Source organism: Triplophysa rosa, linkage group LG15 (genome assembly GCF_024868665.1).
Source record: "Triplophysa rosa linkage group LG15, Trosa_1v2, whole genome shotgun sequence".
Lineage (NCBI taxonomy): Eukaryota > Metazoa > Chordata > Actinopteri > Cypriniformes > Nemacheilidae > Triplophysa > Triplophysa rosa.
This window is the reverse complement of record NC_079904.1, coordinates 24,137,058-24,281,236: the sequence shown is the minus strand read 5'-3', so window position 1 is coordinate 24,281,236 and position 144,179 is coordinate 24,137,058. Positions and strand designations below refer to the sequence as shown.

The 144,179-nt window shown below is 41.0% G+C and overlaps 4 protein-coding genes across 23 annotated transcripts in view; 3 read left to right on the top strand and 1 right to left on the bottom strand.

Annotated features, from left to right (window-relative positions):
- The window catches only part of l3mbtl3 (L3MBTL histone methyl-lysine binding protein 3), a 47,394-nt gene extending 17,492 nt beyond the window's left edge, over positions 1 to 29,902 (top strand). For 3 of the 6 annotated variants that reach the window (XM_057353589.1, XM_057353588.1, XM_057353590.1), the window contains exons 16-22: positions 689 to 791; positions 15,619 to 15,765; positions 15,995 to 16,093; positions 17,530 to 17,621; positions 25,436 to 25,593; positions 25,939 to 26,001; positions 26,712 to 28,635. In XM_057353589.1, the coding sequence (XP_057209572.1) occupies positions 689 to 791; positions 15,619 to 15,765; positions 15,995 to 16,093; positions 17,530 to 17,621; positions 25,436 to 25,593; positions 25,939 to 26,001; positions 26,712 to 26,855 (806 nt within the window). In that variant the 3' untranslated portion in view covers positions 26,856 to 28,635. Of the gene's footprint in view, positions 1 to 688; positions 792 to 15,618; positions 15,766 to 15,994; positions 16,094 to 17,529; positions 17,622 to 25,435; positions 25,594 to 25,938; positions 26,002 to 26,711 lie in introns of all 6 variants that reach the window. The other 3 variants (XM_057353592.1, XM_057353593.1, XM_057353591.1) reach the window with 3 other exon arrangements.
- A 9,425-nt stretch (positions 29,903 to 39,327) lies between these two features.
- tmem200a (transmembrane protein 200A) lies at positions 39,328 to 47,581 on the top strand. The gene is made up of 2 exons (XM_057353605.1): positions 39,328 to 39,880; positions 45,633 to 47,581. Exon 2 carries the CDS (start codon positions 45,651 to 45,653, stop codon positions 47,106 to 47,108), a length of 1,458 nt encoding a protein of 485 aa, XP_057209588.1. The 5' UTR covers positions 39,328 to 39,880; positions 45,633 to 45,650; the 3' UTR covers positions 47,109 to 47,581.
- A 9,025-nt stretch (positions 47,582 to 56,606) lies between these two features.
- LOC130566261 (small leucine-rich protein 1-like) lies at positions 56,607 to 59,706 on the top strand. Of its 2 annotated transcripts, XM_057353623.1 has the most exons (3): positions 56,607 to 56,752; positions 58,977 to 59,064; positions 59,168 to 59,706. In XM_057353623.1, the coding sequence occupies exons 1-3, from the start codon at positions 56,629 to 56,631 to the stop codon at positions 59,286 to 59,288; spliced, it is 333 nt and encodes a 110-aa protein (XP_057209606.1). In that variant the 5' UTR covers positions 56,607 to 56,628; the 3' UTR covers positions 59,289 to 59,706. The 2 variants fall into 2 exon arrangements, with proteins under 2 accessions (XP_057209606.1, XP_057209607.1); XM_057353624.1 differs by lacking the exon at positions 58,977 to 59,064.
- A 670-nt stretch (positions 59,707 to 60,376) lies between these two features.
- epb41l2 (erythrocyte membrane protein band 4.1 like 2) lies at positions 60,377 to 142,666 on the bottom strand. 14 transcript variants are annotated; one of them, XM_057353573.1, is made up of 23 exons: positions 142,518 to 142,666; positions 100,290 to 100,435; positions 99,904 to 100,197; positions 99,396 to 99,551; positions 90,529 to 90,633; positions 89,300 to 89,342; positions 85,495 to 85,570; positions 85,166 to 85,384; positions 84,973 to 85,060; positions 81,466 to 81,618; positions 81,071 to 81,168; positions 80,810 to 80,982; positions 77,272 to 77,366; positions 69,878 to 69,937; positions 67,806 to 67,964; positions 66,566 to 66,670; positions 65,035 to 65,088; positions 64,234 to 64,776; positions 63,340 to 63,468; positions 62,978 to 63,076; positions 62,746 to 62,826; positions 62,358 to 62,469; positions 60,377 to 61,196 (listed from the first exon to the last, which is right to left on the bottom strand). In XM_057353573.1, the coding sequence occupies exons 2-22, from the start codon at positions 100,419 to 100,421 to the stop codon at positions 62,365 to 62,367; spliced, it is 2,967 nt and encodes a 988-aa protein (XP_057209556.1). In that variant the 5' UTR covers positions 100,422 to 100,435; positions 142,518 to 142,666; the 3' UTR covers positions 60,377 to 61,196; positions 62,358 to 62,364. The 14 variants fall into 14 exon arrangements, with proteins under 14 accessions (XP_057209556.1, XP_057209559.1, XP_057209560.1 ...); XM_057353576.1 differs by having other exon boundaries at positions 99,982 to 100,197; XM_057353577.1 differs by lacking the exon at positions 62,358 to 62,469.
- Positions 142,667 to 144,179: the final 1,513 nt, after the last annotated feature.

Here is a 144,179-nt window from a genome sequence, read left to right as displayed (position 1 = left end):
CAACAGAGCAGTGACTTATGGGAAAGGATGCAGTGATGTGAAATAATGGCGCTGGGATCTGTGTACGAGCGGTAAATGACGGACATTATCCTTCAGTCATTTAGTGGTCAATTGTGTGTGCGAGAGGTTTTATTGCAGAGCGAGAAATAAGTGAGTGTTCCTCTCATGTCTGCGAACCCCAGAGCATGCTGGGAAAACTGCTGTTGAACAATGAGCTTTTCTTCACTCCCTCTTACTGATCGTCTTCTTCCTCTCGGTATCCTTGGAAACGGATTGGAACAGAGAGTGTGAGTGTGTGTGTGAAGGGGCTTGTTAAAAAATGTCATGACTGTATATTTAGAATGTGAGTAACCCCTGAAATATAGACTGTAAGTGTTATAAACGATGTGTTGTGTTGTGTGTTTAATTTCAGCGGCTGTAGTTTGTGTAGTTGACATCATCTGTGTGCAACATCTACACAGACGTAAAACAAGACGCGTTTGTTTTTCTTACTGCATTGTGAAAGGTCTTGTTTCTCATTCAATTGTGTTACGTTTCTCGAACTTGATTTGCTTAAAAACACATTTTGTAGGGTATTACACAAACTCAGGACAGCAACATTCAAGAAGTTCATCATTTTTATGGAATGACCAAACCAAATATGGAGTGTTTGTGTGTATGGTGACGGTGTGTGTGTGTGTGTTCACAGGTTCTCAGGACATGTTGGAGGTGTGTGAGCAGAGCGGTTGTCCCACCCCGGGCTGTCGAGGAGTGGGACACATCAAAGGAGCTCGATACTCTGGACACCACAGGTGAGCGTGTGCTCATGTCGCTCTAGTCCTTTCACAGTAACCTCAACCACTGCAGGGGATGCAGGTGCACATGGGTCCGGGGGATTGGGCGCCCGCATCCACGTTTTATTCATAGCCGTCTAATACTGTGGAAAATGACTAGATGACTGATCTCAGATCTGGTCTACCCATGGGCAGATGTGCGTGTAAAAACGACGTCACTTCGCCAGCAGCTTCAGTGGTGTAGTGAGGAAGACACGCCGTGCGTGACAAGTAGATCGGACGCTACATATGAATGCAAGATCAAATCCGCCTTTTGCCGAACGACATTTTCACATCGCAAATCAGATCATACAGCCATTTATTTTCAACAAAATGAAAAAATATTTGAAAATGTCTAACAGGTGTTTAATAATAAAGTACATGGTAAGGTTAGGGGTCGTAGAGAGGTCTTTATTGTCCCAATTAGTTGGCATCCATTTAATACGTAGCATCATTTACACTCTATTATTATTGTTGTATATTGTATAATGCACAACATTACTTTGTTTACCTTGCTGTGTTGAAACGGAATGAAGTTTAATTTATATGGACTCTGAATGAGCTCGTTAATGTCAATCTCATTGAGGAGACCAAACATATGAAGGAAGGCGAGGATTACTGTCCACTCAAATGAAAGAAGGCGGGATTTGCCGAGTTGGAAGAGGGAAGCCAGATGTATGTTGCTAAATGTTTAATGCCTGACAACTGTATTATCATATAGGACAGGGGTCACCAACTAGCGGACTCCAGTCCGAATGTGGACCGCGAGATGCGTCCGTCCGGGCCTCAAAGACTTTTGACATCATAAATAAATGAACGCCTAACATTATTTTCTAATGCAATCAGATGTATAGCAGGCACATCAAGGGCCGCTCAGTAGCAGTTTGGGTCCTACGGCGCCACGGACAGTTAACACATGCGCACTGTTGCCACGTTCAGACGCTGATGAGTGAAGAGTGAAGAGACAGACTCGCTGCAGCGCGCAGACAGATGTAACTGTCAGTGACTGAAAAACAATGTCCTTTTCAAAAGTTAGAAAAGTTGACGCTGAAAACCATGTTTTCCGAGATGAATTTATTCTTCCTGCATCTAGATGCACGAGACCGGTTTGTCTCATTTGCTCGGAGTCTGTTGCGGTTGTCAAAAGTGGAAACCTTAAACGGCATTATGAAATTAGACAGAGACACTTTGAAGAAACTTACCCGCAGCAGTCCGAGGTAAGGACACGGAAAATATATGAGCTCAAAGCCCAGTAGGAGCGATCTACACGGGTCATCCCTCACTCACTTACCGCCCAACAACCAGCATATGAATGTTCACTAAGAATACAGTGGATCTTNCGACGAGGCTCATGCTACACTGTATAGCGGGGTCCCCCTCCTGTCGTATAGCGTCCCGGGGTCGCAACTTGTCTCTGTTTCGTATATTATACTTTCTGCTGATAACTCACCCACACTTTTAAAACCCTGGTATTCTTATATAAAATGAGCATATTCTGTATCATTAACATAACTGTAAGTGGATTGTTGGCATATTCAATTGTTATCTTAACTGTGTGGTGAATCAATAAATGAGGGAGAAAGGGAGAGAAAACTTATACTACAATGTCTTACAGTAATTGTTTTAGATGATAAGAGATGAGAACTCCTGGCCAGACTTGTGAAAGTCAGGCTAGAGACACTGCCAGGATCTATAAGTGCAACGGGTGCTTGATAAAACTGCACAAATGTTCATTGTTGATTATTATAGTTAACTATCAATGTCAATATAGGCGCAACTTGTACTCATGAAGTGTGACCCAGTGTCATGAAACGTGTGGAAGAACCCAATTGCAGGCAGCAGAGGTTGAAGGGGTTAACAAAAACACTTTTATTATTAACATAAAAAACAAAACAAAGACCCACGATGGGGTATCACAACATAAAACAGGATAAATAACAGGACGAAGACTAACTGACACTAAACTAGACTAAACAGCACTTGACATAATAAACTAAACTAAACACTTATAAGATAGACGAAACAGCCACAACAGGAACATGGCAATGACGGTAGACGCTTGACGAGCAGCAAGACAAACTGGAAACAATGACCGAGCAACAAGACAAACTGGAAACAATGACCGAACAACAAGACAATGAAACATGAGGGTATTATAAAGGAGAGACAAACGAGGAGATAACGAGCGAGGGCAGGTGTGGAACATAAGACACGGAGAGGAAGGCAATACAAGAAACGAGAGGGGCGGGGCCAATGACGAGACACTGGAGAGAACGCATATTATTGTCAAAAGGACAATAATATGTTTCTCTCCACACATAACCAAAGGCTTTGTCATGGCTCTGCTACAGGACCAAGAAAAACATGACTAAATGAAGCAGAGCATGACCAGTGTGTGAAAACTAGGCTAAAAATCTAGTTATTAGTGACGAGCATCAGAGTTTGATTTTAACCATTTATTTCAATATGATTTACTGTAAGTCTTTGACATGGCCTTAGTCAAACTAAATCAAATCTAAGATTAACTTTCACAGGATATTCTTTACATTGTGTGCCCTGCTGAAAAAATAATAGAACCCTGCCCAAAACACAATAGATGCAGATGGGAATCAATAGAACACCCAATATTTTTTAATTTTGTAATGAGAAAAAATAATGATATTTTAAGGAAACCCTAGAATGTAATGTAATACTTTTTTAGCAGGGTTTATGTAGAAATAGTATATCACAAATAAATGACTTTGATTAGCTGGCCTTTGTCACGGTCCCACCGTCTTGTTTATGAAATTCTAGTCGTGTGGTGGGATCGAGGGCAGAGTCCTTGGGTTTTATGTGGGAAGGCCATGAGATGTTTTGTTTTTACCTCTCATGTGTTTTTCCAGTGTCTCGTCTCTGTTCCCGCCATCTCGTTTCCTCGTTATCCTTCCCTAAGTGTTTGATTACCCACACCTGCCCCAGTGTCGTTATCCCTCGTTTGTCTCTCCCTATATATACCCTCTTGTTTCTTTGTCCTGTGCTCTTGTATTATGTATGTATTGTATCTGTATGCGTGTGCTATGTGCTGTCTAAGTTGCCTTGTTCTCGTCCTGCGTTAGCTGTTATTGCCTGTTCCTGTTGTTGCTGTGTCATCGTCGTAGTAAGTGTTTAGTTTAGTTTGTCAAGTGTTTATTCAGTCTTGTGTTTAGTCAGTCTTAGTTCTGTGCTTGTTTATTATTTTCTTGTTGCTGTTTTACCCCATCGCGGGTCCTTGTTTTGTGTTTTGTTTATTATTTATTATTAAAGTCTCGTGTTAACCCCTTCACTGCCGTTGCCTGCGCTTGGGTTCTTCACCACCACTCTTGACAGAATACAAGAGCCAAATACGAACCCAGTAGGCAGCATGGGCAAGAGACGGTCCCACCAGGCTCGCCTCCTCTCGCGGCATTCGTCAGGGGAACGATGACAATCGAGGACTATCTGTATAGGTTCCTGGATGCCGCAGAGGAGGATGTCTTCGGGGAGGAGGAGGTGGCGGTGCTTTTTAACGCCGGTCTCAGGGACCCCCTGTCGCGGGCGGAGATGCGGTCGTTGAGACCGCTGGACTTCGATGTCGTGTGGCATACGTCATGAACCGACCGGAGTCCAGGGTCTCAACACGTCACTACCACCCATCTCCGCTGGCCACCATACAGGAGGGTCAGACCCTGCGATCGGGGTTTTAGGCATTGCCACACCGCTCTCCTCAACCCCTGCAGCCTCGCCACCAGTAAGCCTAGAGTGGCAAGCGGGGGAGACGTGAGTCCTGGGGAACCACCTCCGAGGAGTCCCAGCCGGAGCCAGCTGTGCCGTATACCTGCCTTCCATCACCCGACCACCAGCCGGGTGGCTAGGCGGAAGAAGAAGAGGCAACGGCGGGCAGCGTGGATCTCCTAACCCGGCCGGTGCAGCCGGCATCCAGTCCGGTGCAGCCGGCTCCAGTCCGGTGCAGCCGGCGTCCAGTCCGGTGTCCAGCCGGCGTCCAGTCCGGTGCAGCCGGCATCAGTCAGCCGGGTCCAGTCTGTGTCCAGTCCGTGTCAGTCTTGTGTCCAGTCCTGTGTCTAGTCTTGTCCAGCCTGTGTCAGTCTGTGTGTCCAGTCCGGTGACCACGCTCAGCCGGGTCCAGGGTTCCGGTGATCCAGCCGGCGTCAGCCGGCTCGTCCGTAGCCGGCTCTGTCCAGCCGGTCCCTGCGGAGCACCTCCCAGCCGGTCAAAGACGCCTTCAGCGGGTCAGCCATGTCCGCCGTCAGCCGGCGTAACATGTCCACGGCTTCCGCGTAAGATCCACCGGCAGCGGCTCAGCCATGCAGCGGCCTCCAGCCGGCTCGCAGTCCAGCCGGTCAGCCGGGCAGCACTCGGGACTAGTTCCCCACCCCCATCGGACTGCCCCTCGACGGCCGGATGGGACTGGGCCTTGTTTGCCCCCCTCTGTTTGTGTTTTGCCCCACCGTCTGTGGTCTGTCATGTCTGCTGTCTTGTTCACCGTTTGTCTGGTTTTGTTTGGTAGTCTTCATCTTAGTCCCCCTTGGTGAACACCTGAAGGTGTTCATTAAGGGGGGGCTCTGTCACGGTCCCACCGTCTTGTTTATGAAATTCTAGTCTTGTAGTATGTATCTGTATGCGTGTGCTATGTGCTGTCTAAGTTGCCTTGTTCTCGTCCTGCGTTAGCTGTTATTGCCTGTTCCTGTTGTTGCTGTGTCATCGTCGTAGTAAGTGTTTAGTTTAGTTTGTCAAGTGTTTATTCAGTCTTGTGTTTAGTCAGTCTTCGTTCTGTGCTTGTTTATTATTTTCTTGTTGCTGTTTTACCCCATCGCGGGTCCTTGTTTTGTGTTTTGTTTATTATTTATTATTAAAGTCTCGTGTTAACCCCTTCACTGCCGTTGCCTGCGCTTGGGTTCTTTCTGCCAGTTCGTGACACCTTTCACATGGATCACAAATGTGTATTGAAAATTGCCAGCTGATCAAACCTGTGCTTTAGGGATTGTATACATGTGCCATCTAAGGCGAAATGAAACTCTTAACTGACTGAGAGACAGTGGTTAACAAAAGTCCCCCCAGCTGTCATTGGCTATTGAAGTCTTGCTTGCAATAACTCTTTCAGAATGCTCTTGATGACATATAGAGGCATACTCTGTGCATTCGTGTGGTGCTCATGGGTTGTTGTTCTGGGACAGATGGGTAGGCTGGGAGGGATCAGAGTGTATTCACTACAAAAAACGAGTGATGATGTAGGTCACGTGGACCGTCATGCGGCAGGTGCTGATCTCACTGAAGCTCATTTTAAGCCTGTTTACATGAACCCCTCTGTGTTCCGACTGTTGTTTTCATTACAATGATTGTGCACCATATATCAACTTCCTGTATGAGTTTCTGTACGTTCAGACCGCCGCCGTCGAGAGCGCCAATAATCGCTCTGGCCGCCTGCCAACAGCGCTGTAGAAAGATTCTTGGGCGCTCTGACGTAGATCGAAAGCTTATCTTGTATTTAAAGGGTCCGCAAAGCAAACAAGCAGACTGACCACAAGGAGGGTAACGTTACAAGTTAACCTCATTAAATATTTTAAATGTGAAAGTAAGAAATTGATCGGTGGAAATAACTTTATTGTAGTTACATGTTTGCTAACGAAATAAACTAATTAAAAGCCATTTGTGTGGTGTGGCTTTTGTGTTCATGGTAAAGTGTTTATATTCCTGTACGCAAACAGGGACGCGTCCTATAGGATTGGGAAACCCGCCACAGCCGTAATCAACACCTCCCCCATTTTGCTTGGGAACTAATGTGGTCGGAACCAAAGTTTACAGAGCTGCGTTCTCTGAAATCCTCTCAAGCGGTGGACTTCTGCGTTCTGATTGGTTGCCGCCGAACCGCGTCATAGCTCATTACCATAAAGTTGACCTGATTTCAACTCTCCTCGACGCCCTAAACGACCAAGACGCGCCGCTGCCCATCGCCGGCTCTCATTGGAAATGAATGACATCCAGCCACTTTGACGCTCTCACTGGAGGCGGTCTGAGTGCACAGTTGGACTATAACTTGATTACTGTTATGCATAAAATAATTCCAGAACAATTCTAAAACTACAATGTTTAGATGATTGGTAAAAAAGATATTTTTGAAGAGTTTGTTTCCAAAACGAGATAACTCCGTTTTTAAAGGGATAGTTCACCCAAAAATCAACTTTGTGTGATTTTTTTACTCGCCCACATGACGTTAATCATGTTTAGAGAACTTCCGGCGTCTTCCGAGCACAAACAGAGATATTTAGGTGACATCCGAGAGCTTTCCAGGCCTCCTCATAGACATCATGGTGTCAGTTGTTGTCAAGGTCCAGAAAAGTACTAAAGACATGCTTAAATTGGTCCATCCGCACATAGTGGCTCAGTTGAAGTTTTTTGAAGCGACGCGAGATTGCGAGAAAAAATTATACAGACTTTAATGGATATATTTTCTCGTGCTCTTGTCAGGTGTATGGATGGTGACGTTCACGAGAGCACTTCTTCCGTTGTCTTCTTCATGGAGATGACTGACATGTGTTTTAGGTTTGTGCGCCGACGGTGCATGGGGCTTGCATTGGACGCCGGCGCTCTGACTCACAACGCAGAAGCACAACTATTGTTTTACACGCATGCCTGTATATGCCATTGAGTCCGACACTGATTGTGCAGTAGGTCTAGGTGTGTGAATGAATTGATGGTTTTTGGCAGACCAAAGAAATAAACATGTCTTTTCATATCTATACGACGCATAACAATGTCTGACAACAATATAATGAAGGAAAATGTGCAAAATGCCCTAATCTCTAAACCTGCACTGAACATACATTCATTTCAACATAAACAACTTTAAAAGAAAACTAAAGTGTTGTTCAACTGAGATGAACAAATAGCAGCATCAAGTTGTGACTGATCATCCTCTGATAACATTTCAGCTCTTCTGTGGCTGTTGCAGTGAAAGGGGGGTTTGTTTAATATTTTCTTTTAGTTCATGTCTTTATTTTCCTTCTAAAAGTGTTTCACACGCAGCCTCCATCACTCTTTTACTATTTCCCATCAGTAAAGGGCTTTTAGTGTTTTCCTTTAATAGACAATTAACCGTCAGCCAAATTTGATAATCGTGACATCTCTGTTTAAACTGCAGGTGATTTTACACATACTTCTCTTTAAGTCCTGATGTCAAATCAAACTGACTACTCAACGTATAAATCCTTATTATAAACTATGATCATTTCAGTCTTATGATCAGTCTTTTCCTCGTGTGCGTGTTTGGAGAGGTTGGATGTGTAGAACAGATGTGTATGTTTTCACTGTTTGAAAGAAATCATTCACAGCTCAGATTATTTCTGAGGCGACTGACGGCGTAATAAATCAACTTTAAACTGAAGTTCTGGAGAAGGAAACAGAGGAGGAAACGAAATTTCACCTGGAGGAGTCGTGAGGGTCCTGTCGTTCTCCTGACACCATCCGATGGGATGAATATACGGACTGGTGGCATCACACCTGCACAAATCAAGAAACGCACACAAACACACAATCAATTTGTGTGGGCAGTTGTGGCCTAATGGTTAGAGAGTCGGACTCATGACCAGAAGGTTGCCGGTTCGATTCCCAGGGCCGGCGGGTAACGACTGAGGTGCCCTTGAGCAAGGCACCTTACCCCTACTTGCTCCCCGGGCGCTGTAGTGATAGCTGCCCACTGCTCCGGGGGTACGTGTGTTCACTACTCTCTGGATGGGTTAAATGCAGAAGTCACACTTCGTTGCCTTGTACTTGTACATGTGCAATGACAATAAATTGAATCTAAATCTAAAATCTAAATCTAAAAATATCCATTAAAGTCGGTATTTTGCTTTGTTTTTTGCACATAAAGCATTCGCGTCGCTTCAAAAAACTTCAACTGAGCCACTATGTGCGGATGGACCAATTTAAGCATGTCTTTAGTACTTTTCTGGACCTTGACAACAACTGACACCATGATGTCTATGAGGAGGCCTGGAAAGCTCTCGGATGTCACCTAAATATCTCTATTTGTGCTCGGAAGACGCCGGAAGTTCTCTAAACATGATTAACGTCATGTGGGCGAGTAAAAAAATCACACAAAGTTGATTTTTGGGTGAACTATCCCTTTAAAAACGGAGTTATCTCGTTTTGGAAACAAACTCTTCAAAAATAACTTTTTTACCAATCATCTAAACATTGTAGTTTTAGAATTGTTCTGGAATTATTTTATGCATAACAGTAATCAAGTTATAGTCCAACTGTGCACTCAGACCGCCTCCAGTGAGAGCGTCAAAGTGGCTGGATGTCATTCATTTCCAATGAGAGCCGGCGATGGGCAGCGGCGCGGCGCGTCTTGGTCATTTAGGGCGTCGAGGAGAGTTGAAATCAGGTCAACTTTATGGTAATGAGCTATGACGCGGTTCGGCGGCAACCAATCAGAACGCAGAAGTCCACCGCTTGAGAGGATTTCAGAGAACGCAGCACTGTAAACTTTGGTTCCGACCACATTAGTTCCCAAGCAAAATGGGGGAGGTGTTGATTACGGCTGTGGCGGGTTTCCCAATCCTATAGGACGCGTCCCTGTTTGCGTACAGGAATATAAACACTTTACCATGAACACAAAAGCCACACCACACAAATGGCTTTTAATTAGTTTATTTCGTTAGCAAACATGTAACTACAATAAAGTTATTTCCACCGATCAATTTCTTACTTTCACATTTAAAATATTTAATGAGGTTAACTTGTAACGTTACCCTCCTTGTGGTCAGTCTGCTTGTTTGCTTTGCGGACCCTTTAAATACAAGATAAGCTTTCGATCTACGTCAGAGCGCCCAAGAATCTTTCTACAGCGCTGTTGGCAGGCGGCCAGAGCGATTATTGGCGCTCTCGACGGCGGCGGTCTGAACGTACAGAAACTCACACAGGAAGTTGATATATGGTGCACAATCATTGTAATGAAAACAACAGACGGAACACAGAGGGGTTCATGTAAACAGGCTTAAAATGAGCTTCAGTGAGATCAGCACCTGCCGCATGACGGTCCACGTGACCTACATCATCACTCGTTTTTTGTAGTGAATACACTCTGATCCCACCCAGCCTACCCATCAGTCCCAGAACAACAACCCATGAGCACCACACGAATGCACAGAGTATGCCTCTATATGTCATCAAGAGCATTCTGAAAGAGTTATTGCAAGCAAGACTTCAATAGCCAATGACAGCTGGGGGGACTTTTGTTAACCACTGTCTCTCAGTCAGTTAAGAGTTTCATTTCGCCTTAGATGGCACATGTATACAATCCCTAAAGCACAGGTTTGATCAGCTGGCAATTTTCAATACACATTTGTGATCCATGTGAAAGGTGTCACGAACTGGCAGAAAGAACCCAAGCGCAGGCAACGGCAGTGAAGGGGTTAACACGAGACTTTAATAATAAATAATAAACAAAACACAAAACAAGGACCCGCGATGGGGTAAAACAGCAACAAGAAAATAATAAACAAGCACAGAACGAAGACTGACTAAACACAAGACTGAATAAACACTTGACAAACTAAACTAAACACTTACTACGACGATGACACAGCAACAACAGGAACAGGCAATAACAGCTAACGCAGGACGAGAACAAGGCAACTTAGACAGCACATAGCACACGCATACAGATACATACTACAAGACTAGAATTTCATAAACAAGACGGTGGGACCGTGACAGAGCCCCCCCCTTAATGAACACCTCCAGGTGTTCACCAAGGGGTGACTAACAAGACCTGACAGACTGGACCAAAGACAAAGTCCATGGGGGTGGAGACCAGTCCCAGTCCCCGGCTGCGCTCGAGGGCGCGAGTCCTGGGGGACTTAGGAGGAAGTCCGGGGGGAACAGTCTTTGGCCCTGGGAGTCTCCCAGGGACCGGCTGGACAGGGCTTGACGCCGGCTGGAAGGCCGGCTGGACATGGCTTGACGCCGGCTGGAAGGCCGGCTGGACATGGCTTGACGCCGGCTGGAAGGCCGGCTGGACATGGCTTGACGCCGGCTGGAAGGCCGGCTGGACATGGCTTGACGCCGGCTGGAAGGCCGGCTGGACATGGCTTGACGCCGGCTGGAAGGCCGGCTGGACATGGCTTGACGCCGGCTGGAAGGCCGGCTGGACATGGCTTGACGCCGGCTGGAAGGCCGGCTGGACTGGTGACGCCGGCTGGATCGCCGGACTGGACGCCGGCTGCCGGCTGGATCGCCGGACTGGACGCCGGCTGGATCCCGGCTGGACCGGCTGGATCCACCGGACTGGACGCCGGCTGGATCACCGGACTGGACGCCGGCTGGATCACCGGACTGGACGCCGGCTGGATCACCGGACTGGACGCCGGCTGGATCACCGGACTGGACACAGACTAGACAAAAGACTGGACACAGCGACTAGGACACAGACTGGACACAGGACTAGGACAGCCGGCTGCACACGGACTGGACGCCGGCTGCACCGGACTGGACTGGACCCGGCTGCACCGGACTGGACGCCGGCTGGACCACCGGACTGGACGCCGGCTGCACCGGACTGGACGCCGGCTGCACCGGACTGGATGCGCGCAGGCCGGGTAGGAGTCCACGCTGCCCGCCGTTGCCTCTTCTTCTTCCGCCTAGCCACCCGGCTGGTGGTCGGGTGATGGAAGGAGGTATACGGAACGGCTGGCTTCCGGCTGGGACTCCTCGGAGGTGGTCCCCAGGACTCACGTCTCCCCCGCTTGCCACCTAGGCTTACTGGTGGCGAGGCTGCAGGGGTTGAGGAGAGCGGTGTGGCAATGCCTAAAACCCCGATCTGCAGGGTCTGACCCTCCTGTATGGCGCCAGCGGAGATGGGTGGTAGTCGTGTTGAGACCCTGGACTCCGGTCGGTTCTTGACGTACCGCAACACGACATCGAAGTCCAGCGTCTCAACGACCGCATCTCCGCCCGCGACAGGGGTCCCTGAGACGGCGTTAAAAAGCACCGCCACCTCCTCCTCCCCGAAGACATCCTCCTCTGCGGCATCCAGGAACCTATACAGATAGTCCTCATGTCATCGTTCCCCTGACGAATGCCGCAGAGGAGGCAAGCCTGGTGGGACCGTCTCGTGCCCATGCTGCCTACTGGGTTCGTATGGCTCTGTATTCTGTCAAGACTGGAGAAGAACCCAAGCCAGGCAACGGCAGTGAAGGGGTTAACACGAGATTTAATAATAAATAATAAACAAAACACAAAACAAGGACCCGCGATGGGGTAAAACAGCAACAAGAAAATAATAAACAAGCACAGAACGAAGACTGACTAAACACAAGACTGAATAAACACTTGACAAACTAAACTAAACACTTACTACGACGATGACACAGCAACAACAGGAACAGGCAATAACAGCTAACGCAGGACGAGAACAAGGCAACTTAGACAGCACATAGCACACGCATACAGATACATATACATATGAGCACAGGACAAAGAAACAAGAGGGTATATATAGGGAGAGACAAACGAGGGATAACGACAGGGGCAGGTGTGGGAAATCAAACACTTAGGGAAGGACAACGAGGAAACGAGATGGCGGGAACAGAGACGAGACACTGGAAAAACACATGAGAGGTAAAAACATAAACATCTCATGGCCTTCCCACATAAAACCCAAGGACTCTGCCCCGATCCCACCACACGACTAGAATTTCATAAACAAGACGGTGGGACCGTGACAAAAGGCCAGCTATAAAGTCATTTATTTGTGATGTACTATTTCTACATAAACCCTGCTAAAAATAGTATTACAATAATTCTAGTGGTTTCCATAAAAATACCATTATGTACCACCATTTTTTCTCTTACAAAATAAAACAAATATTGGGTGTTCTATTGATTCCCATCTGCATCTGTTGTGTTTTGGGCAGGATTGTATTCTTTTTTCAGCAGGGCAACCAACATAATGTAAAGCATATCCTGTGAAAGTCTAATCTTTAGATTTTGATTTAGTTTGACTAAAACCGTGTCAAAGACTTACAGTAATTCATATTGAAATAAATGGTTAAATCAAACTCTGATGCTCATCACTAATAACTAGATTTTTAGCCTAGTTTTCACACACTGGGTGTCATGGCTCTGCTTCATTTAGTCATGTTTTTCTTGGTCCTGTAGCAGAGTCATGACAAAGCCTTTGGTTATGTGTGGAGAGAAACATATAATTGTCCTTTTGAAAATAATATAAGTTCTCTCCAGTGTCTCGTCATTGGCCCCGCCCCTCTCGTTTCTTGTATTGCCTTCCTCTCGTGTCTTATGTTCCACACCTGCCCTCGCTCGTTATACCTCGTTTGTCTCTCCTTTATAATACCCTCATGTTTCATTGTCTTGTTGTTCGGTCATTGTTTCCAGTTTGTCTTGTTGCTCGGTCATTGTTTCCAGTTTGTCTTGATGCTCGTCAAGCGTCTACCGTCATTGCCTGTTCCTGTTGTGGCTGTTTCGTCTATCTTAATAAGTGTTTAGTTTAGTTTATTATGTCAAGTGCTGTTTAGTCTAGTTTAGTGTCAGTTAGTCTTCGTCCTGTTATTTATCCTGTTTTATGTTGTGATACCCAATCGTGGGTCTTTGTTTTGTTTTTTTGTTAATAATAAAAGTGTTTTTGTTAACCCCTTCAACCTCTGCTGCCTGCAATTGGGTTCTTCCACACGTTTCATGACACTGGGTCACACTCATGAGTACAAGTTGCGCCTATAATTGACATTGATAGTTAACTATAATAATCAACAATGAACATTTGTGCAGTTTTATCAAGCACCCGTTGCACTTATAGATCACTGGCAGTGTCTCTAGCCTGACTTTCACAAGTCTGGCCAGGAGTTCTCATCTCTTATCATCTAAAACAATTATAAACATTGTAGTATAAGTTTTCTCTCCCTTTCTCACTCATGTATTGATTCACCACACAAACGTTAAATACAATTTAATATGCCAACAATCCACTTACAGTTATGTTAATGATAAGAGATATGCTCATTTTAATAAAGAATATGCGGTAGTTTTACAAGTGTGGGTGAGTTATTAGCAGAAAGTATAGAAACGAAAAGAGAAACGTGACTGCGACCCCGGGACGCTATCGCGAGGGAGGGGGACCCCGCATACAGTGTAGCATGAGCCTCGTCGTGACGGAGGGGGACCCCGCGTACAGTGTAGCATGAGCCTCGTCGTGACGGAGGGGGACCGCCGCGTACAGTGTAGCATGAGCCTCGTCGTGACGGAGGGGGACCCCCGCGTACAGTGTAGCATGAGCCTCGTCGTGACGGAGGGGGACCCCCGCGTACAGTGTAGCATGAGCCTCGTCGTGACGGAGGGGGACCCCCGCGTACAGTGTAGCATGAGCCTCGTCGTGACGGAGGGGGACCCCCGCGTACAGTGTAGCATGAGCCTCGTCGTGACGGAGGGGGACCCCCGCGTACAGTGTAGCATGAGCCTCGTCGTGACGGAGGGGGACCCCCGCGTACAGTGTAGCATGAGCCTCGTCGTGACGGAGGGGGACCCCCGCGTACAGTGTAGCATGAGCCTCGTCGTGACGGAGGGGGACCCCCGCGTACAGTGTAGCATGAGCCTCGTCGTGACGGAGGGGGACCCCCGCGTACAGTGTAGCATGAGCCTCGTCGTGACGGAGGGGGACCCCCGCGTACAGTGTAGCATGAGCCTCGTCGTGACGGAGGGGGACCCCCGCGTACAGTGTAGCATGAGCCTCGTCGTGACGGAGGGGGACCCCCGCGTACAGTGTAGCATGAGCCTCGTCGTGACGGAGGGGGACCCCCGCGTACAGTGTAGCATGAGCCTCGTCGTGACGGAGGGGGACCCCCGCGTACAGTGTAGCATGAGCCTCGTCGTGACGGAGGGGGACCCCCGCGTACAGTGTAGCATGAGCCTCGTCGTGACGGAGGGGGACCCCCGCGTACAGTGTAGCATGAGCCTCGTCGTGACGGAGGGGGACCCCCGCGTACAGTGTAGCATGAGCCTCGTCGTGACGGAGGGGGACCCCCGCGTACAGTGTAGCATGAGCCTCGTCGTGACGGAGGGGGACCCCCGCGTACAGTGTAGCATGAGCCTCGTCGTGACGGAGGGGGACCCCCGCGTACAGTGTAGCATGAGCCTCGTCGTGACGGAGGGGGACCGCCGCGTACAGTGTAGCATAAGCCTCGTCGTGACGGAGGGGGACCCCCGCATACAGTGTAGCATGAGCCTCGTCGTGACGGAGGGGTACCCCGCATACGGTGTAGCATGAGCCTCGTCGTGACGGAGATAACAGCCTTTGATAACAGCTGGAGTGAGCGCGAGCACTGAAGGGAGATATTTCGGCCTATTCTTTATCTAGTTGAAATTCTGTCGCAGGCTGATGTTTGGATGAATCTCTCAGCATTCATCTTCTCTGTGTGCGTTTCTGTTGGTCTTGTGATGCAAGCTGCTGTGTTTGCTCTGAGGTTACAGTGATTATCTTTAAATGCCATTCACCACCGTGTGTTTTTATGAATAATGTGTTATCATTATTAGAAGAAGAGTGAACGTGGGCTGATCAGACACAACAATCAATCTTTCTTCTATTTCACTCAATTAAAAGAATATAGGATTATTAATGTTCATGTAGTTCAGATGGGCGTGTAGTACTGTGAGGATGGAGGAGGGTACCCATGAACACATCTGATGTCAAAATCCAAAGACTTTTGTGTTATTGTTTGGATATGAAGCCACTAATAAAGCACAACAAATTGAGTGTAATGAAATGTTTGTGATGTTTCAGCGCTGTGGGCTGCCCGTATTCTGACATCAATCTTAACAAGGACTCGGTTCTTCCTGACCGCTTGAGTGGAGAGATGCCGGGAACCGGAGCGGGTAGGCCCCGCAGAACTGAACCCGACCCTGATGTTCCTGATGCTGACAGTAATGAGTGAGTGTTCACACACACACGCACACACACACACACACACACTCAATTTCATCTCATCCATGTGTATGAGAAATACAAAGAGAGACATTAAAGAGAAAAGAAAATGACAGAAGTGTAAAAGTGTTGTCATTTAAATAAATGAGAATAGATGTTATCATGTGAGCTCGCTCAGACACCTGTTGTGTCTGCCCTTGAAAAACATCTTCATTTATCACTTGTCTTCCTGCAGAAAAGCCCTCACTTGTGCCCCGGCTCACCCGGATAAACCCGCCACCGCTGCCATGGAAACGGCAGTGAAGAAGCCCGTGGGATCAGAAACCAAACGAAGGTTAGATTCAATCCTTCATAAACACACGACTGTGTGAATCACCGCTTCTCTCTATTTCTGTCTCTGTTTACTCACAACACAAAATAACACCGTGACCAACAATACACCCCACAATGAGAGTCAAATACCAGATCAATAAATGACAGATACTGAATGAAGTACATCAGCTATCGATCAGCACGTCGTTCTAAAGTAGGACACACACGCGTGCAGATGCGTGCACGCACAGGTTTAGTATCATCGTATGGACATGCCGTTTTCCGTCATTTCTGCTGCTGTCCTTCTGAAAGTTTGTATCTCCATATTATGTCTTTTTTATTTTTTGCATGAATCATAAATCAATTTGCATGTCACCCTTTATGTCTCTCACTGGGTTTTTCAAATATCTAACCAATGAAAAGTATTGTGTAGTGCTTGTCAACTTTGAAAAAAAAGTGCAGTGTTTTTTCATTTGGACATATGAGGTTTTGGAAGGACAGCAATGATATTCAAATGATGTTCTTGTTCATCATTAATTTCTTACATGGTGACCGCTGGAAGATATATATATATACACACACAAGTAACTGATGATCTCAATATACTAAAATAAATAAACACAGAAATTAATTTTCTAAACATTTTGTATTTATTTTATGCCTCTTTCTATGAGAGTGTTTGACTAGCTCTGCTATAGCTTATACTACAGTATTTACTATTATAGTTACGCCATTGTAAGCACAAATGAACCATGGTGCTGTTTCAGTAACCAGAGGTAACCGTGGTATTTGTAGTGGAACTGTGGTCATACAAATCTGCCAAAAAACATGGTTTCTACACTTACACTATGATAAATCTTTTAAACCTTACTATAAATGCACTACAGTATACATTACTATAATATATAGTATGTAATATAGTAAATGCTGTAATATACTATATTATTGTTTCATGTGGTCACACTCAATACAAAAATGTATAAATAAATAAAAAGTTTAAATATCTATTTTTAGAAAATGAATGTATGTATTTCTGCATTTATTTTTGCTCATTTCATCATGGATTTATTTTTGTATTTATGTTTAATTTGGGCAGGATTGGAATTTCATACTAATAAGATGATGTGTGTTATATAAGTCAAGTGTTCTTTAAATAAATGACATGATACAATTATTTCCCCTTTTTTACTTGTCTTTAAGCAAAATTAAGCTACATTAAAATATGAATGTGTATGTTTCCTGTAGCTCAGTGGTTAGAGCGTTGCGCTAGCAAAACCAAGGTCATGGGTTCCATCCCCATTTTACTGAAATAATGAGGAAAATGTTGCTGACAGTTATTCCAGGTCCTTTGTTAGACAGGAAACTGAAGGTTATTGCATAGCTGGATAGATGAATTCAGAAACATCAGAGTAAACATACGGTGCGTCTCGTGTGATAATGGCTGACGTTCTTCTTCAGGGTTGGCAGGCCATGTAAAGTACGGAAGATTGAAGAGCCGTCACATGAGGAAGAAGTGGAGAGCGCGAGGTCAGCGGTCATTGAAACCAAAGGTACACATCTCCACTTCACCACCCAAATATCATTCTCAACATCAAACTCCCGTCTGACTGAATGATCATCAGTGATATGACACACAAGCATCAATAGCAGCATCACTGGGCGACACGCAGAGACAGCAATCACCTGCAGCAGCATCTTTCCGTCTTTCCTTTCAGTCCTGTCACTCATCGTTCAGCTTTTCTTCAGGTGTTCACCTGCTCAAATCATTACAACAGTGTGTATTTGGTGTTTATACCATGGTCTGTTTGAATACTGCGTTCTGATTGGCTGGAAGTTTTGCATTAAAACCCTTTAACGCACGGCTAGCTCCAGTCAGTTTGATCACATTTCAAATTAACTGACAAAATAACCCTCATTTTCACCCGTTTGATCTAAAGTGACACGGAAACATCAATAAAAGCTTGAACTTGGCAAATAACCATGGTATAAGGGAATTATCCCTTACTTAATGTATGTGAAGAGAGATCAATGAGATGTTATGAGGAGACTCGTTTTGTGCCGTGACACAAAAATAGAAACAAAAGCTTGAACGCATTATTGTTGCTATGGTGAAGACACGGTGACATTTACACAGAAGAGATAATGCTTCACAAAAAGAACAATAACACGATTCATCACTTCACAATTATCACAATATCATGACAGAGAATATTCAGCATATGCACTGGACACTGTCACTGACATTTTCACTAGGAGCCCGTCCACTCGGAGACATACGTAAATCCGGCGTTTTGGGATCCTGAAACCTCTTTTGAAACTTTTATGAAACCGGGTCCCAGAGTGGAGAAATCTGAAAATGCCACCCTTGCGTTGTCGTGTGTACAGCCGATCCTTATATTTTCTCAAACGATAATGTCATCACCCCAGCGCGCAAACTTTATGCGCATGCTCCAGTTCTTCTCCTCTGTGTTTTAGTGTATCTCTGTGTGGCAGCGTCACAGCGCCACATACTGATTTGGCGTGTGTACTACATCGTTTTGAGTCGGTTTAGCGGTTTCGTGTGTACGCAGATATTTCATGAGACGACACCTTCAAAAAAGATCAGATAGGGAAAGCTATGTCTTTGTGTGGATGTGGCCTAAATAAATACTTTTGTATACTATACACTGGGTTCCAAATTATTATGCAAATGATATCTTTCTCTGGTTTTCCTAATTTGTCGATGCAAATGACAGTCAGTATAATTTTCAAGTAATCAACAGTTAGGGTACATTTGGAATTTTATTGAACAAACCTCCCACTGACAACAGTATTTATTTAAAAAATGAAAAACTCAAAATGCACTGTTCCAAATTATTATGCACAACAGAGTTTGAAAACATTTCATAGGTTGTAAAAAACTGAAAATGGTCATTTGTTGAATTTGCAGCATTAGGAGGTCATATTTACTGAAATCAAAAGCTATTTCAATCAAAAACATCCTAACAGGGCAAGTTACATGTTAACATAGGACCCCTTCTTTGATATCACCTTCACAATTCTTGCATCCATTGAACTTGTGAGTTTTTGGATAGTTTCTGATTGAATTTCTTTGCAGGATGTCAGAATAGCCTCCCAGAGCTGCTGTTTTGATGCTAACTGCCTCCCACCATCATAGATCTTTCGCTTGAGGATGCTCCAAAGGTTCTCAATAGGGTTGAGGTCAGGGGAGGATGGTGGCCACACCATGAGTTTCTCTCCTTTTATGCCCATAGCAGCCAATGACACAGAGGTATTCTTTGCAGCATGAGATGGTGCATTGTCATGCATGAAGATGATTTTGCTACGGAAGGCATGGTTCTTCTTTTTGTACCATGGAAGAAAGTGCTCAGTCAGAAACTCTACATACCTTGCAGAGTTCATTTTCACACCTTCAGGGACCCTAAAGGGGCCCACCAGCTGTCTCCCCATGATTCCAGCCCAAAACATGACTCCGCCACCTCCTTGCTGACGTCGCAGCCTTGTTGGGACATGGTGGCCATCCACCAACCATCCACTACTCCATCCATCTGGACCATCCAGGGTTGCACGGCACTCATCAGTAAACAAGACTGTTTGAAAATTAGTCTCCATGTATGTGTGGGCCCACTGCAACCGTTTCTGCTTGTGAGCATTGGTTAGGGGTGGCCGAATAGTAGGTTTATGCACAACTGCAAGCATCTGGAGGATCCTACACCTTGAGGTTTTCGGGACTCCCGAGGCACCAGCAGCTTCAAATACCTGTTTGCTGCTTTGCAATGGCATTTTTGCAGCTGCTCTCTTAATCCGATGAATTTGTCTGGAAGAAACCTTCCTCATTCTGCCTTTATCTGCACGAACCCTTCTGTGCTCTGAATCAGCCACAAATATCTTCACAGTACGATGATCTCGCTTAAGTTTTCGTGAAATATCTAATGTTTTCATAGCTTGTCCAAGACATTGCACTATTTGACGCTTTTCGGCAGCAGACAGATCCTTTTTCTTTCCCATATTGCTTGAAACCTGTGGCCTGCTTAATAATGTGGAACGTCCTTCTTAAGTAGTTTTCCTTTAATTGGGCTCACCTGGCAAACTACTTATCACAGGTGTCTGAGATTGATTTCAGTGATCCAAAGAGCACTGAGACACAATACCATCCATAAGTTTAATTGAACAATATAAAATTAAATGTTTACGACACTTAAATCCAATTTGCATAATAATTTGGAACGCAGTGTAGTGTAGTGTTGTGTACTATTTTATAGTGTAATTGTAGTATTCTGTAGTATTTACTAAACTAGTGTTAACTATTAAACTGATGAACTGTGGATATTACAAATAGTTTTAATGTGGGGATAGAAGCACAGATTCTGTAGGAGTTTCATGGACGTGTTCTTGAGCGAATTCTTCATTTGTTTTGCTCCAGATGTGTCTGTTTAAAGGCTAAAGCTCTTCTGTGCAGAAGAATGTAAATGTTTGGAGAGAATCTGAATGTGTCTGTGGTTATTGCATGAATTCATCATCTCCTTTCTTCACATAAAGAAGGCCTCAGAACCTCGGCAACTTCATCATGTCATCATTTGTCTTGATTTAGAAATATGTGAGTGACTTGAGTTTTGTGTTAAGAGGATTATTTCAGGGAGATTGATTGATGACGTGTGTCGCTGCTAGTCAGAGAGATTTCTGGGAAATGGCACGAATGTACGTAGGTCATAGTTTCTGCTCATTCGTTGTTGAAGTGCTCCTATATCAGCACACATTGTCACACATCAGTAATGTTCTTATAACACAACACATCAGAATCACCAAACCACACGTTACACACATTACATTAAGATCAGTGTTGATTCACAGACGGCATGTTTGCGTCAGTCCGGCTCTCTTTAGAAATCTTTAGAAATATACGCCTGTTTAGTAACATTGGTAACACTTTACATTAAGGTACCCTTTATAAAGCATTTATAAATGTGTCATTAATGATTATTAAGTCATTTACAAATGCATTATAAAGCAGTTATAACGGCATGAATAAAAAGAGGGATTCTAACGAAGTACCTGCCAAATAGTGAGCCATTTTTAACTCACGTGTTATAAATGCTTAATAAATGTATTTATTCATTATTTATTTGATTATTATCTCGATGTTGTTTGCAATATAGGCTGTCAGACTGGACACTGTAGGGTGTTATGTTGGTTTTCTTTATTTCATAAGAATGCCCCTTTTTATTCATGTAGTTATAACTGCTTTATAATGCATTTGTAAATGACTTAATAATCATTAATGACACATTTATAAATGCTTTAGAAAGGGTACCTTAATGTAAAGTGTTACCGAAACATGTTATATGTAAAAGTCTTTTGTGCCGTGAGTTTCACAACACATCACAACAAACAGATTTCCATTGAGTATATACACGGCCTTCCATCATTCACAACACATCTGAGAGAAAGTCTTGTGATGTTTCATGATCCCTTTACACAACAACATTTTCAACTAAAACGAAAAACATTTGACTTTCTTGGCCAATTGTTTACACAACAACTGTTTTGAATCCTAAAAATGCAAACTTTCAATTATTTAGAATTGCAAGTTATTGTTGTCGTCTCCGTGTAAACAACAAGAAGGCATATTTGTGAAAATGGTGACATCACGAACACACATGTTACGTGTTCAGTCTACAGGCATGTGATCATATTGACAATGCTGTCAGTTGGACGCCGAACGTTTCAAAAGTTCCGTTTTTAGTACATTGTGTAAGTGCACATAATCTCATAGTTCAGTGCTGATCGGTTGAATGTGACTCTCATGAAATGTCTGCCATCCGTTGTTATTAAAGCTGCATTTCATTGCTATACTCTGGATTAAAAATAAAAAGTAAAATTATTGAGCAAATACATAATAGAACAGTGTTAAAAAGTATCTCCTTGAGTCATAACAGTACGCTTATTATAATGGTTTATAAGTGAAGCTTATTTTTTATTAAAAATATATAAAAGTATTTGATTTAATCTGATCATTTTTTGTCGATCACTTTGATGTCAATGGACTTTAGCACATGTAAAGATAAGTACATTAAAGCGGCCCTAACACACACGGTTTCTGCCAATCTCATATTAATCTTGAGTACCTATAGAGTAGTATTGCATACTTCGTATCTTCGAAAAGTATTTAGTTTGATCACATTTATAAAAGACAGATACAGCTGTAGGATTATTTCCGAAAGCATACGGTGCGTGCGGGGGGAGGGGTAGGCTGAACTAAAGCACGTGCGCACCCATTGCCAACAAAACACAAACAACCGCATGCGGTTCATGTCCGCCATCTTTTAGCGCTGGGACGGCTCCATATATCAGTTTCAAACCATCTCCAAATCCAGCGTTATATCCAGCGTTTATATAACATTCATCACCCAAATGCAGTGAACAAACAAACACCTGAACTGCTCTCTCTCTCTCTCTCTCTCTCTCTCTCCTGCACACAAGTGAAAGTGACGTCTGAGCATACATGCTCCTTCTCCTGCTCTCCTTGCTGCCGCGTGCTTTTCAGGGAGAATTGTCCAATAAGGATCTAAGAAAAATTGTTACAAAACAGTTTTATATGTTCGAAAAAAACTTTCCGAAACCTGTCTGATCGCTGGAGGAGTGTATCGAGCACAGATATTTATTGACAAGTTGACCATGTTAAGCCTGAGAAGACAGCACGTTTAACATTGTAAAGAAGTCAGAATGCATGACACACCGTTGCAGCACAACAAGTAAACTGGGATTTTATGTTTGAAACAGAGATGATGATGATGATAGAGAGACTTCAAACGGCATTGTAAAATGCAGATAAACACACACCTGTAACACCTGACAGATGAATAAACTACTGTACAGGACTGATGTGTTTACTCTTGTGTCTTTAGTAAAGATGTGATTACAGGTCTCTCTCTCTCTCTCTGGATTCATGATATTTCTGAACCCTTCTGTTCCTGTTTGTCAGGGTGAATTAAGCGTGTAAAGGGTATAATCTCAGTGTCCGGCCTCCGGCACACAGCTCGACGCTTCATGAATGCTCATCTAAAATAGCCTCTCCAGATGTCTGACGCTCTTCAACACTATAATATCATCTGGAAGCGCCATGACTCAAACCCTTCACTGAAATCTACACCATTTTTGGAGAATTGAAACTTGTCGAGTTTTCTTTTATATTTAGGAAACCTTTCGATTGCCGATTTGAGTCCTGCTTGGAGCGTACGGTATGTTAAAGAGACAGTTCTCCCACAAATGAAAATTCTGTCATCATTTACTCACCCTCATGTTGTTCCAAACCTGTATAAATGTCTTTGTTCTGATAACACAAAGGAAGATATTTGGAAGATTGTTTTGTGTTCATCAGAACAAAGACATGTATACAGGTTTGGAACAACCTTAGAATGTTAATTTAGGGTGAACTGTCCCTTTATGACGTGTGAGGAGGACACAATTCTGATGATAATTTTCACTCAGTGCCGTATGAACACGTGCATAATGTTCATTTCTATACGTGTTGTGTTGTTTTACTAAAGCAAGAAGCCGTGTGAAGCAGTGGGTTACAGTGCATTTTATTACAGCTGAGGGCGTTGTGGAACGAGTCATTAAAACCCCCTCAGCTGTTATAAAATGCACTGTAACCCACTGCTTCACACGCTTATTGCTTTTACAAAACAATTATTCCATATGCGTAGCAAGGTTTCATAAGTGATATTTATGCTATGTAACGCGGACGGGTGTGTTATAACGGCTTAGAACTCGGCTCAACCAATCAGAATCAAGGACCAGAACTGACCGTTTTAAAATGTTTATTTTGTTAGTTTAGCTTCACACGTCACACTGTAAACCATTAGCCGGGTTTCCATTTAAAGTTGCGAATTTAGCTAAAAGCGCAAAATCGGAATGTCGCATAAAACGGTTGCGAATAATCACCGTTTCCATCCGACTAGTCAGCCGTCACTTCCTAATAAACTGGCACTAAATATCAGTAAGAAAAGTAAGAGAAGCCACTAAATTGATTCATTTTCATAAATAGTAATTAATTGCACAAGTTTCGTGGATGCCTGCTGCTGTCGTGACAGTTCTGGGAGGCAGTTACAGAAATACTTTGACGACTTTGCTCAAGCGTCAGGTAACGCAGTCTCATAGTGCAGTTACATGACTTTCTGGAGGAATTTATCCATCTCTCATTATTCGCAAAAAAGAAAGACCTACTCAAGCGAGTGTAAAAACTTTTTTTTGCAAATTAAAGTTTTTTATTTTCAAAATTTGCCGGCTAATGAAAACAGATCAGATTGACCTGAAGAGATTGCGGTTGAGGCCTATTTCAACATGGTGTACAGTTGCTGTGTGCCAGGATGCCAGCACAGGCGGGGGAAAGCAAAGGGAAATCCTTTTATTTTGATTTCATGAATGACGTCTACTGTGAAGTTACTCACAGCGATTTAGCTATGCTGGCTACACAAAAGAGGACAGCTAAAGTCGATTACGTTAGCTAACAACACAATGGACTCACCCTTCCAGTGAAGACATGGCAGGTTTTTGCCGGCAGACTCCAAAGTTGAATATTTATCACAAAATCAGACTGCTTCCATTTGTACCCCTCCAGGCTTTTGTAGGGTTTTTAAAGAGTGTCCGGAGTAGGACGAGGGAAAGTCGATGAGGTAGTTGTGACGGTAGCAATAAGCCCCAAGAAGCAGTGGGTTACTGGGGTATTTTATAACAGCTTAGAACTCGGCTCAGCCAATCAGAATCAAGGACCAGAACTGACCGTTTTATAAATCAGGATATAGTGCAGGTCAGGAATGCTATCCGTTCCTTTACTACAGAGATACTCAAATCTGGCTCGCGAGGTCCATTTTGCTGTCGAGTTCAGCCCCGACTCTGATAAAGCACACCTGAACGAGCTAATCGCTCTCGCGGTTCTTTGATGTCATACGCCGAGCAATGTGCGCAGAAACGCATGAAGTCTAAGGCGACATGTTCTTGTTAGCTTGTTCAGGTGTGTTTTTATCAGAGTCGGCAGGAAAATGGACCTTGCGAGCCAGATTTGAGTATTACTGCTTTATTGATGCACGTTAAAAGCACCCCGGGGGCATTATAGGGAGCGTTATGTTTAATCTATTAAGTTTTGCGATGCACAGGGCTATGTCTTTTGAATTAAAGTGCGCAGTGAAAGCAGACCTCCGGAGCTCTATTTACATAGTAGGAATAAAAGTGACTATGGTCAAGTCAATGCGTGGAGACCATTTCAGGGTGAACTATTCCTTTCATAAATCTCACCATAACTGTGTTGTATTGGTTACTTTCGCCGAATGCTGCATGTTTATCTCTCTCTCTTTCTGTCCGTCAGTAGACTTGAGTCTACAGCAGGCTCTGCATCAGTCTGTGTTTATGCCGTGTTCAGGCTCATCTCCCAGCATGCCTCAGTGTTGGGAGCAGCACGGTAAACTGCTGCCATCAGTGGCGGGCATCACAGCCAGTAAAGTGTCAGCGTGGAGCGTGGACGAGGTATCTCAAAGACCACACGTGACACAACATACTGCATGTGTAAACTTCCGTATACTGCTTCAGTATCGTTTGTGTTTATGGTCATCTTCAGCTGAATGAAGCCTGCTTTGAGTGTGAGAGCGTGTACAGTAATAAGTGAGCTTGTGTTGTTGTTTGTGGTGGTATGTGAGCTGATGCAGGTCTGATCATTTTCATCTGGTGATTGATTGATTGATTGATTGAATGATTGATTGATTGATAAAACAGCAGATATAAAGTTCTTCAGGACCCGTACACAGAATGAAGTCATTGATGTTTGTTGAGTTGTGGTGTTGTCTGTTGTTGTATAATGTTGTTTTTGTGCAGGTGATGGAGTTTATTCGAGGTCTGCCGGGCTGTATGGAGCAGGTGCGCACATTCAGAGAGGAGGTAAAACTCTTCATCATCACCAGCTTTAATTCAAACATTTCATCAGCACGATGTCATGATGATGCTCAAGGATGAGAGCGGTGTTCTGTTCTTAGCGGTTGAACCCATTTATAGTCATGTCACAGGAAAATGAGAAGCTGTTTACTGCTAACAAGGATTTTAAATCCACCGGAGAGCTACAGCTTGAAATAGATCTATGAGTCCTGTCGCTCACAGCTGCTCTCTCTCGCTCTCTCTCTCTCCAGTCATGTCATTTTCATGTTCATTTAGTAGGCTTATTTTATGGACTTATTATTTGTTTTTGTTTTCAGAATTTAGGTGAGGACCTTAGAACATTTCCAAACAATTTTAATAGCATGCAGACATTTCAGTGCTGAACAAACAAAAAACATCAGCACATATTTTTCTGATCATATTTTCGCGTGCGTGTTATAAAGACCGCTGGTGTTCATCTCTCTCATACAGTAAATGAGTTTTTAGTTCCAGTTGACGCTTCAGGAGGACAGAATCTACGTGTGACGGCTCAGTTGCTATTTCTAGATTTCTCCTGCGTGTGTATCATCACCAGTTTCTGACACTTTAACATTTACATGAACATTCCACTCAAATCTGTTCCTCGATGAGCCTGGTTTGTCTCTGACATCTGTGAAGGGAAGAAAAATGAGTTTTCTGCTGACAGATGTGTTTGTTTGATTTCTGTGTGGTTTCAGCAAATTGACGGCGAGGCGTTCCTGTTACTGACACAGGTGGACCTGGTGAAGATCCTCAGCATTAAACTGGGACCGGCTCTGAAGATCTACAACTCCATTCTGATGTTTAAAACAACAGAGACGTCTGGCTGTAATGAACTCTGACCTCGTGATTTCAGCCGAACGAAAGGGCTGCTCGTGAACATTCAGAAGAACGTATGAAACATTAACATGATGTTAGAATGAACTGAAGAAATACTCATCATTCATCATCTGCGTGACGTGCCCTTTCATTACAGTGTGTGCGTGCGTGTGAATGTATATTAGAACTGTGTCATGTCCATGAAGTCTGGTGCTAAGCCAATGCACATCCACGCACCGTTTCTCTGAATATCTGATATTCATCTCTGCTTAAATGGATTAGTCTGGATGATTTTAGGAGGGTTATAGACATTATAGTTTCTGTTTTTGGAAAGTGTGCAGTGTATTGTCCAGTAAGAGACGTTTGTCATCCATCAGTTCATGTCTGAATGATTTCATAGAGAATTAAAGCTGACACATTTCATCAACCCATTCGGACCTAAAAATCATGTCCATCATCAATACTGTTTGTTGGATAAGATCTTTTCTTGTTTGGGCAGTATTTTTTGAAAGAAAAGTGTATAAAAATAGGGCACTGTAAATGTGTACAGTAAACCCTGAACATTCATCATCAGCATGAGCAGAGGGTGAATATCTGAGCGACAGATAAACACATTTCATGTGCTTCAGTCATTACTGCACACGTGAGCTGTGATGTCATGTGTGTGTTTTGAGCTCAAGGGTCATTTGGATTTATTTGTGAAACGAGTAGAAGTGAAGGTGATCCGAGATCTCAAGGCACAAAAAACTGACAAACATATTTGATAACATGGAATGTTTCTTGATACATTGTGAGGAAAAAATCTGTCACTTCTCCTTTAAGATCAAATGATGAGTCCTGATTGTGTTTGTGTTAATGAGACTTCTTCACAAATTGAATGTTTATTTAAAATCAAGTGCAGATAATCTGCTCTTCATTTGGACGCATGTAATAACACATCTGATCAGTATTAGATTGAATGAGAGCCATGATATTTTGGGTTTTTTCATCTGATCATACGAGCCAATAATGAACAGATCGTTTTGGATTTTGAGAGGTTTTGTTTGTGGACATTAATATAAAAGCATGTAAATAAGAAAGTTGAGCTCATTGGTGGGTGTAAAATTAAACTTCACTGTAATCCATTTACAAATAAATAAAGAGAAAGTTGAGATGATAGAAAGATGCGTGTCAACATAATGTTTTACTCTTAAGTATTACGAAGAGAAAGTATGCAAATATGTGCAATATGTTAAACCCATTTAAAATGGTCAAATGAAGTTCACTTATTTATTCGTTGAGACTACATAAATAATGTTTGTAGATATAACTACCTTGGCAGTTGATCTGTAGTTCCCAGCATGCTTTGCATCTGACTGCTTAAGGAGATTAATTTTCCAGATGAACTGTCATTTGAAGTGTTTTTCAGTCAAAAGAAAGACTTGTTCTTGTTCTTTGAGATTTAGGAGAGTTTGGGTATTATTTGTAAGTTGTCACCGTTGTTCAGAAGAGCGGCGCTTGTGCCTCGGCTGAGGGAGGCACGGTATGAGTCATGAAGGGTAACTGTGCTCATGCCAGTACAGACACCACCGGTCTCTTCTCACTTGACCATCTATGTTGTCAGAAGTAGTATATTTCAATATGAAAGTGAATGAACCGTGAAGTTTTGAGTTGGATGCATGTTTTTGTACAACGTAATCTTTTTTGTTTACTTTAAGTCATTTTTACTTCATATTTAAATAAATACTAAACGTATTTACTTCATTCTGGTTAGTAAATTGTACTTGAATTGTAGCAGCACATTTTACTTAAAAAATATTCATGCAAATTGTTACAAGTATTTTACTAAGTAAATTCTACAAGTTATTTTTTCAGTGTCGTCTCAGATGTTTCTCCTAAACATTGCTTCTAGGGGAAATAAATAGAGAATCAAATGAGAGTGTAATTGTTGAAACACATGAAGAGTCTGGAGGTGTAAATGAATGTAGATTGTAGAGGTGCAAAAAATCTGGATTTGATGAGAAATGTTTGAGTTGATATTGAGATCTTCAATCATATTGACGTTTGATTGCAGACGAGACACATCTGAGCTCAGTCTGACACATCTCTTCTCAAACTCTCAAGACATCACCAATCGTTTAATATATGTAAAGCACATTTCACACAACGTTGGTTGATCTTTGCAGTTGACAGTAACAGGACCAAACATGAGCTTCTCCTCTCATTTTTTAAGGGTGAATTTACTCTTGTCAGTCATTTTATCTGCAGATTCACTTTCATTACGCTTTTAAAGAAAACAGACACACATCAAAGATTCACATCAATAATCTTCAATGTAGGTGCGTTGATTTCTCTCAAACTCACTGTCGGGTTGTGAATGATAGGCCTACTCTGGGATTTGCCTTAAGTATAATTCAGAATGTCAGGTGATGTAAACATGTTATTGGGAAGATCCGTCAAAAGTGAACATTGATGTATATGTGTGTGTGGTCTTAGGTTGAAGAGTGTTGTGTGTGTGAGGGGTGGACGAGTAAACCGTTTGTTGTGACAGTAAACAGATTTCAGACTCTCAACAGTGACGTACAGCACATCACCACGAATACACGAGGCGTCCGTCAGGTTGTGTGTGCGTTGTGTCTTTACGAGCTGCTGGGAGAGATGGCGAGCGACAGAACAACAGGCCAGGGAGATTAGCTGCTATGCTAGCGTGTGCATATTACTACAAAGATAAACGCAGTTATATAATTTCTCATCTGGCAAGATTTGATTGATAACATCTTCAGTTTGGCGAAGGAGTAATGCTGTTGGATAAAAAATAATGCGGTGTGAATGTGTGTTTGTACGTAACGTTAGCCTTGTGAAGGAAACCGATAAATTACTGAAGTGTGCTGAGCTGAAAGAAAGCGCAATAACAGGTAAGACTTTTAAAGAGTGTTAATGGTTAAACATTTCATATACTTTATAAGATCCATTGCAGGGCAAGCTGCAGCAACCAATGTCTGAGAATAACGGGGGTTTTGTGCAAAAAATGCCCTCAAAATTCAACACAAAAGGCCAAAAAATGCCCTTGAATAATACAACTAAAAGTGTTATAACTGTTAGGATTCAAATGAAATGTGAATAAAGTGTCTTATTACATCAGATCACTGTACGTATTTCTTTTACATGTGTCATTTGTCATAGTGTGCATGGTGCATGACGTAATGGCCAATCAGAAGTTTAGATGAGTCACCTCACGGCTTGCTTATAAAAACAACAGGTTGCAGATAAGATGTAAGTCAGATTCATGTATTATAATGGAAGTTTAATGCAGTCAACTTTTCTTTATAACAAGAGATTATAACTGCAGTCATTTACTTTTTCAGTTATGAGTTTTTAAGTTTTGTTTATTCCCATTTTGAAAAAAAGCGTTTTTATGCTACTAAAAGAAGATGTATTAATGCAAAAACAGCAATATCACCCATGAACTATTTGTCTTTATAGTCAATAAGAATGAACTGTAAGAATGGCATGCTAAACAATTTTAACATATTCTAATATTTGACAATGATCATGATTAAAGAGTACATTCCTCAATATTTTTAAGGGCTTATTTTGGTTTATGGAGTGTCCGACAACAAGTTTATGTACATACATGATGTAAAAATACTATTATTTCGTAATAATAAGCCGTTTTTATTACCTTACTTCTTGACTGACTCTCAAATGATTCGTTCCGCGATTCATCTGTGTAATCTCCGCCTTTCCGCCAGCGTAGTCTGATCTGATTGGTCAGATAGTGTAGTCTGCTGTGATTGGTCAGATGGTCTAGTCTGCTGTGATTGGTCAAACGGTCTAGTCTGCTGTGATTGGTCAAACGCGTTCAGCATGTGTCGCAAATGGACCGCCTATCATTACTGCTGTATTACGGTTTGCAGGTGGTTGGATATTAACAGTGTATAGAGAGAGATGGCGTCGATTTTACCTTACCAGTTCGAGCCCGAGTCTGACGAATCATTCTTTAATCCTTATACAGATGCCAGTAAGAAAAAGGACTGTTTTAGACACTTCTCTTGTAACAGTTAGTTATCACGGCATACAGTGTACGGTGTTCGTATCTTCAGATGTTATTATAACTATAGTACACCACGCAGTTCTTGAAATAAAGACTTTGCGAGTTAATATGGTTGAACACTTACATTAGCGCAACGAGTTTATAGCTAACGTTAGGTAAACAAACAGTAACAACCCCAAAAATAACGGTAACGTTAGCTAAACACAGACATGAGATAACGTCACACAAATTTAATTTTAAGTAAAGACAAAAATAAAGAGTCACACTTACAGGTTGTGATTCGGTGGAGCTTACAGGTCCAAATAAAGTTGGTATTGCAACATCTTTTAAGGAAAGACGTTTAATGTATCCTGCAGTAAAGGCGCCAAGATTGATGAAGCAATCTTCGGTAAAATGACGCGCGCAAAGTAAAACGTTCGGTTTATACTCCTTTGGTGTCGTTTGAAAAATAAATAGTAACCATTTTTTCCTCAGAAGTTCTTCCTTTGGTAGTGAAAATAAGACTGACTTAGTTTCACTACATAGAACACAGCTTCTCTTAGACATGATGCACACGTCACGAACGAGCTAGTACAGTGTTTGGGGAGGAGAGAGTTAAGTTTTCGCAGTCAGTAGGCGGGGATTTTTCTAGTGACGTAGGTACATTGTGGTTAAAGATTCGGACAGGTCATGGCTTGTTCGCGTGATTCAGAGTCGATTACCTTTTTTATAAGCTAATAACTTTGTTATTCGTTCACCTTCGGATTTACAACTTGGCAGATTGCTTACATTCAAACACGGCAAAATTAAACACTTCATGAAATGTATTTTTTATGATCTCGAGGAATGTACACTTTAAACTATCAACACTTCAACAGTAATATTAAGATTATGTTTTTAATATTTCAGTCCACTGTAAAGAGTGCCTGTTTCTTATATTTATGACATGTGACATGCTACTCTAACGCAGTTTAAAGACAGCATCAGCCTTAAACTTTGTTTTTGTCTTTTTTTATCTTTTCGTAATGTATTCACATGCATTTAAAATGGCATTAATCTTTATTGAGTTGTGGTGTAAATGCAGTTAAATACAGGTAGTCTGTGTAATAAGCCAGATGCAGATTCTGCAGAATGAATATCACTGAATATAATGAGTCTATGTCTTTTGTCTTTTACTGCGAGGAAGAAGACTTCAGTCCAGGAGGATGACGCCAGTTCAGGAAAAACATACAGGACCAGAGTCAGTTACAAATAATGTTTTTTTCAATGATACGTATATTGTATAGATCTAACAATGTAGTTTTTTATTAGAAACATGTAATGTATATTATATCATTTTAAAATGATTGTGTTTTATACATTTCTCATTTTAATTTTACAAAATAAAAAATATATTTACAAAATAAATAATGTTTACATGTTTACAATCTATTTGTATGACTTTACGCATTGTCACATGAGAAACGTTATAAGTCAGTAAATGTCATTTTTGTGGTAAAAGTGGTGTCTTTATTTCACCGTACACAAAAACTAATGCAGTAATGCATGTTACACTGGTGTAATAATTGCTGTGATAAAGAACACAGCATTCTAATACTCTAATTGCAATTACAGAACTGTGATTATTACTGTAATAAAGAATTACAGTATTTAATAGTTACTGTGATTAAACTTACACTCAGTATACTGTGGAATGTTTTACAGCAACTTACTTGCCAATTGCTGTCAGCAAGTTGCTGTAAGTTTCACAGTATTCTTTTTACAGTGAAGATGTGTTCATCACAAGCTATAACTCAACACCCAAATCATGATTGTTGTGGATTCATGGGTCCCGCATTGACAACAGGACTTATCTGTTTACCTTTATCAGGTTGCATTAACATGCAATATTATAAATTCTTTGTAAGTTATACTGTAGATTCAAAGTTATTATCTTTTCTGTGAGTAAATCTTGTAAACTTTACACAGCAGTTAAAGAGTTAATATACTACAATTCTTTATCTAAAAGACTACAGATGTCGGCATCGCTCTAGTTTTCTGTGTTTATTCAAGCAGTTCCCAATACTCTCTTCATTCATTTCATTTAAATACTTTTGCTGATTCAGCATTTCATTCATTTTAATTATGATTTACTGTAATTATGTCTGTAGAGAGGTTAGTCCCCTAAGAGATGTCACTCACTCCTCTGACTCCGCCCACTGACCCCTCCCCTACTGGTTCTGTGGGTTTCTAATGACAGCGGGTGTAACAGCTGTTTGATGAGCTTCGGCGATGATGATGATGATGATGAGAGAAACACAGCTGCAGGCAGTCCTGACGGACACACGCACAGCGCATCATCACTGAAAACAATGCATGCTGGTCGAACAGCACACCAAACAAAACCATCTCATTATATACTCAACCTCAAGCCATTCGCAATGTGTTTGACCTCCTGTCTTCAGTTAAACTCAGTGTTAAAGTGTTGTTTTGTTTCATCGGAAAAGAGAAGGTGCTAGAGATTTAGGTGAAGGTTAAGCTCTTAAACTAATGATACTGTATGTGGTCACACTTTATGGAGAAACACAAAATACTGATATACTGATGTCTTAATGTCGGGACAATGAAAATGATCTTGAGATATCAAGAATCCTGTTCACAAAACCTTTACACATTTTACACATCCATAAGGTGACCTTATTTGCATTCCCTGCAGACTTCCTACAAAAGTATGTTTCATATTTCTCCAAGAAAAGACACGTTTAATGAGTTGTTGATAAGATGAGAGACTGAAGAGTTTGTCAGAGAGCTCTTCATGATGGTGATGATGTTTAACACAGCGAGCGTTTAATTCATGCATCAGTACAGAAGAGGCGGATTGAGACGCTGCAGACAGCGTAGGTGTCATCACTATACTGTAGTCAAAGAGTGTCTAAAAATACACACGTTCTTCTGTTAATGAGAGCTTTTCTACACCACATGCTCGGGAGGAAAAAACAAGAAGAATCCCACCTGGCATCGAGACAAGACCGTGCTGTTTGCAAACTCATTATGCATGATTGAAAGGACTGATCTGAGACTAAATCCTGACGCGTTCATGCTACTCACATGTTTGTTCACTAATGTTAAGTGCTTCAGTAAATGCTGATCTTGGATTAGGATTTTATTAAAAGAACATCATGTTTTTCTACTCCATGCTGAAAACAACGTTTCTGTCTTTCATAATGAAAACAGATGAATATCATTTAGGGTCAAACTGACCGCTTCAGCTCTGTGATTCTTCCGTTGTCCCTCACAAGCAGATTGATGTACTGTCTGTGTGAATGAGTGAGTGAATGAATGACTGTACATGGATGTGTGAAGTGTGCTGTATGAATGCATGAGGCTGGTCTGGAACAGTGTTAAGACATCAGGATATTTCTCCTGAAAACATCTTTTCCTCCAGCAGAACGCGGGCTATGGAATCTCATCTGTTTCTAATCTCAACGGGCAAGTCATATTTTCCATGTTGATAGCACAACAGTGGGAGACATTTCTCTCCTGACATTAATAAATGTCTAAAACAAAAATATACACACATGACGTGTTTTTGTTCACTGCATACACAGCATGACCATTCAGGCATTTGTCGGAACAGAATGTATCATTTAAAACATCTTTCTAAAGTGGAAAATATATACAAGAAAAACAGAGAAAGATGGAGAGTAAATATAACTCAAAATACATTCAACAGTGTGCTGACAACTGCCATTCACAATCTTTAACTTGCAATACCTTATAACTGTTATTTTTAAGGCTTATACAATCGAATATTGTTAAAAACTCAAAAAAGAAGACATGAAGAAAACATTTTTATAGTAATTCCATAGTTCACGTTTTCAGACTGTTGAGAGATAAAGATGATTTGATTTGGCTTCTCTCACTTCATCTCATTCTCTCGGCTGTGAGAGTCTGACAGACACAGTCGGAGGCATTCGTCTTTTCATTTAACTGCAAATGTTTGTGTACACATCTTATTAAACTTAAAGGGACACTTCACGCAAAAATGAAAATTCTGTCATCATTTACTTACCTTCCAGTCGTTCCAAATCTGTATAAAAGTCTTTGTTCTGATGAACACAGAGAAAGATATTTGGAAGAATGCTTATAACCAAAAAGATTTTGCCCCCCATTGACTCCCATAGTCGGATAAATGACTTTATCATTTTTTCTTGTTCTGTTGAACACAAAAGAAGATATTTTGAAGGATGTAGGACAGCAAATGGGGCACTTTTGACTTACATTGTAATTTTTCCTACTGTGGGAGTCAAAATCTGTCTGGTTAAAAGCATTCTTCCAAATATCTTTCTCTGCGTCCATTTATACAGATTTGGAACGACTCGAAGGTGAGTAAACGATGACAGAATTTTCATTTTTGGGTGAAGTGTCCCTTTAATATTGATAAAGCATGTAGTATTATGGGTTTGTGCCTTCAGTGAACACAGAGAGACGTCAGGACTGAATCCCCATCCCCAGGCAGAAGATGAGAAGAGAGATTACAGAAGAGCTACAGACGGGGCTGAAATAACAAACACACTGAGTTTGGAGAGATGTGAAAACAACACAAACACAGCAAGAAGAAGAAACAAACCAAGCAACCCGGACAACCGAAAGAAACGGCAACTTCAAACGGGATCTTTAATGAAGAATTTATTATGCACATTTGTGATGGATGAACGCATGTGCTGAAGCAAACGTATGCAGTGAAAATCACACTATAGACACACACAAAAGGATTGTTATTAAAGAGCTTTTTAACATTTTAGTTTACAGAAAGCCACTATAAATGTGTTATGATTCTTTTATTTTGTGTTACGTAATAATGTTTCTGATAGTGAAGATCCTTCATGAGCTCACAGAACGCCACTGGCAGCCGTTCAGAACAAGATTTAGACTGCGTGTGGTCTCCATGGGGATGCTGATGCATGTTGCCATGACACTGAGAAAGCAAAATAAGTTCACACAGACACACACACAAAATCTCACGATTTGTCAGGTGTACTGAAGTCCTCAATCAATTCACATGTATAGGACTTTTTTGCAAAACAGCTTTTCGGTAAATACATTGTAGAACAAACAGTTAAGACTTGAGAAACATCATAGAATTAAGAACAGGTACAAAACAGCAAAATGATAAATACTTTCATGTAAGGCAAGGCAAGGCAAGTTCATTTATATAGCACATTTCATACACAAGGGCAATTCAAAGTGCTTTACATAAAATGATTGACAAAGAGAAATAAGACGTATCTTTAAAATGCCAATGATTTAAGATCACAAATACTTTAGATTTTAAGAAACAATAAAACAGCAATCAAATTGATTAAAAATGTCAGTGTGTATATTAAAGAATAAGAACAAAAGAGAAAGAAATGAGAAATAGAAGTGCAGTTGATGTAAACAGTACAGTGCTCAGGTTGTAAATGCACAGCTAAACAAGTGTGTTTTTCATCTGGATTCTACTGTTGGTGAACGTCTGATGTCGTCTGGAAGCAGATTCCAGCTACGGGTGGCGTGATGGCTAAACGCTGACTCGCCTTGTTTTAAATGAACCCTTGTTATCTCTAACTGACTTGATCCTAATGATCTAAGAAGTGTGTTTGGTTTATATTCAATAAGCATATCTGAAATGTATTTAGGTCCTATAGACCATTGAGTGATTTATAGACAGTTAATAACACTTTGAAGTTGATTCTAACAGTAACTGGTAACCAGCGTAAGGACCTGAGGATTGGAGTGATGAGCTCAGATTGTTTGGTTCTGGTCAGAATCCTGGCAGCAGCGTTCTGTATGAGCTGCAGCTGTCTGATGGTCTTCTTGGGAAGACCTGTGAGGAGTCCATTACAGTAATCCACCCTGCTGGTGATGAAATCTTGCTTTGAGACAAAACATCTGATTCTGGCTATGTTTCTGAGATGGTAGTACGCTGATTTGCTTATTGCTTTGACATGACTTCTGAAACTAAGGTCAGACTCTAAAATGACAGCAAGATTGTTTACCTTACTTTGTGTCTTTAGACCTCTTAAGTCAAGGTATGTGTTTACCTTGTTAGATTCATCCTTGTTACCAAAAACAATCACTTCAGTTTTGTCTTTCTTTAACTGAAGGAAGTTTTGACACATCCAGCTGTTAATGTCATCAAAGCACTGGCAGAGAGAGTCAATAGGCCTGTAGTCATTGGGTGAGAGGGCTATAGGTAGATCTGAGTGTCATCTGCATAGCTGTGGGGGGCAATTTGCTACCTTTTCATTATTTGGCCAAGTGGGAGCATATACAGATTAAAGAGGAGCGGAGCGAGAATCGAGCCCTGTGGAACACCACAACTCATGGGTGTCCAGTCAGATTCACATAGTAACCTCTCCCTTTAAGGTATGACCCAAACCATTTAAATACCGACCCAGAAAGCCATTCCCAGTTTTCCAGCCTATGTAGGAGTATGGTGTGATCTACCGTGTCAAAGGCAGCACTGAGATCTAGTAATACCAGAACTGATATTTTGCCTGAATCAGATTCCAATCGAATATCATTTATGATCTTTATGAGCACTGTCTCTGTGCTGTGATGCTGACGGAAACCAGACTGATAATTGTCCAGGTAGCCATTTGAGTTTAAGAATTTGGTCAGCTGATTGAAGACAACCTTTTCAATGATCTTGCCTATAAAGGGAAGATTTGATATTGGTCTGTAGTAGTTAGACAGTAAGGTTTGGTCTAGATTGCTCTTTTTTACTAGAGGTTTGACAGCTGCAGTTTTTAGGGACTCTGGGACAGTTCCTGAGAGCAGTGAGGTATTTACTATTTTTAGGAGATCTGCTTCCAAACAGCTAAACACTCTTTTGAAAAAGGATGTGGGAAGTGTGTCAAGGCTGCAAGTTGACGCTTTAAGATGCTGTACCGTTTCCTCCGAGGTTTTGTGATCAATTGTCTGAAATTCAGATAAAGTTATTAATTTCTGAAGTTGTTGTACTGAAGTCAGACTGACCAGACTGCCGCATGGAGCTTTGCTGATTTCCATTCTGATATTATTGATCTTCTCAAGGAAAAAAGTTGCAAACTCATTGCATTTGTCATCAGACAGCATTTCCCTGGGAACTTGACTCGAGGGATTTGTTAGTCTCTCTACAGTTGCAAAAAGAAGAGGCACGCAGACTGTCTTTATAGATGTCATAGTGAACTTCAAGCTTTGTTTTTCGCCACATACGCTCAGCTTTTCTGCATGTTCTTTTCATGCTTTGTACTGCTGGTGTGTTTCTCCAGGGTGCTTTACACCTGCCAGTTATCGCCTTGACCTTTACTGGAGCAATGGCATCCATAGCATTTTTCACTTTTGCATTAAAGCTATCGAGGAGAACATCCATAGAGTCTGCAGATATATTTGATGACAAAAACATAGCATTCATAAAAAACTCACTGGTGTTCTCGTTTATGAATCTCTTTTTAACAGAGACGGGTCTATCTTCAGTGGCAGGACTGATTGATATATCAAAGAAAATACAGAAATGATCAGACAGCGCCACATCTCTAATAATAGTGAATGATGAAGATGTAGTTCTTCACTGAGATTAAACATCTCGCTAATGAATGGCTCCTATAATGAGTGAAGCTTTCTCGATTTACTGCAGTGCATATTATACTGGTCTCGATTGAAAGGACAACTTGAGAGTCTGTAAAGAAATATTTTGACTTCACCAGCCAAACTAATTGGCTCTGTTCACATATCAAACATGAAAAGTCCTGCAGTGGATAACAGCCACCCATACAGTATCTCTCTTCACTGCCGCTGCCGCAGTTCATTTGATGTTTCTTCTTAAATCTTCTTTAGTTCCAAACACCAAACACTTTCCACATTTTACTGCTGACCTTCCATGACAATCACGATGATTCTACAGCTGCAAATCACTATGAATTCTTCTGTTGTGAGTTTAAGAACATATTCTTGACCAAAATGATGAAATACTTCAAAATATAAAACGAAGAGAGACAACATCTACATGATTCTAACTGTACAAGCACACATCCCATATATGCCCTTACGAAAATTAACCATGTTTTTTTTGTGGTACAAGTGTGGTAACTATGGTTTTTTGGTGCATTGATTACTTAGGGCAAAACCATTGTTTTACTACAGTAACCATGTTGTTTTGGTTTTAACTGTAGTAAAACCATGTTAAATTTTCGTAAGGGTGGAAATGGTTTAACTATAGGCTAGTATAGTTCATTTATTTTTTATTTGTACTAATTAGTATTATAAATATATTTGTAGTGAAACTACAAATGGGAATCAATGGTTTTACTATAATAAGACTATGGTTAATTTTCCTAAGGGGTATCCGCTGGGATTCTTTTAATCCTACTCTAATTAATTATTCAGATTGGCACGCGCTCTCCCTGTCAATTTGCGTCATCTGGAACGGCATCACGTGGGCATACAAAAGCCGCGCTCGCGCTCCCACCGACGGAAAGGATTCGCTCCTCGGTGTCGAGACCAATGCATCTGAGGAGATCCTTTACAAAAACACGGCATTTATTATTTACTGGGGTAAAACATCCACATTTACTGACGTGTGATCAGATATCTGAGGGGAATAACGGAAACATCTCATCTGACATTATGGATTTAAAGACGAGGAAATATGTTCACCTCAAGAAGCTCGACTGTCAGGATTAGCGAAAGAAAGAAAGTGAAAAGAAAAAAGCTTCGACGTATTGTCGTTAAGAGCGCGTTTTTGGGGAAGACTTGTTAAGTTTGTGTGAAGGAAAACTCCGTGGACGCGCTCCGGGTTGATATGGAGAGGATGCGCGCGCTCGGGGGAAGTTTATTTCTCCAGATGTCCAAACAAAAAACCTCTCTTTGGCTGGATTATGACATGACGACTCAAAGCATTTTATGAAGTAAAGTATTTATGAAAGGATCCGCTACAGTAAAGCGGGAATACGCGAATGAGAGAGCGAGAGAGAGCGCTGTGCGAGCGCGCGCGCGCGCGTAATGGACACGTAAAATCAGGATTTCAGTACACAGGTGTGTATTTATCTCAACTTGTCATCATACAGGTTTATATCTTAATCTGTAAGAATACAGGTGTGTATTGATCTTAAACAGGTGTAAGGTTTATTACAGACACAGAAAGTAAGTAAGTTATATATTCATCGCTTGGTGAGGGATCGTTTTGTTTTGGAATAACGTTGATATCATCACACAAGATGTGTTTTGCTTTGTTAAAGGTCACATTCTCTCCATCAAACAGACACAGAGCTCACAAGGCGAGCACTGGAGAACATAATGATCGATATGTTCGGACTTATTATTTCTGACTCCAGCTGACAAACCTCCCAGAAACCCCCCACCCACACATACCCCCCAGAAACACCCCCACTCACGCAGACACACCACTCAGACAGCATCCCATTGACCTGTGTCTTCAAAAGAAGATGATCGTGGGGGTAGTAGTCTTATATATTCATGCCTCTTAGTCACCATAAAGACTATCTCTCTCCGCAGCGATTCTTATACAGAAGAACATAGGGATGCACGGTAAATTATCGGCCATATCGGTATCGCCCGGCTCCACAGGCCCGGTTCCACAGGGGGGCCAGGGTGGGCTTTGACCACCTTATCAGAAGCGTTGCCCACCATGTCTCCACCCAGAGCAATTGAGAGAGAGGATCCGTGAACCGCGGCTTTATCTCTCAGCAACCCTGCGTCATATTCCTGCACAGGTCCTGTTTGATAAACCCGCACCCGCAGTAATTAAAACAACACCCAACCCGACATCCGACAGCAGCATTGAATTAATTCCGTTCCCGACCCTACCCGTTTGACAAACATCCCGCGACCCGAACCGCACCTGCATTACATCTACGTGATAAAACCATTTATTTTCTCATGCAACAAGTAACAAAATATTAGGTTAATGCATTTTTAAACGTGTAGTAACTCAACATGGCAGAGTTTCGGGAGAGACAACCAAGAGTGAATCCACTAAAATATTGTTAGCTAATAGTAGCTAGCTATTCTATATTTGATTAGTGATTTATGAAATGTGTTTTGATTTATTCAAAATGTGTTAAAAATAGCCTATATTGTTAATGTGATATTAACACTAGTTTCCGTTACCTTTTTCTGTAAAATTATACCAAAGCCGCTAAAGGCTAATCTGCCATCAAGGCTAAATAAAGCTGAATGCAGAAAAGAGACCTGGAGCGTGATGAGCTAAAACGTTTATGTAAATTGTGATAATGTCCTCATGCAGCTGGCTGCTGTCCATCAGTTGCACGCGATTGGCTACAGTGCTCAACGCTGCGATTAGAAATCAGCTCTTCAGGCAGAGTTTGAAGACAAATAAGCACAGGAATGTGTAAAAGCGTATCTGCTAAGGTTCCGCCCGTGCGTATTATGTCCCGAACCGGCGAACCCCAAATGACACATGAATAATTATTACACCCGTTACATCAAATATTAGCGGTTCACCCGACGGGTGATGGTTTTGACACCATTCCGCCGAACAATGCTTCATGAGAAAACGTTTTTTAACTTTTAGCTCATGAAGAAGCAATGGACTGACATAGATGAGTTTGTGACAGAATTCTCTAAAATGAGCAGAAAGTTAATGTTGTGAATATTATAGTGATGTGAATAGTTCTTTTTTATGTTTTCATCAAATCTAAAGTTACTAAATTGTAAAATGTAAAATAAATGTAAAAAAAATGTAGGCTAAATATATACATAAGAATGTAAAAATAAAATACACAATATTAATACGTAAGAATTATTCAAAAAGCTAAATAGTTATTTTGTAAATGGTTCGTTTATAATAAATATTTTGGGGCAAAAAATATAAATTTAGTTGCCCCCCCTCCGCCCACCTGGAAAATCCCTTGGCCCACCTTTCATCTCATATCTGGAGCCGGGCCTGGTGTGAAGTAGGCTTGGTACATTTCTTTCAGGGGAATAAGAGAACTAATGGTTACCTTGTTTCTGCAGTCAAGGTTTTCAAATAAAAACAGTTGTCCGCATTTTGCCTTTTGTTTCAGTATTAGGGAATTTTATATAAATATTTAGATACTGTACATCAGCCAATGTATTGGTTATCGGCTTCCAGTGTTAAAGAATTATCAGTTATTATTATCGGCCAAAATGTACATAATTGGTGCATCCCTAGAACATATAACACAATAAACTGAAGGATAAGTTGAATGGTAAAATGTTCAAATCACACACAGTTTCTGTGTTTATTGTATTGTAAATTCTGTAGAAATATATACATTCCACTGCAAACACACAGAGGAGAGAGACAGAATGACACATGGACAGTGACATGAATATAAATTCAGCATGTGACAGAGAGAGATGCCGTCTGTCACCTCCACTGTGTTCTGAATCAGCGAGTGTGTGACAAACTTCTGTCAGAAGAGAAGAGCGTGAGATTTCACCAGAAACTGTTAGTCGGTGTGTGATATCCTCTTCTACTCTCGCTTTAAATGATCAGAAGATGATGACATGAGGAAATGCGAATGCACTGCATGTTGCTTTGGATAAAAGTGAAATAAACTCTCCATGATAGAGACGTTCAGTCATCTGTGAGAGACACATTGTTCATACACAGACTCTTCATCGCACTTCAAGTGTTCTTTAGAGGTGTTTCATTTAAAGACAGACGGCAGCACAATGTGTGCTTTTGTTCTAATGTTTGTTTATATAATCACCACCTCCTCATTTATCCTGACGCTTCCAACTCTTTCACATGATCACAGCTTTGTTGTCTTCCACTGGACGATTACACTTCTCGACTTGTGTTTTTTCAGCATGCACTCACTCTTTTGGATTTTGAAAACAAACATTGAGTTGAGGTCAGCTAAATGTCCATCTGTATGTGAACATATAGTGTTGATAAAACTGTCATATGATGCTAACAAGGATACTAAGAGTCAATGCTTAAAACTGAGTGGAAAACCAAAGATAAACTGTTTAAAAAGAATTGTTAAAGGGGTCATATGACAGGGCTAAAGCGAATATTATGGTTTGTTTTAGATGTGATGTCGTGTGTCTACAGGATTTAAGGTTGATAAACGCTGTATTTTCCACACACCGTGCATGTTTGTATCTCCTCTTTGCTCCGCCTCTCTGAAACACACAGATGTTTAACAAAACTCATGGCTCTGAAAAGCGAGGTGTGCTGTGATTGGCCAGTTCAGGCAGGTCTGGGTGAGCATTCGCTTTTACATAGAATGCATCTTTTGTTCCCACACTTTCATTTGTGCCATTTTACGTGTCATTATAGTGTCATTTCTAATACATGCATGGGCAACTTATAACTAGGGTTGGGAATCGTTTCAATTTTATCGATTCCGATTCCAATTCTGATTCTGCTTATCGATTTCGATTCTTATCGATTCCCAGTTTCGATTCCACAGTTGAAGTAAAACATTCAGATATCAACCTGTATGGTCATTTAGCCTGCTTATTGACTTGTTTGCAAAATATATATATATATATTTATGAGCACCGTTTTGTGTATATTTACACATAGAAACACACCTTTTCTGATTTATTACAATTTGTATTATCATAGTTGAACTACATCATGGTTAAACTGCAGTTACTATAATGCAACTACGGTTCATTTGTGATTCCTTTGCTTTAATGCAAATTCTATAGCTAAACTATGCTTACTATAGTAAAAAATATGCATAAAGCATGTACTTTTCTGAAAATATGCACACAGAAATTGATAAGAGGAATTCAAATTTTAATCTCAAGTATCCGATTCCTATTCCTTTCGATTCCGATCCGATTCCTAGCCTTTCGATTCCGATTCCAAATTGGAATTGATTTTCGATTCCCAACCCTACTTATAACACACCAAAGTACGTATTCGCACCATATGACCCCTTTAATAAACAAAATGAGATTTTCCCTCTCTCCTTCTCTAATGCTGATTTATGTGCATTTGATGCATCTGTGAATTTCACTAAAATCTCATCAATAGTAAACAGTCACTTTGACTTAACAGAATGTGTAAATATATAAAGTGACATTTATTAAGTTATTGTGCTTTAGTGTATGTATCACATCTGTGATGTTTCATGAATCATTAGCTTTCATGTGACATATTATCTTGGTTTTTTTACTTAAAATAACTAATAATGCATTAATCTTCTTAATGTAGATCGTGATTAGGAAAATAAATGATTCCCATTTCATCGGACACACGCGCCTGGACGGAAGATAACTTCTGACCTGTCTCTGTTTATCGGTCTGGCTAGCGGCTAGTAGTACAACTATTTATATTTAATTTAATTTATATAAATATTGATTTATTTACATTCTTGGTCCAGTTCTCGGTTTTAGTAAACTATTAACTACGACTTTTGCTTAGTTAACTCTTAATTTGTTGCTTATTAATAGTTAGTAAGGTAGTTGTTAGGTTTAGGTATTGGGTAGGATTAGGAATGTAGAATATGGTCATGCAGAATATGTGCTTTATAAGTGCTTATAAACAGCCAATATGCTAATAATAGGCATGCTAATAAGCAACTAGCTAATAGTGAGAATTGGTCCTTATACTAAAGTGTTACCACATTTTTTACTGTATAATAATTATATTAAATAATCGATTTGTTGGATTTGTCTTATGTTGATTTTATTAAATAAAATTAGTTGAATGGGTCCAGTAGTTGGGTCGCATTTAAAGAACCCGTATGCTACATTGACATCTAGTGGTTGAGCTTGGTATCGCAGTCTAAATTCAAAATATTAGAGAGACAAGTTCAGTCAAGTTTCTTTTGCTTGTAATCAGAAATAATCTACAGGCACTCTTGCTCTTTTGTTTGCGAATGTGTACCGGAAGTTAAGTGCAGTCCACGAACGCACGCATGCGCAGTAACGTTTGTTTATGTTGTTGCTTTGAAACCGTCTGTATTCGTTGTAGTAAATATTTATCATGCATTATTACATGACTGCTGACAGAAGTGGATTTGTCTGCTGTCTAGTTGTTAACACTGGACTTACTTGAACTGGTTTTATTACACGGTGCAGATCCACATTTACATCTTGACATGTTGGTGATGTCTAAATTAACCAAGAAAGTTTATAAATCATTTTAACCACTCATCAAAAATCATATAAACACTCACTGAAAATTATAAGCAAATAAAAAAACTTACAGTGTAATAAAGTGCAAAAATATTAAAGATCTCAGATAAAATAGTGAAATGTTTAAACCGCTTAGACTTTTTGTCAGTTTTGACATTGTTGTGGACAGAAGTGTAGAGCGTTTCAGCAGATTTATAACAAGCAGCTTTAAGCGTCTCATTTTTTGTCAAACAGTTTTCTGTCCAAACTCTTAAAGGTGCTGTGTCTTGTTTATGGGCTGTTCCACTTGACTGATGTACTTTAGTGTTTCTGTGCAGAATTTCAGAGGGTAATATAATATATTCATTCAGAGAAACAGTGATGGAAACAGATAAAGCCTTTCAGCTGTGTGTTGTTGTTTTGTTTTATTGAGTCAGGGTTTTGTTAGTGTACTTTATAATTATCCACAGCAATCTTGACTTGAATATCTTTCTGCTGAATAAAGAAAAGGGAAGTCAAATAATGCTGAAATGTAAACGGATAACACAGAGACACAAAATGAGTCATCTGGAAAATGTTTTTCCAAAACAAAGTGTTTATCCTCAGTTTATTTGACCTCTAATGTGTACAGAGGGATGAGAGAAAGAACAAGATTGTGAAAGCTCCAGCTAACGTATACATGTGTTTGTTTGTCTTGCAGGCTTTTATCGGCACAGCGATGATTGCCACTGGCGGCGTGATCACGGGACTGGCTGCATTGAAGAGACAAGACTCCTCTCGTTCTCAGTTTCATCTGTCCACTCCGAGCCCCGCGCCTGCAGCCCAGAAGAAAGCCTGTAAGCGTAAACCTCGATCAGATGTGGTGGTGGTGAGAGGGAAGATCCGGCTGCACTCGGCTTCAGGATTCTTCCTGGTTTTGGGAGTACTGATTCTCATGGCAGGCATTGCCATGGCCGTTTTAGGATACTGGCCTCACAAAGACCACCTGAAGGCACCCGAAAACAAGGTCTACACCAACCATACTCAAGTGGAGAGAGAACAGGTGGGCTCTCTGGCACAGTTCTTCGAACAACACCTGCATTCGGAGAAGATGAAAATGTTGGGTCCGTTCACCATGGGAATCGGGATTTTCATCTTCATCTGCGCCAATGCCATCCTACACGAGAACAGAGATCGCGAGACAAAGATTATCCACATGAGGGACATGTACTCCACCGTCATAGACATTCACAGCCTGAGGATCAAAGAGCAGAAGTGTGCCAACGGGGCATACGGGGGTCCCTGCGGGGACACGGAGATCCGTTCGTTCGCTCAGGACAGTCAGTTTGCCTCGCGGCTCGCAGCTAACACGCTGATGTCCTTTTCTCACAGGACCAACTCGGCTGAAGACGAGGAAGGTTTGATGAGCGAGGCTAAAGGAGGGTTAAACCTGCTGTCGCCCACCTACAAGAACCGCTCTGAATCCATATTCGGGTTCCAGTCTGAAAGCGGCCGTCAGTGTGGCAGTGCGCTGAGGAAATGCCAGACGCGCTCCATCGTCTCCTCCTCCATCAGCGCCTTCACGCTGCCCGTCATCAAACTCAACAACTGCGTCATCGATGAGCCTGACATCGACAGCATCACGGAGGAACTGGAGCTGAACAGGGACGTCTCCGGACCTCAGTCTATGAAATCATTAACGGTCCCCGTTCCTGATATCGCCAAAGCTTTCAAACCACCCGGCGCCCATCTGCTCCGGAGCAACTCCGCCACAGAATCTCACGGCTCGGCGTCTTCACATTGCTCGCTGTCACCCGGATCCACCAGCGGTAGATTCCTGTCACCCGGAGCGGCCCGTAAAGGCTTCGGCTCCAACAGCTCGCTCCACATGTTCTCGGCTCATTCCAAATCGCTGGATTTAGAGCGAGGGCCCGCGATGCTCACCGTGCAGCCCGAGCAGAGGAAACACCCCAGCTGGCCTCGACTGGACCGCAGCAACAGTAAAGGATACACTAAACTAGAGAACAGAGAGGACCCCATGGACAGACTCATAGTGCCCCCGGTGGCCGTGAAGAGGGATTACACGAAAAAAGAGAAGCTTCTTATGATCTCCAGATCTCACAATAACTTGAGTTCTGAGCACGATGAGTTTATGAGCAACAGTCTGAAGAGAGGCACCTCCGAGACCAGATTTTAACATGTGAAGAGTTTAACGGCTGCGGACGCTGACTGCTTTACACGTGAGCGTGTGCGTTTCTTTATGAAATGACTATGTGAACACACTGATAAAAATCATGAACAATTTCAGAATCATGAAAAGTAAGCAGTGATGATGAACAGAAGTACTGGTGCATAGCAACGATTCAAGAGCAGATTGATGAAACCTGTTTAAATGTGTTTGTATTGTGTTTGTTCACATTCAGACAGGAGCAGTTATCTGTTCTGAGTTCAGTTGGTGTGTCGTTTTACTACAGAGACTAGAAATTATTTATTGTTTAATAGACACAGTTGATATTTTTGAAGACGACCTTTCAATGTTTAATTGAGCTGTTTCTCAGAATAAACACAAACTTTACACATAATGTTGTCCTGCTTCACATTCGTACCATACACATTGTTAAAAACAGTTTGATATTAAACGCATATTTCACTCACACTCGTTGTTTTTGTCCTGTAAATGACACATTGACAGGTGCTGTTAGTATAAATTGTTATTGTAAGATAAAAGTCTTTTGTGTGAACAATCTCTTAATGGGTTTGAATCACAATTGTCTGTTATTCGCCGTAACAGAAGAGAGATGCAGTGTCGCTGTGAGAATGTAAATTCTGTTCCCAGTCAGAGAAGATCACATCTGGAAGAATTCACTCCATCCGGTTTCCACGGAGATGAAAGAACGCTCTCTATATAATGCAGCAGATGGGTTCATATAAGAACAGCATCTATGTGTTATTACTGGATGCTAATGAGTGTATTTGTGACGTTATAGATGTTCTTTTCCTCACTCAATACTCCCTGTGCTGTCCTTCATATTCACCGTTTGGATGTAAAACACCTTCAGGACACTTTGAGTGTAGCTCAAGGAAGAAGAATGAAGAATGCTTTACAACATTTCACAGAGCTCATGGACTCACAGCATTATTCGGTTATTAAATCAATGTGGTTCTTTTTCTAAGAAAAAACAACAAATAAATCTATGATTGAGTGTAAAACATCTTCAAAAACGAAAGTACATTTTTATAATAACATTAAAAACAAATTTGTCCAGTCACATACACATACAGATGCTTTCATCCAGAGAGGACTGAGAGTAGTGCTTTTATTTTGTACAGTCTACTGTATATCATCATGTGTTTACAGTCAAACACAACAACAAACAATATCATATTTATTGTTCTCATAAGCATAATGTGTCATGAAAAGATGCTGAATGACTATTGTCTTCATTAACATTCCTTTGAAGTCATCCTTTGACGTGTCTAACAGCGATGCTGGGAATTGAAATATTGAGAGAAGGACCTTTGATTGTGTGAGTGTTTCATTCAGGTCCCGTGTTACAGAGTTTACAGAATCTCACCATAGCAACTGAAGAACCCCTGAGACTAACCCAAGTGACGTCACACGCACACACACACCTCACAATAAAAACACCTGCTGTGATGATCAACCTGAGACATCATCATCATCATCACCCATATTCATAAATGAACTTGTGCTGTCCTGTTCAAATAATCCAGCATATGTTCACTCATAACTCAACGGTTGCTTTGTCCATCTTTTACCCCATCATGAGTTAAAAACAACCAATCACTTTTAACACACGAAAACAACACCGCACTTGAAGAAATACACAAACTCCTGATTGAGTCCAGCTGTTATTCATCAAAATGATGTGACCAACTAAATGAAAACAGAACAATGCATGAGTCAGAATTCATATACTGTAATAATAATCAAATCCTCTCAATACAAACGAACACCAAACCAATCACACTACAGAAACTTATCATACCAACTATTGTGTCTCTTTTCACTTATCTATTTCAACGTCTCTTTATTACTTCTATAGTTCAATGAAATGAAATAGAATTGAAACAGTAATGCAAGACAGTGTGTTGTAAGGGTGTGCACTCACAGCTTTACTTCTTTACTGTTCTTTCATCTTTGATGAGGTTTGGGGTATGAGTCAAATCTTTTCAGCGAATCATTTGCTAATATGATGTGCGGTCTCCGCCACGCTCCCTCCCGCTGAACAGCTCTCTCTCTTGAACACTAACACGACACTCTTTGCTCCACACTGACCTCCTGCTTAGACAGCGTATGCCCCCTTACATCCAGGCCATCTCGTGCATACCCTTCTGCCCCCTGGTTAGTTCTCCGTGATGTTCTCCGTGAGCATCGCACCACGCTCAGGTCTGCTGAGAGAAAGTGGCGCAAAGCTAAAGATCCAACAGGGGCGTTGCTCGACCTAAAGCGGGGCACAGGCCCCATTACTCTGTCTAAAACACCTGCTGTGTGCAACACAGTGCACTATACCATCTTCCCTTGCTCGAACCACTATTCCTACAGTGCAACAATACTGCGGGGAGGTAAACATTACGTATTTAAAAATATGAAAGTATCTACAACATACAAACATGAACTTTATTAACAACCACTGTAGGAAATAATGAAAGCAGAGAGAATTCTCTTCTTGCACATCTGCATTCATTACACAATGATAACTATCAATAATGACATCTTTTCAAGAATTTACAACTACAGTATTTCAAGAAACCAGCCATTTTGTGGCTCCAACTAATATAAAGAACATATTTTATCTTAAAAAACATATATTCTGGTTTCGCATCAAAGATTTTTACATTTTTTTACCAGCTGTACTGAATGAAACTGCACTGCCTGTAATAGCACAAAGTTATCTCAGCCATAGGTACTGACAACTTCTTATGTAATGTCCTAAACTAGAGCTAGTAAATGAAATATTAATTTCATCTGAAGCAACAATGCAGTTTTACAGACTTGACCAAGGTTTTCCTGAGACATTTTCCATTAATGTCTGAGACCTGACGGGCTGGGGATGTGTTTATCAAGTCTCACCTCCCTCAAACTCATCATGTCCTTTCTGCTTCCATCTCCCTGCTTTACAGCAACACATTCTGATGTCCATACGCACAGGGACTATGAATGATCGAGTCAAAATAAGATCATGGATATTATTTAGAAACTTACTTTAGTTTCGTCATGTTTTCATAGCGTACGTCAGTCGCAGCTGTGTGCTGCAGTTGTTGGGAGGAAACACACAGACGCACACGGACATGGATTTCAGCGAGATTGTGTTTTCGGACCAGTTAAAGTGCGCCACTTCGTCACTTTTACAAGAGTGAATTAGGTTACTACGTTGCATAGAGATCCGTTTTTGCCGCTGTTATCAATGTAAATGATTACACTGACAAATAAACAAAATGAATGTACAGTATACTAGGGCACCGCAGATTTAAATGATGTGGCACGTGCCCCAGTAAAGGGGTCTAGCGATGCCCCTGGATCCTACTGACCTCAGTCTCTATCAGTCTCTCCTCTCTTCTTTCTCTGCTGATGTCTCCTCTGCTACCACTCTAAAATCAACAACTCGCCTGACTCTCGTACACTCTAAAACCTTCTCTGCTCATAACTCAGTTGATGATTTTGCATCTTTCTTCGTAAAGAAAACGACCACCATCAGCAGTCAGTTCTCTACACCGCCGCCTCTTGGTCAAGCCCAAACCCCCGACACATGCTCGCTCCCCTCTTTCTCCCTCTTATTAAGATCATGTCTTCGAACCACCCAACGACCTGCCCGCTTGATCCCATCCCCACTCATCTTCTCCAGGCCATCTCTCCATCAGTTGGTCCAGCTCTGACCCACATTATCAACTCGTCTCTCACCACTGGTACATTTCCCGCAGTCTTCAAAGAGGCCGTATAGAGAATGTGAAGCTGACGTCACGCCCCATGTTGCATGTTGCGGTGGCGCCACTGTTGTGAATTCAATCCCCTTACTTCTTTTCTTTGGGTCAACACTACCCTCCCCACAATTCTAGGTTCACCATATTCCTATATTTCCATTAAATATTAATGCTGCACTACAATACCCATAGTGCTTTGCACCATGTCTATAAATAGGCCTCATTTCCTGCTATTGTTCTTTGAATTGGTGATGTGGGGGTGCTAGAGCTGAAGCAACCTGTCCTTTAAGGATGTGTAATGTAAATTTGGATTATTATTTGTATTTGTGTATATTACTAATGTCAATAGTATTTATACTTACTTTTGAATTGTTTTGTTGATTGTATTTACCTATATGGGTTGTTTGGTTGTATGTGTTCCTAAATTTTATTATATTGATTTGTAGTGACATCAAACCATCCTGTCAAACCTATGTCCATGTTTTCATCTTCTGCTGACCTCCTTGACTGTCGTGTCTACATGTGATTGCCTGTTGAAGATTATTTGTGCATCTGCAACTGATCCGGTCTTGCATATCAAATTGATGAAAATACAATAAAGAAGAGAAAAGGAGGTGTTTCTCTCCTGTGTTTTTAATGGAACACGCCACAGAGTCCTACATATTCTGAACTGTGGATACACATAACATCAAATATCCAACAGCCGCCATCTTGGGAGGATAATACTCCACTGCTATTATTGTTTTGATATGTACCATTACTTGTTTTGTTTGATATATGGAGAAATCGAAAGTGAAATTACCATGGGCTTTCCCTGAATGACTCTGCGTAATGCTATTGCAGTTTTTTAACACAGCAAGACCGACCTACCATAGTTATATTTCCTAATCAAACAAAAACGAAACACTGCATTGAACGCACTAGCAGCCATCCTCCCAAGATGGCGCAACACTAGTGTGACATCGATTAACAAGCTTTATTACCCCACTACTGAAGAAACCCACTCATAATCCTGCACTGTTAAATAACTACAGACCGGTATCTCTCCTCACCTTCATTGCCAAAACTCTTGAGCGTGTTGTATGTAACCAGCTCTCCTCCTTTCTCACGCAGAACAACCTCCTGGACAGCAACCAGTCAGGTTTCAAGAGCGGTCATTCCACTGAGACTGCGATGCTCTCTGTCATTGAAGCCCTGAGACTGGCAAGAGCCGCCTCTAATTCATCTGTACTTATCCTACTGGATCTGTCTGCTGCCTTTGACACCATTAACCACCACATCCTCCTGTCGACCCTCAAGGCTATGGGTGTCTCTGGAGTGGTGCTACAATGGTTCAGGTCTTACCTCACAGGTAGGTCATTTAGAGTATCCTGGAGAGGAGAGGTCTCTGAGTCCCAACAACTCGACACAGGGGTGCCTCAGGGCTCAGTGCTTGGGCCGTTGCTCTTTTCTGTATACATGACATCCCTTGGCTCTGTCATTCAGAAACATGGCTTTTCCTATCACTGCTATGCGGATGATACACAACTCCACCTGTCATTTCAGCCTGACGATCCGACTGTTTCTGCACGCATTTCAGCATGCCTAGCCGACATCTAGCTCTGGATGAAGGACCATCACCTGCAGCTGAACCTTGCTAAAACAGAACTGCTTGTAATCCCGGCCAACACAAAGAGTCATCACAACTTCTCCATTCAACTGGACTCATCAACCATCACATCTTCCAGAACGGCCAGAAACCTGGGAGTGGTGATCGACGATCAGCTTAACTTCACTGATCAAGTTAACAGCACCACTCGGTCCTGTAGATTCATCCTCTACAATATTAGGAAAATTAGACCTTTCCTATCCGAGCATGCTACGCAAGTCCTAGTCCAGGCTCTTGTTCTGTCCAGACTGGACTACTGCAATGCGCTACTGGCTGGACTTCCAGCTTGCACAACAAAACCTCTACAGATGATCCAGAATGCGGCGGCAAGAGTGGTCTTCAATGAACCAAAGAGAGCACACGTCACTCCTCTCTTCACTAAGTCACATTGGCTCTCTATAGTCACTCGAATCAAATTCAAGACTCTGCTCCTGGCCTACAAGACCACCACTGATTTGGCACCCCCTTATCTTCACTCACTAATGCAGACGTATATACCCGCCAGATCCCTACGCTCTGCAAACGAACGACATCTTGTAGTGCCATCCCAAAAAGGGAAAAACAATCACTCGGTTCCACATCTGCGCAATGACCTGCCCGCTGCTACAAGATCAGCAGATTCTGTTCCGTCAGCACCTGACCGATCAGATCTGACTTATATTTATTTTCTACTCTTTCTATCTTCAAAAAAAAAACCTTAGCTTTGTATACTGTGGTAGACTATATGAGACCAGTTTTGGTTGTCCTTATGTTGTTCCAATTGCTTCTATTGTTTACCTCATTTGCAAGTCGCTTTGGATAAAAGCATCTGCTAAATGACTAAATGTAAATGTAATATATTATTCTATTCTAGTTCACATTCATATCATTCAGTGTTAAAATCTGTCATGGCTTTCAGCATCATCCCCCGTTCAGCAACCGCTATAGCATTAACCTTCACTTGTGTCTGAAAGCATGCTTGTGTCCTGAAATATGATGAATATTTGAAAGCGCTCAACACAGGACACACGATTATATCAACTATCACATCACACTGTGTGAATATTTCATCGGTTTATGAATATTTCAGAGTGAAAGCACTCCAGTGTGAGCTTATGGACATCGCGTGTACATGTCATCTTACTATCAGTCGCTCGATCAGTTCAGAGTTCATAGCGTCACTACATCACTGATGGTTTTTACTTTAAATCATTCTCACAAAACAATGGTGTTAGACAGTGGGAGTTGAGAAATGAGGAAAAACGTGCGAGTCCAATCCAATTCCACTGAATTCAAACCCTGTGGAAATGAACCGAGAGATGGATTCGTGCTTATTCACAAGTCTTTTGTTATTTCAGCATCCTTTGTTTCCATGGAGACGCAGCCAGACGCCGTCCTCTACCTCTGCTTCTACCTTCAGCCAGCTTTAATGAACAGAGGATTAATTGCTAATTACCCAACATGTTTCTATATCCTCAACTACATGAAATAATGACGGCTCATTTCCCTTTCATGAATTTTTATGATTGTGACGCATGTTAGACGACCTCTTGCAGTGCAGAAACACGCTCATTCCAACAGAACAATCCAACGTTTAGCAGCTGATCTCCATACACTCAATTAAACACAACTAAAAACAGAATGTCATCCCTCGGACGCGCTGAACATCGCTTCATCTCGTTGTCATGAAGAATAAAAGCACAATTAATGTGATGTGAAGACAGAAGCTAGGTAGTCGTTCATGCATTTGAAATGACGGAAGGTTTGATTTCTCATTACGGCGGACAGAAAGAGATGAAGAAGACACACAGATGTCCTCAAGTTCTCAGATGAGTGCTGGCAGGAAATAAAACATTCTGTCGAACTAAAATCTTCACGGTCTGTTCACCAGTCAAATCAAAAGCATCCAAATGTCAAACGCTTCTGCCAAACACTTCCATGAGTCCTTTTGTTTGGAATTCTTCTTCTTCCGGACTCTACTCTATGTGTTGGAAAGTTTTCACTGTGAGGAACTGATCATCAGATTCATTTCTGGGGCCTCATGCGCACGCACAGATTTGATCGTAAAGCGTGCGTACGCCAACGTTCATATTTATACAATGGGTCGTTGACGTGGAAACGCAGACGTACGCACTTTTGCTTGTCCGAGTGCTGCAGGTTTTTGGAAATATAAGTTATTCTTGCAGACAGGTGCTCTTTTATATATCAATGACATTAATTAGACATCGTTAAAAGGTGGAGATCTGCGCGCAATTTCAAGATCATTGCCATTTATAGATTTCACATCTGATAGAGAGGCGTTCGTTCTATAACTCACACGTAAGCACTTTGAGAAATGATCGTAAAATCTAATTTAGGACGCTTTCTACGCAACATTTTATAAATGATCAAGATCAAGTTCTTATGCTGTTAATCTACATGTGTTTACTGCTGCTGTACTTTAAATTACAGTCCAGCGGCGGCGTCTCTTCATTTGATGTTACGAGACTGCAGGTAAATATGTAAATATTGATAATAAATCATATTTATGCATTAGTCTTCAAAAATAGGATTAAAGTGAAAATGTGATACACACACACACACATGCACTTTAAATCTGCATTCAGACGTGTTCAAAAGCATGAGAGCGGTGAAGAAATGCAGACGTGTGCATGTGAACGACTCGACCTGGATTACAGCTGTGCACTGTTGCCATGACAACAACTGGAAAACAGCAGCAACGAAATATTGAAGTCAAACGATTTGCAGTTACATTTACACTTGCTGTCAATTTCCTTTTAGAATTTCAAACCGATTTTATTATTCATAACTATACTGTGCGTATATGCTTTAGATGCTGAATGTTTTCTACACATCTACACATGTTTGACAAAAATTTGACAAAAATGTTTCGATGACGTTGTATGAACAGATACAGTGGGTGTCATTACTCAAATCATCGCTTTGTCTTGGATGATAACGACACACGTACATTTAAAAAATCATGGAACCAGAACCAGTGAAAGAAATCATTCAACAGCCACGAAAAAATGGAAACGTGACAGTGATGTTTGTACAGTTTCATAAAAGTATTGAATACATTTCTCTTTACAGCTTTGATATATAGAAAACTTCTTGGTTGACTAATAAATGATTAAGATTCTCTTTAGATTATGACAGATGAGAAGCGGCGTTCATGAAATATATACAAGAGATAAAAGAAGCATCACGTCAGCATCTCATGAGGATGAGAATCAGTCTTTATGTATTTGCCTGATGGGGAAATTATTCATTATTCAAGTCATGCAAAATGCAGAATTGATCACAAGTGGCCCAGTTTGTTTGATATTTATGAACGACTATTTGTTATGTTGTCAGATCTGAAAATTGATCATCTGAAACTGTGTATTTTATGTCATCATTTACAATGACATCACAGAAAGCTGAATGTACAGTAGTGCTTTCAAAGTGAGAACAGATCTCGTCTGTATGAAACAGATTCAGAGTCACGGGAATTCTGATGAGAGCCTTTCAGAATAATGAGATATGTACAGTAACCTTTAAACAAATGTTTCATGATAATGCTGAGATTCTGTTTCCATGACAACTCACTCCAACAACAACATTCACACTCGTTTTCTGTACAAATATAGAAGAGCATAAACACACATGCTTCATTGTGATCATCATCAGTTGATCTCTTTGACTGAGGTCGTGTCATTTAATAGAAGACAAACACCTTCAGTGTAACCCAGGAGAAATGCAGTAATGAGATCCTCTCCGCACGCAACAGTTCATAATATACATTCAATTCAGTCGCTTCCTGAAACTAACATACAGTATATGTCCACTAAAACAAAATTCATGTCTTTTAAACTCAAATTCAATCATCATTAAACTACAAACAATCAGAAGACAATGAATGCTGTTGAGTGCTAGAAATGTGAGAGAATAATAACGATGATGATCTGACTTGATTCACACGTGTTTGTTATTGTGATGAAAGAGAGAACAGTAGATGTTTTGTTTACAGGGTTCACAGGTCACACATGGTGAAGTATTAACCAGCAGCAGTAAATCAGATTTAAGCTCAAAGTTCAGCAGAGAGAGAGAGAGAGAGAGAGAGAGAGAGAGAGAGAGAGAAGACACAGACTCGAACACATTTCTGATGTCCACGCTCGCTGTGTTCATCAATCATCTTCCAGGATGGATCCTGTGGACGGGAATCTTCTTACCCGTCACCACTTTACTTCTGCTGATCATCACTGCGCTCGTCTACAAACTACAGCAAGGTAGAACATCTCACCTCTGTAAAACACACACATGCTTGCTGTCACATGCAAACATAAAGACATCAAACCTTTAGAAAACCCTTTGAACTGTTCAACAGGTGGTTTCACAGAGTTTAGATCGAGACTCAAGGAGAACTTTTAAGTAGCTTTTATGTGCATTACAAGAAAAAAACATTTCATCTTGAGACTAAACAATCACGTTGATAAAGATATGTCAGTGCAAGTTGTTTTCAGCTCAAACATGTTTTGGTCTGGGACCCTGTCTGTGAAACACCCACAAAAGTGTTTCAAATGAAAGGAAAAAGGTTTTCTCAAGGCAGAAAGAGAGAGAATGAGCATAACTCAATGTGTGTGTTAAACAGACGAGAAATGATGGTTAGCAACATACAGTATACTCTGTGAATTCATGTCGAAGATACAGACATTCAACAGTGAAGCCAGCATCATTCTGGATCTTACGTCAGAGTGTTTGTTTTGTTGTCATTTTCTATCAGTTTGTTGTGTAATGTTCAGTGCTGATGTGTGTATGAGAATGTTTTGTTGATTGTCATCATTTATGAGGTGTGCACAACGAGTGGTAATGTTTTAGTTCATGGAGCAAAGATACAGAGGTATGGGCAGTATTTGAATGAAATCAAGCGTGTCGTGGTAGTTCTGGCAGGTCACGTGAGTCAAGCTCGCATCAGCTGATCCTCATCTTCCTGTAGAAATATGACGCAATCACAGTTTCCGTTTAAATTTCATTCAGCTAATAGCAGCATATGGCGTTGCTCAGGAGCAAATTCCCCCCTCCATCCCCAGCTCCAGCTCACGTTTACTATTGGAACTCGACTGCTATTACTTTTCACAGTCTCAAATACTTACATTATGTGTTACACTAAAATATCATAAAGAACTGATGACATCTGCTTGTTCTGTTCCGTTTACCCTAAGGGGGTCTTATTCACGCTGCCTGCATGGACGGGCAGGGAGTTTTTGTCCCAGAACAGAACCATACCGCCAATCTACAATATATGCTGATTGTCAATCATTTTTGACGGCAGTGAACCTGACAGAAAAGTATTTAAAATACGTATTTAATTACTATTGAGTATTTCGTAATTTGTATTTTCCTCAACCAAAAAAGTCAAACGTAATTTGTAATTAAACACTTCGAGAGACTATTTTCTTTTTTTAAATACTTCTTCAAATATGTCATTTTATTCTTGCGTACAATAACTTTCATCAGCAGGCAGGGACGGCACCACTGTTCAGAAATTGCTGAAAATATTTAAGTCAATATTTTAAGATCTTTAATGACCAATTTAAATAAATTCCATGTATACAATATGTAATATGTAAAAAACGTACATTCCAGTATCTCCATAAAAACATATAAGATGCTTAACTAATGGCTGACTTCAACTAACCAATTCCAACAATTGCGTTGGTCCTATACTATCAGGCAAAACACAAATGTTTGATTTGCTTCAGAAAAACAGATGGACATGCATTGCTAGATTGAACCTGATAGACATGCATGCCTGACTGTTTCCTGGAAAATCACTTTAATCGTCTTTTTGTCTGAGAGATGTCGATGTACAACTGGTGTTTGTCTAGAAAACATACTGTGCCGTTTGCAGCATCGCATAAAGTCGAGCACCATTGCGTCAGGTGGCGGGGCACTGCCCCAGTAGTTTGGAAGGTGCCGGGTCAATGCCAGCTCGCCCCGCTGGTGACTACCAAATCTGAGCAGTTGCTGTTTAGTTTAGAAAACGTTTCTATCGTTCTTCTAATTCCACTGTTAAGCTCGCCCTTCAAATGATTGCTTGTAATTTGGTTTCTACTTTTGTATTTCAAATAACAAGTTGCTTGTATTTTATTTAAATACATTTGATGAGTATTTCTGTAACGAAATATTTTTTCGTGCCCATCTCTGGTTGTACCTTTGAGAGCTGATGCAGACTTCTAAAACCAAATGAAACTCTGTGTGTGTCAGCTAACACCAGGTCATCATGGAGCCTGTGAACAACCTCATACACACAGCTGGGAGTATTTTTCAGCTGATCTCAAACACACATGGTTCACAACTACAAATGTGAGTCAGAAACGTACATCAGTGCAAAGAAACTATACAGCGTTGATGCCATGATTTCAGAGAAGTGTGGTTATGTTTAGAAGAGTACAGTCTGAATGAATGTTCTTGAGATGATCATCTTCTCATGATGCTTTTCTGCGGTTACAGCATGGCACCAGCAACGCCGAGGTCATGGGTTCCATCCCAGGGGATCGCACATAGTCAGACACAAATGTATAATACAATACAATATAATGTAAGTCGCAGTGGATAAAAGCGTCTGCCAAATGCAGTAATGTAAATGTAAGGTACACAAACGGGTTCATGTGTAAATCTCTGTCTGTCTTTCTGTCTGTCAGTGGAGAAAGAGTTGGCGGTGGCAAGGGATCCTCGAGTAACAGCATCTCAGCTGTGTCATGGACGGCGGTACAGAACCAGACGGACGGCGGGACACATGAGCGCAGGACTAACACTATCTGATGGTTATAAAACACGAACATCAGACTGAACTCGTGAGACACGTGTGTGTGTGTGTGTGTGTGAAGAAGAGTCCTGAGATGCTCTTCACACTAATGACACATCGTAGGATGTGAATTTCTTACAAGCTATCTGTGTGTTCATGTATTCCCCACAGATGATGAACTTCTGACTTGAGAGTACAGACATACATTTTGTGTTGTATTTCATTTCTTATTTCCTTATCCTTTGTATTATTTACTTTAGTAGTTATAGATTACATTCATTTCTATCTAGTTATTATATTCTATACACAACAACACAAACTGAACAAAATACACAACCGATTCTGATTTGATGTGAGATGAAGAGTGCAGGAGATCATAAAGCTCCAGAAGACGCGCACGTGTACACAGTCATGAGTGCGTAATAATGTATAAAAACACGGGAACACTTTACAACAAGGTAATATTAGCGAACATTAGCTAACAATGAACAATTGAGATTTTCATCATTTCTTAACCCTCGTCAATGTTAGTTCATGTCAATACAATTTCCATGACCTGTAATGAATGAAACCCAGTCTTTGAAGAGGTCGTTTTTTAGCCAAAGCTCTTGAAATGTACATTTTCCTGGCATTTTGCCTTAGTTAAGAGATACAGGTGACTGCATTTGACTCAAGTGGTTGCCAGGTGACAAGCGGGAAGCTGGGAATAAAACAATACGCAAAAATGTGTAAAAACATGATGAAAAATACAGTATAGAAAAATGACATTTTGATCAATGGAAACTAAAATTTAAAGTGACAAACAAAACATCCTGATATTCCATGACTTCGACAAAAAAAAAAATCCTGGAATAGACCTTTTAAAATTCCATGACCTGTGGGAACCCTGACTAAAAAGAATCCAAAACAAATGAAAACAGTCACGTCTCATCATCTTCAGTGAACGTGCAGAAATGTTCTTTTGTTTTCTTAAGGTCTCATCCTGACCTGATTTTGAAACCGTAGTTCACATCCATTCTGAACTTATTGACAGATTTTCTTCATTATTCAATTCAAGTCATCCAGCAAATATTTTCTTTAGAAAAAAGCATCCCAAGCATGAATATTAGAGAGTAAACAAACTTTTATTTGAAGAGTGTTACACAACGGGTGGGGCGTAAAAACATTACAGATCATTCAAAGCCGCTTAAAAAACAAACAAACAAAGGATCTAAGATGAGCTGCTATACACATGATGCAGATGAGCAGAAGACGACAGACGGAGAGAGAGAGAGAGAGAGAGAGAGAGAGAGGAGAATCAGCACAGGCCTCAATCTACAGCCAAATCACATCTACTGTATTTCATCAAAAACATCTCATATCTGACAGAGAGAGTAGAAAGATTTCAAAGGGCAAACGTACTTCATCTAAATCATCACTTTATAGTTCAGGTCCGATATAAAAAAAGAAAAAGAAAGAAAAGAGGGTTTCTACAAACATCAGATCACTGGTGTCTGGAAATCAAAGGTCACACAGAGCTGCCGAGGTTTTGTGATGTCTCACGATGAGAGGGTGTGAGTTACTGAAGCTCCTCCCCTCTCACTGGAATGTTCTGACCTTTGACTGCATAGACCAATGATTGACACCAGTGTCCTGTGTGCTGGTCCCTTACAAACCGTAACAAAGATCCAAATCTATCTGTCCCTCTTCTCATGTGATGTGTAAATGTGCTAGGGGAATGTGAAGGACTATTTGATAGAATAAAAATAACATGGATCTGGTCTTTAGGAGAATGTTTGGAGGAAAAGATCAAGGACTAAAAAGACTAAATGCTACACGTGTTAGTGAAGTGGTGGTTTGTGAGCGCTAGAGAACGATGAAGATGTTGGGATGCAGAACCACGAGATCCGAGCTCTTGATGGTCCCGCCGGATGAACACTTCAGCGCTGTGAAGAAAACACAACAGAGACGTCAAACGAGATCCTCCCGAGGAGCATCGCACAGCACACGTCCTTCATGGAACGGGAGTTTAGGGAAATGTCCGTTTGAATCTTTTCTTGATTCGGTTGTAAAGGTTATAATGTTTACACAATATTTGTGTGCGTGCGTGTGTGTTGATGCTAACAGTTAACGATTCATTTCAGCAATAACGTGAGAAAACCTTCCCATATTTCTGCTTGATTTCTTAAGAAGCTTCTCTGGCGAAGAACTGTAATCCTGAAGAGATTCAAGAATGGAAGAAGTGGCTGTTACCATGGAAACAGAAATCATGTTAAAAGAGTGACCACCCACCCCAGTGAAGAAGAATCCCTGAACTGTCCTACAGCATGTTTCCTGTGACATCACATCATTTCACGCGTCACCCGTGCGTCTGTCGTGAGTGTAACACAGAGACCAGAACGCGAACACAGAACTGGACGTCTGGGCTTGTGATTTATCTTGAACATTTCTTTTTATAAAGCGGTCAGTTCTGGTCCTTGATTCTGATTGGCTGAGCGGAGTTCTAAGCCGTTATAAAATACCCCCATATGTAACGGCTGAACGCACCACACAGCCTAAATATCATTTTATTTACTTTATTTTATGAAACCTTGCTAAGCATATGGAGTAACCGTTTTGTAAAAGCAAGAAGCCGTGTGAAGCAGTGGGTTACAGTGCATTTTATAACAGCTGAGGGGGTTTTAATGACTCGCGCCACAACGCCCCCAGCTGTTATAAAATGCACTGTAACCCACTGCTTCACACGGCGTCTTGCTTTAGTGAACTCCTCACACGTCTCATGCTGGACTGACTCTGGTTTGTGCAGAACTGAAGAATGCCCTCTGCTCTCTGGATGGATTTAAGTGTTCACGTGCCCCGTTCTATTTGGAAAACCTTAGCATACACCTCAAACACTGTGAAAGAATCACGCAAACCTCTTCATGTTTGTGTGGTGGAACAGGAAGAACACCAGACGCAAACACAAAGTGAGTGAAGATGAAGAAAAGGCAAAAGAAAAGCAGACACGAATGAAGGATAAAGGTGAAGGAAGCCGTCGGGTCGCAGCAGGAAGAGACGGTCGTCAAGAGCAGAGCTTGTTGCCCTGGAGATGGTCGCCGTGTGCTTACCTGTCCTTCAGTCATCGTCTTCAGCGAGCTCGGTCTCTTTGTGCACGACCACACGAGTGACGGACATGTCAGGGTGCTGCTCTTTGGCCTCCTTTATAGCCTGGGCCAACGCCTGACCCCGCCCACAGCCAAAACAATAAACACAAACAACAAGCAAACAAAAGATTCAAGAAAAAAGAAACAACTCAACACGTGAATGAATGAAGGACACGCAGATGAGGTGAAACAACAATGACTGATGAAACCAAGAACGTCGGTCTGGAAAGAACGTATGTCACATCACTATGGAAACAAGTGTGCGCGCTCCTGACCAATCAGAAAAGTGTGTCATGACAGAAACACGGACATACGTGTGAGGTTCAACATGAATGTTCAGGTGTAGTTTCACCTGATCGTGATCAATGTCCGAGTCTCCCGTGATGACGATCCGTTTCTCGATGCGGGTTTCTGACTGGCCTCCCTTTAGTGTCTGTCAATCAATCAATCAAATCATGTGACCCACAAGAAATGATTCTGAACCCGAGAACTTCTTAAGAAATTCTAATTGACAGTTTTGTGAACCCAGCCCCAGAATCTCTAGCGTATGTGTGTGTGTGTGTGTGTGTGTGTGCGCGCGTTACCTTTGTGATGTGTGTAGTGGTGGTCGTACAGAGTGATTCAGAGGTGATGGTTTGAGCTGTCATCAGGACACCAGGCTCTCCGTCTCCATTCCCATCCAGCTGTCAATCACACACACACGAAACAAACCCATTAAACAACAGTGTGTGAGTGCGTGAGTGTGTTCATCTGAAAGAGCTTGTGATGTCACAGATGACGCTCCACTCACACAGTATGTAAGATGTGCCGAACACAAGGATGTTTGTCAAGCTGAGCTGTGTGTTCAGTGTAATGTCACATCTCAGAATGTGCCCGAACTAGGTTTGTGTGTGTGTGTGTGTGTGTGTGTGTGTGTGTGTGTGTGTGTACAGGAGGAAAGTCTGACCTGAGCCGCTTCATACGTGATGGTCTTGGTTTCAGTGTGAACGATGGGAACTTCTTTAGTGGAGATCTCCGTCTTCTGAGCCGCAAACGTGTCTGAAATGGTGACCATCTCAGTCTTGACAACAGGAGGCTACACAGAGATACACAACACTTAATGACACAACCGACGAATACACCCCACTGGCCTGCAGTTTATTGTGCGACTATACACAAGACATCTTTGGTGTAACACACGCAGACGAACAGAGAATCAAAAGCACTCCGCGTGAGAACTGATTTTGGTTTCTTTGATCTTTGGCAGTGTTCATCAAACACACGCGTGCAACAATCAGACATCCCAATTCTGCTCATTTACAGTCATGTACAGTGTGGCAGTGCGTTGAAAACATTTTTGATCTTTGGAAGCAGGTGGACTCAACATGATTCACTCGTGTGTGTGTGTGTGTGTGTGTTTGCTGCTCATTCAGTGTTTTGAATTGTGATGTGTATCAGCTGTTCACACACGGCTCGGGTTGGGTGCACAACTATCATCACTGCTCAAATAAATAACACAACAAGTGCACTACACTACATAAAGCATGCAACACATCCCCACATACTGTAGAAGACACACACATGCAATGCCTTCAGCATTCTTCACAACACTCGTTCATCTCTACACAAGTGTGTGTGTGTGTGTGTGTAGCAGTGAGATGGATTATCAAATCAACTGAAAGGTGTAAGAGGATGAAATGATGGATGTTTTAACACAAGCTGGTTGAGTTATACTCCTTTAACCCCGACTAGAGAGAGAGAGAGAGAGAGAGAGAGAGAGAGCAGATCTTCCTCCGGAGACAGCAGGGACGAGTGTGAAATGAGGCGAGAGCGAAACGTCTCAGCTCGAGATGGCATTTACCTCCGAACAACAAATAACCTGTGGCAGACGCTCCGGTTCCACGCGTGACACGTTGCCGTTGACAATGTGAGACTCCTCCTTCTCTAAAGCATCTTCGAGAGTGGGCGGGACTTCAGTATTGGGGGCGTGGCCGTTCGGAGCTTCATCTGGCATCAACAACACTTCGTCTTCAGGCTGTGCGGCCAACTCCTCCTCTGCAGCGGGAGTGAACTCGGACGATTCTGCCATTGGCGGTAGCTGGACCTCAGTGGGCGGGGCTTGTCGAGTAAGCTCCGCCTCCTCTTCCTCTGGTTCTTCTCTGATGTGTTGAGCGGAGATGCTGGTACTGGGCATCTGAGCGTGATACTCCGCCTCTTCCTCGCTCTCGCTGTCAGACGATAAACTCCGCTCCTCCTTCACCTCCGGCGCCTCTGTGGTTTCCATGGTAACCTCAGGTGCCGGACTTTTGGGTTTGGCTTTGACGACTTCCTCGATGATGACGGTCTCCTCGATGACCTCCACGACCTCTGGCTGGCCGTTAACATCGGGTTTGACCTCTGAACTCTACACCAGACAATGACACACACACACACACACACACACGAGGGATGGAGAGAGAGAAGCAAAAACATAAACAACGAACACAGAAAGAAACTGAAGGAAAGAAATCCAGAAGCAACATAAAGAGAAGCAGGGATGATGATGATGATGATGGAGGACATCTGTAATGAAGAGCGTGAGGGGTGCGTGCGTGTATGGTGTTAGTGTGTGAGTGAGTGAGCTCAGGTGATGTTAGACTGCTGGAGCGAGGGCGTCGAGCACCTTGCTGGCGTCTCTGCGGTCAGTCTCGGGGTGTGGGGGGGGTTTCTGTGGAACCTGAAGGTAAATCACAGGACACAGTCATTGAAAGCAGTCGGTTTACATCCCATCATAAGTCAACAGTGACGTGCAGTGGTGACTGTTAGTGGTCAGTGCATGTTCTGATGGTGTATGATGGGATGTAAACAGATGGACATCAGCTGAGTTTTAGTGTACTGAGGAACAAGACGACACACATGACAGCGAGGACACACGGTTAAAGAGATGTGTGATGGATGTTCACAGTAGGGCTGGGTAAAAAATAGCGATTCTTCGATTTTAATCCAACTTCAATTTAAAGAAACAATATCCCGCATCGCTTCTTAACGCATGAGAATATTATCGGTGTTTCGCCTCTCGTCCAGAGGATGGCGCTATTATTCAAGATGAATTTATTTCTTAAACATGTTTCAAGTTGTTCATGATTTCATTGTTGCACATTTACAATGTTTTTATTTTTTACAGTAATGTTTGGTTTCTCAAAGTAAAAGTCATTCAAAACAGTTGTGTGGGCTATACTATTAACGTAAATGTGTATTTCATTCATTTAGCTAAGGGGGGGGTTTCAGTTACCAGCCTGTATATTTAAATATGGATTCCATGTCTGCAAAACTAGCATTTTAAATGAAATACTGAGAACTGTTGAATCGAATTACCAAAATGTTCTCAAAGCCCAGCCCTAGTTTACGGTCAGTCTGGCAGTCAAATACAACGAAGAACAAGTTTAAAATACATCAGACTGATATTTGGACAAATCTTTACTCTCGACTGATACGTAAGGGATAATGTACCGGCAGCCAGTTGTTATCGTGAAGCGGAGGGTCTTGTGTCTCACTGAAGGGTTTATTTCATGATAACGGCCGGCTGCTTGTACATGATCCCGCTTATTACACGCCTACGTGCCACATGAGAAAAAACTGGACATGAAATGTGAATTTGGAATATTTGATTAGCTCATTTTTACCGAATGCAGACCTTCCGTGAGGAAAAGCCGGTTACTTTCGACGTTCAAATGTCACGAAAAGGCAATTTGGTTTAATCATTTGTACTTATAATGTCATACATGTTATGAAAAGACATTTACATTTAATTTGTCAAAAAAAACTGTCAAAATGATTTGTTACTGTGTGTTATTAGCGGTTGTTATCTGGGAATAACGAACCTGCAAATGTCGCGACTGGCCAATCAGAATCAAGCATTCCAACCAGCCGTGTAATAGGTGTGGATTTTTTCATGTGTATGAGTCTGTTTTGTATGTTAACTAAATATGTTACGTACATGTTCATTTAGTTTCACTCATTTACTGAAATGACGTGTGTGTGTGTGTGTTATATCAGCTCATTAATCACTCATCAGAGTGGAGCATGGATGTGTATCAGACATCACGAGTCAAACCACAGAGCGGATCGACACTGACTGCCAGAACTGAACTTTAGTTTGAACAGATGAGGGAGTTGTGTTAAGCGAGCGAGATAAAGAGAGAAACATGCGAGACCTCGGCCAGACACCGGACTTTACTGCCCTCTGCTGGAGCAGCAGTGACACTGCAGGAGAAACAGGCCTTACTCAAAAACAGAGAGGTTAACTCCTCCTCCAAACTCTACAGAGAGTCACAGAACCACACAACAACATGAACGAGTGCGAGGAAAAGAAAAGACAAACACAAGCAGTCAGAAGTGCTATTAGATGACATGCAACACGCTAAACGTTCACCCAAAAACTCAAGATTGTTTCGAAACCACATGACAAACTTTCTTCTAAGGAAACACAGCAGTAGTTACTGCACATGAACATCAACAGAAACATCAAGAAAGTCTCGATGCAGATGAATAGACACAATCATTCCTACACAGTCTAGTCTCGTCACGTCTCCTCTGGTGAGGACCAGTGAATTAACTTTCATATTTGGGTGAACTTCATTATTGCTCATTACTAGCTAAACCATTTCAACAGAGAGACAGAAAGAGACATGAGGTGTGTGACATCTGAGGGTGATACAGCAAACAAAATCGCACACACTGAATAGAAACGCGCGCGCGTGTGGTTAACAGAAGTTGAGCTGAAATAAGAGCTTGTGGGCTGACCAGAAAATAAAACGTATGCAGAATCACAATCATCAACATTCACAAGAGTTCACGTCAACAACACAACACAACACACGCATAAATACATGTGCAAGACACGAGATGAAACAAAAGGACAAAAGAGTAAAAAAGAGCAGTATAAACCATAAACACAATAAATAAAAGAAAAAACAGAAGCTGTGCTCAGAAAACCACATCAGTGCTAAAGCTGGCATGCCATTGGCCGATACAGAGAATCATGTGCGACAGTTGGGATTATGAGATGTATTTCATCTAATCACTTGTGTACTGTGACATGTAAACAAAGCCACGCTGACAAACTGGAGAGCAGCAAAAACAACTTTGAGCTGAATGGGTCACATGACTAAACACGTCACTGTTTCCAGACGTCTCGGTTTTTTCGCTCTTCACTACAACATCTCCGAAATGGATCCATTATGCAGTTTTTGTTGATAAAAACACGCTCCTCTCAGAGTGGACAGAGAGCAAACACAGAAGGAGCGAGACGTGTTTTCAAAGAGAAACGTGTTCGTGTGAAAAAGCCTCTGAGATCCCAACTGTCACACCGTACAGCAGATACCAAACACACATGCGAGAGTGACAGGAAGTGCAGATCATGCGTGTGGATCCCGGCGTCAGAAGCACACGTACCCCTGAAGCATGCAGGCGCAGGGTGGTGGCCGGGCTGCCCGTCAGCCGTTTGTCCCACTGACTGGGCCTGGGCTCGGGCGTAGCCTCCATAAAACTGCGCTTTAGCTCGCTCATGCTAGCCTGATGCTTTAACACATCCTCCTGGGTTTTCTCCAAATCCTGAGGAACCCACAGCAGCAGGGAGAGACAGGCACGGGTCAGGGTACAGACACAACCAGAACATCCTCTCATCCTCACCGCTCCAACCACAGTCAACACCAAACCCTCCGGTGACAACGCTACATCATCTCGTGTGTGCACTGCAGATGCTGTTCACAGCTTTACTGAGCTCTTAAGGTCAAAGTGTTCTCAACGGTCGGTTCAGTGGATGCCATCTTGTGAGGTGATGAGTAAAGGAAGATTTTCTCACTGACGGTTAGGTGAAACGAGGGGATTACGGGGGTCAGAGGTCAGTGACTGTGGACGGCAGTGAGGCAGGACTTCAGAGCTGAAATCACACCATTTCTGAGAACACATGTGCCATCAGTTTAAAGTGCACACGTTGGCTTATTTTCAAATCCGGCATGGCGTCGAAAAATGGACAAACCCAAGCATCGAGTTAAATGAACACAGAAAATGTGTCGATGTGACCCAACAACAGGTTGAAACATCCCAGCATAGGATCCTTCACAACCCAACAGCTGAGTTTGTCCAGCTTTGACCCCACGCTGGGTTGAAATAACCAAACCTTATTCTTAAATGTGCAGACTTTCATTTCTTCCTTAATATTTTCTCTTGTTTTCCAGTAGAAATGACTGACAAAAGCATTAGCTCAAGATGACGTAAACATGCGTGTCTCAGAGGTCAGCGTGTCTTCAGCAGCGACACACAGGGTGAGTTTCATCGAGTTATAACATCAAACATGTGAATGAAACCATCACCACGGCAACAGAAGCAGAAATAACATTAGTGTTGTTATGAACACCATTCCCAAATCACATCCTCACACACACACACACACACACCGTCCACACACACGCACACTAGGCCCTTCTCACACACACACACACAACACACAACACGCGCCGCGCACCACACAGCGGCACACACACACACACCAACGACAGTCCTGCTACGGGTCAAGCTACACGCGCGCCGCCACACTACACAGCCTTTAACATGCATGTCCGATGCACTGGTAAGCCATGCGAGCGCACACGAACAACACAACACGAAATCTAACATGCCGCCGTCTGCTCGGTGTAAGGCCGCGCACGACAACACACACACACACACACACACCACACACACACACAACACACACAACCACGCTTTAAGAGTCATGCACTGGTAAGCACGCGACACGCACCACTTAACTTGCATGTCCATGCACGGGTAAGCCGCCGCACAAGCCACACCACACCACCCACACACCACAACACAACACACGACACACACGCTTAACATGCAGCTCATGCCGCGGTTAAGCATGCACGCACCACGCCGCACACACACCCTTAACATGCAGTCAGCACGGGTAAGCACTGCGCCACCACAACACACACAACACGCTTTAACATGCAGTCCATGACGGTAAGCACACAGCAAGCACACGATTTACACTGGCCAGTCATGCACGGGTAAGCACACACACCTCTGGTATCTCCGTGGGGACAGTCCATAGGCGTAATGTTTTTATACTGTAGAAACTGTATATTCTATCCCCTATCCCTAACCCTATCCCTAAACCTAAAGATCATAGAACACTTTTTGCATTTTTAGATTTTTTAAAAATATCGTTCTGTACAATTTATTAGCTTTTGTGCCCATGAGGACCTCAATTTTGGTCCCCACGGTGACACGAGTCCCCATGTGTTGGTGTGTATTCAGGTTTAGGTCCCCACCGGGATATACAAACATGAACACACACACACACACACACACACACGCTTTAACATGCACGGGTAAGCGCGCGCGCACACACACACACACACACACAGCCTGAGAGAGAGAGAGAGACAGCCCGCGACAGCAGTCCGACCATCATCACACTTTTGCTCTTTGCTTTGGTTTTGATTAATAAACATACACACCTCCAACATTAAATTGCTATGTCTGACATATATATTCTCTCCCTGCACTCTCGACTTGCTCTGTGGAGTCAAAACATGAAAACACACATTGGGAAAAGGAGAAATAAAGCTGAACTGACCCAAATCATAAACAAAATGAAATGACATTACAATACAGTCCGCTCCAAAACGTCTGAGACAACAATAAAACTCTGTCATTCTTTATATCTGCACAACACCTGAAAAGATGTCATTGAGAATCTTTTGTGGTTTCTCCGAAACAAAACAAATATGACTTTTTCTTCAGTCTTTATTATATTTACTGTTTTGATATCATAGAATATTTTTTATTAGCTTAAAGTAACAGATTTTCACTGGTCTCTGACTTCTGGACATCACTGTTTGACATTCTGTATGGTGATGTGACATGTTGGTGATCACAGTTTTAACCAGCAGGCGAATCAATCACAAGTCATGTGACCAAATCCCCAAACCCTGATTAACCCTGTTGATTTCTCAAAAAAATAAAAACATCACATTCAAAAAACATCTGCGGACAAGCAAACAAAAAAATCAAAGTCACCTTTACCAAAGCAATGAAGAGGATAGTACAACAATCAATTCACGAATATTAAATAAAAAACAAAGAGGTGAATGAAAACATTTAGAGTCAAAGACCTTTCTGAGAGCAGAGTCAGTCCCATGTGTGTCAGTCTGTTCATGCCGTCAGAGATAAAACATCAGCATTAATTCAAACACAACACCGGATCATCTGAATATGAGCACAGATGCATGCTGGGAAAGTTAGAAGACCTCACGGGCCGTTTCAGAAGAGACGGATGCGTCCGCGTCCACGCTCGGCTTCTCCGCGTTCACCACCTGTAGATGCTAAGTGATGAATTATGGACACAGTTGTCGAGAACGGAAAGAAAAAGTGAAATGGCTGATGGGAACACCCAATAAAGGTGCACACAGGATGTGATGTCATAAGGAGCGAGCCCTGAGGCACATGCACTTTTGTGTCAGATAAACACGTCACCATCTTTTCAAACACGTGTGCTTACACACCGACCGCCAGCTGATGTGTGTGTGTGTGTGTGTGTGTGCGTGTGTGCGTGTGTGAAATCAAACATCTGGATGTTGAGGACGGAGGGGTTTTTCGTGATGCTGTGCGCGTCATGTGTCTGTGGTGCGGGACAGAGGGAAGGTGGAAAGCAAACAGCAACAGAAAGTGAGTGCAGGCAGCGGTGTTTTAGGAGGTGGGAGGGGCAGGGGGGTCAGGTTTAGGCGGCGGGGTCGCACTGCATTCCCTCCGCCGTGGCCATCTTCTGCGGAGCCGTGACCTCCGTGGGCCTGAAGCGGGCCAGGGCTTTGGGCTCCAGGTAGCACAGCGAGACGGCCAGAAGAAACGCCAACACCAGAGACAGCAGCACCGAGCGGCAGGCGGAGAGGAAGACGAGGAAGATGAGCAGGAAGGAGGGCAGAAGAGAGGGTGAGGAGAGTGGCAGGTGACGGTGCAGTCCAGCGGGCAGCAGCAGGGCGGCGCTCTCCTCCGGCAGACAGGGCAGACTGATGTACCAGTCCTCATCTAGCAGCCACGGCAGACGCAGAGCCTTACAGAACCCCAGCACGCTCACAGCCAGCCTGGGCAGGACGGAACGGGAAGGCGACAGGGGCTCTTCTGAACCCGGGACGCCCTCCGCGGGTGAGGAGGACGGGTCGAACGAGCCCTCCGCGTCTGGTGGAGCGCCGGAGCCTTCGGACACCCAGGGGGAGGGGTCGGAGTGGAGCTGAGGGTCGGGCTCGTCCTCGGAGATGTCGGACAGCACGTCCAGCTCAGAGATTGTATCGAGGGTGGGCAGGAGGGAGGACAGGGTGGATGAGGACGGAGAGAATGGGAACATGAAGAGTGACTGAGGACGTGCGAGGGTGAGCGGACAGAGACGAATGCGAGGTGTGAGGGGACGTGAATGAGTGAGAGAGGGGAGAGAGAAATACAACATTAGTCTGAGAGTCGAGGTGAGGGGCGGCTGTGAGGAAACACACATTAGGAAAGCGTGACGGGCACGCGTGTGTGTGTGTGTTAGCATGAGCATTAGAGAACATCACAACTGAAGCTGCAGTGCTGGAGATCAGGGGAAAGAGAGAGAGAGAGAGCTTACAAACCAGAGTCCAGTTACACTGGCATTACGTCTTCACATTTCATCTTCAACAAAGCTTGCCAATCTGTCTCCTGCACTGGGTTAATTGTTTTTAATTGTGTGCACTTATTTCTGGCCAATCAAGTGTTGAGGTGCACAGAGAGAGTTGTGACATCATTCTGACATATGACCATGTGTGTAGTATTTACACTATAAAACACAAGATGTTTGTGTTGATGTGAGCCAGGAGGAGAAACTGAACTCTGGTTTGGACGGAGAAATCAAAAGTGTGAGAAGAACACAAAGCGTCCCCTGAACGGCATCACGTACTCAAACGCTCTTCATATGTCACAGTGAGGGAGTGGATGAGTGAAGGCCACTCTGTAGGGTACACTGGGCTCAACGGTCGGGCTATTGATTCTAATGTTCACTGGCCCCACCACAAAAATGAAATAAATGAATAACATTATTTAGTTACTAATATCTTAATAATTAAAGTTATAATACCATAAAAACTATCAGCTTAAATCACAGAAATTTAAAATATTGTTGAAGAAAACTAATCAGTAAGTGATTAAATAAGAACAAGTCATTGAAGTATGTGCAAATAAATGTAATAAAGCAAACATGCAAATAAAAATAGTTTTTCATGCGTGTCTAATAGTATTATCAGGAACAAAAATTTGAAGGAGCCATGAATTAAAATCACAATTTTAACCCGAGCTTTTGTTGTATAAGAGGGAATCGTATTCAAGCAAACATCCTGTAAGTGTCAGAACTCAAAACGCCCTTGATACTGAAATAACAACTGTTATTGACACCAGGCTCAGCGAACGCCAGGTCCTGGAATGCACCTATCTAGGTTGAACACCGCCGCCTCAGAAGAATATCAACGCCTACTTCTCTAGCCCCGCCCACTGGTTCGCGAATGACTTCAGCCACACATAGTACACACTCCTGCATTTATGATGATCGACAAACTGGTAACCACAGCGACATATTTTTCAGCTAAAGATTTGTTTTGTCCGTCAGTTTAAACTAAGCCGCTGATATGCCCTGTGTTGTGTTTATGCTCGGAAGGCTACATCACACAGCGCTCTTTTGCTGTGTTGCCATGTTTGTTAATAATAAGCGCTTTTATGCTTGTTGTTTGGTCTTAGATCCAAAAGCCTCAGCGCTTAGGTCTTAATAAATGGTCTGTTGCAGATTTTAAGAATTTTTGGTCATATAAAATATATAAACAATTTGCATTTTAAGGTTTGTTTTTTTTGTTTTTTGTCTTTATTTGCTTATTTTTTCTGTGAACATCTGGCAACCCTGTCACTGTAGCGAAGGGCTCTCGAGGGCGGCTAGCCCCGTGTCATATGTGCAAAAGTGAGGACTTCTTTCACTGTTATTTTTATTTAGAGCGACCAAGCAACAAACATGCAACATTGTGCAGCGCCTGGTTGTGAAAGAACACAGTCGCTTCCTTGTGGAATGTGTGGTTGTTGGATATTAGGAAAGTTTATTTTTAATTATACCATGGTCTTTTTGAATACTCGATTCAGATTGGCTGGAAGGTGTGCATTAAAACGCACAGGTAGCTCCAGTAAGTTTGATTACATTTGAAATTTAACTGACAAAATCACCGTCATTTTTACCCGTTTGATCTAAAATTTCACTATAAACATCAATAAAAGATTTAACTTGGCAAATGACCATGGTATAAGCGGGATAATCCACAGCTAGCCGTACATACGTTCCTGCTCACGTGGGTGAAACATTGAGCATTTGTTTGCGTCATTTCACCATGGATTCCTTTGTGAACAAGGCGCTGGATTTGCGGGCAGTGCTGTGCAGTCAATATTGGATCTGACAGGAATGGCGCAGCAATCTTATGAGAGTAAAACATATTTGTACTATGCTTTGTTAGAGATTGCTTGATATGCCTTGATAATGTGTAACCTAACGTGACGTGTCTAACCAAATTCACAAAAGGCTCCAACTAAATTTACCACGCAAACTGCTATCCAATCATAGCAGTGGGCATTTACTTCCAAGTCTTCAATGCGGCGTCTTCACGCCCATTAAAACAGAGCGTTTGACGAGACGGCCTCAAAACCAGGGTAGAAAATAGCCTATTACTTATTGATTTTGATGTTTTCTAATGTAAAAACCACGTAAACGTCATAAGTAGACATCAGACAATAGTATAAAATAATAAACAAGCCCAGTTCAGGACACCTTTAAATCGTGTGAAATAACACTTTATGGTCTTCACTGTATAATGAAATATAGATGAAATCTTAGTGAAGTTAGATGGTTTATTATGCTGCTGTCCCTTTAAGAGATGCACAGATCTAATATACAGTTACACACGAGTTTGTTTCCAAACGATTTACTAACATTAAAAGTAATAGTAACATTAAAACAGTCAAAGTATCTTTTAACATTAAAAGAGCACCGTTCCATGAATTATTTCCGGGTCGAAATGGGAATGATCAAATTTCCGAGAGCAGCAAAAGTTACAACTTCAGACCCGTTTGGATTTTACTCTCTGAACATTACATACATTGACATATCTTCTGTTTCTGTTATCAGTTCTGTTTTACAACCAAGACACATCGTCTGATAAAATCACCACACACACCTTAAAGAGCAGAAGCCAGGGCATTAGCATTAGCCATTACTTTTTTGGCTAAAAGTTGTAAGCGTTCCATTTAGCGTCTTTGGCTTCTCCCTGCCATCTGCCGCTCACTCAGATGTGTTTCCTGAACCAGGAAAGCGAGACCTCGCGCAAGTGGGGCAGTACTAACGACATTTTCCCACTGAATCAACGGTTTATCCAAAAAGACGCTAAGTTTGACGGTATACGCGTCTTCTGAACAAAAGCCGCTAAAGGGGTCGGAAAAGTCGTTAAATCTAGTGAAAGAGTTTAGGGGCTGTCGCGATTGGTCGATATAATCGACTGCGTCGACACTGATTAGTCGACATCAATATTTTTGATCGTTTTATATCATTTTACATTCTAAATTTTGGAACCGATTCCAGTTTTTGTCCATCAGAAAAGAACACCTAATGACGGCACCAGACCACACATTCAGCGACTCTTAAGTCATGACTGGATATTCTGCTGAACCATCAAGTCTGTCGATCTATTTACTGATATAGATGGGCAAGCTTGGAGTTATATTCCCGGTTTGTCAAACGCAAGGCAACCAAGATGTTCACATTTCCTTGTTTTCTCAAGGTTGTACGCTTTTTGTTCATGCATGCGATAAAGGTTAAATATTTTGGTAATGAAAATAAGAGTTAAGAGTTAAATGAGTGATTATTATTTGTAAATTATTCCAGAAGTAAGAAACTATTTCTCTTTATATTAATGCACACTTAAAGAATGCGAGCTGTGTTAGGAGCGCTAAAAGCACTGCATCACTATAAAGGAGACTAGTTAGCTTTACCCTGAAGAAAACAGCAACTTAGTAAGTAGTGAAACAAGTTTTCCGTTGTTTATGATGAGCATATCTCTGAACTTTTGATTGTCCCGTGTATGTGTCGCGTTTGCATTACGGAGGCGGCTCACATGAGCAGCAGCCCACCGGGGTAAACAAGCTCCGCCATCTCACGTATAAAACAACTTTCTGTAGTTTACACAGGACAAGCGGGAAATGTGCATTGATACACACGTTACTTTGATATGTGAACTGTCTTTGTAGTGTTTTTTGTGGAGGGAAAGATGTGGGCGATTTATTTCACCTCTGCCAGCATGCCCTAAACATCAACTTGGCACTATAAATTGCTATTTTTCAGCAATAAACAAGCAAATTTTGCCAAGATGTTTTCAGACATGACAGACAAAATGTTACAGAAAAAATCCCAACCCAATTTTGACCTAATTTTTATTTTTGGATATTCCTGAAAACCTCCCTGTGCGACATCCGACAGGTTTTCCCACATCACCTTGACTTTCTTCCGCGCATTTATATATGATTGAATTTGACTCGACAAAGTATGTGAAAAACAATACATGTGATGATCACATGCTAACTCAAGTGTTCATGTATGTTCTCTACATTAGGTATTGTGGCCAGTCTGCTTTATTAATGGATTTCCTTCACTTTTCTTGAGCTTTTAAGGCTTTTTGTTCTGTAACGCATATTTTCGATTAAGAAACTCAGGATATAACGTAGGATTGTTTGTTAATACCTATTAAAAGTAATAGGACTATGTCGACGAGTAATTTATTTCTGAAAATGCCACAATAGCCTAATATATAGTGATTTTTGTTGCATTTGTTTTGCAGTCCCAGCATGCACAAATATACAAATATACTGGTTGATTATATTTCAGTTAGACGCCGCTGTGTTCCCTTGTAATTTGTATTGAAGCTTCGTTCATTTGCATTAAACAGCCCAAGCTTTTAATTATTTTCTTTTGACCATTTATATTTAGCTTAAAATGGCTGTTGTCCTTTATTAAAAATAAAAAACCTCATTGCTGCTTGTCGTTCTGCATTTATCAATAAATTACAAAAAGTATATATTTTTCTTTAAAACGGCTATCTTTGTAATTTAAATCATCAACTTTCAAAAGGAAAAATTATTCATTTAGAATAATCGATTATTTGATAAATCAGTCGATATAAAAATAGTCGTTAGTGGCAGCCCTAAAAGAGTTGCAAACTTGGCAACAATGGCTGGACAAATGATGAATTAATGGAAAGTGCGTCACTGTAGTCATGGCGAGGAGGATTTTTGGCGTGGTGGCCTGCCACGGCAATATGAATGTAGTGGAAGCACTGACACATATCAGAATCAAGTTCTATATGCGTCTACTTGAGAATATTTAAATAGCCAAGGCTTAATAACAAGCAAGTGATCATTTTTCATGACCCGATTGGGCAAGTGACATGTCCATCAACTGGCCCGAGGGTCTCCCATGCTGGCTCTGGGCCATCGGGCAGTCCTTATAGTTGAACAGGACTGACACACACAATGAATACAGCTCTTTGACGGACAGCTAAAGGTCACGTCTGACCCTCCGGCAGATGGAAGAGACACTCTGAGCATTGTTCAACAAACTGACTCTGCAGTGTGTGTGTCCGTCCAACAGATGGATAAAAACAGCTCAAGCTGGACTCAGACATGAGCTCTTACATCATACACAGAACACAACAGTCATGTTTTCTAAGAGCCTGTAAGTGATGAATGTACAGTACGAGTAAAAACATCATCATGTGATCATAAGCAGCACATGTCTGAAGATGTGAAGTGATGGTCAGGTGTCTCTCACCTTAGAGTCAGAGTTGAGCTCCAGAGCGGGACCGTTCTCTACAGCGCCGCTTCCGTCCACAGCACGACTGTGATCCATCACATACACCACAGGAGCTGAACACACGCACACACACACACGCGCACGCGCACGCGCACACGCACACGCACACACACACACACACACACACACACACACACACACACACACACACACACACACACAGAAATCAATAAATGATCATCTATATTCTTGATTCATTCAGTAGTCTCAGCAGAGATCTCTAGCATCTATTTCTCGAACAGTTTGGTTGAGTTGAAACATTTAAACGCAGAAATTCTGGCTAAGGCCGTGTCACATTTGACTTCTTTTTTGACCATGAAAAGTTGACAATGGTGCTTTAGTAAAAAAAAAAAAACGCTCGCAGCGTTGTGGTTACAAATAGCAGCCCCGGCAATGTTCAAAGATAGCATTTGTGCACGAAGGCCGCTAAAGAGACAGGCTTCATAGGCAGCGTAATGGAATTCTATTTGAATTATAAACAGAGAGCGTCTTTGCTATAACCAATCACATACTTAAAAACTACAATACCAATGCAATCCAATGGGCCATTTTTGAGCTTGAGCCTTCTCAACCAATCACGTTCCTTGCATGTTGTTATGGAAACGACAGGTGTCTGTCATTGGTTAGCTGTGAAAAAGGTGCTTGATGTAGGGCTTTTTTTTCTGAAAAGATGAACTTTTTCCAACCTCAAAAGACGCTCTGAGCTGCACAAAAAGACGCTGGCATTGGCGTTTAAAAAAGCACTCAGGACTTTTTTTGAAAACACGGTTTACTCCATAGGATTATTATGTAAAACAGACCCTAGCAGCTTCAAAAAAGAAGTCAAGTGTGAACACAGCCTTATTTGTTTCTTTGCCTCCTTATGACAAATCGCTTGATTGTTTCTTCATTTCTTTGCGAGTTGGTTTTGGATAAAAGTGTCTGCTAAATGTAAATGCAATATAATCCAGTATCAGGATGTTGTTGCATACCCCTGTTGTTACACACTGTTTAAGGAAAAGAGAAGTACACATTAAATAGCATGTAGTGTGCAGTATGCAGTACACTAGTGGTCCATTCTGAACACAAGCACAATCTCAGCTGAAACACAACTACATGGTGTTTACACATGTTTAACATGTATCTGAGGAAATCTTGTCTAGAAAAGTCTTTATTTACTAGTAGTAGTTTATTCATGCGTTAGGACATCTGGTTTACACAGATGCTGCACATCACATTAATACAGCCACACACATATACATTCAACAATCATACACGCAATTATCAGCCAATTACCCATGCCGACCGATGATTTCACATAGAAACAGCAGTTGTTGGTATGAATGAATTCTTAAACCTTCTGGTTCTTCCTCCAATGGCTCTGTATCTACGACCCGATGGAGAACCACAAACTCCCCATGGAATGGATGAGATGCAAAATTGATAATCGCATAGGCTATTTTAAAAAGTGGAAAAGTGAAAGTGGGTTAATGCCGCCACACCGCTGGGACATCCATCATCACGTCAAACACTGCTGAGGAACTGGGACACCTGACACATCTCCCAGCATCCACCAGGAGGCGACCTCAGAGTTATTCAAGGAACATGAACTGGATTCTCAGCAGAGGACAGAGAGAGAGAACTAAAGCTTTTATGTGTGCACGTACAGACTGTGATGTTAATCAATGCTGTTGAATGTCACATGACACTGCAGTATGACTCGAGCGGTCACACCCAGAGACAACACGCTAACCTGCTCACCGCTAAACATGCAGACACGCCACAATCACAAGACAACAACACTGCCCGTGGTGATTCACAAGCGTTCGGATTAGATTTCTCTTCAGTTTGAGCGCTCGCAGTGTTTGATTTGTGTGAGAGGACGGGCGGCTCATACACTACTGTCACACACGACTTAATCAACAACACGTGTGTTCTGTGTGTGATGTTCCATTCTTCAGTTTCCTCACACACACACAGGGTTAGCTCATCTCTGCTCAGACAGGAAACAGATGTCCGCTTCATTTCCTGTGTCTGTCCATCACAGCGACTGTTGCTATGTTTCCAGAATTTCTAATACAACACTGGAGCCGAAAGATCGTCCCCATTCTATAAACCTCTTAAGCAACACGACTCATGACAAGAATCAAGAACTATAAAAAACATCACAAAGGTTCGCTCCAGAAAATCTGTTTCCAGGTGTCGGCCCAGTTCTCGCTCACATGGTCAGGATCGTCATTTGTTTCGGAATATTTTTGAAGGAAACAAACACCCATCAGACCCGCTGTGAGTCCATCATCTTCATCAGCACCAAACACACTTCTGAATCATCAAATGATGAAGCGTCTTTCTTGAAAGAAAAATCTGTCTATGAAGACCACGCGTCAGGGCATCCTGGGAAATGATCTCCGCACAAAGAGAAGGCTGTAAACCTTCCGCCTCGATTCTAAAGCTGCATGGAGAACGCAACCCCAGAATGCATTGTGTCGAAAAAAAACAAAGACAGTAAATGTGAGTAATTCAAATCTGGCATTTCTTAATCTGTGTCAATCCTGACAGAGCTGTCAACCAGCTCCACAGACACGCCCACACGTGCACAAGCACACACGTGCACAAGCACACACGTGCACAAGCACACACGTGCGCGCCCACGCGCCCACACACAAGCGCACACACGCACGCACACACACACACAAGCGCACACAAGCGCACACACACACGCGCGCACACACAAGCGCGCACACACGCGTCCACACACAAGCGCACACACGCACACAAGCGCACACAAGCGCACACACACACGCGCACACACGCGTCCACACACAAGCGCGCACACAAGCGCGCACACAAGCGCGCACACACGCGCGCACACAAGCGCGCACACACGCGCGCACACAAGCACGCGCGCGGCCAGCTGGATGTGTCAGATGAATGGAGTCATTGACGGCAGGCAGATTTCCTTGCAGATAAAAAGTTCATAACCTGGAACTCAACACAGGCAGAGGAAGAGACTGCTGTTTCACGTTTAGTTTTCTCTGACGGTGCCGGTGAGTTCTGGGTCAGTTCATTGTGCCTCACAGCTCTTCAGAGTGTGATGAAAGACTTCACAGGTCTGATCGCAGACAGGTTCAGATGTTTAACAGAGCGAGACCAACTCGACACTTCAGCGGTACAGTCACACACGTCACAAGAACAACACACTACACTGCAGAAAACAAGACAAACACTAAACACCACCACAACATCCATGTGTTCACGCTCTGTTCTCGTACGGCTCACTGTGAGATGTTTGTCAAAAGTGAGATTCTGAGATGAAGACAATGAACTAGAAGTGCTTGTTTACATCATGCCCTAACCACACACATTAGAAAAGATGACGTTTCTACGTTCGAGTTTGTTTGATTCTACATTCGTCTATATCCGAATGTTGTGTTTTCGTCTCGGTGTGTCTGTAACAGCGAGAAAGAAGAAATCAAGGAAACTCCTCCCAAAGAAAAACAACACTGAGCACACAGACCTCCGTCGAGACTGCGGGAGATGCGTTTACTGGAGGTGCGCTGGAAGCGCGGCGCGGGCCGGTCGATCAGAGTACTGGCCTGTCGCGTCTGCGCCTGTGTTCTGCCGCTGTAACGGAACTTAGAACCCAGAGTCAAGAACTTGGTCTTGGTGGGACCCTCGGGGGACATCAACCTGCAAACACACACACACAAACACTGAAGAGTGTGTCTTTAATACTGTTTACACATTTATGACAACACACACACAACCGTGTGTTTACCTGAAGAAGGTGTGGTGTTCAACACACACTTTCCAAACTCTTTTGGCAGCACGATGGTTGGGCAACTTGAACCCGACGGTGCTCTCGAACTGCTCCACCTGAAACACAAGAGATGTCATCAAACAGACGGCCGCTGCCGCTTCTGAGCATCTCACCGTCACCTCACAGACACGACCAGAGGTTTCATTCCATTGTATTTCTATAGGACTCTTCATAAAGCACAGAAAATGATGAAATACACAAAACACATGGGATTAGTTTGTGTTTGTGTTTGTCTCTATGTTTGACTGTGTGTGTCATAAGTTGTGTATCAGTTGTATATTAACTTCTATCATGATGCTTTGTGTTGTTTTGACAGACAGTTGTGTAAACTCTTCTGCTGTGTGTGTGTGTACCTCTCCAGGTCTGATCTTGATGTAGAAGTTGCTGCGTTTGTAGGAGATCTTGAGGATTTTGGGCCAAGCGAAGCGATTTATCCTCAGCCGATCTTTATAGATGAGCAAACCGTTTGCACAAACACCCAGCATGATGTCCACCCCCTCTGAATCCTGCTCAACACACAAAACTCACGTTCATGCATTCTTAATGATGACTCTGTGAGATCAGCACACAGTGTATGCATCAGCATTAGAAGACACACACACACTGCACTTAGAACTCATTTTCATCTCAATATTAATCTGATGTACTCTGAAACATCACAATCTTCAGTCACAGCCCTGTCTTACACGAGATGTGAAGCCACTGGGAAAAACCCACAGAGCTGACATTCCTGTGAGACTTTAAAAATGGAAACAACAAGTTTTCCCAGACCTCGACCCACATGACACACACACACACACACACACACACACACACACTGTGGGGACTTTTTTCACATGTTCATCATGACTTCTATACTGTATATATCCTGTGACCATCACTCTACCCCACAAACCAAACCATCACACAAACCTTTCTGCATTTATACGTTTTCAATTTAAAAATCATGTTTAGTGTGATTTATAAGCTGTTTTCATCATCAGGACCAAAAAATGTCCCCATAAGGTCAAAAATGCCTGCCATTAAGCGTAATTTATGATCGTGCATAGGACCTAAGTCCCTGACGTGCACCTCTCCAAAAATGTAACAACACTTCAAATCAACGCAGACCGCAAGGAAAAATTTGCGATAGTGTCATGTTTACTCAAACGCATTTCCAAATGAATTATCCAAGTAAATTATTTCTTCTGTATTTAACATCTCAAGCTGCAACAAAAGAGAGTTTATCATTGTTGAGTAAGTTACTGTGAAAAAGTAATGAATTACTAGTTACTTATTACATATTCAACAGTGTAATTAGATTACTGTACAAATGACTCTCTCCAAAAAGTATTGAATTATTTATTACTAATTACTTTCTATATCCTACATCAACCTTGATCAGTTAAGTCATTCGAGGATAGCAGGGCTCGACATTAACGCTTGTCCGGGACAAGTGAATGTTTTGTATGGGCAAGTGAGAGAGAATTTTACTTGCCCGACCGGACAAGTAACATGAAAAAAAACAGTGCGACATATATGTAGAATAATAAGAATATGTGTATTAGACAGAGCTGCGTGTTTGTGCTTGTTTGTGTGTGACAATAATCAATGCGCACCGCACTGAGTCCACGCGCACGCGGAATCCTGTGATTTAAATGTCATCTGGCTGTTCTGCGTGTCTCAGTGAATGAGGAGCACAGTTTAACATACAACACGAGTGATGGTCGAGGATTTATCTGTGCTGCACTGTATGAGGATGTGAACACATGAACTTCATCTCCTGAGTTGCTCTGAGAGTTTATTTTACGATCGTTTTACTGTTTGCGTGAAGCTATCGGCAAACAAGCGTCTTCCCGAAGACCCGTCAAAATAAAAGTCCTGTTAAATTAAACACTCAGACAAAAAATACAGTAGTGTACTATAGTATTTGCTATTGAAAATAAGAATTTTACTGCAGTTTACCAGTTTACTACTAATTTATGTGGACAAATATTCCACTATTGTATAGTTAAAAAGGAAAAACACAGAACTTAGAAATATTAAAACAAATTTAGGTAATCTAAAAATGATATGACCCTAATTTATCCATCTGTACGTAACATGAATGTCTTTTGTCAGTTATCTGCCTATTCATAATGATCTACACTTGCACATTTCTGCCTGTGCTACCAAATTTTAAACCTCTCTAGCACCAGTGCTATGTGCAAAAAAAGTTAATTTACAGCCTTAACACTAATAATAATTACTGCTTGCCTTTGGTTTATAGCAGTCACGGAGAGTAGGCCTATAACCAAATTCAGGCGGCCAAAGCGGACACTAGTTAAAATGCTTAGAAGCAAACTTGACCAATCTAAATCCAAAACAATTATATTGATTATATTATATTATAATTCAAATGAAATATAATCTTTGGACAAGTAGTTTTTGTACTCGGACAAGTGAATGACAAATTTACCTGTCCGAAGGACAACCACATGACAATGCTTAATGTCAAGCTCTGGATAGACATGAAAGGGCTCTTTTAATTCATTTAAATAAATAATATTAAACTACATGAAGTACTCTTATTAACTGACCAAAGTATTACAAATGTGAGGACACATTAAAGCACATGTTTTCAAGTTAGACTTTGAATTTTGATGTCAATTCCACTATTGAATATATTACACAGTATTTAGTTCAATTACATCAGAAGTAACTGTCATTAAATTACAGAAAAGTAATCCCTTACTTTACTCTTTCAAGGGAAAAGTAATTCAATTATAGTAACTAATTACTTCGTAACTAGTTATACCCAACACTGCTGTTTACTTGCCGCTATCACTGCTAATGCTTCTCAAATGAGCTGCTTCTTCTTCGGCTCTTCGACTCTTGTCTTGGTTACACAAGCAACACGCGCATGGACACTGACGCCTAGTGGTCATTGCCTGTCGACGCGGAAAACTACGCACAAGTATAAAGGAAAACCGGTGCGTTGCCTACAGCGTAGAGGCTACGGTGTAGGTCCCACTAGGGCTGGGCGATATATCGTACGATTCTTATGCTCTCAGTTGCTCAATGACTTATGGTTAAATGCCGCCACATCCGAAAGCCAGAGGGTGCTCTTGGGCAGAAACTCCCAATATGGGAAACAGAAGAAGAACAATTAGTTCCAGGAAATGCCAATGGTCATATTCTATCGCTGTTCTTCAAACCTTTTCAGGTATTTTCATGATAATAAAGTTGATTTATAGTAATGATGATAGACGAGTGTCGCTTTTTCAACTACACGTTGTTAACGACTCAATCTCGTAGTGATTTTAGATCGAGCAGTACTTCCTACTGATCAAACAGCTGTAGTTCACGGAGGAGCTGTGCATAAAACATTGATTCGATTTAGACATGTATAATTAGCGTGATATATCGCCCAGCCCTAGGCCCTTCGCACAACCATAACTTGCCCTTTACTCTCTCTATGAGCACACACACACACGCACGCACGCACGCACACGCACACAAACACACACGCACACACACACACACAGTGTGTTTGTTCAGCTGTGTTGTTCTCATGAGTCAAGTGAAATGTGTTCACAGACAAACTTCAGTACACTTCACAAGAGTGTTTGCCTATCGCTGTTGATCCTCGTCTTGAACGCAGGTGTGAAATTGAAGTAAAAAAGGTTCTGACAAACGTTCAAGCTTGTGGCGTGTTCACAAACCCATTTTGGCATGTTGAGTGTTGCCATAGAAACAACTAAATCAGAAAAGGATGAGTCACATGACACAATCATGTTGTGATTACAGTAATTCAGACTGTGCAGTACTGCAGCATGCCATCATTAATGGTCAGTTTACACTACAGCATCATACTGTACGTTCATCTGCACATCTTCTACCTTAGCGTGATGCAGGTCTACGCCGTACATGGACAGCTTCTTAGCATTTTCCAGAAACTGAGCATCGGCTTGAGACGGAGTCATACCCCTGAAACACACAGACATCAGCATCCCACGTTAACAAAACACGTAAGCTCCTATCAAGAGGTTGAATAAGACTGAAACGTGAGAATGTTTAGTGGATGTTTGTCACCTGTGGGACTTGTGCAGCTCCACCACCTTCTCCTCCAGCTCCTTGGTCTGGTTTGGAGCGAACTGGAAGTCAGAGATGTAGTCCAGGCGATGTTCCTCCGGGTCATAGTCGCCCAGCTCGGCCTGCAGGGCGTACGAGCCCAGAAGAGCGTGCGTGACGAATGAACAGGGCAAACGTCCCGATGCGATGTCCTGTCTGAGCTGGAGACACAGCAGATACCTGCAGAGAGAACACCGGACAGACGTTTGACAGAGATCGTACTCAGTCAGACACATGTGTTTCTCACAGTGATGAAGAGAAGACACGTGTGAGGGCACGGGCGTTCATACCTGGTTATGTCTTCAGTCAGTTGAGATGGATCAGCCGGGTAAAACTTCACACTGAAGGCAAACTGCCACTGAGAGTCTGACAGAAACACAGAGAAATAAACACCGATGACATCATCACATCTTCCGCTCTTCTTATGAAGAACTCAACGAACCAACCGGCCACATCCAGAGCGAGAGAGACACTTGAAAATATGACAACATAAGAGCAACATACTCATCATTTCTCACAAACACACGCACGCACGCTTCAGAAGACATTTCACTGAAGGACGGGTGGATGGATGCACTTTTTGAAGCTTGTTTGAGTTTTAGTCATTAAACGTTGACAAACAAATGAGCAGAAGAGAGAATGTGAAAATATTCAGTTGGTGTGGCTAATAATATCAACGTTTTTTTAACTTTCATTTTGCAATCCGCCAATTTTGCCTCAATCAGTGAAAATTCTGCGGATTCAAATCTTGTAAAAGTGAAGTGAGAATCCCATACTCTTACTGATCAGTGAAATCACAATGATTGTCTTGAAAAACACATGACATAACGGCAGAAATATGCAGTTATAAATGTATTTTTTAAAGTCAAGTCAATTAGGGATGTCAAATTCCCATAATCGATTTTCATTTACATTAACGATCAATTAATCGATTACTCATTAACATTAATACTGAAATATGTCTCTGCAGTGGCATATAGGCATGACAGCGCGCAAAAGCCACGCAAAACACCATCTTTTTAACTCACAAATGTCCATAACGTGTTACAACCGTTAGCGGTCCTGAAGTTGAGACTTGTGTCTCACACTGAGGCATAGTTTGCAGGCGGGACATGCGGCTCCACTTTTTGCCAAGTCAATTGTGTCCCGAGCACTTATTTGAATAAAACTAAGCTTGTGGAACAAACAAGCTGTGAACGCTTGCGCATCCATTGTCCAAGCATAGAGAATTGTAATTTTTTATTATTTTAGTTATATTTAGTTCTTATAGAAATACTTTCCTAATTAAAGTATTGTTCTCCATTGATCTGACCGACCCCAGCGGGTGGGGCAGGACTTTGTCCCCACCACTTTTGAAAACAAAGTTACGCCACTGGTCTCACATAAAAACATCATTATTTGTATTACATGAGCAGAAGCTAAAATAACAGTTCAATGATGTGCTAAACCATTTGGAATAAAATAACTGATCAGCTGTCCACGTGCGATCAATGCAAACCTAAAAACCCTGATGGTACTGTACACTTTAGGAATGCCGGTGAGGATTTCATCAACTTGTGACAACATACGTTACCGATACCACACATGATAAAAGAAGATACATTTGCATTTTGCATCTATAGCGCTTATTTTGATTTTTTCTTTGACTAAACCAAATGCTTCAAATGTTTCTTCATTATTATTCTTAACAAAAAACTCAACAACCATAAAATAGCCTAGTATCATTACAAACGCACTTTGGCGGATGGTACATTTTCTTTTGATACCAATAGTTATTCATTCATTATTTACTTTTAATTAAACAACAAAAAAATAGTACACTGACAAACTTGCTTATATGAAACAGAATGTTTCTTAACAAAACGAATAAGACTGGTAACATTGTACCTGTTTTGCAACGTAAATAAATTCAAAGATATTCGGATCTTCTTACTTCAACACAGTTTGTGGTTTATTATTATTTTAAACGAAAATGCAACAATAAAACAAGAACAATGCAACTTATATTGAACGAAGAAATAAAACGTTTATTAATAAAAGCTCTCCTCCACCTTGACCTGTCAATCATCCCGCTGACAGACGTGCGCCTCACGAACTCTTGCGTCCATTGTTCAAATGAACTTTTTATTTCTATAAAAGAAAAATGCAAAACTAAGGTGTGTCGGTAGCCAAGTAATGTAATAAGTGGACAGCCATTGCCTTTTTCCACGAGTCTGCTGTGTGTGTTATGCGCATAAGCCGCACACACGTGCATGACTTTGAACTCGATCATCATTAAGTTATTTCGAGAAAACTGTTATTGACAATTAATCGATCGTCGATTAATCATTAACATCCCTAATGTCAATGTTTGACTAAAATAAATCATCATGGACGCTCAGTATAAAGTTCTGTACTGTTCTGAATCTTCTGTGAATAAATGAGGACACGGCGGCTATTTTAATACACCTGTCCTCTCGCTCTATTTCAGTCGTCCTCCAGACACACATCTGACGTCTGTGGTAGGTCTGTTCTCAAATAATCAACAGCTAAATGCAAATAATAACATGTCAGTAAAGATATAATCATGTTTAGCTGAGTTAACTAAACACAGTGTCTGGTGAAACAAGCGTCTGTTTGTGACGGAGCGATTCAACTCTCTCAAGACCTTCACAGCCAAACACTCAAATGAAAGAATGAAGGGTAAAGTGTGTCTGCTATAAAAACCTCCAGTATGAGACGGTGTTGGTCACTGACTTTACTGTATGAATGAATATTTGAGTAGATGTAGTTTCTCATCTGGGTTTTGCATGCATACAGTCCGTCACTCCAGACACATCAGGTGAACAGCAGAAATCCATTAAACACACCACCACCACACTGCAATCAATTCTGCATCCATCCACTCGTCTTGCCCTCTCTCTCTCTCTCTCTCTCTGCAGATCTGTGTGTGAGACTGTCAACTACACAAACACAGCCACTGCAGATTAGTGTTCATTTTGTCAGCTATATTTAATTGAGTCTTACTTTTAGTCCCACGAAGAATACACTTTTAAGTTTTTATCTTATTTAGTCATCCTTGTCCTGTTTTTGTTTAGTCCAGTTTAGTCGACTAAATGTCGATGCATTTTCGTCTCGTTTTAGTCAATACAAACTTTTTCGCATTTTCGCCATGCTGTATAATGGTACAAATGATAAAAACGAGTATTTTGCTAAAATTATAATCACAGTTCCCGGGAAACAACGCGACTGACCGTGAAGGAGAACCATCGGAACGTAGTCGCGAATGGACTCAAAGTTTTGGCGAGGTGGGATTCTTTATTCAGCAACCACAATCGCAAACAAACCATGTAGTGGAGATGAACAGACCGGCTGGTGATCACTAAACTCTAGTTTATTAACTTAAGATGATTAAGGGCGCTTCGAAAGTGCGTACATTTGCGTATGGTTGCCAGATTGCAGAAATTAAGTCACACACCGGCAGAAAACGTATACTTTTTTAACCTTTCATCCCTGTTTGGGGGATCTGAACTCCTGTTATCTGGCAACCGCAAACATGAACGCTGGTACAGCAGAGGCTCGCACAAAAATCTGTAATATTTATCTTCTTTTTTTTTTTCGACAAAAAGTTTTTGGGACAAAACTACATTTTCGTCATGGGAAAATAGTCGTTGATTAATATTTTTCGTCATTATTTTGAACGAAATAAACACTACTGCAGATGTCCTGCAGACTGCACCATCACCAGCACATTCATCATCTCCATCACTGCTTCATCACCATATTTATAATCATGTCATGTCGGAGCCTGTGGTCGTGTGAACAGTGCTCCAGACATATGGCGCAACTGTGCCCTAGGAGACCCGAGTTCGAGTCCCGGCTCGGCATCCTTTCCCAATCCTACTCCCCTCTCTCCTCCCAATCACTTCCTGTCTCTCTCCACAATCCTCTAATTAATAAAAGCCTCAAAAATATAACAACAATAATAATCACACCATCATTATCACCACTCACCATCATCACCACAACAAACACCAAAATCACCTCCATCATCATCATCATCATCATCACATTCATGTGAATGACAGACAGATGAATGTATAAAAGACGACTTACTGCGGATCTGTCGTTTGATCTCCTTGTTTGGGTCGAGCCAGCACTGAAACACACAATCAATGAGACATGAGAGAGAACTTTACACACACACACATTTAGTTCAACAGTTTCTCTTCCTGCGAGTGGTGTACTGGAGACGAGTCATTCAGGTAACTGGTGCAAGGGGGCTGTGGCATATTTTAACGGCTGATGAATCATGCTTTTACAGTATGTTTGTCAATGTTACATTTATGCAGTCGTTTCACTCAAAATGAGTTTGGCAATGATAAATTATTACCCAAAACATTATGTGCTTAACATGCTAACAACGCTGATATCATCACACACACCATGCTCAGACACGCCCAGTATCCCATGATGCACTGCAAGCAATCATCCATCCATTTACACTGAAGCTTTTAACATCTTCATTTGTCTCGGCTATGAAAGTATATCGATCAGTGGAGCAGTGGAACTAATAACTGATGCACGGCACAACATGTCCAGAACAGATGCACACATGTGCTGAATGTAAGTGTTACACAGGACAGCCGGCGCTCCAACTATAAGATCAGAAGTGTGTCATGTTCTGTTTTTATAATCCTGCACAACATGGAGACAGATGTCAATGTAGTTTATGTCCTTGAAAAGTGTGAATGCTGTGACCCGTGTTGGGTATAACTAGTTACGAAGTAATTCGTTACTGTAATTGAACTACTTTTCCCTTGAAAGAGTAAAGTAAGGGATTACTTTTCTGTAATTTAATGACAGTTACTTCTGATGTAATTGAACTAAATACTGTGTAATATATTCAATAGTGGAATTGACATCAAAATTCAAAGTCTAACTTGAAAACGTGTGCTTTAATGTGTCCTCACATTTGTAATAGGTTGGTCAGTTAATAAGAGTACTTTATGTAGTTTAATATTATTTATTTGAATGAATTAAAAGAGCCCTTTCATGTCTATCCTTCAATCACTTAACTGATCAAGGTTGATGTAGGATATAGAAAGTAATTAGTCATTAAATACTTTTTGTACAGTAATCTAATTACACCATTGAATATGTAATTAGTAACTAGTAATTAATTACTTTTTCAGAGTAATTACCCAACACTGGCTGTGACCCTGTGGTGCTATCAAAATATATGGTATATACTGGTCAACAAACACCCATCAACCAATAAACACTGTGATCGATGTCAAGAAGACGATTTAAAAGCAGAATCAGTTCAGGTGAAAGTTTCTTACCCTCTGCTCAGCACTGTCTTTAAAGCTCAAGCCAAAATAATCTTTCTCCATCAGATTCAGATGCTTGCACACTTCAGAGAACAGGTACTGACCTTTAGCCCGTTTCTAGAGGAAAGAGAGAACACACACACGACACATAAATCACATGATGAAGTATCACACAGCTGTTGTGTTGCGTTTGAAGAAGTATTCATTAACCAACAATGTTTTTATGCACAATGACATGAACATTCTGCAGCGTATACGGATGTGGGACGAGGGGGAAGGAATTTCCAGCATTTGGGTGAACTATTCCTGGGAATGCCAGCGTTGGCACAGGCGCCACAGTGAATGGTGACTGGACAGAAGCCACAGGAGACGCGGGTCGTAATGAGACGTTCCTCACGCTCTGGACACAAGCGGACACTTGTGAGTGACTCTAGAGGAATGAGACACACGCTTTATATTTGGGTTTTCTCTTCTTCTACGGACTTTATGAACAGTGACCTTTCAGCATTCCTCACCGGAGCTGGACATCTCACCATCTTCAGCACATTCTACACTACAGACAGAACGCTCAGAGTAATGGCCTAGTCTTTTCGTCACATTTTAATGAGCTTGTCATGTCACATGATGATTTCAGCACTTTTATTTATTCATTTTGTGGAGACAGAGATGAATGTTATGACTGTGTGTCTATACAGGAGAATATATTGAATATTACTGGAATACTTAATTCTGATTGGTCATCCAGCAACTGTGATTCATCCTGACTTCTGCAGTTTGATTTACTTACAAATAGGGCTGTGAAACCATTAATAGGGCTGTCACGATTATGAAATTTGGCTGACGATTAATTGTCTAATAAATCATTGCGATTATGACGATTAATTGTCTGTTTAAGAGCTTTGACTTTTAATTCTCATACTTTTTTATTCAACGTTGAAACGACCATATTGTTCTGAATATAAAGACTATGTTTCTTGGAAATACATCAGAAAAAAATGGGTCATCATATATTTAAGGTTTAGGCTTTACCTGTCAATAATACAACTGCCAAATACTTGTAAATGAAGTAAATTGATCAGGTGTGAATTGAAGCCACCATTAAAATGCTATCGGTCATAGAAAAGCTTCTAGTCTGTTTTTTTCTCACTTGCAAGACTACAATAAAAGTTTACTTCTGTGTTAATGAGATTTTGGTAGACTGGTTTTCACACTGAAATAATATTCAATTGTACTGCAGGTTATTTTTCTGGTAAGTTTTTTTAAGTGATTGTGTTGTGGTGGTACATTTTACAAGTATTACCATGCTTTAGTTACAATATATACACTAAAATATGCAATATGCACTACAGCTCCACCTAGTGTCTTCTATAGAGATGAGCAATAATTGCGATGATCTGAAACCATCGCGATGAGGTCAAACAATCGCGATGAGACGATTATTTAATAATCGTGACAGCCCTAACCATTAATCCTGATTAATCACATCCAGAATAATGTCTGTGCACATGTACTTCGTACTCATAAACACATACACATACATGTACACATTTATTTATGTATATATTTACGTATAATTTAAATGATATATTAACGCAATAAGCCCCGCGAAGAAGTGGGTTACAGTTCATTTTATAACAGGTAAGGGCGTTGAGGCACGACGTGAAGTGGAGTCATTAAAACCCCCTCAGCTGTTAAAAAAGGCACTTGTAACTCACTGCTTCACACGGCTTATTGCTTTAGCACAGTGGTCACCAACCCTGTTCCTGGAGATCGACCGTCCTGCAGACTGCAGCTCCAACCCTGCTTCAGCACACCTGTCTGTCATTATCAAGCAAACCTGAACACCTTGATTAGATAGTTCAGGTGTGTTTGATTGGGGTTAGAGCTGAAATCTTCAGGACGGTCGATCCCCAGGAGCAGGGTTGGTGACCACTGCTTTAGTAACACACTGCTTCACACGCTTATTGCTTTAGTAACACACTGCTTCACACGCTTATTGCTTTAGTAACACACTGCTTCACACGCTTATTGCTTTAGTAACACACTGCTTCACACGCTTATTGCTTTAGTAACACACTGCTTCACACGCTTATTGCTTTAGTAACACACTGCTTCACACGCTTATTGCTTTAGTAACACACTGCTTCACACGCTTATTGCTTTAGTAACACACTGCTTCACACGCTTATTGCTTTAGTAACACACTGCTTCACACGCTTATTGCTTTAGTAACACACTGCTTCACACGCTTATTGCTTTAGTAACACACTGCTTCACACGCTTATTGCTTTAGTAACACACTGCTTCACACGCTTATTGCTTTAGTAACACACTGCTTCACACGCTTATTGCTTTAGTAACACACTGCTTCACACGCTTATTGCTTTAGTAACACACTGCTTCACACGCTTATTGCTTTAGTAACACACTGCTTCACACGCTTATTGCTTTAGTAACACACTGCTTCACACGCTTATTGCTTTAGTAACACACTGCTTCACACGCTTATTGCTTTAGTAACACACTGCTTCACACGCTTATTGCTTTAGTAACACACTGCTTCACACGCTTATTGCTTTAGTAACACACTGCTTCACACGCTTATTGCTTTAGTAACACACTGCTTCACACGCTTATTGCTTTAGTAACACACTGCTTCACACGCTTATTGCTTTAGTAACACACTGCTTCACACGCTTATTGCTTTAGTAACACACTGCTTCACACGCTTATTGCTTTAGTAACACACTGCTTCACACGCTTATTGCTTTAGTAACACACTGCTTCACACGCTTATTGCTTTAGTAACACACTGCTTCACACGCTTATTGCTTTAGTAACACACTGCTTCACACGCTTATTGCTTTAGTAACACACTGCTTCACACGCTTATTGCTTTAGTAACACACTGCTTCACACGCTTATTGCTTTAGTAACACACTGCTTCACACGCTTATTGCTTTAGTAACACACTGCTTCACACGCTTATTGCTTTAGTAACACACTGCTTCACACGCTTATTGCTTTAGTAACACACTGCTTCACACGCTTATTGCTTTAGTAACACACTGCTTCACACGCTTATTGCTTTAGTAACACACTGCTTCACACGCTTATTGCTTTAGTAACACACTGCTTCACACGCTTATTGCTTTAGTAACACACTGCTTCACACGCTTATTGCTTTAGTAACACACTGCTTCACACGCTTATTGCTTTAGTAACACACTGCTTCACACGCTTATTGCTTTAGTAACACACTGCTTCACACGCTTATTGCTTTAGTAACACACTGCTTCACACGCTTATTGCTTTAGTAACACACTGCTTCACACGCTTATTGCTTTAGTAACACACTGCTTCACACGCTTATTGCTTTAGTAACACACTGCTTCACACGCTTATTGCTTTAGTAACTCACTGCTTCACACGCTTATTGTTATGTAAACTTTTATTCTAGATGCGATGAATCATTGCACAGCCCTACTTAAGCATATTTAGTACTATAATAGCCTATTAATAACATATGAGATTATATTTACAAATGATTTAACAAATTGTGTTTTTATCTGCATGAACTTTGTGTCTTGCTTTAAAGCTGACAGGAAATATTTTCTTTTCGGAAGCTTTGACTTTGTTACAAATGAGCTAATAAAACATTTCAAATCAATATGTACAGCCAGTCGGATGCCAGCCGGATGTTATTCTCTGCTTGGTGTCTTGATCATCCTGATGGGTTTATTCTGCGATAACAATCGGCTGGATGGATATTATCCCTAACTTAAACCATTCAAAGAGAGAAAAAATCACATGACACATTAAATCTGTTTGTTTATGACACATAAAATACTTTAAGTTGCTTTTAGTTAATGTGAGCTGTCAGATTGACTGATGACACGTTACACTTAGTAACAGTACATCTGCTGTCTGAATGCACACACACACACGCACGCACACACACACGCACACACACACGCACACACACACACACACACACACACACGCTAATGGATTTCAGTTTGCACTGGATCAATAGTGAAACGTTATTGCCTCAGACAGCTGCATTAGAGAGAAGTGCATTGTGGGTAAAAGTCACTTGAGAGGACAGAAGTGTAAACACACAGGCAGTGAAGTCACTGAACATCACATGATGCTCATTTCGATCTCACACAATAATCTCTGGAGGACGAGCTTTCTGTAAATAATGTGTTGATGCAGCTATAGAAAGCCCACAGGTGCAGGCCAACGCCCAGGGGGCGGAGCCTGGAGACGTCATGTCCCTACAGTGAGCTGCACTTCCGCAACACACATAAAACAAGAGTTCAGCAGAATATCAGCAACCAACAGCCATGTCCTAAAGAATTACCATCAAACTAATGTAACTAACAGAGACAGAGAGAGAGACAGAGAGAGAGAGAGAGAGACACAGAGAGAGAGAGAGAGAGAGAGAGAGGGAGAGAGAGAGAGAGAGAGAGAGAGAGAGACAGACACAGACAGACAGACAGACAGAGACAGACAGACACAGACAGAGACAGAGAGAGAGTGTGTGAGACAGAGAGAAACAGAGACAGAGAGAGAGAGAGAGAGAGAGAGAGAGAGAGAGAGAGAGAGAGAGAGAGAGAGAGAGAGAGAGAGAGAGAGAGAGAGAGAGAGAGAGAGAGAGAGAGAGAGAGAGAGCGAGAGAGAGAGAGAGAGAGAGAGCGAGAGAGAGAGAGAGAGAGAGAGAGAGAGAGAGAGAGAGAGAGAGAGAGAGAGAGAGAGAGAGAGAGAGAGAGAGTTTCTGTAACTCAATTCAGACTCTTTTCTCTCATGTACAAATGTCACAGCACACACATGCTCTGCTGTAATATGGGTCAGTGCACTGTGATTGGCTGATTGTTTTACAGAAGCGTCTGAGAGAGCCGGGGTCCCGAGGGGTTGTCTCTGCAGTCATGAGAGAGTTCATTGTGCAGAATGCTTTGTTTTATGCGTTCATGTCGGAGTAAACATGCATGAAAACATCAGAAGAATAGAAGAGAGCTGAACCTCAGCATTTCTGCTGCAGGACAAAAGTGCTTCTGTAGGACTGTCATCGCACCGGACCTCCTTCTGTAAATAACACAACACATGCCGGTGAGCTTCCCATCGCAGCACGATACTGTGTTCCTCCACATCAATGAGCAGAGGTTTGTGCTGGCAGCACGAGGGTCATGGGTTCAATCCAAGGAAGACGCAGACACCTACACTCATGAAAACTAAAATGTACAGACTGAATGCACTTCAGATAAACGCAGATATTTGTAATATTTAAAACATTCTGGTGTTGACAGGTCAATCCCATAATGCACTGTGACAATTCATTGAGTAATGTATATCTAGCCTGGCATTAGGGGTGGGCGGAATGACCAAAAATCTATTTCACGGAATGAGTCATTTTATTTCACGGTAACAATTTCCTATTATAATTCTATTCCTCCTTTTTCTTAGATTGATTTCATTTATTTATTACAGTTCATTTACTGTAAATGCTCACCATAGTTCAAATGTAGGCAAGTTATGAAAATGGACTAAAGATATCAAATTAAGTTCTGATAATCAGATTTATTATGATAGGCTATAGCCAGAAGATAAATATAAACAAACATGTATACAGTAGGAAGATAGACAACATCAGGGCTCTAGACTAACATTTTGCACTGGTTGCACTGGTGCGCCCACCTTTTTTTCTTAGGTGCACCAGCACAAAAGTTAGGTGCACCCAAATTTTCGACCGCATCGCATTTAACACCGCAGTTCTACTAGTTCACTTTTTTTTTTTAAATCGCTGTCCATATAGGCGAAACTGACTTGTAAATGATTAACTAACAATCTAGTCAACATAAAGTTCTTTATTTGAAGCACAATTCTACAAGAAAGGTCACTTACTGAAGAAGTGTTGGTGCTTAAAGTGCTTCACTGAACTGAAACTTAAAACATCTCGAGATAAATGGACCAGGGCTTGACATAACCTGGGAGGTTGATGGCTCCGTGTAAGAGCATTGCTTATGATTTTTGGACGGATCAGGCCTTAACTTAACATTATTCACGAAAAAGTTGTCAATCATTCTTTTCATCTTCTCTCATCATCCTCTCTGTTTAACTGACGGGCCTATAGGCTCCTCCCCTCTCTGTCTGACTGCAGCTCACGCATTTTCACACGTACACACCAGAGGTTGCGCTAGACTTTTTATTGTCCGTCATTTTGACTGACAGGCTCGTAAAAAATCCGTCATAATCTATTATTACCCGTCACTATGGTGCAAGGTGGCGTTAGGTGGTAATTAGTATGTTCGTGACGTCATCACGCTGTACTTGCATCTCGGAACTTGTATTTTAATAAAAGCACAACAGTCCAGTATCACAAGTAAAAGTCTCTTTAGAGTAGTAAAAGACTTACTCTAATAACAATTTAATAAAAAAACATTTCCCAGTGTTGAAGTCTATAAAAATACTGTACAAAACCTTTTGAATAAAACGAAAGTAAGGAAAATGGTGCGGGCACACTTAAAGAACGAGAGCTCTGCCATTATCACTACACAGGGAAACTAGCAAACATTACGGATAACAACTAACAAGCAGTGAAGCGAGTTTTACGTTGTTTATCATGTGCATAGTGTCTGGACTTCTGATCATCCCTTGTATGTTTTGCGATCGGATAACTCCCGGTGCTGCAGACGGGGAGCTCTGTCATCTCACGAAAACATTGTATAAAAACTTTGCATGCCGTAGTTTACACAGGACTGGCGGGAAATGTGCATTGATGCTCCTTCATTCTTCATGTTATGTGGTTTACTTTGATAGGCGTCCCAGCGCCATATCCGGGTTTTCCCAGATCGCATCACACATGTCTAGTCAGTAACGATGACAGGTGAAAACACGCACGTCCCTTCGCGAGCATATCACGCTCTAATGAAGGCAAACGGGGAGTTACAAATTGCCCTCATTGTAATCCGTCAAAATGACGGACGGACAGACGGCCTTCTTGTTTTTCCGTCACTGGTAATAAAAATAATTTTCGGTTAACGCGACCTCTGGTACACACACGTACAGGAAAATCTGGACCACGGCCAATCAGAGGGAGGGTCCGCCCTTCACTATCTCTGATTGGTTTAGACCACGATATGTGCGCGCCACACGATTACATGCTGCCCTGTGTCACCGTGTCCCAGACATCAAGCAGCGCTGCTCAGACTGATCGGCGTGTACCGCAGGAGAAAGCGTGATCTCGTGTTACTATAATATACTTTAATCTGCGCAACGCACGCATAAAGTTGAAAACATAATAAATCACAAACGTGATGAGAGAGTGTGCTTTTCTTACGGGTTAACTCTAAACAGTCGCCGCATCATAATAATGTATGCATGCTCTGGTCCGGATAGTAAAGTGATGCTGCCATGCGGGGGAGTGGGACAATGGCACTGTGAAAAAGGCACCAATGCGCAGCACGCGTTTTAATATATGGTAATAAAGAAATCAGTTCAACTGTTAAACACTTTTTTGCTTCATTTTTTATGGCTCATGCTCTACATGTTTTGACTTTTTGTGAGCTACCATTTTGCCACGTGCTGTGCCCCATTATCCCCATTTATATATGGAGCCATGATTACATTACTACTATAGCTGTTGTATTCTTATAGATTGAGTCCCTTAATTTCGTTCTTAAAACGCACCAGATTGCAGCATTTACCTTTAAAATATGAAACATTTTCTTTGTAAAAGATTTTTTGTGATTTCTGCGGCCAAAAATGCTTACCTTTGCAGAGGCTTTTTTCAAATTTTGCAATAAAAATTGCGGGGTTTTCTTTACAAAATAAAAATACTACTTGAATTGGCAAATAGGATTCTTCTTTAAAACGACCACCTGTGAAAACATTATTTATGCATTTCCTATGATTAAAAGGCATGCAGCAGATTCATACTGAAGGTTTGGAAACCTTGGCCGCTTTAAGTTTAAGGCCCGCCCAAGAGGCCCTTTTGACTGACAGGTCAAGCAACCAATGACGTTTCGTTTCATGACGCTTCATGTTTATGGCTGTGGAAATGTCTCTGACGTTTTTGAGTTTATGCCATGAACCTCGCACACTTTTAAGAAATCAGCGTTTAGTTGATTGTGATGAATGTCCATTGACACCGAAATAAACATGACAGCTTTCTTCATAGATCAGATGGATTTATGTTGTTTCCAGGTGTGTTGTTTAAGAACGTGACACACACATCGGTGAGGCTGACTTGACACAAAGCCACTAGCCTGCAACCTTGAGCCAAAAAAGCGTACGAAGGAAAGGAGATGGATGTTGTTAGCAAATTGTTACAGACCCTTCCATCTCCCTTCTATAGCATCTCTGCTTGACTTTTGGAGCAGGTTTTGATGGAACGCGCCTGCCATCTGTGAGGACGTACACATATCTGGACAACTGGACACACCAAGAGTTCTCAAAACACACAATCCACTGGAGACAGGGAGGTTCTCATCTGCACAACTGGCCATCAATGACTCCAAACTAACTCAAAACAAATGTATGACGCCTGTAGAAGACACAGTGTTGCTGCTTTACGCTGATTTGATCATAATGTCAAAGGTTTTCTTCAGAATAACACAAAGGAATGAATTCTGCACAATACAAATAGAAACGCACAAAAACAATACAGTCTCTAAAACTCAACTCCTTTCACACAATATGTGCAGAGAGAGAGAGAGGGAGAGAGAGACAGAGAGAGAGAGAGAGAGAGGGAGAGGGAGAGAGAGAGAGAGAGAGAGAGAGGGAGAGAGAGACAGAGAGAGAGAGAGAGAGAGGGAGAGAGAGAGAGAGAGAGAGGGAGAGAGAGAGAGAGAGAGAGAGAGAGAGAGACGGATCTTTACCTCCACCTCACAGGTGAACTGGTTGCCATCCAGTAAGGTCACATGACACACCACCATCTTCATCTTCTTGGTCACTTTGATTGGAGACACAACACTGGTCTCCTGCGGACTCGAGGGTTTCTCGTCTGGTTCTCCCTCCGTCTCCTCTCTCGCAGGCTGCAGACACACACACACACACACACACACACACACACACACACACACACACACACACACACACACACACACACACACACAGTCATGTGACTGATGCTCATTGGTGTGTGATGTCACTGGGTGGATGTGAATGTTTTCATGCTGAAGTATTGAACATGAGGAAGTGTTTGGTGTGTCAGTGTTTCTACTCACATTAACAAGATTACAACAAGGTGAAAATCATGAAATGAAATCTGACATTACTTATGTCTAGCAATCCCAAAATGCCCTGCTGCAAACTATAACCCCAAAACGGTTCTAATATGTCTCGTTCTGTATGAATCACACGTGCGATGTGCGAGACGGCTTTCACCTGTGTATCTGCGCTGCCGACAGACTTCTGCTCCTCTCTATCTTTCTCCTCGTGTGACCTGCTCTTTTCTCCGCTCACCTCCTCCGGCTGCTCTGCGTTCGTCTCCTCTTTAGTCTCTTTCTCCTCGCGTTCCTCGTCCTTCACGTGCGGCACCACAGCGCTCTCGCTCTCTGTGTCCAGACTCTGTGATTTTGGTCGTTTAAGCCATGGAGGCAGAAAGCGAGAGATGCCCTTCTCTTTCTTCTGTTCTCCGGCGGGAGGCGGGCTGCTGGGTTCAGGAGACGCGTTCGGTTTCTGCTCGGGAGGACACGTGAGAAAATACACACGTACATGAGATTGATGGGAACGGACGCTTTTATTGAATATCATTTAGCGAATGCTAATACCTCCTGTTGGTCAGGGTTATCTGGAGCGACGCTGTCTGAGGCTTTCTCGGGCTCCTCCGTTTGCTGTTGAACTTCTGGCACCTTCTCCGGCTCCTTCTTCACCTCCGTCTCTGATCCCACCTCTGTCGTCATCACGCCCGGTCACACTGACAGACACAGAACAAGAACATTAAATAAATGAACGCCCTACAGACATTGTTCTTCAGATGAAACTGACGGAGCAGCGGCGACGCATGTGAGAATCAAAGCATCAAAACGTTCTTTTATCTTCTCAAAAGAGCTCCAGTCTCTATTAACATCACCGCTCCCCCATCAAACCCCACCATGTGCAAACACACAGCATTGAGCCCGGCGAGGCGCGTCGCATGAGAACATCTGCCTGTCTCACACAACACTAACCTGACAAACATTCTTCCACGCGAGCGAGCTCTGGATCATTGAAGTACAAGAGTCTGTGGATTTGTGCTGCTGAATAGAGTCGTGACTGAACACCATTGTAAGACTCCAGCCGTTTTATTGCATCATCCAACCAGGAGAACTTGCCACAGGTGCCTCTAGTCTACACAACCCTCATGAGCCGGGCCCCTTAGACCCGTCAGAGGTGTTTTCACCGGCCTCAATATGAAAGAAAAACACTGATGCATTCAAAACAACGGAGATATTCATACACAGGGCTGGACGATAAGGACTGCCCGATGACCCGGGGCCAGTATCGCCACGAAACCTCATCACTTGCAAGTTTTTAAGCCTTGCCATACTCTCAAGACGACGCAAAAGAGAACTCGATTCGGCTCTCACGGGCTGCCTCTATGATCTCCCACAACACGCAAAATACTGAATTGAGTTCTCTTTCACGTCTTCTTAACCGACATATCGTCACAACATTATGCCAAAATGCCCATATTAGCATGTATCCTTGTAAAAGTAATCCGTTATTTCTTAAGTAAACAGAAACAAAGCGAGTGTTACAGTTTATTACATCTGTGCATCTCTTAAAGGGGCAGCAGCATAATAAACATCTCTGTTTTTAACGTTCATCAAACAACAAGGGACGAAGAGAAAAAACATTCACTGGTCCTGACTGATTACATTATAACTTTAGTAAGGTTTAACTTATATTTCATTTATATGGTGAAGTAAGGTCGGGCGGAATGACCAAAAATCTATTTCACGGAATGAGTCATTTTATTTCACGGTAACAATCTCCCATTATAATTCTATATCTTACATACCTCATTTTTCTTAGATTGATTTAATTTATGTATTACAGTTCCATTAAATGCTCACCATGGTTAAAATGTAGGCAAGTTATGAAAACGTACTAAAGATATCAAATTAAATTCTGATAATCAGATTTGTTAATTATTATTTATATTTATCTTCTGGCTATATCATATGTATACACAGGGCTCTAGAGTGCGACCACTTTGGTCGCACATGCGACCTAATTTCTCAATGGTGCGACTAAAAAAAATCTGAGGTCGCACCGGTGCGACCAGCCGTTCCAGGGAGAAAAAAAGTCTCTGCGAAAGTCTCCCTGTGGTTCAACAACAGACACATTAGGCCCATATCGTGGTCTAAACCAATCAGAGATAGTGAAGGGCGGACCCCCCTCTGATTGGCCGAGGTCCAGATATTCCTGTACGTGTGTGTACGTTTGAAAATGCTGTGCTGCAGTCGGACAGAGAGGTGAGGAGCCTATAGGCCCGTCAGATAAACAGAGTGGATGTAGCCGCGGATGATGAGAGAAGATGAAAAGAACGATTGACCATTTTTACGTTAAGAATGTTAAGATAAGGCCTGATCCGTCTGAAAATCATAACCAATGCTCTGACGGTAGACGTCAGAAATGGTCTCATTTTGCGACAAATTTTCCTGGCAGTGCGATAAGTTTTTCTTAATGGTCGCACCGGTGCGACTGTCAAACTGATCAATATATAATTTTTGCGTATTATAAATTTAATGCGCAGAAATGTTATATTGCGCAAGCTGCGCATTCAGTCACTCGTTTTCGTCTCCCCTCCTTCAACCATTCACTTATCTATCAGTGCCCCGCCCCCAAAGCCGTAATTTGTGGGTTACGGGTAAGAGACGAAGGACAGAAAGAGCAGACGAGTGAAGTGCTCAATCTTGCAATTTAAATAAATATGCAGAACACAACAATTTCCCCCGGCTAAGGTACAAAACCGCAAAGATAACGAAATGTGTTGCATGTATTGTATGCATGTGAAGCTAATGCAAGAAACACGTGTTTAAACTTTATGCACTAAACTATTGTATAAAGATCTCTAACAATACTGCAAAGCATACAAAATGTTATACATCACGCTAAATACTATTTATTTGTAAGTCGCTATTGATAGAAGCCAAACGTGTATCAATGCAGCTTTCATGAAGAATAATCACTAAAAGCCTTCAGGTCTCGCAGGTTGTTTGAGATGCGCGCGCCCAGAGAGTCAGAGCACAAAATACTAAACGGAGTTCTCTTTCACGCCTTCTTACTCTGAAACGGACATATTAACACAAAATAACCTAAAAATTCCCATATTAACAAGAAACCTTGACAAGGTATTTAGTTTCGTGACCAAACAGTTGGGAAACAAAACACGTGTTCCAGTATATTGCGCGAGCTCTTAAAGGGGCAGCAGCATAATAAAGATCACTGTTTATAATGTTCATCAAACAACAACAGACGGGCCCAAAAACACTCACTGATATTAAAGGAATTGTGTTCTCTTATAGGAGTCGTTCACAACAAATAAAGGAAGAAAGTAGCTTTAAGAAAGATGCGCTTAAAATATGGTAAAGTGTTGAAAGAGAGTTTACATATACAATAAAAATAAATCAATCATAAACAATGATTTCTAATTGATTTATTAATGTATTAAACACATTTTAATGAAGTTTTAGTGATTCTTTTTTCTTACCTCACCCCACGACTCTGGTGCTATCAAATTAAGGGCTGGTGCCACCAACTGAATAACTTGGTAGCACCAGTGCCACCTCTCTAAAGTGTTAGTCTAGAGCCCTGCTTTCTTGTAGAATTGTGCTTCAAATAAAGAACTTTATGTTGACCAGATTGTTAGTTAATCATTTACAGGTCAATATTGCCTATATGGACAGCGATTTTTTTTAAAAAGTGAACTTGTTAAACTGCGGTGATAAATGCGATGCGGTCGAAAATTTGGGTGCACCTAACTTTTGTGCTGGTGCACCTAAGAAAAAAAGTTAGGCGCACCAGTGCAAAAAGTTAGTCTAGAGCCCTGATACAGCAGGAAGATAGACAACATGAAGTATGTTCCGAACTGTAGGTCTTCATCTGCTTATTTACATTCCACTGAATAGAAAAATCTCTTACGGTTGACATTTTATTCCCCGGTAATGGCATATTCCGTCATACCGCCCAGCCCTATGGTGACTATAAAGGGGCTCGCACACCGGACGAGGGAAGCGCCGAGCCGCGCAGCGTAGTGCCATTGTTTTTAAAAATGAACATTGTTTTCTATGAGTGTACTAGGGTTGTCACGGTACCATAAACATGTCTTACGATACTATACCAGCTGAAGTATCTCGATACCATGTAGTATCACGATGCTGTGCCATGTTCATAATTCAAATCTATACAAAAAACACAGATTTAGATGAAACATTTTGTATTTACTATAGTCAACTATTATACGTTGCACTAGAATATTTTTTGCATTAACTGTAGTAATTGGATAAATTGTAGCAAATACTGCAGTACACAAATATTTACTATGATAAGACTCAAAAACACTAGTATCTATGAGTTTTAGTAGTTTACTGTAGTAAATACTAAAGTACACTCGATCATTTTTCACGTGGGAACTAATTCAAATGTGGGACAAATTTAATTGATACAGCAGTCTTTATAAAAGGAAATATTAGGCTTACTTTAAATGCAGAACTAAAACGGCCAGTAGGTGGCGTCAATTTTCCACTGAGTTAGTGAAACTTGTTCAAAACACTAATTTGAATCATTATATCGTCCGAGTCATTCAAAACACACATTCATTAGGAGATAAACACCGCAAAAAGGCAGATGTTAGTGTTCAAATGAATATTAATGCGCATATGCAACATTACCTACGGTACTAAGATACCACCGTTTCAAAAATAGAGAGGCATTGCGGGTATTTTGAAGCTTTAGCATCGCGATGCTACCGTAGCACCGGTACACCGTGCAACCCTAGAGAGTACACACACCGGCGGCGCAGGCTCTGTTCGGAGTCCTGCAGCGCCACTCACATAATATAACATTAAATGAGATGTTATTTGACTGAAATCATCTTTAATGTACACGCTGACTTCCCCATAAGCTGCTAGATGCATTTATCTGTTTGGGAATAACGGGAAACAGCACATTAATACAGAAAACCTCTCGATTCTACCAAGTTAATAACGAGTTGTCCTAGACGCGACGCTGCGCGGCTCGGCGCTTCCGCATCCGGTGTGCGACCCCCTTTAAGGCTTATTTTACATTTGGTTATTTCATTTCTGTTCCTGATAACTACTATTAGATCAACCTGAAAAGCACTCATTGTTTTTACTTGTATGTTTGCTTTATTACATTTACTTGTGCTATTGCTTTTGCACATACTTCTTTTTTATTTGAATACTTATCGATTAGTTGTCTTCAACAGTATTTAAAATTTCAGTCAGGCTAACGGTTTTTATATCATTACCTTATTTATTGAGATTACATAGGTGAAAAACAACTACACAATATTATGTATTTATTACTTTTTAAGGTGGGGCCAGTGAACATTTTGGCAAAAATATTTTGGGTTAAAAGTAAGCCGAGTAATGAAATTTGACAGTGTGGCAGAATAATTATTTTAATTATACGTTGATGGAATGCAATAAAGTCATACACTGTCACAAAGTGCGAGTGAATTTGCTGTTTATAAATGTTTAGCTTGCTATAAGAGTTAACACACTGGCTTGGCTTGTTATTCAAACAATAATAATAATAATAACATGAATTGTAGTACTAGCGTTGTACAGACATAAGTATATTTAAAAGCAGTTAACAAAAGTTGTTCTTTTGCAGTTTGCACTTTATTCTCACTTTATACATCATTACTGTGTGTTGTTTTATTTATATTTAAATGTTTGAGGTTCTCTTTATTATTTAAAATAAAGTTGTTATCAAGAGGAAAAAATTGGTTTATATTTTCAACCTGCATTTCTCATAGAATTGAATACTGCGATAATACCGCTTACCGCGATGAAACCTTAATCAATTAATCGCAGCATGGAAATTTGATACCGGCACAAGCCTAATACACACATTTCTCTCTCTCTCTATAAGAACATTCCATAGATTTCTATTGTTTTCATACACAAATGAACACTAACCCACACTCTAACGCTAAAAGAAAACTAGTTACAAATTTGAAAAAACGTTATTGACTATATTTTACTAGAAACCTTTTACAAATTCCTCCACAAAATACGCACGCACGCACATACACAGAGTGAACGCATGTGCTAAAGCAGGAGGAATGCTGGGAGAACACACAGTTGTTCCACACACACAACACAGAGCGAGCAACAGACATGAGATTGAGACACAGCCAGGGGAAAACCACTGCTGAAAAACAACAGAGAGAAAGAGAGAGAGATGATGACATCATGTCCTCAAACACACATCTGTGTTTCATTGTGAGGTTTAATACGATAAAGATCTGATGTGCTGATATAATGAGTTCTGATAATAATGTGTGACGGGTTGATTTCATTTTGATGACACAGACAGTAGATTACATACAGTATAATATATCCATCATTATGTCTAGATGTTAAATTCACAGAAACTGAAGTCACATCATAATGTAGTCAATGATTTACCGCTGCAGGCCTCATTTTATTCAAACACTTCCTCAAAACACTTCCTCCTTTATGAAGATGAGGATTATTTACATTCTCTATAACAGAAAGAACACCAGTCCAGACTGTGTGTGTGTGTGTGTGTGTGTGTGCGTGCGTGCGTGCGTGTGTGTGTGCGCGTGTTCTAACACTAATCCTCAAACTGCAATGCTTGCAGATGACACTCAACACAAGCTGTCAAAACTAATCTCATTCCCTGAGACACACACAACTAACTGTCTGTCACAGTCAAACGCACAGACAGGTTTAGTTGACAATAACAGCAATAACACATCATACCACACACACGTGTCAGCTGTAGTGCATTCCCAACTCATTACAAACATCTACTTTTTGCCGGAATCCATCATGACAACTTTGACTTTATTTGAAACAGGAATGCTATGCTAGGGTTCAGTGTTGTGCAAGTTACTTCCAAACTGTAATACATTACAGATTACTTGTTACTGTTATTTAAAAGTAATCCCTTACCTTGCAGTATTACTGTCTCAGAATTGTAATACATTACATGACTCCTGTATCACTTTTGAGTTACTTTCACAGAAATAACTACAGAAGTAGAACTAAACATTCTAAAATGACAAAATGTCTTTGTATTTTTGTATTTTCAAAATACAAAATACTTTTTGCCAATCAACCTCTAGACTGCTGATTTCTTGAATTAACTAGGATATACAAAAATAAATACAAAAAAATTAGGGCTGTCAACGTTAACACGTTAACGCATGCGATTAATTTTTTCAAATTATCACGTGAAAAATATTTAACGCAATTAACGCAGCATCCGTTTGTTTTGACATTCTTTGTCTAGCGTTACATTATGTAATCACGCTCTTATTCGTGTACAGGCTTTTAAACCAGTTAAGCGCGATTTTAAACAGTTCCTTTGACACGTTCAATGAAGATAGACAGCTTCTAAACTGTGGGACGCGGCAAAGCGCAACGCGAGGTCCAGTCTGGTGTAAACAGTCACGGGCTGAAGGCTGCGTCGGTGAATCTCTGTCAGACAGCGCATCCGTGTTAAGTTCTCTTTCGTGCTTGAATGGATAAAACCACACAAGATTATGTCAGAAAGCCCGTTTTGTCTAGCATTTTCTTAAGCAAGACTTCAAAGTGTAAAATAAAATCTTAAATAAATGCAAAGAGTTGTGAAAATGGGAGTGCGGTGACGGTCAGATCTGCGTACTCAGACAGCTCTTAAAGGGGCCGCGCTCTTAAACGTGCTGCTATGACTCCTGTCACTAATGTTAATCAAAGAACAAAGTAAAAGAAGAAATCAATGTGATTTTGTAGCTTTAATGAGAATTCTTCTGCATTTAATTTATAATTTAGCATTAAAGACTGTAAAGTGTTTGAGAACTTCCTTCAATTTCTGTATATTTCATGATAGCTCTCAATTATATTGTTGAATGGCTATAATTAATGTTAAAATAATCAATTTAATAGAGACATCAGTTACAGTACTAATATCAAAATGTTTTTTTTTTCATTCATAAAATGACGCGGTTAAAGAAATATGTTGTTTCTACATCAATTTGAAGATTAAATGTGAAATTATTAAAATGTAAAAGTATATTTTATAATATTATTGTTATGTGCGAATAATCGTGATTAATTACAGAAAATCTGTGATTAATCCGATTAATTTTTTTAATCGATTGACAGCACTAAAAAAAATACTAGATTAAATGCATTTAAATACAAAATACATTACATTTTTTCAAAGGTATTTAAATACAAAATAGTCCCATCCCATCACTGAACTAGATTACACTGCGTTCCAAATTATTATGCAAATTGGATTTAAGTGTCGTAAACATTTAATTTTATATTGTTCAATTAAACTTATGGATGGTATTGTGTCTCAGTGCTCTTTGGATCACTGAAATCAATCTCAGACACCTGTGATAAGTAGTTTGCCAGGTGAGCCCAATTAAAGGAAAACTACTTAAGAAGGACGTTCCACATTATTAAGCAGGCCACAGGTTTCAAGCAATATGGGAAAGAAAAAGGATCTGTCTGCTGCCGAAAAGCGTCAAATAGTGCAATGTCTTGGACAAGGTATGAAAACATTAGATATTTCACGAAAACTTAAGCGAGATCATCGTACTGTGAAGAGATTTGTGGCTGATTCAGAGCACAGAAGGGTTCGTGCAGATAAAGGCAGAATGAGGAAGGTTTCTTCCAGACAAATTCATCGGATTAAGAGAGCAGCTGCAAAAATGCCATTGCAAAGCAGCAAACAGGTATTTGAAGCTGCTGGTGCCTCGGGAGTCCCGAAAACCTCAAGGTGTAGGATCCTCCAGATGCTTGCAGTTGTGCATAAACCTACTATTCGGCCACCCCTAACCAATGCTCACAAGCAGAAACGGTTGCAGTGGGCCCACACATACATGAAGACTAATTTTCAAACAGTCTTGTTTACTGATGAGTGCCGTGCAACCCTGGATGGTCCAGATGGATGGAGTAGTGGATGGTTGGTGGATGGCCACCATGTCCCAACAAGGCTGCGACGTCAGCAAGGAGGTGGCGGAGTCATGTTTTGGGCTGGAATCATGGGGAGACAGCTGGTGGGCCCCTTTAGGGTCCCTGAAGGTGTGAAAATGAACTCTGCAAGGTATGTAGAGTTTCTGACTGAGCACTTTCTTCCATGGTACAAAAAGAAGAACCATGCCTTCCGTAGCAAAATCATCTTCATGCATGACAATGCACCATCTCATGCTGCAAAGAATACCTCTGTGTCATTGGCTGCTATGGGCATAAAAGGAGAGAAACTCATGGTGTGGCCACCATCCTCCCCTGACCTCAACCCTATTGAGAACCTTTGGAGCATCCTCAAGCGAAAGATCTATGATGGTGGGAGGCAGTTAGCATCAAAACAGCAGCTCTGGGAGGCTATTCTGACATCCTGCAAAGAAATTCAATCAGAAACTATCCAAAAACTCACAAGTTCAATGGATGCAAGAATTGTGAAGGTGATATCAAAGAAGGGGTCCTATGTTAACATGTAACTTGCCCTGTTAGGATGTTTTTGATTGAAATAGCTTTTGATTTCAGTAAATATGACCTCCTAATGCTGCAAATTCAACAAATGACCATTTTCAGTTTTTTACAACCTATGAAATGTTTTCAAACTCTGTTGTGCATAATAATTTGGAACAGTGCATTTTGAGTTTTTCATTTTTTAAATAAATACTGTTGTCAGTGGGAGGTTTGTTCAATAAAATTCCAAATGTACCCTAACTGTTGATTACTTGAAAATTATACTGACTGTCATTTGCATCGACAAATTAGGAAAACCAGAGAAAGATATCATTTGCATAATAATTTGGAACGCAGTGTATAGTTCTAGCTAGTCATCATGTAAACGTTAGTTTACCTTGTCATTGCTGCTGGTCACAGGGATCTTGCTAACTAGCTTCCTGAAAGCAGCCCAATGACCCCTCAAAACCCGCCCAAAAGGAATGAAAACTAGCACAATTATTTTCCGGTGTCAAATCAAAGTTAACAACTGCCAAAAGATGTTTGTATTGCTATATTTACTTATCTGAATGGTTTCCTAGGTATTGTATATATTTTTTGTTCTGTTGAAGTCAAAAGATGTTTTGGGGGATTTAGGAAAGCAAACAATTCTGGGTCACCTTTGACTACAATTATGTTTTTTTCTGCTATGGTATGGCGTTATTATAATGACAAATGTCGCGAGCGCATTATTACAAGGCGAGAGCGCATTCTTGTCATACGAGCGCGCGAATCTCTCCGCTCGCACGCCGATTTCCTTTGCTCGTGCACAAAACTGGACGCGCGCTTTCAATTATACGCTGCCTCTTATGAATTTTCTCTCCTCTCGCTCAGTGAGCGTGTGCGCACTCAAAATGCGTCCGTGCGTCCACGAATCCTTTGGTACTCTTGCTCTCGAGAGGTCCTCCTGTGTGTTCCAGGCATTATAGGCTGTCAAAAGTAGTCAACCAATCAGGGATAGGCTTCCACGGCGGGCCAATGAAAACGCGACCTCTTACATGGCATCTTATTGGTTGAAAGTGACTCGACGTTTTCAACGAAGCAGATGGATCCACCACGTTCTCAGGTAACAATATTAATATATTTGATGCAACATTATTAGTCAAATGTGTATTAGAAATGAACGGGGCATTAGGATGCTTTGTAGGCTACATATAAACGTCAGTTTAACTACCATGTTATTCAGACAAAACAGGCCAACACCCTCAAGTTCATGTGGTCCTCATGCATGTCCTACACTAAACATATATTGTCAAAATAGTACTAAATTGATTACCGAACAATTTAGATTGGTGTCTTAAGTTAGCTTTATTCTAAAATAATATTTACTACAAGTAACGGTACATATCAAAACAATAATAGCATGGAGCATTTGGAAATATCATATAATATTCTATACCTATTTGGTTATGCATTTAATGCTTTGCAGACAGACACTGTAAGTGTTCTGCATTCAGTGTTCCAGAAGTTCAGGGCAAAACTGAACTTCTATGCAATATACCAAACGCTCCCTTACCGTTCATTTCTAATATACATTTGATTAATAATGTTGCATCAAATATATTAAAATTGTTACCTGAGAAGTGGTGGATCCAGAGGCGTATTAACTCAACTCTCAACTCAACTTTATTTATATAGCGCTTTTACAATTTTCATTGTTACAAAGCAGCTGTACATGAGACACATTGACTACAAGCAAAACAATCAAAGTTGTACCTGCAAAAACAAGAAAAGGTTGAAAACACAGAAGACAGACACACCCACACACAAAACACTCCACACACACAACACGCACACACACACACACAGACACAGAGACACACACACACACACACACGTACGTACACAGACAAGTACGCACACACACACACGCTCAGTGAGAGCACACATTTAGGATAAAGGAGAGAGAAGCACAGGTCAAATATAACAGATAATAAATTCCTATATGCAATATTAATTAAGTAAAACTTTAAGATTCTAAAGCAGCCCCCCCGGTCAGGCAGATAGTGCAAAAACAGTATGCAAACGGTGGCGAGGAACCCAAAACTCTAATCGAGAAAAAAAACCTCAGGAGAACCCAGGCCCAACCAGGGGATTCCAGTTCCCCTCTGGCAAAAGCTGCTGCCTCTGCACAAGCTCCAGAGAACTTGCACAACAAGGCTAAATAAAATAAATAAACTTAATAATAAAATAAATTATAGTTTAAGATTATCATTAATAATCTAATAGCATTTGAAGTTTTGTGGTGAAGACATGTCAAGAGACCGCGTCCTTCTTTATCCAGCTCTATCATCTCAGCTCTTGTCAGGTCCCCACTTCCCATTCTCCGCTCTACCATCAGTCAGGCCATGAACTGCATCCTGCTCGCTGTGGTAACCTTGGAACAATGAGACAAGACTGGCTGAGAGTAGAGTACTGTTCTGTACTCTTTGATGCAACAAGTACATCAGTTGTGTTTTTGGTTCCGGTTGATCTAATAATGCAGCCTAAACCCTCAGAGGATTTATATTATGGAAGGTAGTGTATGCAAGATTAAAAAGATGCGTCTTTAGTCTAGATTTAAACTGACAGAGTGTGTCTGCCTCCCGGACAGTGCAGGGAAGACTATTCCAAAGTTTAGGCGCTAGATAGGAAAAGGATCTACCACCTGCACTTGATTTTGAAATTCTAGGTATTACCAACTGACAGGACGCCTGAGAGCGTAATGCACGTGAAGGACTGTAATACAAAAGGAGTTCATTCAAGTACTGAGGAGCTAAACCATGTAAGGCTTTATAGGTAATAAGCAAGATTTTAAAGTTAACGCGATGCTTTATAGGTAACCAGTGCAAGGTTGACAGAACCGGGCTAATATGTTCATACTTTTTTGTACGTGTAAGAACTCGAGCTGCCGCGTTTTGGACCAATTGGAGTTTTTGTAATAAGCCTGCAGGGCAACCACCTAACAGTGCATTACAGTAATCTAGTCTTGATGTCATGAATGCATGAATTAACTTCTCTGCATCTGAATTGACAGCATATGACGTAGTTTAGATATATTCTTAAGATGGAAAAACGCAATTTTACAGGTGTTGGCGACGTGGCTCTCAAATGACAGATTACTATCGAATAGAACGCCAAGATTCTTTGCTGACGACGAGGGTTTTATGGAACATCCGTCAATAGTTAAACAGTATTCTTGGTTGTTACTTATAGCAGTTTTCGGTCCAATAAGTAACACTTCCGTTTTGTCCGAGTTCAGTAATAAAAAGTTGTTACTCATCCAGTTTTTTATATCGACTATGCATTCCATTATTCGATGGAACTGCTGTGTTTCATGAGGCTTCGAGGAAATATAAAGTTGAGTATCATCAGCATAACAGTGAAAGCTAACTCCGTGTCGCTTTATTATATCTCCTAGAGGTAGCATGTATAATGCGAAGAGCAGAGGCCCTAAGACTGAGCCCTGTGGTACACCGTACTGGACTTGCGATTTGCGTGACACCTCATTGTTTATTGCTACAAATTGAAAACGGTCGGATAAATAAGATTTAAACCATTTCAAAGCTATTCCCTTAATGCCGACATAATTTTCGAGTCTATGTAGGAGTGTGCTGTGGTCAATGGTATCGAATGCAGCACTAAGGTCTAGCAGCACCAATAACGAGATACAACCTCGGTCAGACGCCAATAGCAGATCATTTGTAACTCTGATCAAAGCAGTCTCTGTACTGTGACATGCTCTAAATCCAGACTGGAATTCTTCATTGATGTCATTCCTTTGGAGGAAGGAGCATAATTGAGTTGAAACTACTTTTTCCAGAACTTTAGATATGAAAGGTAGATTCGATATAGGCCTGTAGTTCCTTAGTTCTCTAGGGTCGAGTTGGGGTTTTTTGACAAGGGGCCTTATAACAGCCACCTTATATGCTTTAGGCACATGTCCTAATGTCAGAGATGAGTTAATAATACCAAGAAGAGGATCTATAATTTCTGGGAGCATCTCTTTCAGTAGATTTGTAGGTATAGGGTCTAGTATGCATGTTGTTGATTTAGATGATCTAATAATTTTAGACAGCTCATCTTGATCTACGGTATAAAATAATTGCATTTTCTCCTTAAGGGCGCTGTAGTTAGTTTGTTCAGCGGGTTTCACTTCTGATTGCATTGTTATAATTTTTTCTCTAATATCTTGGATTTTATATGTGAAGTAGTTCATAAATTCATCACTGCTATGCTGATATACAGGATCAGAAGTCACTGACGATTTATTTTTTGTTAATTTAGCCACCGTGTTAAATAAAAACCTAGGGTTGTGCTGGTTTTCTTCTATTAGTGATGAAAAATAGGCGGATCTAGAAGTTATTAGGGCTTTCCTGTATTTTCGAATACTATCCTTCCATGCTGTACGAAATACCTCTAATTTAGTTTTCTTAAAGTTGCGCTCCATTTTTCGGGCCGCTTTCTTTAGAGCCTGAGTGTGTTCATTATACCACGGTGTGGGGCTGCCATTTTTAATCTTCTTTAAACGTAGTGGAGCAACTTTGTCTAGCGTTACCGAGAAGGTGGAATTAAAATTTTCAGTGGTAATGTCAAGATCTTCAACGTTATTTCTCATGATTTGAGACAATTCGGGCAGATTATCGAGAAACGCATCTTTGGTAGTTGAAGTTATTGTTCTACCATATTTGTAACAATGAGTTTTATTTGCAGCCGTAGGCCAGTGAAGCAAACATAATACCAGATAATGATCCGAAATGTCTTCACTCTGCTGAAGGATTTTAACGTCGTCCACATTTATACCGTAAGACAGTATTAAATCTAAAGTATGATTACGAAGGTGAGTGGGTCCTGACACATGTTGACTAATGCCCATGGAGTTAAGAGTGTCTTTGAAAGCCATTCCTAAGGCATCTGTAACGTTATCTACGTGGATGTTAAAGTCACCAACGACAAGGAGTCTATCTGCGGCCAGTACTAGTTCTGATAAGAACCCACCAAATTCTTTAATAAAATCTGTGTGGTGCCCTGGAGGCCTATATACAATAGCTAGAATCAATTTAAAAAGAGTTTTATCTTTAGTATTAGGTGTTGAAACATGAAGAACCATGACTTCAAAAGAATTATATTTAGAGTTCGACTTCTGGGAAATGCTAAGAGAGTTATTGTAAAGTGCTGCGACACCTCCCCCTCTGCCTTTTAGACGAGGCTCGTGTTTATAATAATAATCTTGGGGGACAGATTCATTTAAAGCAATATAATCATCTGGTTTTAGCCATGTTTCTGTCAAACAGAGCATGTCTATTTTATGATCTGTTATCATATCGTTAACAAAAAGTGCTTTATTAGAGAGAGATCTAATATTTAGCAATCCGAGTCGTAACAGTTGATTATCTGTATTTTGTTCATGTTTAGTTTGTTTAACGTTTATTAAATTACTTTCAAGAGGTTTACGCATTATTTTATGTTTGCTAATCCGGGGGACAGACACAGTCTCTATTTTGTGATGTTTGGGAGAACGGATTACTACATGTTGTACATTTTGTGTATTCTGCGACGTGAGACGGCAAGCAGACAGTTGGTTAAGCCATTCTGTCTGCTCCCTGACCTGGGTATTTAAGACCTCATGGTGCCCCCCATCCACCCACACGCAAGAATCCACTCATTAAAAGATTTATATATTCAAAGATTTTATAAGAATGAAACTCAGCAATTTACAATGTACTATTTTACAAGAATTACACATTAACATGACACTTTTGAAGAAAAGAACACAAAAAACAACTCTTTTCATCAAGCATTTTTAACAATTAGGCCTACTGTAGTTAAGAGGTCGCATTTTCATTGGCCCGCCGTGGAAGCCTATCCCTGATTGGTTGACTACTTTTGACAGCCTATAATGCCTGAAACACACAGGAGGACGTCTCGAGAGCAAGAGTACCAAAGGATTCATGGACGCACGGCACGCATTTTGAGTGCGCACACGCTCACTGAGCGAGAGGAGAGAAAATACATAAGAGAGCAGCGTATAATTGAAAGCGCGCGTCCAGTTTTGTGCGTGAGCAAAGGAAATCAGCGTGCGAGCGGAGAGATTCGCGCGCTCGTATTACAAGAATGCGCGCTCACCTTGTAATAATGCGCTCGCGACATTTGTCATTATAATAACGCCATACTATGGTAGTTCCCATTCATTAGCACAATTCTGCATGAAAATTCTGAGCCGAGAACAGTTTGTTATCGTGCAGTGTCGAACCAGGCTCACGTGGAAACATAACTGTAACAAATTGGGTTTTACAAATATAATCTTTAATTTTGTCATTTAAAAGACCTCTCCCCTTAAAACTTGTGGCATGAAGAGATGCATGCAAAACACGTCTGACTTAAAACTGCACACCTCGCGCTGCATGGAGAGATGCATGTATGGAGAGACACATCTGACTTTAAAACTAAGCAACCTCATGCTGCATGGAGAGACACTTCTGACTTTAAAACTGCGCAGCTCATGCTGCATGGAGAGACACTTCTGACTTTAAAACTGCGCAGCTCATGCTGCATGGAGAGACACTTCTGACTTTAAAACTGCGCAGCTCATGCTGCATGGAGAGACACTTCTGACTTTAAAACTGCGCAGCTCATGCTGCATGGAGAGACACTTCTGACTTTAAAACTGCGCAGCTCATGCTGCATGGAGAGACACTTCTGACTTTAAAACTGCGCAGCTCATGCTGCATGGAGAGACACTTCTGACTTTAAAACTGCGCAGCTCATGCTGCATGGAGAGACACTTCTGACTTTAAAACTGCGCAGCTCATGCTGCATGGAGAGACACTTCTGACTTTAAAACTGCGCAGCTCATGCTGCATGGAGAGACACTTCTGACTTTAAAACTGCGCAGCTCATGCTGCACGTAGACACGTCTGACTTTAAAACTGCGCAGCTCACGCTGCATGGAGAGACACTTCTGACTTTAAAACTGCGCAGCTCATGCTGCACGCAGAGACACGTCTGACTTTAAAACTGCGCAGCTCATGCTGCATGGAGAGACACGTCTGACTTTAAAACTGCGCAGCTCATGCTGCACGGAGAGACACGTCTGACTTTAAAACTGCGCAGCTCATGCTGCATGGAGAGACACGTCTGACTTTAAAACTGTGCAGCTCATGCTGCATGGAGAGACACGTCTAAAACGATATTTTAAAAGGGGCGCTTGATTTATAACTGCGCAGCTCGCAAGTGACGTCACAGACAAACTAATCGATAATGAAATTCGTTGACAACTATTTTCATTATCGATTATTATCAATTTATCAATTAGTTGTTGCAGCCCTACAATAATGCATTGATAAACTGTAGAAAATACTGTATTATAGCTTAATACTTACCATGGTATGGTTCTACTATAGTTTACTATAGTAAATAATAAAGTATACTGAAATCTTTTTTTCATTTGGACTAGCACCTTATTACTGTTAATAAACACCATCACATGCTTTGATAGTTAAACCAGTTTTAGCTAAGCAGTGATGATACATTTACATCACATGTCAAATGGCTTGTTGTGCACCAGCCGCCGCTGATGACATCACAGCAGCAAAAATCATGAGCTGTGCATGAGAAACACATGACTCTAATACAGCAGAATAAAACACGTCAGTAATTGTGTTCACTTCATCTCAGCATACACCAATTCAATCACAGAGAGATAGTCATGTGACACTCATAAAACCTGAGGACAACACACACACACACACACACACACACACACACACACACACACACACACACACACCAGAGGACAGGCGGAGAATTTCAGCCCACCCAAGACTTCTGTGCATGAGAAGACCAGACACATACAGTACCTTCATAAAACAGCAGAAAGACAGAGTGTGTTTGTGTGGATGGTTTCTGTGATGGGGTCAAACCTCCGAACAGACACACACACACATACACACACTGTTCTCCGAGGACTCACAAAATGACCTTTCCATCACACGCACAGCCTCACAGCAGCCGGATACATGAGGCCATGACAAAAATACAATCTGCTTTTACACACAACATTCCTCTGAAAGACACAGGAACTCACCACAGTAACTTCTTCATTTAACATGACACACGTATGACTTCAGTAATGTCACATACTTCTATCATCACGTGACCTGTGGCCCTTGATAACACCTGCTATAGATCTCTGAAGACCATCACAGATTCATCATAAACACCAGAGCAGTTTATGAGCTGATGAAGATGAAGAAAGGTTTGCGCCGCTGCCCGTCCTGCTGCTGCCGGTTGCTATGGAGACGTGCAGCTCCCAGTTACGCATGCAGTTTGTCGTGTCAACTCGGCAGCAATAAAAGAAGGTCAAAGAGAGAGAAAAAGAGAGAAGCGTTGAATACACACACACAGAAAGAGAGAGAAGAGTGATGCCTTTGATAGGGGGAACAAATCGCCCTGGATTACGAGTTTTAAATAAAGCGCAGCACCTCTGAATGTACTGTGCTGCAGTGGAGTCATGAATTATTCATGATGTGTTTTAGCACACACGTGTCTGAACGCAGAAGCATGACATCGACTAAAGTCTTAAGAGCTCAAATGAAACCTGAATCAATCTCTGCACATCACACATGGACTGAAGGAACCCTTTTACTGTCTTACATAACATGTTCCAGGTCTGGAGGTGTGACATGAGAAGAACTAAAGATTAACAGCGGACAAACATGTTTCCAGAATGTTTTAAATCAAACCCATCAGAATGTCGCATTAAGACTGATTTATACAGTTAACAGTGTAAGTAAACACAAGTCAACAGCTTTAGGAACATGGTTGTGATGATTAAGTCCCATCTTCACATGATCAATGACAGAAAGTGGACCAAAGTCAATATTAAATCACTGTCAACTAGGGGTGTAACGGTTCTCGGTAAAAAATGGAACCACACGGTTCTCCACCAACGGTTCGGCACACATCTTAAATCTGACGACGCATTTATAATATGGTTCGTTAGAAATTATACTGCGTAAAACAGACTGACAAAGTTCAGCTAATGTATGTTTGTCGATGGATACACATTTAATACCTACAACAAATCAAATAACGTAGACACATTTCAATAGGACTGACGTATGCTGTACAGTCATTTCTGCTTTCATCACCCGTGTGTTGTGAGCGCGCGTGTGCAGGTGAGACCTGAACAGCACATGTTGCTATTTAAACGACACTCATTCAAGCCTCGACCATTTAAACATTTAAGTGCCAGATGATGCAGAAGAAAACGTGAGAAGATCTGAAGCGCGCACAAGTCTCAGACATGATGGCGCAAATATTGAGTTGTCTTTGAAGCGCTTAAACGGACAGATTCACACACGAAGTAGGTCAACATGCCCCTCTTGTCCAGTATCTTAACAAACATAGTAGTTATGTCTTAAGTGAACGGACGAAACAGATGAAAAACAGTATCAGTGTACTGGATGTGTTTCATTCCTCTTAAAGCGACAGCAGCATATTCCTGCGGTCTGTTCAAAGTCAAGGAAATCACTCACTTCTGTAATTCAATTATGATTCATCTTTATTTCATTTCTACATATGCAATGTTATGTTTTATTTGATTACTTTATTCCATTTCTACCTTAAAAGGTATATATACAGTATCTTATTTTATTTTCTGCGTTGCTCTGTTTTATTGGTGCTGTTACTTGTAGCTTGATTATTTGTTCTTATTTTTATTTGTCAGTAGTCCCTTTTCCCTGAACATAGCACAAACCGAACCGAAACCGTGACCCTCAAACCGTGACACAAACCGAACTGTGAGTAATTTGAACCGTTACACCCCTACTGTCAACCAATCGGATCTCAGTACATGACAGCATCATCACTGCAGCTTCTCCACTGTGATAACTAGACAAATGTCCACAGTAGGGATGTGCACGATTAACCGAATATATACATCACGTGATTTATGCACAACCGAAAGCCAGAGGGCACTCTCGAGCAGAAACTCCAAATACGTACTGCAGAAGAAGAACCATAACACACGTTGTTCTAGGAAATGCCTATGGACATCTTTTTATCACTGTTCCTCAAGCCTCATCAGATATTTTCATGATAATAAAGTATATTTATAATGATCATGTTTGACGGGTCTTGCTTTTTTAAATGCACGCTATAAGCGTCTCAAACTCACACTGCTTTTAGATCGAGCAGCATTTCCCTACTGATGCCAGAGCCGTGCTTCACGGACAAGCTACGCATAAATAAAATAATCGATGCCTTGCATAGCCAGCTCGTAGGGCTGGGTATCGATTCTGATGTTCCGAATCGATTCGATTCCGATTCACAAGCTCTCGATTCGATTCTAACCCTAACCGAATCGAGAATCGACTCGAGTCGATGATTACCCAGATAGCAAGCAACCATTGAATCAATATTAAAAAATAGTTGATTTGTCAATGTTAATTGCATTGAATCAATATCACTTTTGCACCTGCAATTAATGTAGACATTTTTTTTTTATTTAAGCAAATCACCATTATTGTGATCAGGCAACTCTTTTAATACGTTCAATGTTTACAGTAGTGCTTTAATAAGAACACTTATACATTGATAGAGAAAGAGATGTTTTGAAAAGTTTACTTTTAAACATGACCAGTTAAAGAAAACTTAACATTAAAATACAAGAGTTAATATAATTGTGATTTGTTGAAATTTCAACATTTTTTCAACATAAATTGCAGGTGCAAAAGTGATGTTGATTCAACGCAATTAACACTGACAAATTAACAATTTTTTAACATTGATTCAATGGTTGCTTGCTATCTGGGTATAGATTTAATACAAATCCAATAGATATTTCTAAAAAAGATCAGTACATATCACATTACAATGGTGAATTAAAAAATGAAACGAAGAGCCACAAACCTGCATATTAAACTTTAAAACACTTGGGTATATTGAAACAGAACAGTTATTTTAAATTTAAGATGCAGTATAACAAACAAAATTTCACAAAAATAGCTGTAAATACAGGTTGCAATCATGTGAACCGCTGCCTTTTATATGAAGATGATGTTAAATTTGACGACACACCCAGATCCCATGTTAATTAAGCAATGAATGAAGGATACTCCCTGTTGTAACATCCACCCGTTGTAAAAAGAAAAGTGACATCTAGTGGATAGTAGTAGCAATAACATTAACGTAAATGAATGTTCAGTGCTTGCGTAAATATGAAAGAAAAAAAATCGATTCACAGTAGGGATGTAACGATTCACTCAGCTCACGATGCGATGCGAGTCACGATTCTGATCTCACGATGCGATTTAGTCACGATTTATTTTGAAAAAATGAGTTGAAACAAATTAGAAATGAACAACTTCCCTTGCATTATTTCTTAAATGCTTCACGTTTCTTTGTATGATAAAATAATGTTTTATTTCAAATAACAAAACTAAACTGCAATTTTATAACAAATTAATAATAGAAAAAGTCTCTTTAATATAAACAAACTAATACTGTATGTGCTTTTCTAGGATTTTTTGCATTTAAGAAATATCAGCATCCACGTTTAGATTTGCAGTGAAAATAGCGGCCCCTGCTGTTCAAAAAATGTATCGCGATTCAGTTCAAGCCTCAACCGATTTGAATCGTCGCTCATTACAACCGATTTTCAACCGGCTCACGGTGAATCGTTACATCCCTAATTCACAGCTTTTGAGAATCGATATTGAATTGATCCGTTTAAAAAAACAATTAATCGATTTTTTTTGCCCAGCCCTACCAACTCGATTTCTGCAGGATTTATTGGTAACTGCGATTAATCAGACACATGTCTAGTCCCCAGCTGTTTGGATTGAGAAAGATCTATTGTAACTCTAGCTCAGATCTGGATCGTGTATTTCACATCAAGCAATCCCACCCAGCCAAGCCATACAAAATGGACACAGAACACATGTGGACCCCGGCGGCCCAGGTTTGACGGGTTATGCTGCGGCGACTTGACTTTGAGCTTTGCAAAATTTGTTCGAAGCGGTGTTGCGAAAATGCTCCTTAATGTAGTTCTGTATTGTGATTTTGTCCGATGATGTTTGTCTGACTGCTGGTGGCATTCAGTTGTAACATACAGTATAATGTGACAGATCAGAGAGTAGAAGAAAAACTGATATCAAGTGCTTATACTTACACGAAGCAAACACGACGTGATGATGTCACAAATATGCTAATTAGTTTGTGAAGACACCAGCGCCACAAGTCTGTCAAAACCCTGTGGGACACACTGCTAACGATACGTGTGCAGTAAACATTTTGTCACTGTTAAGTCAAATATCCAAATGTCAGTTTTATATATTACATTTCTGTAAACTAAGCTCTAAGCTGTAGCATTTTGAGTGTGGAACTTGTTAGAATGTGAATAAAGTAGAAAGCTATGCAGTAACGTTATGTTTGCGATTGCTATATAAGTAGGTATGCACCGAAGCGAAAATTCTTGGCCGAAGCCGAACATGATGTGAAACTCTTGGCCGAAGGCCGAATAATACCGAACACCGAACATGGTTTTTTGCATTCCTTCTATTTATTAAGCTATTTTTTGCACTATTGCACAAACTGAATAGTCAAAATGTGCTTTTTAGAATTTGTCTTGCTTTTCAATAAAATACAATACAACTTAATATAAAATTGAACAAAACAAAGTAAATTCTAACAAAAAATTGAGCCTGTGAATAGCCTATATTAGGCCTATAACTGACTGCTAAAAGAATGTAATGTAAGTTACTCTGTACCCCTACAACAAAACAGTTCATTAAAAAGTGTCATTCCACATTAGGCCTATAAGATAAAAACACGAATAAACTAAAACTGTTGGATTATTATAGGCTACATTGCAAAATGATTTGAGAAAAAAAAACATCTAATGCAAGCAATTCTGACTGATGCTGAGTGACAACCATTTCAGTTCAAGTCTGTCCTCCAAACTCCGCCCACAAAAGATGACTGTTCTCTCAGAAGGTGCACTCGTGGCCGGGATGCACAAAACATACTTTGACAAGTTGTTTAGTACAGGGAACTGTGTGCACGCGACCACTGTATGATGTCAAAGGATGTCGCGAGCGGAGGGGCTACTGTTGGACAGCCCGCTTCCGTCTGAAGTAAAGTTACCGACCGGTAAAGATGCTTTCATTTGGAAATTTACTTCCGTGCGGCAAGTCCCATGCTGTGTCTTTCTTGACACTTTAAAATGCTCCACACACGTGCGCACTGCCAAAATGTTTGCGGCAGTAATAAACGTCTGTCTGTCTGTCTCTCTCCGCTGGTTGCTGCTTGATCGTATCACGCGTCATGTTCGGTAAAATTTATTCTGCCATTTCACACATTCGGTGCTTGCGAACTTGCGTTTTTTGCTATTTTCGGCCGAACATTTTCGGTGGCCAAACATTCGGTGCATCCCTAAATATAAGCTAATATAGCTAACAGCTTTCCAACAACTTGTTCCGTCATCGTTTTAGTTAAGAAAATGACACATTGCGCTCCACTTTTTTGTCATTAAATGCTCTGGTTTTTTGGGGTCGACAGTAGGGATGGGCGATATGGCCCTAAAACTCTATCACGGTATTTTCTGGTATTTTTTTGTGATAACGATACCAATGACGATACAACTAACACCATCCACCGCTGTTTTTTGCTACAAGTGATAGTAGCTGCATGCAGGGCTGCAGCTATCGATTATTTTAGTAATCGAGTATTCTACTGATTTTTCCATTGATTAATCGGGTATTCGGATAATAAGTACTTTTTCTTTATTAAAGAGCAACTCTAAATATACAAGAGAAAATAAGACTTGTCTCTTAAAATGAACAACTAATTTGTTTTCTTTTTAGAAAAATTAACATTTATTGCTGAAATTGCATACATTCATATCTGTGAAAACTAAACCCATTTAGTACATTCCATTGCCATATTACATTCAAAATGCAATATAGGCCTAATACAACTGTGTAAATAAGAAACATTAATAAAAATAGAAAGAATAATTTCAAAGGTAAACAACTAACTTCAGCTTATGCATGATGCATTTACTTTATATAAATTAGTTTTAGTTTATTATTTACTATTAAATAGTAATATATTTGTCCACATAAAAATTTGTGGACAAATTTTATTTTGGCAGGTCGTCGGAAGACGCTTATTTTTTTAGTGTGTTAGCTTCAAAATGTTCTGAAATAAACTCTCAGAGCAACTCTGGAGATGAAGTTCATGTGTTCATGTCCTCATAAAGTGGTCCCTTCATTCACTCAGACACGCAGAACAGACAGATGACATGTGTAAATAACAGGATTCGGCATCCACTAACGTTAGTCCGAATCTAGTTTTATGGACTCAATGCAGCCGGAAAACAAGTTTCACTCGCAAAATAGACTAAAACTAAAACTAAATAAAATAGCAGTTCACCATTTCAATAAGCTCTCAGTTATTTATCAGCATGAGAAACACGTGTGAGCGTGTGAACAGACTCAAATGCGTGTGTCTCGCGGTGAATGACTTGAGAGCCATGTAACATGAACAGAGTTTAGCGGGCTGTGCGTCAGTAATAACGGTCCGTGGGGAAACGCAGTGCTCCGTGTGTACTGTAGTTAAATGGATTAAACAAGGCTTCGAGGCAACAAAAATTGCCTCGATGATTTTTTGTATTCGAATTGCTCGAGTTACTTGAGGAATTGTTTCAGCCATAGTTATGAGTAAATGCTGCAGTATACTGAAGTATTTTTAATGTGGGCAAAAACGTTTCTATCGTATCGTAAAAAAAAAGGAAAACAGAATCTAGAAAAATTTAAACGGAAAAAATGGAATTTGGGAAAAAATAAAACGGATTTCATAGGGCCCTAGATTTCTGTGAATACTGGAATAATAAGGCGATTTTAAATAAATGAACATTGTCCTTAAGTAGGTTGAAACGCAGTGTGCAGCTGCTGTTTTCTCTAAAGTAATAGTTCAATGGATTATAACGGATGATATGATCATTACTGATGTTACACATGTTCATGTGAGAATGAGTTATAATATAAACGTTTGCTTGAGGCACAGTTTGACACTCTGTATCTGCGAGTCTCCAAACAGACGACACTCATTACAACAGGGCAAAAGATCAGCCAGAATGACACCATTAGCATTCACTGATCTTTGTCACAGGCATTTGTCAGGGCAGCCATAGACAGGACCCCTTCACAGGCCACAGAAAGCTCCTGCTGAGTTTACTGACAGCGGAGGAAATCAGCGCCAGCGGAGGAAATCAGCGCCAGCGGAGTGGATTCTTTCCCGAAACACTGGAAAACGCCATTCGGACTACGTCACCATCCTCCGTCATTCACAACAGACGTCAGACAGGAGAGATTACTGTCACACATGATCAATCACTGCTTCATAACACTACCAACAAATATCAAAACATTTACATAGAAAACAGTCCATTTGACACTTTTAAAAAGAAATGTAAAACAAATCATACACTGGAACACCAGCCATGCATCTACTTCACGCTTTAAACTTCTAATGTTTGGTTTCTGGACAAAAACCCATTTTAGAATAATAAGCATGTAGAATGAGTGGAGAGGTTGAATGTGAGAGTGAGTGAGTGAGTGAGTGCGTGCGTGCGTGCGTGCGTGCGTGCGTGCGTGCGTGCGTGCGTGCGTGCGTGCGTGCGTGCGTGCGTGCGTGAGTGAGTGAGTGAGTGAGTGAGTGAGTGAGTGAGTGAGTGAGTGAGTGAGTGAGTGAATATCACACTGAGCTCCTCTTTCAACTGCTTTTACACCTGCACCGTCGAGAGCATCCTGACAGGAAACATCACAGCCGGGTTGGGGAACAGCACTCAGCAGGACAGACGAGCTCTCCAGGGGGTGGTGCGATCATCCCAACTGAGCTTCCTGACCGGCACACCATCTACACTAGAAGGTGCTTGACCAAGGCCAGGAGGATAGTGAAAGACCTCAACCATCCCAACAATGCACTGTTCTCTGTTGCGGTCAGGAAAGCGTTTCCGCTCCTTGAAGGCAAATACAGAGAGAATGAGGCGGAGGTTCTTCCCTCACGCTATTTCACTGCATGTCGCACTATATATGGTTTTGCATGTGACGAATAAACTTTGAACTTGAACTTGAAACAACAACTCTGATTTTAAGAGTAACACATTTTATCTCGTGGATTTAGGTGACAGCTTCAGTCAGTAAATTGGACTCCTACAGATAAAATCTGTTTTTAACTATGTCTGGAAACATGCCAAACCCCGGGCTGCTGCTTTCTCCTCTCATTCTGTGTCAATGAGCGGAGACTCCGCAGGCGTCACCTGTAAACCACTGCTCGTACTCCACCGGAACTTCACACACTCGTCCTACAGGATTGTTGAGGAGATGTGTCCTTACTTTTATTTGTGATCAGACAATTTACCTTACAGATGCAAAAAAACTAACTATTAAAACAAATCTTTGGACTGTTTATATCACACTGTTAACGAATTGAAACGGAAAACTTTTCATGCATTTTGCTTTTCATTTACTCGATAATAGTGTTTTGGGGGCCTGAAAACACAAACTTCGAACCAGATTTTGAAAACAATGCTGTTGTATAAAGTACAAATTGAGGAAAAAAGGTGACAACATTCACATAGATATCACATGTTTCTTTACAGTGCTATGTCTGATACTGGCCTGGCATGCATGATTAGGGATGGGTACCGAGAACCGGTACACAATTGGGTCGATACCAGAGTATCGATAAGCTTCATGACAAACAATACTGTTACCATAGATTTTCTATGGGGTTAAGGTCAGGCGAGTTTGCTGGCCAATTAAGAACAGGGATACCATGGTCCTTAAACCAGGTACTGGTAGCTTTGGCACTGTGTGCAGGTGCCAAGTCCTGTTGGAAAATGAAATCTGCATCTCCATAAAGTTGGTCAGCAGCAGGAAGCATGAAGTGCTCTAAAACTTCCTGGTATACGGCTGCGTTGACCTTGGACCTCAGAAAACACAGTGGACCAACACCAGCAGATGACATGGCACCCCAAACCATCACTGACTGTGGAAACTTTACACTGGACCTCAAGCAACGTGGATTCTGTGCCTCTCCTCTCTTCCTCCAGACTCTGCGACCCTGATTTCCAAAGGAAATGCTAAATTTACCTTCATCAGAGAACATAACTTTGGACCACTCAGCAGCAGTCCAGTCCTTTTTTTTCTTTAGCCTAGGCGAGACGCTTCTGACGCTGTCTGTTGTTCAAGAGTGGCTTGACACAAGGAATGCGACAGCTGAAACCCATGTCTTGCATACGTCTGTGCGTAGTGGTTCTTGAAGCACCGACTCCAGCTGCAGTCCACTCTTTGTGAATCTCCCCCACATTTTTGAATGGGTTTTGTTTCACAATCCTCTCCAGGGTGCGGTTATCCCTATTGCTTGTACACTTTTTTCTACCACATCTTTTCCTTCTCTTCACCTCTCTATTAATGTGCTTGGACACAGAGCTCTGTGAACAGCCAGCCTCTTTTGCAATGACATTTTGTGTCTTGCCCTCCTTGTGCAAGGTGTCAATGGTCGTCTTTTGGACAACTGTCAAGTCAGCAGTCTTCCCCATGATTGTGTAGCCTACAGAACTAGACTGAGAGACCATTTAAAGGCCTTTGCAGGTGTTTTGAGTTCATTAGCTGATAAAAGTGTGGCACCAGGTGTCTTCAATATTGAACCTTTTCACAATATTCTGATTTTCTGAGATACTGAATTTGGGGTTTTCATTAGTTGTCAGTTATAATCATCAAAATTAAAAGAAATAAACATTTGAAATATATCAGTCTGTGTGTAATGAATGAATATAATATACAAGTTTCACTTTTTGAATGGAATTAGTGAAAGCACCTGTATATAAACTAGTGTTGTCAAAAGTCTTGGTACTTCGGGTCCAAGTCGGTACCTAAAAATAAAAAAGTTGTCGGTACCTAATTTTCATAAGACACTGTAGCACCGACGTACCGGGTCAACCGGGTGCTGATGCTCTGTCTGACAGGTTGTCAGTCGGAAACTTTTTATAGATGCAATAAGACGTGATGTGCGGATAATCGCGGCTCCGGTCCACAAGAGATGGCACAGAAACACTTCAGATTAAAGTCATATCACAAAGAAAACTAACAGTGTTGTGGTGAAATGAGGAAGCATCTGGATTTAAGTTAACTAGTTCAAGCGGTAAGTTTCCAATTCTGTTCACGTTTGTATTATGAATGTTGTAGCATATGTTAAGTTAAAGGTTACGTTAAAATAAACGTCCCTGTTTGCGTGTTAATTTGTTAGCGCCAATGCTAATCCAGTCAAGTGTCCTTATTAACCATTTAATGCTTTTATAACTGTAATGGGGTAAAATAAAATCGACTAGTTGTTGCAGCCCTATACAGCAGTAGACTGAGGAGGATGTTCATCAGCATGAAAGACCCCAGTGAGCACCGTTTCAGCAACAATTAACTTATACTTCATATATACAAAATGGCATTGCTTTCTATACATTTATATCAACAATGAGCTTTATTAATAAAATTGTGATTCAATTAGCATGAACTGGTGTTTTGCTTCGGTACCGAATTTGAGAACTAGGGGTGTAACGATACACTCAGCTCAGGATTCGGTACATATCTCGATGCTGGGTTCACAATACGATACACATCTCCATATTTTGAACAAAATTAAAAAGTGAAACTGAAATTCAAATAACATTTGTTTTCAAAATATTAACAATTTCAGTAACTTTTTTTGTTGCACATACAACTTAAAGAATTTTAACATTTGAAGGCTTAACTGAACCTGTTTAACTCCAGGTTTGTCACAGAGTGTCAATTTTGACAGCAAATTTTGATTTAGGTTTAGTCATAGTATTTTGACTAAAATGCAATTTAGTTTTAGTCATATTTTAATCATCCCCATCATTTTAGTTTTAGTCGACAAAATCTACATTATATTAGTCTACTAAAATCTATCTGGTTTAACTAATTTAAATGGTGTAATTAAATGTTCCATACAAAGATTTTACTGTTTTGACATAAGGGCAATTCCGTGAAAATGTCGACCTTACAATGAAAAAAATAAGTTTTTACCAGAGGTTTTTACTATGGTAACAGCACAGATTTTAACATTTGGTGGTTCAAATACCCATGTGAGATCTCTCCTCAAATTTGTAAAGCATTTGTTTTATTTTTAGTGCATGATTTTTCATAGTCAGGTAAGTGCCATTTTCAGGATTGTCACATCCATAACGCTACATATTCCTCATAAATGGACACATGAAAATGAATATAAAGTAACTATTTTATGTTCTATAAAGAGGCATCCCTTCTCCATTCATTGGGTATTATTGCTTCAGGATTGTGCATTTTATTTTACAGAAATCCTACAAAGTTTATTGTCTCCCAAAAACCGCGTCCTTTTTTTGACACATCCATAACACATGTCTATTTCCCTTTTTTTAAATAGAATTTTTTTCATAGACTGACATTTTTTGATGTTTAGACTCTGTCAACAAGGGTTTAGTAAAATATAAACAGATGGTTCAATATATTCCAAACAAATTCATTCTCTGAGCATTTTTATGTCACGTCCATAACGTTGGAATTGCCCATAATTAGGGATGTAACGATTCACCGTGAGCCGGTTGAAAATCGGTTATAATGAGCGACGATTCAAATCGGTTGAGGCTTGAACTGAATCGCAATACATTTTTTGGACAGCAGGGGCCGCTATTTTCACTGCAAACCTAAACGTGGATGCTGATATTTCTTAAATGCAAAAAAATCCAAGAAAAGCACATACAGTATTAGTTTGTTTATATTAAAGAGACTTTTTCTATTATTAATTTGTTATAAAATTGCAGTTTAGTTTTGTTATTTGAAATAAAACATTATTTTATCATACAAAGAAACGTGAAGCATTTAAGAAATAATGCAAGGGACGTTGTTCATTTCTAATTTGTTTCAACTAATTTTTTCAAAATAAATCGTGAGTAAATCGTGAATAAATCGCATCGTGAGATCAGAATCGTGAATCGCATCGCATCGTGAGCTGAGTGAATCGTTACATCCCTACCCATAATTGACTTTACCTTGGAATTAAATTAAACCAGGTCATTAGCTTTATTTGTCAGAAGAGTTGAGTAACTACTGGATATGTATTGTTGTGACACAGAGAATATTAGACCATGAGCGACATGTAGCAGTTCATTCAGTCTCATTTTGACTCAATTGACTCGTCCGTTCAGTGAAGGGCGTGTTCATTCAGTACATTCAACCAATGAAACGCTCTGACAGAGCTCACGCTCAAGCGCTATTGGCTCGTGTCTCTCTGCGCTGTCTTTGCTTGAGACAGTAATGAATGAGAAGAATCTTTCAAAAAGACATATTACATAATGTCATTGTTACTTTTCTTAATAAACTTTATGTCTAATGCACTGCAGTAGCCAAGTGACTTGTGTCATGACTAGGGCTGTGTATTGGCAAGTGCCTCCCGATACGATACATATCACGATAGATGGGTCACGATATAATATATTGCTATGTATTTCGATACGATACACATTTGTGATATATTGCAATACTTTAAATAGAAAGTGTAAAAAGTAGCAGTAGAAATACAACATGCTGTGCACTGCCGGGGGTTTTCTGTAAGGATAAGTGTAAAAACATCCCTTACCTCTGCAGAGTGGCCATGATGTGCAATGCATGGACCTTTAGATCAGAGGTTTGGCTTCTCAAACTGTGGATTGCGCCCCTCAAGTGGGTAGCACAGGGGAATAAGGCGGCTCACGCAAGTCACTTGGCTGTTGTGGTGCATTACAGTTAAAACACTGAACATGGGCAGAATAAAACCTCTGCTTCATCCGTGCTGTAAATGTGCTGGTGTCACATCCATGAAAGCACAATAAATGTCATTGTTACTTTTCTTAATAAACTTTCTGTCTAATGCACTGCAGTAGCCAAGTGACTTGTATCAAGCTCTGAGAGATCGAAGCGTTCTTATATTTTTCGACATGCTCGCTTCCACTTACTTTTGGCTGTATGTACAGTATATGACATGATTTAAAAACAATTATCGATAGTAGAGGTATCACTATCAATACGCTATTAAAAAAAAAAGATTGCGATACTTACATGTATCGATATTTTTGCACAGCCCTAATCATGACTTGCGAAGCCTACAAACAGCATTATTTCATATAACTCATTACTCCATTACTTACTGTTGTAAGTAATGGAGTTACTTACAACAGCTGACTGTTCTCTCAGAAGGTGCGCTCGCGGCCGGGATGCACAGAACATACTTTGACAAGTTGTTAAGTACAGGGAATTGTGTGCACGCGACCACTGTATGATGTGAAAGAATGTCAGACCGCCCGCTCCAGTCTGAAGTACACAAGTTACCGACCCGTAAAGACGCTTTCATTCAGAAATTTACTCCGGCGTGACAAGTTCCGTGCTGTGTCTTTCTCTGACACTTTAAAATGCTCCACATACTGCCGACATGTTTGCTGCATTAATAAAGCGCGTCTCTCTCTGCGCTGGTTCCTGCTTGATCATATCACAAGTCATGTTCAGTAAAATTTATTCGGCCATTTCACTTATTTCACATTTCTGCTTATATTGTTTTGCTATTTTCAGCTGAATATTTTCGGCTGCCGAACATTCGGTGCATCCCTACTGTTTACTTGTGGGTCTCTTCGCTTAAATAATGCCTCGTTTCCACTGACTGGTACGGTTCACTATGGTACGCAATTTTTTCCGTTTCCACTGTGAATGGTACCAAAGTAGCGAACCGTACCGTACCCCTTTTTGGGACCCTTTCGTAAGGGTACCTAGCACAGTAGTACCAATAGTACCGGAACCTAATGGGTGGAGCTAGTCTCACTGCAGAACGCTGATTGGTTTACAGAGAATCGTCACTTGCGCGTCCTACAAGGGGAACCAAAGAGTGTAGATACAAAGAGGCGAAACTCAATAGAACGCTCCATTGCGACACCTGCGCCTCCACCATTTTGGGGTGAAGCGACTCTGCTTTCTGCTGTGGTGATGGCAATATCAGCTGCTTTGTTTAAAAAATAAAACATTAAAGCTGAAATTCAACCTGAATGATGATAATACATGACGACAAAAGCCGTGGCTTGCTAGAAACCTTGTCAGATATCAAGCATTTTCACCCCAAAATGGCAACCGCGTTGTTTTCTCTCAAAGTTGCACCTCTTGGTATCTATACTCTTTGGGGGAACGGCATCCCAGGAAGCGCCATTATCATTTACAGATTGCTTTGTTGCGTGAGAATGATGTCGATCGCTACTTTCCGGCATACACCAAGCCTACCTGTTGTCAGTGGAAACGCAAGCTTGATAATGGTTACCCGTAACGAAGCGTACCATACTGTACTGTACCGAACCGTACTGCTCAGTGGAAACGAGGTGTCATTATCTTTATAACACAAATCAATGCCATTTTTGTAACCTTGATATCTCTGTGTACTAATAATCTTTGTGTAAGTTACTAATAAGCCACCAAGAGCTGAAATGTAGTTATGCATCTATGCAGAAAGACCAATCACAACAGACTGGGGTAGGCGACCAATCGGAGCACAGTGGCCTTATGGAAGGGAGGGGTTTAGTGAAACTGAATCTTTGAACTGCTTGGAGGGAACCGTATAGAGATCTTTGAGAAATGGGGTGATATTAAATCTATATTTTGAGAAAATTACAGCGTTTTTTGACCTTGGATGCATTTAAATCTGTTGTTGGGGACTCAAATACAATATTAGGACACTTAAAAATAGAACATAATGGGCACGTTAATAAAGGCTAATCGAATGATATGAAACGTTACAGAATATCGACAGGGCTCTAGACTAACACTTGAGAGAGGTGGCACTGGTGCGTCTGTACTGAAACTGCTCATCCTTTTTTCCCGGGGATCCAAACTACCGTCACCTCTCTAACGTTACTTCTAGCGGCGCGTGGAAAAAAACAAATCAACCAAATCAACATTAAGTATCCATTTCTGTGCGCTACAATACAAAAACTGTGCGGTGATGACCTCAACACCACGGTCGGCATCTCATTACTGCGGTAATGCGGTGATGCGGTTATCGTCACAGCCCACGTGTCTATAAAGATGATCTGATGATGTAACCCACAGCTCCCTCTGAGTGGATGTTGCTCTAGCAACAGATATTCCCACAACCCTTCCGAATGGTTAAGCAATCCCATCCCAGCATGCCACAGCGGGCACAGACAGAACAACAGGCTTCCAGCAGGAAGGACACACTCAATATCTCGCTGCCTTTCTATTGTTTTAATTGACAGTGTTACAGCACAATGCTGCGCTGAGAGGTCATTATTTATAACATACATGAAACACACAATCTGATTTCACAGACACATGCAGTCCAATTCATTAGTGGGTTATTTTGATCAAATTCTGCATCCATCACATCCAAATATCTGTATTCAACTCTGTGACGTCCATTAATTCAGGAGAAAAACATCTCAGCTCCTCCCACAGGACCTTGGAGAGAGAGCTCATGTTAAACTTCTCACACAACATGTGTTTGATAAAAGAGTATTCATTTAAACACAAAGCACCTTCAGATGAATTCCTTCAACTGTGACATCTGTCCACATATACAGTGGCTTGCAAAAGTATTTATCCCCCTTCATTTTATTCACATTTTGTTATGCTGCTGCCTTATCTTAAACTACTTTAAACAATTATTTTTTACATTAATCTACACTCCATGCACAATAATGACAAAACAAAAAACTGATTTTTGACAGCTTTGCAAATTTATTAAAAATAAAAAACAAAAATAAGTACATTGCATAAGTATTCACACCCTCAACTCAGAAAATGGTTATAGCGCCTTTACAGACTCAAATCTTTTTGGGTATGATGTGAAAAGCTTTACACATCTGCATTTGGCAATTTTCTGTCATTCTTCTCCTCAGATCCTCTCAAACTCTGTCAGGTTGGATGGAGATCATCAGTAGACAAACATTTTCAGGTTTCTACAGAGATGTTCAGTTGGGTTCAAGCACTAGCTGGGCCACTCAAGGACATAGACAGAGTTGTCCATAAGCCACTCTTGCATTGTTTTAGTTGTGTGCTTAGGATCATTGTCATGTTAGAGAATGAACCTTCTGCCCTGTCCGAGGTTCTGAATGTTCTGGGCTAGGTTTTCATGATCGTTATCTCCGTATTTTGTGTACAGTCCTTGCAGCTGAAAAACACCCCCACTAGGGCTGTCACGATTATTAAATAATCGTCTCATCGCGATTGTTTGACCTCATCGCGATGGTTTCAGATCATCGCAATTATCGCACATCTCTATAGAAGACACTAGGGGGAGCTGTAGTGCATCTGCATATTGCATAATTTAGTGTATATATGGTTACTAAAGCATGGTAATACTTGTCAAATGTACCACCACAACACAATCACTTAAAAAAAAACTAAAACATATACAAATTACCTGCAGTACAATTTAATATTATTTAAGCAAAACTCAGTGTGAAAACCAGTCTACCAAAATTTCATTAACACACAAATAAAATTTTACTGTAGTCTTGCAAGCGAGGAAAAAACTGACTAGAAGCTTTTCTATGACTGATAGCATTTTAATGGTGGCTTCAATTCACACCTGATCAATTTATTTCATTTACAAGTATTTGGTGGTTGTATTATTGACAGGTAAAAGCCTAAACCTTAAATATATGATGACCCAATTTTTTCTGATGTATTTCCAAGAAAAAAACATAGTGTTGTATTCAGAACAATATGGTCGTTTCAATCGCTGAATCAAAAATGTATGAGAATTAAATGGCAAAGCTCAAAAACATACAATTAATCGCCATAATCGCAATGATTTATTAGACAATTAATCGTCAATCAAATTTCATAATCGTGACAGCCCTAACCCCCACATCATGATGCTGTTTCCACTACACTTTACTGTTAAGACGGTATTGTACAGGTGTTGAGCAGTGCTTGGTTTTCTCCAGACACGATGCATGAATCTGAGATTCATCAGACCAGAATATCTTGTTTCAGACAGTTTGAAAGATTCGTTGAAGTAAGTTTTTGCATATTTCAAGTTTCCATGTGTCTTCACTGAGCAAAGGCTTGAGTCTGGCCACTAAGCCATAAAGCCCAGATTGGTGGAGTGTTGCAGTGATGTTTGTCCTTCTGTAAGTTTCTCCCATCTCCACATATGATCATGGAGCTCAACCAGAGTAATCATCAGCTTCATGGTCACCGCTCTAACCAAGACCCTTCAACATCGATGGCTCAGTTTGGACAGGAGGTCAGCTCAAGTAAGAGATCTGGTGGTTCCAAACCTCTTTCATTGAGGATAAATGGAGGCTACATGCTTCTGTGAACCTTCAATACAGCAGATTGTTTTCAGAAGTCTTCCCCAGATCTGTGCCTTGATACAATCCTGTCTCAGAGCTCGACTGGCAGGTCTTTTGACCTCATGTCTTGGTTTTTACTTTGATATGCATTTTCAGCTGTTGCACCCTTTATAGAGAGGTATGTGCCGCTCCAAATCATACTTATTCAATTGAATTTGGCACAGGTTAACTCCACTCGAAGTGTATAAACATTAACAAGCAAAACTAATGCTTCTGAGCTAAATTTGAAGTGTCCCAGAAAAGGGAATGAATACTTATGCAATGTACTTATTTTTGTTTTTTATTTTTAATAAATTTGCAAAGCTGTCAAAAATCAGTTTTTTGTTTTGTTTTGGAAAAAATAATAATTTAAAGTAGTTTAAGATAAGGCAGCAGCATAACAAAATGTGAATAAAATGAAGTGGGATGAATACTTTTGCAAGCCACTGTAAAAGATCACAGTGGGATGATGGGACGTTGTGGGTAGTTGTCAGGGAGTTGCTATGCATTTGTTTTTGGGGCGTTTTGTTTTTTGGGTGGTTTTAAGTGTGTGACTACTAGACTATGCAGTTTTTGGATGCCCTAGGTGATTGCTAAATCTCATCCCAAAAATCTCATGGCTGCGTTTTAAACCTCTCTCTCTCACATCTACAACAGACAAAGCCAGAGCTGTCAAAATCATTAAAGATGCTGCAAATTCTCTTTTCTTGTCTACAGCAGTCTGGTTTCCGCAGTCAGTTGGCCAAAACAGAGAGGCTCAAGAACTTTTTCTCCCAGGCCATTAGACTCCTTAATATGGACACATCCCACACTTTAAAGGTGCGATGACGTGGTGTTGTTTATTGTTTTATACTGTTGTACGAGGTCTACTTATGACGTTCGCGTGGTTTTTACATTCAAAATCAATAAGTAATAGGTTATTTTCTACCCAGGTTTTAAGGCCAGCTCTGCAACGCTGGGTTTTAATGGGCGTGCCGCACTGAAGACTCTTGGAAGTAAACGCCCACCGCTATGATTGGATAGCAGTTTGCGTAGTTGGAGCCTTCTGTGAATTTGGTTCGAGACGTAACGTTAGGTTACACATTAGCACCATTCACAGTTTTCGCACGGCATTAGTATTATCTGGAGACCTCCTGTGATGTATAAATGACCTCCCCACATCTGTATTTCATGTGACGCATTTGCGGATGTGATGGCAAGGCTTTGCGTATAGTTTGTGTAGCCTATACTTGTATTGCGTTTAATGATATATGACCGTACCTGGCAGCATTTGAGACCCGTGATCACGAACCGGACAAAAGATCACCTTGATCACGGGTCTCAAATGTTACGAATTTCCATGATAAATAAACAACGGGAGACTCCCGGTAACTTATGGATATCACCCAGCACCCGAAATAATACCAAAACACTTCAAACAGCCTCCATTATTCACAAACGGTGGATAAAACCTTGAAAAATTATATATGAGCCCGCCAAATCACCGAGATGCCGATTCGCACAGGCTTAAGATCACAGACAACCTCTGCGTAGATCAGGGGTCAGCAACCAATGGCACGCTGAAAGAAAATCAACGGCACGCCAAGCACATGCAGTCAGATGTTACATTCATTCCAAAATGAATATTATTTATTAGTTTACTAAAATGTTTTAGGTCCAGTTTGAGTTCCTATGACATATTACATAATCCTTGTAATCAAGTTGACTTGTTTTTAGTTGTCACGTGGCGTCAGCGCTCGTGCAGTTGTGCAGCGAGGTGCTGAAGAAATGGTGCTGGGCAATCTTTCAAAAAGATCGGTCGGTATGCACTCTTAAGGTTTTAGACAATGTTGTGTGCCATTTATCAAACGTACTTTAAAACTAAACAAGAGATCACTGAGGCGCCATTCGGCACCACAAAATCTGCCTGTAATAGATGTTTTAAACACGCAGACCGAGAGGCAAAGCATCTCGCTGGTGTGGTGCCGAAAATGACTCCTGCCAAAGTATGACTACGTCCATTCCCCATACCGACCCGTTTAAAAATTTAAAGACCGACAGGTATGTGCTTGATGATAACATCAGACTTCAAATTAACCATAAAGTGGGTCGCATGGACAGCATCCCGTCTAGGACAGCTGTAGGCTACCGCACACCGGACATGTATTCAGTGCGAGCTCAAGCTCAAAGACTACTCCTGATGCAAGTGGGACCAAATTTAACTTAGCCTATTTTTATGTTATTTTTATTAGACAATATGTGGTATTTGAATGTTATGTAATGAATAGGCTCTATATCACGTTGTTAAATCTGTTATTATTGTTCTGTGTCTGCTTTTAATGCGGTAGAATTGAGTAACAAATAAGGCTTTCTGTATTAATGCGGTATTTTTCCGTTATTTCCAAACAGATAAATATATCTTGCACTCTCTGTAACGAAGTTTATTTGTATAATAAAGACGATTTTGAAAAATAACATTGTACGTGGCGCTCTGTGGAGTACAGAGTTGTAGCAGGAGCTGGTGTAGGCCTATATTCAATGCATTATGCTTTTTCCTCAAAAATAAAATTGTTCTTCAGAAATGATTATAATGTTATGTGTAAGCAGCAGGGCATGTGTGCGAAGCGGAGTGGTGTGTCGCTCCGCTCAATATTTCGCTCACCGGTAAACCAAATCCCGCTCAGATCCCGCTCTGACATAAAATGTGTCTAGTAAGCCTAATTGTTTTCAGTTTATAATAAACTTCTTGAATAAATGTCTCCGTTTAAGTAGTAGCCTGAAAAGAGCAGTTATGTTTCAGTCTGACATTCTGTGACATTACAGCCAATATTTTCAGTCATTTTTTATTTAAAGAGTGCCTAAAATAACTGTATAATAACTGATAAAGCATATTTGATTTTCAGTTACTTTATTTCCGTGAACATATAGCTGCCATAGTGCAACATTGTAACAAAATAAACTCACAAAAGATGAAATGCACTATGAACACCTTTATTATTACTGGGGTTAATTAAAATGTCAAACCTCAATTGTTACAGCATTTTAGAATGTAGGCCTACTTTTAGAAACTTGGACAAAGTAGCTGCGTCTTCGAAGGCAGCATGCGTCCTCCGCATATGACATTGAGGTTTATTCAGGTTTTATTTCAGAAAAGCAACTGTTACATTGGGAAGAGTTGGGTCTTCTTAAGAGTAATAAATATAAATGTTATGTTTTTTTAACTGAAATGAGCCTGTATCAAACCTCTTGTCGCCCGCGCACCTCCGCAAATGGACGAGGCGTTTGTAGTTGACGCGCATGCCGTTGCGCTATTATTCAGGCTTCATGCTCGTGTGGTGTACATTGGACAATAATCCAGCAGCAAAAAAGTAAATCACCAAGAGGGCGGAGCAAGCGACTCTGAGCGTATTGAGCGAGCAGAGCAGAATTTTCAGAACGGCGCTCTCCACTCCGCGAGAAATATTAATCCCCGCTCTGAACTGATCCCCGCTCCGCTTCGCTCACATGCTCTGGTAAGCAGATAACATATACTGGACAATTATATTGAGATATAATTGAACGTAATTTTAAACAATGTTGAAATGGCACAGAGATTATCAAGAAAAAAATAAACGGCACACCATGTCAAAAAGGTTGCCAACCCCTGGCGTAGATCAATCGATCAATAACAAAGCAATAGTGATGCATAGTACAAAAATGTTTTACTCGCATAAGATTGCTGCGCCATTCCTATCGGATCCAATATGGATGCCAAAGCACTGCTTTTTCATTTTAGTCTCTCCACAAATCCAGTGTTTTAAAAAAAAGTTTTATTCAGCTTTGAAACAACCATATTGTTCTGAATATAAAGAATATGTTCTTTTTCTTGTAAATACATAGGAAAAAATTGCGTCATCATACTTAAGGTTTAGGCTTTTACCTGTCAATAATACAACCGACAAATACTTGTAAATGAAGTCAATTGATCAGGTGTGAATTGAAGCCACCATTAAAATGCTATCAGTCATAGAAAAGCTTCTAGTCTGTTTTTTTTCTCACTTGCAAGACTACAATAAAGGTTTACTTCTGTGTTAATGAGATTTTGGTAGACTGGTTTTCACACTGAAATAATATTAAATTGTACTGCAGGTTATTTTTCTGGTATATGCTTTAGTTTTTTTTTTTAAGTGATCGTGTTGTGGTGGTACATTTTACAAGCATTACCATGTTTTAGTTACAATATGTACACTAAAATATGCAATATGCAGATGCACTGCAGCTCCCCCTAGTGTCTTCTGTAGAGATGTGCAATAATTGTGATGATCTGAAACCATCGCGATGAGGTCAAACAATCACAATGAGACGATTATTTAATAATCGTGACAGCCCTAGCAATGAATGAAGGATACTCCCTGTTGTAACATCCACCCGTTGTAAAAAGAAAAGTGACATCTAGTGGATAGTAGTAGCAATAACATTAACGTAAATGAATGTCCAGTGCATGCTTAAATATGAAAGAAAAAAAAATCCATTCACAGCTTTTGAAAATCGACATTGAATTGATCCGTTTAAAAAAAAAGATTAATCGATTTTTCTATTTTTTTCCCCCAGCCCTAACCATTGCTACGATAATCAATAACTTGTTTGCCTTTTATGCTTAAATTAAAAGCTTATCTTTGTAAACTGACACATTTAAAAATGTTTATACTGACACTTTCTAAATTTAACAGCCACTTATTTATTTTAAACCTGGGAACATCTTCGTGTTAACCAGCTTAAATAAAATAAACCTAAAAAACATTTCAGTGCAGCAACTTGCATTAAATCTAAGCACATTAACGTTCATTCAAAAATATGCATGGAGCATATTTTATTTTAGAGCAATCCTAAACTCTTTCTCAGACTAGTTTGTTCACGTTTCCCTTATTTGCGTGTTAAGCGCCACCTAGTGGACCCATAATGTAATAACGCTTGGAAATATATTTAAAATGTCTCGTTTCATTAATTAATTAAAATAATAGATATTTGGCGCAGCGTATAGATTCTCGTATCGCTCGGAGAAGGAGGACGATATATCGGCATATCGATATATTGTCACACCCCTAGTAAACACCACACCACTGCGCGCCTTTGTGTGTAAGCGACACGGTAGTCTGTGACAGATGCATCCGCACCGCGAGTCTCCGCTGAGCGAGCGCGCGCATTTTCCAAAATGTACCAGGCATTCGCAAGTAAGCTAATGAATGGAAAATAGGGCTGCACGATTAAACGCTGTACTTCTACTGTTTGGAGTGTATGTGGAGTTTCTGCACGAGAGCGCCCTCTGGCTTTCAGGTGCAGCAGCATTGAACCGTACTTCACTGAAGAACTGTGCAAAATCGTTGTAAATCGTTGTCTTATCGTGTGCGTTTTTTTCAACGATTTATCGTGCAGCCCTAACGGGAAACACTCGTTCGTCCCTCCGCGATCGTGTTCAGGGCAAAACGGGGAGGAGCAAATTGCCCTTTATTGTAATCCGTCAAAATGATGGACGGCCATCAGATTTTTCCGTCATTGGTAAAAAAAATCACAAAGTGTAAAAGCTGTTAGCTGTTCTTAATTTCTGAGCTATTCTGATGAGCTGAATTTTAGCTGCTGATAATAAAACTGTAGTCTGTCTGGAGCAGTAGTGAAGACAACAACATGTGGGACACCCAAACAATACAGCATGTTTGTCATACTCAGATTTGATCAACTAAATGAAAGCTATGTGTGTAACAAACACAAAAGACATTCCAGACTGTATCCGATGGGCAAAAGATGAATGACTGTCAGAGATGTTTTACACTGCCACTGTACACATGTACAAAACGACAGGACATTCATATTTTCTTAAATGGCAGTATTTATCCATTTTGGGTTGTCCTTTAAAGAAAACCTGTTAATGTAGCAACAGCGGTTTACTGACAGCATCTAAAGGGCCCTTTACCACCACAAATGCATCATAATACCAAGCGTACACCGGGCATTAGCTACACCCGTACTCCACCTAAAACACGACACTCAGCCAAAACCTAATCCCTACAGCCCTGCAAAACAGCTTTATGTGACTAGGGGGGGGGGGCGTACAACATTATCCTATGACATAATCTGCCTTGCATTGTTACTATCAACAACAGCTGAATGACAGGTCAATATAAATAACATTGATTTAGTTCCTTTATTAACACCCATTACAAAAATAACGTTTTCTCTGCAAATACAGTTTTCAAAAATTCTGTCCATCTAATCACCCCCCAAAAAACAATCTCCTGCTGAGGGCACTGCAGATCTGAGCTGGTAACTAAATGTATGTATGAACCCTACAAGATTTGTTTCATGAACCATTGATTCCTTGATCAAGAACATGCCACATCCAGATGATGTGATGAGACTGATTTAAACACCTCCTGTCCCGAATTTAATCTCAACGTGCAGCATCACTGATGCGTTCAGTGGTGTTTCAAAGGGTGTTTTTACTTCACCCAAAAAAGAAAATTCTGTCTTTATTTACTCACCTTCTACTCCTTCCAAATCTGTATAAAAGTCTTTGTTCTGATGAGCACAGAGAAAGATATTTGGAAGAATGCTTATAACCAGACATATTTTGCCCCCCTTTGACTCCCATAGTAGGAAAAATGACAACGGTAGTCAAAAGTGCTTTTGACTTTTGTAGGACAGCAAAAAACTGTTTGCTGTCCTACATTCTTCAAAATATCTTCTTTTGTGTTTAACAGAACAAAAAATATATATAATGTAATTTTACCCAACTATGGGAGTCAATTGGGGTGAATGGTTATAAGCATTCTTCCAAATATCGTTCTCTGTGTTCATCAGAATAAAGACATTTATACAGATTTCCCTTTAAACAGAAGTGAGTCACGCTGTCTAGGTAGGTATCCTACTGGATTCTAATGTATAGTCTATATCTGTAGATTACGGTATTATGGCTGTTACCAGTATAAACGTCTGTATATGGGGTGCAGATGGAAGCACAAGGTTTTGAGGTCGTGCACTTGCAGGGTATACGCGGCGCGAGATAAAGAGCGCGCCGCAGAAGATGGCGTCGCGTGAAACAGAAATACACGCACACCTGTGCTGCGTGGTTATTTACGCGCTAAAACACTTTACGAGCGAACACGACCCACACACACACACACACACACACACACACACACCAGGCTGTGAACGCGCTCTAGCCACGCGGGAATCACTCTCTCGCTCTTTCTCCGGCACGTGCCCGTGAAATCCATCGTAAAGCCACAGGGAAACCTACAAAATGCGATTATTCCGGTATCCACGCGCTTGATGGTGTGGTATGTGAGCTGATGGGATGCAGTTTGATATCCCGCCTGTTTAAACGCGTCACACGAGGAGTTTGACGAGTAAACTATTGTAAAAGCGTACTGTGTGAACATAACGACTGGAGATTATAGCGTTACGTTACATAAACACGCGACTGATAGAAGATGGGCGGACACAATGTGCACCCATATGCAACACACACATCATTAATGTATCGAACAATATCATTAGACTTGTTTAGTTCCACTGCTTAAAAACAACAAATCTAAAACACTATACATACATCACAGCAAAGCATTTAACACCGGAGCAAAGCATCATTACACGAGTCATTACATCCACGACACGTATTCACGTGAAGCATATGCAGTCACCATTCAAACCATAAGCACAGATAAACAAACATATACACAAATAAGCAGAGAAAACACACGTAATCGACAATTATAACTCGAGCCATGGGGTTTAACGTTATCCAACGGACCATCATGCGAAGAATAAAGTTGCTCTCCTTCACAATCAGATCCACGCGTGATCACCGTCATAAAAAACCACAAACACTGTACTTACTTATTTATCAAATCAAGATGTAATCGTACCTGATTCAGTCTAGAAGCGCTCAGGTAAACGTTCAGGACGCGGTTTACGATAAAACACCTCGGAAATGTTCCGTTAAAATTCCCTCAGCAAAATCTTTCTGTGAGAAAAGCCAACGTAGTGAAACACGCGAACCCGCCCCGCGACTGTCGACGGCGAGACCCGCCTCTGCGCTCTGATTGGTCTAACCCGAATTGTAATTGGTTGGATTTGCTTGTCTTTCTGAAATACGCGTCGCTATTGGCGTGCTGTGAAAGCGGTGCGTAATAAAGATGTTGACCGTCGAAGCGCGGACAAAAGGAACAGCAGTGAGACTCTTGACTAGAAGTTAAACAGCGCCAACTAGTGGATATAACCTAAAGCACTCTAATCTGAAGACATCCGAACCATCTTCAAGAACAGGGGTCTTCAACGTTTTTCGTGGCAAGGAGACCCCCTAGATGAGAGATGCATGGAGCAGGGACCCCCTTACACCAAATGTGTAAACGGAGCTATTTAAATAGAAACAACCCTACTGTCAAAGCAATATTATGTTAAGACATCACATTAGCACTATTATGTTATTGTTGCACATACTTTTCTGTGTATTATTTTTGTTATTAATATAGATTGATTGATTATTTTAAGGGATTTGCAGCATCAAACATTTTATTCATTCTGTTGTAAAAGCAGGCCGTTTTATCAAGTGTCGTTCTTTTTTTTCTTCCAATATTCTGTGTGTTGCAGAACACGCCGCTATTTTATCATTCTGAGCTCCGTTGTCTTTCTCGTGGATCAGCATGGTCGCGGCTGTTACACGAAAATTAACAGTTTTTTTCTGCAGAGCATCATATCAGACTAAGGAGAGCAACATGATGCAACGAGTCCGCGCCTGAACTGAACACAAACTGCTAAAAAGAACAGGTGTATAATTTCATTTATTTGATTTCAGAGTGAGTGTTAGTTTAAAAGTTTAGGTTTTTTTATATTATTTCAGTGAACAGTTTTTTAACAGAAACATTTTAAGTTTTAGTTAAGTACTGTATATTAACACTCCTCATGACTTGTGCTGGTCTGATGCACTTACACAAAACTGGAAAATGATCATATTGAATGTTATGACCGGTTTATGCAAATCCACGAAAAAATCAAAAGGTTTCACATAGCTGCAACTGTATCTGTACTGTAGCTATATGACAAAACAACTTTCATAACTCTCAATGAGCGATGAGAATATAACAAAGCAAAACTTGTCACTCACCAGAGGAGGAACAGATATCCAGAGAGCACGGCCACAATCCATCCACACCATTGAAAGAAAGATAACAGAGAAGAAACACAAGAGAGTTTAGGGCCTTAATGTGTAATTTCTATACATTTACATTGACACGAATGAAGAACTTCAAGAAAAAAGTCAACAGGTTGTGTTATAGTCCAATCATTAGAGCCGGTGTTGTGCCGAAAACACACTCCCTGCCAGATTATGCACCCCCTTCAATAACACGCTGTCCGATTGGCTAATTCTAACCCCTCCCCACACCCAATCCTAATCCTAACCCCTCCCCTAACACCTAATCCTCACCCTAACCATTATGGGGAGGGGGGTGCATAATCTGGCAGGGAGTGTGTTTTCGGCACGACACCGGGACAGAAAAGTCCTGAAGTATCACCTGAAAGTGAAATAA

Excerpts from the sequence above, each read along its gene's own strand:
- epb41l2 (XM_057353573.1), bottom strand. The coding sequence starts at position 100,421 with ATGACGACAGAGGTGGGATCAGAGACGGAGGTGAAGAAGGAGCCGGAG. Across the intron at positions 100,198-100,289 it reads ATAACCCTGACCAACAGGAG|AAACCGAACGCGTCTCCTGA; the intron begins GTATTAGCATTC and ends CCTCCCGAGCAG. Across the intron at positions 63,469-64,233 it reads AGGTTATTTGTTGTTCGGAG|CCTCCTGTTGTCAAGACTGA; the intron begins GTAAATGCCATC and ends ATCTCTGTGTAG.
- tmem200a (XM_057353605.1), top strand. The coding sequence starts at position 45,651 with ATGATTGCCACTGGCGGCGTGATCACGGGACTGGCTGCATTGAAGAGA.
- LOC130566261 (XM_057353623.1), top strand. The coding sequence starts at position 56,629 with ATGTCCACGCTCGCTGTGTTCATCAATCATCTTCCAGGATGGATCCTG. Across the intron at positions 56,753-58,976 it reads CGTCTACAAACTACAGCAAG|CATGGCACCAGCAACGCCGA; the intron begins GTAGAACATCTC and ends CTGCGGTTACAG. Across the intron at positions 59,065-59,167 it reads ATAATACAATACAATATAAT|TGGAGAAAGAGTTGGCGGTG; the intron begins GTAAGTCGCAGT and ends TCTGTCTGTCAG.